This window comes from Apteryx mantelli, chromosome Z (genome assembly GCF_036417845.1).
Source record: "Apteryx mantelli isolate bAptMan1 chromosome Z, bAptMan1.hap1, whole genome shotgun sequence".
Classification (NCBI taxonomy): Eukaryota; Metazoa; Chordata; class Aves; order Apterygiformes; family Apterygidae; genus Apteryx; species Apteryx mantelli.
In genome coordinates this window covers 73,454,844-73,599,022 of record NC_090020.1, presented here as the reverse complement: position 1 = coordinate 73,599,022, position 144,179 = coordinate 73,454,844, and the positions used below count along the sequence as shown (strand labels likewise).

At 38.5% G+C, this 144,179-nt stretch overlaps 1 protein-coding gene and 1 long non-coding RNA gene across 3 annotated transcripts; both read left to right on the top strand.

Moving 5' to 3' along the window:
• Positions 1 to 19,592: 19,592 nt before the first annotated feature.
• On the top strand, positions 19,593 to 40,651 carry LOC136995397 (uncharacterized). Its single transcript, XR_010886975.1, has 3 exons — positions 19,593 to 19,816; positions 37,974 to 38,061; positions 39,713 to 40,651. It is a non-coding gene; the product is annotated as an uncharacterized lncRNA (long non-coding RNA).
• Positions 40,652 to 70,693: 30,042 nt separating this feature from the next.
• Positions 70,694 to 136,331, top strand: SLC1A3 (solute carrier family 1 member 3). Of its 2 annotated transcripts, XM_067316546.1 has the most exons (10): positions 70,694 to 70,711; positions 72,335 to 72,609; positions 91,470 to 91,607; positions 116,154 to 116,358; positions 117,783 to 117,825; positions 126,467 to 126,762; positions 128,197 to 128,430; positions 130,597 to 130,791; positions 132,265 to 132,399; positions 133,677 to 136,331. In XM_067316546.1, exons 2-10 carry the CDS (start codon positions 72,429 to 72,431, stop codon positions 133,879 to 133,881), a joined length of 1,632 nt encoding a protein of 543 aa, XP_067172647.1. In that variant the 5' UTR covers positions 70,694 to 70,711; positions 72,335 to 72,428; the 3' UTR covers positions 133,882 to 136,331. The 2 variants fall into 2 exon arrangements, with proteins under 2 accessions (XP_067172647.1, XP_013816485.1); XM_013961031.2 differs by lacking the exons at positions 70,694 to 70,711; positions 72,335 to 72,609 and adding an exon at positions 90,846 to 90,924.
• The last annotated feature ends 7,848 nt before the right edge of the window (positions 136,332 to 144,179 follow it).

Below are 144,179 nucleotides of genomic sequence, written 5' to 3'. Positions count from 1 at the left end.
GAGAGATTTTCAAAATACTTAATTTTGATCCAGCTCTACTCCTCTTACAACAAAAGGATTTTACCATTGGCATCAGTAAGAGCACAGTTAAGCCAATGCTGAGTGACTGACTAAAAATCCCACCTAAGCGGTCTGTATCACTTTAGAGTTAGAGTTGTAGTAATTATCTCTTTGTGGGTTTCTGTGTCTAACCAGGTCTTTAGGAGTGTATGAAGAACTGCTTTTGTGTATTCTGAAGGGAAACATGAATGAAAATAACAATACCACAGATCAAGGAGTGTAAATGATAAAGTATTTAGGCACATACTACAGACAAATTAAATGTAACACATTTGTATTTTTGGAATTTTATTTTTTGTCTTTGTACTATCTCATTTCACATGTTTTTTAGAGATTTTGATTTAATACAATCAGTCTATAGGACTCAGAATACGAGGAATGACTCTGATGGAGACACAGTCAGAACACTGGCCTTAAAATTCAACAGTTCAGCTAGTGCTGTAGATTGTTTCTACATGCTCATGGCCAAAAGCTCTTTGATAACCAACCCCTTCCACTGACATAGTATTACACTGATTTTGAGTGGCCAAGTAGCAAAGAGACCATTTATAAAACAAAATTATTATGTGATTTATGAGTATGGTAACCATTAGGCAAATTAAGGTTCTTGTTCCCCTATCTTGAAAATGATAATATGGAACTAGAAAAAGGTTGGTGCATTTAACACAGTTGATCAGATATCTTCCACAAAATGAGTGATTAAATAGGCCAAGAAACTTGGAAAGGTGACAGCTGATGATGGAGGTATGACTAAGGGCTGTGAAATCATGAATGCCATATGGAAAGTTAATAGGGAATGACTGTTCAACATTTCTTCTATCACAAAAGCTAGCAAAGGATCAAATTAAATTATCAGGCAGAAGTTTTAAAATAGACAATTTTTTTTTTCATACAGGGAATAATTAAATGGTGGAACTTACTGCCACAGGATTTTGTAGACATAAACAGTCCACAGACACTATCTATGACAGAGACAGGACATACACAGAGATAAGTGCGTAACTTCCATTCACATGGCACATACTGCTTGAGACTAGAAGGGTATGTCAAAGGAAATATTGCTATATTCCTGTCTTGCTTGCAAACTCTTCTCCTAAGCAGCTAGTTTTGGCCACTGGAAAGGACAGGATTCTGGGTTGGGTGGACTTTTGGCTATCACAATATGCAGATACTCTCAGATACTTTTCAGATTGGCCTAAGAAATCCCTTAAATATGGTCATGCAGCTTATAGAACAAACATTAACTGAATATAAGTAAGCTCCTTTCTGAAGATGAAAGGGGAAAAACAAAAATAGTTTAGCTGTACATACATTTCTTATTAACTTTCAGGATATATATTAACACTTTTGAATGGTTATAGGCAAAAGAAATTAGCAAATGTAAGAAGGCAAAAAGGTTTGCTTTAATAACCAAACAGGGTTTTATTGTTTTCTTAGGCAACTATTCAATACTTTTTAGAAATGAGACTTAATGTGTGCCAATGAGAATCATATTTTTGCTTTTTTAAGGAGATAAAGTCAAGCAGAATGCAGTAATCCATGCAACATTTCCTTGTGATGATTTCTTCTTCACATTCTGAATTTCTTGAATGTTTGTTATTTCAGGATCAAAAACAAGTGTCTCCAACTTAACAAGTATGATTTTTTTTGTTTTCTCATGTCTTTGGATGTACTTTGAATATGAAATGTTCTAAAATTAAAGAAGGTATTTAGATGAGCTTGAGGGCATTCTATGGTAAGCTTGCTGTGAATTAATCATCATCTGTTCCAAAGAGAGTTGCATCTTTCCTTAGGAATAATCAGCAACCCCTATTACTGCCTGTTGTAATTTTTAAGTCTATCATCAAGTCTCTTTTCTAAGTCATTTTCTATCCTTGATTTACAAAGCTTATGTGTCACAGATATCTTTTAGAAAGGAGAAGGTGATTGATATCCATTGCTTCAGCTTGGACATCACTGCTGAAACTTAGAGTATTTACATTAATTTGCAACTCTAAGGAACTGTGGTATAAAGTTGTTGTTATCACTGTATACTTTGCTATGCAGTGTTTGAATTATTCATTCCTTCTTACGATGATCAGGTATTTTTATGTGAAGATCTAAAGAGCAAAGTTTGGTTACCATCTATTTCAGCTAGTTCCTATTCTAATTTGTTTTGCTGCTTAGTGAATTCTTAATCTTATAGATTACCTGAGGCCATTTAGCTGAAGTCAGAGAGAGCTCAGAAACTCTTTCACAAGAAGTTCTTAATTTGGTTTTGTTTTAATTTAGAACAAACCCAAACATATTTTCACTTTTTTTACATCTATTTTAAAAAAAATAATTTGGAAGAAATATTCTGAACAGGGATTTTTAGAAACAAAATACACCCTGAAACTTTAAACACAGCTGAATTAAACTGACACAATTATTGTCAAATTCATTGTGCAAATTGCCAGAACTCAGGTCAAGAGTACCATGCCTTCTGAACACCTTTCTAATGGAAAAGGGAATTACAGCTATAGTCACCCTTCACCACAGCAGCTATCCTGACTTGGGACAGGATTCACAGGTTTCAATCTGCTTTGCCACAGAGCTCTCATCCTCCAGCTTGTGCATAGGCCACCCGGCCTGTGGGGAGATGTGGAGCACTACTACAATCGAGTCAGGGCTCAAAGGGAAAAGTATACCAAAACCCAACACAATATGGGATCATGAAGCTGTCATTGCTGAACGAACAAAAGGCCATATTCTTCTGGGACAGAAATTAAAATGGTCACAAAAAGTGGTGTTCCCTGTGTTGTCCCATGTGTGCCTCACGTACCTGTCACCCCAGGCATACACCTACATCTGAAGAGGAGGAATGTAAGACACAGGGTGCCTGTAATCTGGCCTGGAATAAGTTATACTTATGCAATAATTACACCTAAGGCAAACTATCAGAACATAAACAGACCAAATGAACAGTCTTAACTGCACTGAAATTTTAAGGGCAATTGGCAAGATAGAGCCGTAACAGAAAAAAACTAATAGATAAATTGAATCATGGGAGCTTATGTAGCAGATAGATCAAAATATTTAGAAATACATGTTACATACACATCTTTTGAATGGTATAGCTTGTTCTGGTGGCATTGGTATGGTGGCATTGGTATTGTGGTTTAGTTTAAATCTTCTGCTTGGTATTAGTTCTGTTAACAGAAGGAGATAAGAGCATATTTCCATCCAGCCACATGGTAAGGACTAAACTGCCCTAACAAAAAAGTAAAGCAGCAGATAAGGAAAGGCTCTGACTCCTGGTACTACATGGCTCATGCAAGTCCTTCCCCTTGGAAGTGCTGCATCATATTGCGCCGTACTACATGCTTTTGCAAACAAAATTATCCAGGCACAGCAAGGATTCTGCCGAGACACAGCAATGCCACCATCAGCCTTCTTAAGAAAATGGCATAGCTCTGACTCATTTTTAGTAAACATTCTCTAAAATAATGCAGTAAGCCTTCTGCTTCTACCTAATGAGATTTCAACTCTTCTTCAGGTCAGTTACAATTCAGTTATGGTGAGAAAAATAAGGCACAAATGTGGCAAGAAATAACAAATCTGTTTTAGTGATGAATGCTACTGCTAAATCATATAAACTTTTCTAAACTGATGAAAACAGAGGACAGAAGACAACATTATCTGTGGTAATCATCTAAACAATGTAACAGTCTGAACAAATATTTTCTCATGGAAAATTATGGATATTTTACAATACCAGAAGTGCCAACTTGACTGAAAAAAGGAATATAACACTGGAAAAATTTTATGTATTTAATCTACTGAAGCACTGGTAAACAAAATACAATCTGCAGTTTTGTTTTTTAAAAAGACAACAATTCAAAATATTCTCTCTGCCTATAATTGGAGATGACAAATACGGCTACTTTGGATTAGATTTCCTGAGTTTCTTAGAGACAAAAATTACGTATTACAAAAATGCCTGAAAAAGATGAGAGACTTGAAACCCATTGATTTTAATAGGATACAAGCATCTGATTTACCTCAATTATAAAAGGTGCTTAAATACCTTAAAATCTGATCCTGTCCTTATTGTAGTGATTGTTCAAGCTTTGTATCAATAGGAATTTCATCAAACTCTTCCTCATTTCTGATCAAATCACACACTTTCAAATCACATATGTTCTAGCCCTTTGTATAAAAGAAATGTAATCAGATTATATATAACAATATCTTTTTGGTGATTCAATACAGAATGTGACTATAATCATCTCTCATACATTACTCACTTTGCATGTTTTATTATTTATCACACATTTGGATGGCTTGGTGGCTAAGGGGGGACAACTGGATGTTATCTCCACTTCATTAAGGCTTTCAACACAGTCTCTCGTAACATTCTCATAGACAAACTGATGAAATATGGACTAGATAAGTGGACGGTGAGGTGGTCTGATAACTGGCTGAACTGCTAGGCTCAAAGGGTTGTGATCAGCGATGTGAAGGCCAGCTGGAAGCCAGTGACCACTGGTGTACCCCAGGGGTTAATAGTGGGGCCAATACTGTTTAATGTCTGCGTTAATGACCTGTATGATGGGTAAGAGTGCACCCTCAGCAAGTCTGCAGATGATACAGAACTGGGAGGAGTGGTTGATATACCAGACAGTTGTGCGGCCATTCAGAAGGACCTCGACAGGGTGGGGAACTGGGCCAACAGGAACCTCATGAAGTCCAACAAAAACAAACACAAAGTCCTGCACCTGGGGAGGAATAACTCTGTGTGCCTGTACAGGCTGGGGACTGACCTGCTGGAAAGCAGATTTGCAGAGAAGGACCTGGGGGTCCTAGTGGACACCAAGTTGACCATGAGCCAGCAATGCACCCTTGTGGCTAAGAAGGCCAACAGCATCCTGAGCTGCCTTAGGAAGACTGCTGTCAGCAGGTCAAGGGAGGTGATCCTTTCCTTCTACTCAGCCCTGGTGAGGCCACATCTGGAGTGCTGTGTCCAGTGCTGGGCTGCCCAGTACAAGAGAGACATGGACTGACTAGAGAGAGCCCAGCAAAGCGTCAAAAGCATGATTAATGGACTGGAGCATCTCTCATATCAGGAAAGGCTGAGACAGCTGGGACAGTTCAGCCTTGAGAGGAGAAGGCTCAGGGGGGATCTTATCAATGTGTTTAAATACCTGAAGGGAGGGAGTAAAGACCACATAACCAGACTCTTCTCAGTGGTATCCAGTGAAAGGACAAGAGGCAATGGCTATAAATCGAAATACAAGAAATTCCGTTAAAAAAAAAAAAAAAGAAAAAGTTTTATACTGTAAAGGTGATCAAACACTGAAACAGGTTGCCCGGAGAGGTCATGGAGTCTCCTTCCTTGGAGATACTCAAAACCCAACCGGACATGGTCCTGGGCAGCCTGCTTTAACCAGTCCTGCTTGGAGAAGGAAGTTGGTGCTCTAGGAAGGGGGGGGTAGATTAGATGATCTCCAGAGATCCCTCCCAACCTCAACTATTATATTGTTCTGTGATTTAATTCAGATCATAAATACCTCTAAACAGGCATCTTACTGTCTTGTAGTATAAATAAAACATAATGTGACAAACTACAGAAAATTCCAGTGACTGATTCAATTACATTCTGAATTGAGCTAGAATTTTTCCGCCATGTTTCCCCAGTGGGACACTTGGAAAAGGAGGATCTTCTACTTTCTTTGATATGCTTTTTTCAAAAACTGAAGTTATGACCACCTGCAAAACATTAACTGAATAAATAACACCCAATAATTTAAAACATCTGCTTTTTGTGAGCAAATCTAAAAAAACAAACTGAAAGCTTTCTAATAAAAATGCTGTCTATCAGCATAATCTTGAAGCAATCTGACAAGTTGCCCACTTCTTTCATGGCTGGTGCCTTTTAAAACTACTCCCTGTTGTGCAGCTGTTTGCTGAAGTTCCTAAAGTCTGTTTTGTCTTGCCAAGGGTACTCTCCTTGCTCACAGTTCAAAGGCGTGCCATGCAGAGCACAGCATTTTTATGTCATCAATTATTATTATTATTTAGTATTTTATCTTGCCCTGAGCGTGCCAGATATTTCTCAGAAAATGTATCACAAACACATGGGCCTGGCTTTATCTCATTGACAGTCTTCATGCCTAACACAGCACATTTCCTTTTTTGCTATGTTGGGTATTTGGTGGTACAGAAACAGCAGGTTCTAGTGTTTGTGAAATCATTTCCCTTACTGCCTATAAAACTCAGGACCAGTGCAGCCTTCATCCATAAGTGATCACCATCTGCAAGCAGAGCTATTGACTGGAGCAATATAATAAACAACCATTTTGCTCTGTCACTGGGATGCAACAGGAGAAGAAAATGAAAAGCCCCTTAATCCCTCCCTCTCTAGCCCCTGGAAAGTTGCAGGTTCAGCTCACCTGAAATACTATGTAACCTGGATTTTGTTCCAGGATGTTCCGCAGTCTTATACTGAGGCTATGTTTGATTCCACCAATGTTTTTTATAATAACCTCTCTGAAAAGCAGACTTTCCTATTCACTTGCATAGCAAAACTCTTCAAGCTTTGGTATCATATTTCTATCAGGTTTTTTTCTTCCTATGACAGACATTATTTTGTCCTGCTCAAATGTATGAAGAAGAAAATTTTTTTCAACTTATTTTGATCCTGTCACAATCTTCTGGGCAATTTTTCACTAACTCTTTTTTCCTCTTCTCTAGCCAATACAAGCTACTGTCTTTTGTCACCCTCTCTAAGACTCTTCGGGGCCCACCAGCCCTACCTATCATCTCTCATTTCTACTGAGTTATTGACTTCAGTATTCTGTTCTTCAGTAATCTCTTGCAAGCAGCACTCTAAAACACTCTTCCCTAGATAGCCTACAAAAAATATGATAAATAAATTTGTGTTTGCTTATCATGCTGACCAACAGCATTTCAATGTTCCCTTGTATTGTCTGATGGTAGCTATCTAATGTCTCGTTTCGTATTGTTAGCTTTTTGGCAACCACCTTTTGGTGAATGAATTTGTGCCTAACACAGTGGACTCCTGGTCATGAGTGAGTCTTGTTAGCACTAAGGTAATTCTATTATTAACTTATTAGATAATGTGAGTAATTAGGTAATAATAGCTATTACAACTATTGTTATTGTTAATATCAATAAATGTGCTGAAGATATTCATCTTTCTACAGTGCAAATAGTGATAGTATCATAGAGTAATAAATCCAGAACAGGTTTGCAGTAATAAACAGTCTTCCCTGTATCCCTATAATCCCAGAGAAATACTAGCTTTTACCAGAAGGTGGTGCTTATGTGCCACTAAACAAAAAGATGTGGTCCTCCAAATTTAGAGAAGTTCCCAGATATCAGGACAGAAAATGAAACAATCATTTATGATTCCTGTTCTTCTTTTTGGAAAGATGGGCTGAACTACGAAGATAAAGAAACAATATCTTTCTTCCACAGAAGATGACTTTTCCAAGTTTGTAAAAGTCACATTCAGATTGACAATGAAATAAGTTTTTTGTGCTGCCAAGTACTAGTCCTTGCACAGAACAATGAGAAATAATTTATAATTATCTTTTTAAAAGAATATGTAAGGTGTTGTAAAAATGATTTAGGTTTGTATTAATAAATACCTAACAAGAAGCTGCAGTTTTGACAATTTTGATTTTTACTATTTCAGATTAAGAAAATGCTTTCTAATGCCAAAACATGAAGGTAAAAATATATTCTCAAAAATATTAAATCAAATAGGCCCTTTGAAATTAAACTGCAAGGAATTTGGATGTAACAAGCTTCTATAAAGAAAACAATGTCATTTAAATAACAACATTTTCATTTATGCAATATTTTTCATCCCAAAGGAACTCAAAAATTTTAGAGGCTTTTGTAATCAATATTTAGAATTTTGGAAGTTCTTTTTAGAGAGCTGGTTTGGAGGGAGAGGAGCATTGTAGCCTCTCTTTCTGTTATTAGTTGTTTGTATGTTCATGAAAACTGCCTGTCGTGCTCTGCAACTCTAAGTCTTGATGAAGTTCTCTTTTGGGTAAGTGCCTTTAGCAGAGTTTATAGATTGGATTGTAACTCTGATGAATCAGGCAGGCACCTCTCCATTCTCAGTAAGGTAGAATCTGCCTTTAGCTCTAGGATGTGACTGTTATTTTTTTCTGCAAACCTGAATTAAACTAAAGCTTTAAAAAAATAAATTAAAATTAAAGAGAAACAAGCAACTTAGTACAGTTGAAGAATTTTAGTATTCAGACACTCAAAACACCAGAGACTATACAGAGAATTTCTTGCATCTTACATTCCCCTCCTACATTTGCTTTGCAGCCTGTATGAACTGTGAAAAGGCAACAGGAGAGGAGGGGCAGTGGTGGATGATTCTTGTCATGAGAGTGATCTAAAGAAAGGAGACAGAAGCTTAATATTTCTCAGAAATGCTCACCTGCTGGCTCACCGGCGTAGTCACCCTGCAGGACTATCACCTCTTCCTTTGAACACGTTCAGAGTTAGGGCTCGATTCAAAACCTGTACAATTCAATGGATGGCTTTTGGAAGTACTTCAGTAAGCTTTGTATCAGGCCTTTATGCACAACACAGAAATGAATGGGTATTTCAATAGCATGTATACTAACAGAGCACAATATCTAGTCATTCAGGTCAGTGTGTGGCACTTACACCTAACAGAACTTCCTCAGCAAGCAATAAGGAAGCTCTCAATGCATATAACCACTCCAATTCCAGTAAGAAATGCTGGCTCTGAAGCAGCAATGCTTCTGTAGCTATTACATTACAAAAGGACAGCCCCAAACTCCCATACAGTCTGGCAACATGGTGAGCTTTAAAAATAACAGGAAAACAGGCAAGTTGAAAAAAAGCCATTTATAACCAGAAAGAAATAAACCCCAAGATTCTTAGTCATCATCTGCACCAAATAATTATTTCTAGGGCTAAGAATATGTTCTTTAGTTCAGAAGCTCTTGCTTTTTAATGGGATTGTTTCATTCTGCAAAACCTGCACCTCTTCAGTCAGGAAATTTATAAAGAGAACTTTCCATGAATTTTCTATTACTCTTTTCAGAATATGCAAAGCCTTTTCTCACAACACAGTATCATGTAATCAAAAACTGCTACATGAAGAAATACAGAAAAGCAAGAACATTATGGGTAATATTTTGTAAAAGATTTTGAAATCTATGAAATGTGAAATACCAATATAACCTATTTGTTTAAGTTATCATTGTTTAAATCATATCTGTGGAAATTTCTATAGTTAGCACAGTTGTTGTCCCCTTCAGGAGAGAAGTTAACCAGGATGACTGACAGCGGTATCTGGAGCTTTAAGATTTGAGGAGACTGAACAATTCAGCCCAGAACATATTAAATACTGAGCTAAAAGTGTTCGGCTGTTTGGATGTTTCTGATGTTAAATCTGAGTCAGGAAGAGAACAAATCCAAAAAGTGCACTGGATGTGGTTTATAAACACATTGATTTTTTCACTAAGCGAATTATGTGTTTTTGATTTCTCTCATTTACTTGTTATCCTGATTTAGATACAAAGGTGAAGTTAAAAAACACAACTCCCTGATGCATTTGGAAGTTCATTACACTAACTATCTGTGATTACGACAAAGCCTATCATCTTCTTCACAGCCTTCGGTGTTGTCACATCACTGGGCTGTTAGCCAGAATTCAGGGCCCCACTGAGTTGTTTCTATTGGAATCAGGAACTGGGAATCTCAGGCAGGTAGTCTCCTGATGTAGTGACAGAAAAATGCAGGCAAGGTTCTGTTCTCCTGAACACATTAAGAACAACAACACGTAGATTTTTCACTCAGAAATTTCTCAGTCCATTACCCTGGCAAGTTCTGTGTTCAGGAACCTCTATCCCTCTTCTCAGACTCACATTCACAACTGTTTTGCCTCCAATGTAGACACATGCTATACTTGTTCTCAAAATGTCACCATTAAAAGCTACTGTGACTTTGACTTGTACTTGGCTGCTGAAGATGACCAACAGCCAGAGATAGTAAATCCTGCACTAGGCCAGTGGAAAAGTAGGAAATCACCTCTATTTCCTTTTGCTGCCTCACCATGCACATCCAAGGAATGTGGATACAGCAGTTTCACCCAGGGTGCTGGCAGCTGGACGATGTTTGGTCCTTTACAAGGGAAAAAAAAAGAAAAGAAAAAAAATCCTCAAATGAATCAAGTGTGCTATCTCAATCTGTGGCAGGGCAGCGGCAAACTACAGAAAATAAGACAGCACTCTCTCTCCGTAGCCCTACTTGTTGGCTACTTACTGAGTCAGTATCTGTATCTCTGAGAGGGATCGGGCATTATGTGGCAGAGGACTCAGATCCCTGAGCTGCAACAGGAGTGAGTGCCTGCAAAATAAACAGCACTGCCAGCCCTGTAGAATTTGTGCTATGGGCATGAGCAACGAAGGAGCTGTTTTCAAACCTGGTCTGGTAGGAGGCCAAGGGGCAAAACGAGAATGCTGCACGGGGAAGAAAGATTACATTTGCCGGGCATGTCTTCATGTTGCTCCCTTTAGTTTGTTTCCTAAAACTAACTCTAGCTCTTTCGTATTTTTAATAGCACCTGGAACCTAAAGGCTGGATGAGATTTTCCTCCTTGTCCAAAGTCTTTCTTTCCTCTCTTTCACCTCTTCTCTGTGGAGCTCAGAAATATAGTATCTTGCTTGGTGCTCATAGTTACAACTGCACAGTGTTTGCTCTCCTTGCAAGAATTATATGAGGCTGTTACAGAAGGAGCCAGTCACAGCAACTGCTCCAGACTTTTGGGCCTGATTTCTTGAGGAAACAAGATCATGCTCTCTTTATACAAGTATCTTAGTGAGCCATGGATTCTCCTCTTTGTAGATTCTCTCGTGTCTCACACAATACAATTTCCCACACACAGGCATTCATAGTATTTTTCTCTCATTTTCTGATGTCTGATAAGCATAACCTCAGCATGATTCACTTAAACAGTTACTCAACCAGTGCATACAGGAAACCAGGCTTCACTAGTTCCAGCGCGCATGGAAATACTTCTCGTTCCTTGGAATCACTCTGTGGTGTCTCTGGCAGGGATGCAGCATTGCCTCCCATCCCATCCTTCCAGCCTGTGCCTGGAAGTCCTTCACTAACTGCCTGTAGATGTTTCTCTCCCTGCGTCTGCCAGGAAGTGTGGCCTGCATAGTCCCTGCCTTTTCTTCACAACTCCTTGCTCTACATAGATAATGAGATGGTAGCATTTGCTTCTCTTTACACACTTGCACTGGCAGAAACGTACTTTTTATTCAAGGCTTCCAAGGGGAGGAGCTTTTGGTCAGCCACACCTCAGCCAGCAGAGCTGAAACCTGTGGCCAAGAGGTTGGCAGAAGGCACTGTAGGACTGTTATTGCAGAACTGTTAAAAGCAACAAGAGCAAAAGGCATGTCTGTGCTGGATGTGGTGTTACTCAGCCGACACAGACCTGAGGACCTGCTGCTTCATATGTGGAGTGAAGATTGGGATCCTTTTTAACAGAAGATCTGAACCACAGATCCTGATCTTTGCATGTGTACACACAGACTGCTGACCAAACCAGAATTACAACATCCCCCTAAATAAAACACATTATTTTACAAAATAAAGGCTTTTCCATCCTAATGTACCCTAAATAGATTAAAACATTTTGAGAACATTTTCTCCTATTCTTCAACTGTAAATCTTTTGCAGGATTCTCATCTGTAGCTGAGAGGGGCTTGATAGTGCTATGCATCCATTCACCAGCATCTTGAAGATTACAAGACTACTATGTGTTACGTAATTCTGGATCTTCGTTTGCCAAACACTTTATACGTTTACACGGTGTTTCATATATTTTTGACTGACTTTTAACTCCTAGTAGCACTACATTTGCCTACTACTTCTATGGTTCTCTTTCATCTTGAAGCACTCTGCATATATTAACTAATGTAATCCTCTTAATCCTCTTAATTAATCACTTCAGTACTTCTTGTTATTTCTGTTTTTTCCCCCAGAAATGTTAAGGATCTAACTGAAGGAAAGAGTGGCTGTTGTAGCATTAACTCCATTTCTTACAGAAATCAGCACGATCTTCGCCAACATGCATGGAAAACACTTGATTCTACTGCAGAAACATTTTGGGGTTTGCATGAAAGAAGTGGAAATCTACAGAACACTGGAAAGAAATTTGGCAAGACTTTCTTACTGCATACAAAATAATGAGAGTTTTTGAGCAAAGATAGTCATTGCAAAGGAGTTGGAGGATTTTTTATTTTTTTTAAAAATTCCTCTATCTAAGAAAAAGCTAAATACTCATGAGACACTGGTGACCTTAAAAAGTCAAATGGATATCTATGTTCAAGGATTTCTTTTAAAGATCCCTGTTGTATGTGCATTATCTTTTACACAACACTTCAGTTCTGAAAAGCACTGCATGCTGAAGAAATAGGTTCACTTCTCTAAGCAAATATGTAAGATGTTCTCTTCAGAGGTAAGACAGGTGAATATGGGGTTAAAAGGGATAAAGGACTAGTTAATCAGGACAGGCAAAGTTACAGTTTTTTCTGAAATCCTAACTTGAGCTCTGACCAAACAAATCAACTTTTTAAAAGCAACCAAAAAGAAGATTTGAAGAAAGAGACTTCTTTGAGGAGAAAAGGATTTTCAGAGAAGTCATGTGCTTGAGGAGAAAATGAAACAAAGGTAACTCTAAGAAAAGTTTGAGAGCTGAGGAAAGAAAACCTGCCTATAATAAGTGCTGTCAGTGGGAACATTAATTTTCTTTTGGTTATAAAATTGGATCAGACTGGAAAAGGAAGTGCTTGAATTTTAAGGACTGACTCAAACTTAAGAGTATTTTCTGCAATTTTGCTCTCCCTGTAATTCTTCCTTGAACTTTATCCTTAGTAATCTTCAGATGCGTGCATTGCATTCTAAGTCATTAAGGGTTTTTTTCCACCTTATTTTGAATGGACCAAGGACCTGCTCCAATAGGGCAATGGCTGTACTCTAAATTAGTAGTTCTCAAACTATTGTTTGCAGTCATCCAGAGAGCTGGCTTGTCACATGGTTCTGGCTGTAACCCTGTAAACTGAAATAAAAGACACTAAAAAGATGTATTAAATACGTTCCCATGACACTGTCTCAGCAAATAAAACTGGAGTGACTATGCAGTGCTATAAGAGAATTGGGAATGTTCTTTGACAAATCTCAGATGCTGGATGTGATTTTGTGCATTTCTAAAAATTCAGAAGCCTACTGCTGCTTCTCTGGAATATTATAATAATTTACCACAGAGAAATCTGTTACTAGAATACCAGGAAACAGCAGTGAAACCAAAGAAAGAAAAGAAAAATAAAAACAAACTTCAGGAAGGTAGATTCCAGTAAACTCAGGGAAATACTAGTTAAGAATTTATGGGAGGCAAGTTCATGGGGAAAAGGAGTTAGAGAGACCTGGCAATTCCTCAAAGCAATGAGGCACAAGTACAAACTGGCCCAATGCAGAGGAAGGATGGAAAGCATAGAAAGAGACCAATCTGGCTAAATCTCGAGCTTGTTATTAGCCTCAAACACAGGAAGAGAGCACAGAGAAAGTGGAAATTAGGTTAGATTGCTACAGACAAGTATTTTTCAGAAGACACAAAAATCAGAAAGACCAAGGTACAAACAGATGCAATTAGAAAAAGAAGACCAAGAGCAACAATAAAACATTATAAAAGTAATAAGTACATTAGTAAAAATAATAAGAGCAAGAATAACAGAGCTTTGCTCCTTAGCAAAGATGAAAAGCTACATGGCAACAAAATTCACTAGAAAGCTCATTTGTGATCAGGTAGCTAATATGCTTAATTTAATGAGAAATTAAGTGAGAAAACATATGACTGCAGCTTAAAATAAGGAAAGAACAAACTAGAGAGTTTAAAAACATGTTATAAATGAAATCAGCTTAGAATAATTTTCATATCAGTTTGACTCATAATTACAGTTTACTTAGCAAAACGCCTGATGTAACCTTAAGGGCATAATCAGTTATCTCTGAGTATTTGTGAAAGACAAGTAAGAGACATGAAGACCCAAGAGAGGAAAATTACAATATGTGACTTTAAGGGGGAGGAGGGAGAGGAACAGAGGAATTACATTTTCAATTCCTGGAAAAATCCCGCTGACAAATAAACAAATTGCAAATACTTCGTCAAGAATAAATCATGTCAAGTCTTTCATAATAAGGTAGCAGGCCTTGTAACTATGGAAGCAGCACCTAATGTCACATTTCCAGACATTAGTTAGGTTCCTGACACTGTCCCATATGACATCCTCATGAGCAGCTTAATGAAACTTGTTCTTGACTTTACTAGCATAGAGCGGGTGCATAATTTATTGGAAAATCATTCTCAGAGAGTACTTATTTATGTTTAATTGTCAAAATGGAGGGACGTATTGAATGGTGTCGCATCTTGAATGAAGTTCAACAGGCATGCATAAGAGTACTATATGTAAGCAGGAATAATCAACTAACTACAAATACTGAACATGGAGCAGCTGGCTAGGAAGGAGTTAGAGGTTATAGTAAATCATAGGCTGAACATGACCTAGCAATGGCTTGCTGTTACAAAAACCCCCCCAAAGATCAGACTAAATTATATAAACAGAATATAGACCACAAAACATGCAAAGTAATCCGTCTAGTCTGATCAGCACCGATAAAGCCTCTGCTAGAATACAGTATCCAGTTTCAGGCACTGCCCTTCAAGAAAAATTTAGACCCACCGGGCAGACTCCAGCAGAGAGCAATAGGATTACCAGACATCTAGAAAACATGGCCTACATAAAATATATTCCAAAAAAAAAAGATGAGGAATGTGATAATAGCCTAGCATATAAAAGTTACTATACAGAGAAAGAGAATGTTCTGCTCTATACATGCATAATACTGCCATGGGAGGGACTAATAGGCTAAAAGACCTATTTTTCTATGTACCTATGCACTATAATTCCCAAATCCCAGACACATTCCTACAGTTCCCATTGGGCATAAAAAAAAAAAGAGTTAAATGTTATTAAAAAAAGAAAAGGACAAACTAATGTTGCATTTATGCTTTCATTTTTGTAATGAAAATGCCTATATCATATATCACTTATACCTCCATATTCAGCTCCAGCTCAAAACCTTAGACCAAGCGAAAGTGTAATACATACACAAATATTACTCCCAAACTCTTCATATTCAGTTCATGCTTGACTTTCCTTTTAAGGCAATGCATCACTCAAGACTTCCTTCTAGCTTCCTTTCATCTTCCTCTCCCCCATACCAAAAATGCCAACTAGTTACCTTTAATATCTTCTCCTGTGCTTCCCCCCATACTTGGAATTTCTCTTGAAACATCTTTAAAAGAAACAAGAGTGCTGTTCCCTGATCAGAGAGATTCACTTCCACAAGTTAGCTTGTAAAATTAAAACAAAACTAAAAAATGGGGAAAATTCACCTCAAATCAAATATGAAAATTCTCATTAACTTTCACCTTGGACTGTGACTGACTGTGGTAATGGAAAATTTGTGGCTATCTCTATTTATAGCTTTTTGCAGCCAGTGGTTTATCCACTGGACAAAGACACTGATTTCATAAAAATATAAAGCACTTCACAGTACAAGCAAGCTGCTTTTACACTGTACTTTTCTGTAGTGCTTCCCTTGGTGTTTTTACAAGGCATTAAAGTAATTCCACCTAGTAAACTAAGTGATCTGTGCAAAACAAAATAGGTCTTAAGGTTGAAGGCCAAGGCCTCTTACGTCTCAGTGTGCAAATCCCATTGAATCCAGCAATAGATTCCCCCCCTCCCCCCTCCCAAAAAAAAGAGTGAGAGAGAAATCCTGGTTCGGGAGACATCACTTCTACAACCATGAGAGCTGAATTATTTCCTTACTTTTCAAAATAGGCAGACTGACAATGACTTTATTAAAGTCAACATTGCTAGGCTAATTTATGCTAGTTAAGAATTTGCCACCTTGAATTTAAATACTGTAAGCCAGTGAAACCACTAAACCAGTTCAAATTCTTATAAGCAGTGAAGTTGATGTATACTAGTCTCAGTTATCAATACATTGCACACTGGATGCACAGAAAGAATTCTCAGAAGGAAACCTGAGATTCACTACTGATTTTAAATACTATGGTTAAAAATTCTTCATATTTCATAAAGTCAGCATGAGAATTAATAAAGAATAATTCATACTGTGCTTTACCTGCTAAGGCTAAAATCTTTTCTCCTTAAAATGCTCATTCTAGAACCTGAAACTGATTTGGAAACTGTCTAGGAGAATCACCTAAATGTTATTCATTTGCTGTTCTGATGGGAAACCAGGATTCTCAGATCTCCTGCATTTCCTCCTCTGCTACTGCATTTTGAAAGGTAAGAGATATTCAATCAGATGCTACAGAAAAATTTGAGATTTCAAATATTGCATTAACTACTACTACTCCTGTTGTCACTAGTGGATAGTCAAAATTCAGTCTCATAAGCATTGAGTGCAAGAGCACTCATATAGATGCAAAAAGCATGATAGAGCTCTGTTTATTTTCACAAGTGCACATTGTGTTCTTCTGTACAACAGGCTTTAAATTCTTACAGACAATGCCTGAACAACAAGCAAATAGCTACATACAGTTGTTCCATATTTAGGAGATAACTATGAGAACTTCATTAACATTGCAAAATCAAGCACTAAAGAATTAGGAAATCTCCTCTGCAACCTTAGCTCTTACGAGTTCTCTATTTTCATACTGTATATCCCTGCAGATATCCTGCACCAACAAATGGCACATTCCTGATCCAAAATAGGTAAGGTTTTGAGCTTTTCTAATAAAATGTGAGGAAAAGATATTTTCTTCTAGTGTCATTTTTGGAAAGTTAAGCTGACAGTCTCATAAGAAATTCCAGCCTGAGATACTTAAAGTTGGGAAAAAAATTTTAACAGAAACATAAAGTATTGATTTTGTTAATAGGAATTATAGAATATATACACAGATGCAGGCACATACAGACACATAAACAGCTGTTTCAGATTGGTGTTAACAGTACACAAACTTTGTGCCATTCTGGCAGCATACAGGGACTTTAAAATACGCAAAAGAATAATTTGTAATTTAAAACAAAGTTGTAAAGTATCCTTAACATAGCTATGTTCTAGAGTTAACATCCAGGTAACTTGATTTTTGTGGTGAAACACTAATTCTGCCTGGATATGATATAAGGTATTTTTTCAGCTTAGACCAGCGGTAAATTTATCATGCAGTGATCTACTTAATGCAGTGTTTAGATTTTTGTGAGGGATTGTAGTCTTCTTCAAGTGTGCTTCCTTTCTCGCTGAATGCTCTTCTCCCTTTCATGGTGAATCACTTGCAAGTACCCTAGAAATGCTGCATCTTGCAACCAATCTGAACTACACTGTGCTTCCTCAAAAGTTTACCAGGCTTATGCTCTCCCCCTTGTTTTGGAGGTCTCTGATTTGCATTCAGCAGAAAACAGGTGACAGTTACTCTATGCTTAACTTTATTTTTTTTTAAAGGAACCATATTCATTAATTGCCTAAGAAAAGGGTAAATTCAAACACCTGCTACTAAGCAGGTCCTGATAAAAATAAGATCTTGTTCTCCTCCAGATATGAGAACAGGCTGTAGCCATTTCTAGTCAACAGTAATTGAAGAGAATAGGAGGGCACATCTGAAGTTGAATCCAGGAGGATCACGGTAACAGGACTAGTTCCAGTGTGCTGGCTGCGTTTCTGTCCTCGGAATGACCCTGCAGGGCTCCTGTTGCCCGTCTCAGTATCAATGCAGGCAGTCCCTGGAGGATGGACACTCCCTAATCCACCTTCAGGAGGCTAGAAGATTAAATAATAGATGTAAGATTTATTTACAGGCAACTAGGATGTTGCAGTATTAGATTTCTGTGCTACATGGTTCAAAAGGTCTTACAAAACACCAGGTGATAAGACTGGCAATAAAAGGAAGTAACTTAAGTAATTTATCTAAAAAGAAAGGAAATAGTTTTTGGGGGGCCAAATCACAGTTCTTGGGAAGTCAATTGCTTTAGTGAGACCAGCTATTCATTCTGGTATGGTAACTTTAGTTGTTTGTAAAGGTAGCTCTGGTATGCATTTACAGATGCAAGAAGTACAATTGAAGCTGATATTCTGTTATGCAGAATACTCTCTTTTTTGATGAATGAACACATACACTATTCCTTTAGATCACAAGCCTCACTTTACTAACTAAGCACATTTTTGAGGAAAAGCAGCACTTCATTTTATCAATAGAATTCTTGTGTACTAATGTTTAAATATTTTGCTTCAACTCTACTCAAAGCCACAACAGGCACAGCAAGTCCCTGAGCTGAAAATAATTGAAAGCTAGGAGAGAGCACATTTGCCCTGCTCTTTCCATTCTCCTGGCTTTCACTTATGACCATTGCTGTAGATAAGAATTTGGGGCTAGATGGACCTTCAGTGTGACCCAGCATGGTTATTCTCAAGCTCTGATGTGGTGATCCTTAGTGTTCAGTAACACAGAATGACTAATGTGATTCTTTAGCAGACAGGAAACTGCACTGCAATGCGCTAAACTTTTTTTCAGTTACATTTCATGTTGCCTTAGCTGGGTGACATATATAACTCTCAGCACCTAGTCTGTGAAAGTGTGGATTATGTATCTGGGAGGCTTAAATCAACTCATGACACAATCATAACAGCAATCAGGGGTCCATCTTATGGTTGCCTCTACTGTAATCCCATGCGCCAAACCTAACTCGCTATGGGGACATGAGCTTATGTCTCTCTACACAACTCAGAAGCAAGAAAGTTTCTGCAGTACATGGAGGGGTGTTGATTAATTGTATCTGATCCTTGTGATATCATTTTTATAACATACTTCTGTTGCACAGCCAAGCATCAGGCAGAAATGGCTACAATTAAAGAAGGGAGAACTATAAATTAATCCTAGAGTAGAAACATCTGGAAATTTCCTAGGCACATGGCTCACATGCCCACCTTTTTTCAAAGGGACTTCTGAAACATTTGCTCCATTCAGCTACATACTCATTGGAATAAAGTTGAGATGTATCTTCAGATACACAAAGTTATCTGCAGTAACATACTAAACACTGTCTGAATCAGAGGCGTCTAATAAAAGTAAATTAAAGAGCACAACATTGAAAACAGAAGACTACTGGAAACTTTAGAAAGATAACTATTGCAAAAGGAATATAGTCCCATTGCCTGGATTGCTGGTGGGTTTAGGAAAATAGTTTCCAGGGCAAAGGGAGCATATTATTCCATCTCCTGCTTAGAATGCCTGAAACTTCCAGCCCTGAAGCAGTAAGAGGAAATATCTGAAGAGCCCTGTCGAGCGAGTGAAGAGTTAACAGGACTGAAGTCTGCCAACTGATATGCTCAAGGCTGCAGACTAGAAGAGCTAACGGCTAAAGAACTCTGCCGTCTGTCAAGGCCAAGGAATCTGCATGGACCTGCAGGGAGGGGAGAAGCAATATGGAGGTGTTGTGGTCTTGCCTCGCTAGCAGGGTCCTTCCAAGCAGACAGACAGTCCTGTTGTTACGAAACTCGCAGAGGTCAGCAAAAGCAGTGTTTGCCCAGAGTCCCAGCCATATACAAAGAGACTTGGCGGCTAGGAGAGTTTGAGCAGGGACGGGAACATGACCTGACCATCCTCTCCCGCTGGACCGTGAGTACTTCCCCCCCTCCCCTTTTCCTGGGACGCTGGGTTAAGGTAACTCCTCGAGGTTGAGAGCCCTCTCTCTAAGAGAGTAAACAAGAAAGCTTTCAAGTAGGGATAAGCAGTCCTTCCAATTAATAACGCAGTAACTGACAGTTTCGGGTTATCCTTTCTAAATCAGTAATCGCATTATTTCGGGCTGTCCTTTCTAAGTCAGTAATCGATGATTTCGGGATATCCTTTTCCAGGCTATCCTTTCTAAATTAGTAATCACATTATTTTAATGGATGTTACTAATCTAAGAGCTTGCATGAGGAAGTAAACATAGTTTATTACGTTACTGTCTCAGTCGTTACTATCAAACCTTCGTAGCGTGACAAGCCCTATGGTGGCACAGATCCTGTCTTTGTTTCTCTTGCATCACTGGTGTGAAACCTTTATCATTTGTTTGAATGATGTATTTGAAATGCTTTTACAGCAAGCATTTGCTGCCTCCAAAAGAGTAGACAGCTCAGTTCCCATGGTGCTGTGTACTTTCTTATAAGATGTTTCATACATAATCACATGTTTTTGTGGTTGCTATGGCAATGAAAGTACTTGTCTTTTACAAAACCGTAGAGTGAAAAACAGGGACAAGAGACATGAGAACTTAAGAGGAGAGTTAATTTTTGAGGGTTTTTGGCTTATTCTGTAACTGATATTTCAGTTGACTGTACTTCCTTTCTGTTTAATAACAACATGAAACAAAAATAATATACTGAAAATAAACCCTATATCTAGACAATAGAAATTCTGCCTATTTGACTCATACCAATGAAAAAATATATCAGTAACTGATCAGAAAACATATCATATTATTGCTGCATTTTCTTGTACAATATACTCATCCCATTACTTTCTACTGCATATCTTCAGTGTTTTTACTGAACAATGATAATATGGTCATTTGTGTCCAAAGTTAGAGTAGAAAGCAGTCCCTGCACCATAAAGAAAACATTTTGAAGCTCAAATGCCCCATCCAATCTCGTGTAAGGAGGGGAACACAGTGCCTCTTACCAAAGACTAACCTACAAAGGAAGACAACCAACCAGGATACCACATTTTGGGAGAAATCCACGTATCAAAGAAGGCACAGAAACAATAGAAAGGCACACTGACAGGAAACAGAGGAACTTAAAATAAAACAAGATCTATTTTGGGAAAACACCACATAATCCACTGTAGAAGTGATTCAGCACATCACACACATTATCATAAATGTTACATACAAATGCTAGAAACACATGTAAACATAGTCTTATACACATGAGTAAGTATACATGCAACACAGGAAAGAAAGGAATGAGAAAGCTAAGTGGCAACACAGACTTCAATCTGGTAACAGATAGGAAATAAGCTATGAATGTGCAATGAGATATGGCTAAAAGAGTAATACATTGTGAATTACTTATACACAAGCAACATGTCATTTAGCAAAAATGAAGATCTACATTCTGTACGGTTGTACTGCAATTATGCCTGCAATACTGGATTCACCACATTTGTTCGATAGCACGTTAAATCCTTTGTGTGTTGCAAACAGCTTTTTCCAACAGTTAACCTCCCAGAAATGTTTTCAATGATCTAGAAATATATGACCTCACAGTTCATACTATTACATTTCTATTACTCTAGTCTTCAGGGCCATCCAAATCTTTCTGTATGAGCTTTATTAACATCAATTCCATTTTATGACATACAGACATTATACAGGTTCTTGCCTTGATGAGTTTACTGTCTGAAAATATGAAGTACATAATGAGAAGTAATATGAGAAAGTAGACGAAAACTAAGGCCACAGAGTTTAAGTGAATTAGCTAGTACCATACAGCAAGTTTGTAAGTAAGCCAAGCCATGACCCTAGATCACCACGGTCTCAGGCCAATGCTTAAACTGCAAGACAGAACTTTGTAAATGAGTGTAGTGTTAAGCCAGCCAGTCACTAAACCATAGTATTAATGATATGACAAACTTGTTCTTCCTCTTAATGATATCAGTGGTAGCAATCTTCTTTCCAACGACCATTTGTCACATATAAACATTATCTTTACATATCGCAGAATACTTTTTCTGCTCATTCAAAGAATAACATGAACTTTGGTCAGTTAATTAGTAGTAGTTCTATAATTTATTTAGCCCATACAATTCAAATCCTATCTGACAACAAGAATCAGTATTTTCCTTTAACTTCTCTCTGGCAGTTATAAATCTAGTATCGAAGTTATTAATGCACATTAGTTAACTTTTACAACACCTATGCGAAACAACGGGGGTATCACTTTACAAATATAAGTGGTTGAGGAAAAAGATATTTACTAATTTTGGATCATTATTATGAAGCATGCTTTATTTCATATGCTCTCCTGAAAACAAATGAGAGGAAAAAAGTTCCATCATAGGATTTCCTTTTTCACCAAGAGGACCAGAATTTTAGATTTAAAACACAGCAACTGTGACAACTGAGCTAAGGCAGTAACTCACATCAGTAGCAGTTGCTGTCCTTGATCTAGCCCCAAGAGGAACCAAGACAGGCTGCTACTTGGCCAGATGCATAGATGCTTGTTGACAGAGGAATGACAAAACACAGGAAACTTGGAGGCAAGTGTTCTCTAGTGCGCTCTTTTCCACATCAATTCCTGTTCTCTCCACACTGCATTATGCTAAAAGGTATTAACTGGATGCTATGAAGAACATGTGATGTATTCACACTCACACATCTTCTAAAAATTATTAGGCACAGTTCACTCTCACTCAGACTCAATAGAATATGTCATGACCCAAAGCAGTTTGTCACATGCAAGATCAAAAAGAAGGTGAACCTCTAAGACTGACTTACGATGCAAGTGTCAGGGAACAGCCAGGTCCAGCTGATCCCTAAAGGGCAGGGGGTCAGAGCTGAGCACAGTAACAAGGCCAGCAGGGCAGGGGCCTTGCCAGCCAGGGTCCAGACCCCACACTACCTGAGAAAGGTGAGCAGGGCAGACCTGGAGATGGTAACCAGATTCAGCCAAGTTTCCAGATCATCAGGCAAGCCTGTGGTGATAAGACATGCCCAAGTTCAAGCCAGGAACACAAGTCAGCAAATCACAGTCACGTTCAGCGACAGGAACAAGGGTCAGACAGTCCAGTGATTGCCAGACAGGTCAACAGGGATGAGACATGTCCAAAGCCAAACCAGGAAGTCAATCCACAGGTCAAAGTCCAGATCAGTGGGCTCCATGGCCAGACACAGGCCAGGCATTGCATGGCTATGACTGAACTGGAGAGCAGCACTTCAGTATAGCGCAGCCAGGGCCTGAAGCTTAAATGGCATGAGCTTAAATGGAGCTCTTGGATCCATGTGGGTGGGAACTCGAGGTGAGGCTGGTCAGGGCCATTAAGGCCTACTACTGCATTCAGGGCCCTGACATTAAGGCAGAGCTCCATAGGATGCTGAAAAGATTAGTCTGAATACTTTGAATGTGGAAACTCTATCACTGTCATTTATTTCTACTGTATTTAAAAAATAATGAAAACTAAAAGATTGCATACATTCTTTAGAATGAAACAGTGTTGCAAAGAAATTTCATCCCATTCTCCTCTACCACAAGCTGAACAGGGTAGTCTTCTGTTCTCCCCATTTCCTTTTGTCCACTTTTTGATTTATAATTCCAAAGGATACAGTGATAGAGAGCACGTAAATTCACCCTGTTGGTTTACTCTCCACTTTACCATTACCAGCAAAGTTCTTCATTAGAAGTCAGGCATATCCTAACCCCTCAGCATTAGTCTTTTTGTTCCAGTCAAAACCACATTGCATCCATACTCAAGCTTCTTGTCAGACTTCTCTCCTTTGACCTGTAACCCATGCCCCCCATCACTACCAGTGCCCTTGATCAGCCAAGCTGTAGACATCCATCAATTCCCTGTCTGAATTCAGACAGTTCCATGAAATACACTGAGCAAACTGCCACCTCAATGCCTGCACTTACTCTCCTCCCCTCCATACCCTGGGACACATCCTCTTGCCATTTATTTCATGTTGGAATTAGCATTTGTTGGATCCCTTGAATGGTCACCCTAGCCTCCTAATGTGGCATAAGACAAACTCAGTAAAAAAAAAGCTGGGTGGTTTTCTACTGAATGTAGTGTATTAAAGCAGCTCAGGGAAGCATCAGCAGTGTTAAGGCAAGGGATGGATAACGTATCTAATGCAAGAAGGGGAAGGTGGAGGAGCAGGAGGCAGTGGGGAGTAAGAGGTGGGATAGAGATGATCTCCCTCTTGGTTGCCTCACTTTCCTAAGGAGCTGCAGCCTAAGTCTTGTTTGTATCTGTTTACTTCAGCATTTTCCAGACTCATGTCTTAATCAGTTCCCTGCCTGTAATGCCCCATGCCTTGCCATCACCCCAAATTCACAGTTCCATTCTCCTTGCCCACCTAGCCCTGGCAAGTTAACACCCAGCTCCCCATACCGTCCTGGGTTCAGTTCCTGTCTCTTCTGCATCCCAGTCGGGTGTCTTCTGGCTCTGCCTTGCCTGCACATCACAGAGCACAGAAGAGACACCCCCCCTACCCCTAGCTCCACTTGCCTGGGACTGAGCCAGCCCACAAGCAGCTGGAATTAACTATGCCAGAAAGCGGTTTTGCGCCTGGGCTATACAGCACGCACAGCTGTGCTTTTGGAGTGACGCGAACAGGCTTGGCAGGATCAAGGTCTGAGGCTATCTGTATCAATCTTCAGATTAAGGTGCTGAACTCTTAAGAAGTCTTGGAGCGTGTTCCAAGTGAGATAATTCAAAGTATACCTTGGCTATGTGTGGGTGGAGCTCCACGGGAAAGGCTACAAGCATACTCTGCCAAACTGTAAATACCATAGTAAAGAGATACTAGGGCTTTTCAAAGAAAAGGTTAATAGATTTTTTTTTTTTAATCTGCAAGCAAAGTGGTTTCTTCCATCCATATGGAAGCATTATATAACAAACATTCCTCCAAATACTCAGTTTATGACATTCAGCCTGAAAAAAGTGAGTAAAAGCTTGAAAGAGTTATAAGCAACTGAAAGCAGATACTTAATAAAATGTCAGCCAACATTCAAAAAAGAAAGTGCTACCAGCCCTACCTATAATTATGACTGTTGTATACATTACAACTACAGGGAGGTGTGTCTTCATAGAAGTTTATGCAAGTTACAGCCTATTTCTTGCAAGTTCAAGAAAGTGGGTCTTGCAGAATTATCTGATCAGAAAAATAATTCCACATGGATTAGCTTAGGCAGAGCATTCACACAAATTAAAAAACAAGAACATGACGTTGTAAAAATGGTCAAATTCACTGTAGAAGTCAGGATTATCAGCATATGTAATGGGACAATATGATACAAGTCAAGGCAAACAAACAGGGAGAAGTAAATTATGAAGGCCTGAAATGCGAGGGCAAGAACTTGAGGTCATGAGCAGAAGGTGGCTAATGAAGATTTTCCAAAAGGAAAGAAATGTGGTCAGATAGTGAACTTGAAAGATTTCATTAACTGAAATGATTGTTTTCTCTAAATGCTGTCGAGGGGGATAGTGTAGATACTCAAAGGGTTTGCTTTACTACTAAAGAAATCCAATTTAAAGCAATTTACACAGCATTCTGAGAAAGCAAGAATTTTACTAGATTTCCTTAAAGCCAGACCTTCCTCCAATTTTTACTAGCTGACCTTCAATATGATCTGGAAAACCAACGTAACTATGTGAGAGGTTAGCACTCTTTTTGCCTTGTCATTAATAAAGCTTACTAATCCTTCTAGATGGAGTTTATGGAAACTTCAGGTGACATGGAATGTACATATGTCATGTCACATGAAATATTTTTATACATGTATAAATGGAGGGAGAATTTCACTGACAGTATCTCTAAACATTTGGATGATATCAGTGGAAGCAAAGTAAGATAAGGACAATATTGACTGCCTTTGAAAATCCTACCGAACTGTATTCACTCCTGCAGTTTGTTCCTTTACTTGTCCAGCAGAGCTTTATGACAGCCTGCAATAAAATAAAAAAAAAAACAAAAACTGTAGAACCAAGTGAATAATTGATATTTTGGTTCACTGGACAAACAAACAGACCACTTTAGACTGACAGAAATGATTTGTTGATCTAAAATAAAGTGCCACTCCTTATTTTCAGGTGTTTTATCTTTTTTTTTTTTTCAATTAAGCATAGGAAAACAAAGCATTTCAGAGAAATAATAAAAATATGAAATATGCTTTTAAAAAAATCAGTGTTTTGTTTTTAAAATACCTAAAACTATTGCTGAGTTGGACAAGTTTCACCCAAAATATTTTTTTGATGAATACTTTATTATTTTTCCCCTATATCTATCCAATTGTTCACTTACATTTTAAGTCTTGGTCAAACTGGTTGATTGTGGTTATTTTAAAATTTACAGATTTAAATGAATTCCATTTGGAAGAATGTTAAGAAGGTTTTTTTTTCTTTTTCTTTTCTTTTTTTACAGCTTTAAGAATTTTGTCCACCTGTAAGCACTGATAAGTATAGCAGATGCAGTTCAAAACAGTAAAACAAGAAAATTCCCAAATAGATTAAATAATTTAAAAACTTGTTAGACTGATTACCTTAACTCTGCATATATCTAAGAAATATATGATGAATGAGAAAGATAAAAGATCAACACCAGGAAGTATAAATTTTTTAGAAGTAACCAGCAATATATGGTCCAATTAGTTTTTTGTGACAGAGACAAAAGATGTACCTTTTTGGTGCATGAACTTGATCAAAAAGTGAACTGCAAGCAACTACTCCATTTTTTCTCTTGTGAAAGTGACAGAAGTATTCTAAGCGCTATACTTCCTCTATTAATGGAGAAAATATTCATGGAGAAAATATCATCTATTGTGCCCAGATTAAACACTTTGGAGCTTCTTTTGGATTCATGTTGAAAAAAACCAGGATGGCATGAGATATTTCTCATTTTGACTTTTTTTTCAAAAATTTTAAAGAGAATTTATAAAAAGTCTAATTTTGTTGAGCATGGTAAAATTTACACAACGCAATTTCTTGCTCACAATTCCAAGACTCTTTCCAGCCAGCACTCAAAAGAAGGCTATTATGCTGTTTTCTTGTATCACAGTATGTATGTTTCCTGATTTTCTGTTTCTGTTCTCTCTCTGCTCTTTAGATCCTTTTAATCCATGCATGTATCATTGTCCTTATCTTCCCTTTCATAGGCATTGTACAGGACAAAGCGAGTACCCAAAATCTCAGTCAGGGTTCACGTATCTTCCACTTAAGCCTTTCGATACCAACAGGGCACTCAGTCATCATCCTGCAACTGCCCAGTAAATAGCTGAACAATTATCACATTGCAGGCATCAGTTTAAGTCTTCACAAGCCAAGGCTTCCTGGGAAAATGGCATTACAGAAAGGTCTTCACTGCTCAGCTGATGCTCAGTTGCCATAATGCCAGTGAGCTTTGGCTAACGCCAGACAAACCAGAGATCTTAATTTATCATAACACAGAACTAAGCATCACTGAGAAACAGCAGTGGAAGCAGGGAGGAGCGCCGTACAAGAACAGAGAGCAACCGCACCCCAAAGAAGTTGTAGGTCGCCATAACACCATAAAGGCCCTAGGGCAGTTTCCAAGACCTGCTCGACTCCTGCCTTCTTGCCCTGGCAGGCTGCACTGCTGCCTGGCTGTTGAAGAGATGTCAGCTCCTTGCAAAAGTCAGAGAGGAGACCTTGCAAGACGTAAGGCTCCACATGGCCCAGCTGTACATCCTCCTGGGACCTTCAACAGCCTCAGCAACACAGCCAGTGTTGGTGTGCCCCAGGGGCTGAAGGTGCTGAGTCCACTCTTCTGACTGCCCCGCACTTGGAAGGCTTCAGACTGTGTGTGAAGAGCCTGCAGCTGCCCAATTCCGGAGTCTTTAGCTAAGATTTGTTTGAACATGTAGACCCATCTTGCTGGAAGTGCAATGCATTTCCCTCACCCGGACAAGTGGACCCGTCTGCTGGGTGTTTTCAGCTCAGAGCAGGTCCATGACCTGCATCAATTCAACTGGAGCAGGCAATTTGCCAAGATCTCGGTTTCTTACCGCTTCTGGTCCTGTGAGCTAGACATGAGCCAGCTGGTTCTGTACCTACAGGTCTCCACGAGTATGCGTAACAAGAAGCTGAGCTGCTCCCTGTCAAATGCAGCTCTCTACATGCAAGAATTAATGAACCTAACAGAACTATAAAGTAAAAAGAAATAAAAAAGCAGATAACAGCCACTGTTATTGGGAGGAAGATGCTTACGCTAGCAGACTCAATGCTTCTAAAACTTCTGGCAGACTTTTCTTTCCTAACTGGGGAAACCAGTGTGGCTTCATTCACAGATGAAGCCAGGTTTTGTATTCGGATGATATCTCACTCTGTTTTAGCTATCAATTATAAAAGAGTAAATTTAATTGTTTCCACATTTAGTCTGAGTGGGTGGCTGCTAGCATACCTATCAGCTTAAGCAAAGTCCATAACTGCCCATAGATCAAAGACATTTATTAGCAACCATTCAACAACTAGCATAACAAATTTTTTTTTGAAATTTCCACTAACGAGCTACAAGCAAACTCTCATTTTCATATACTCTTGGAAAAGATAGAAGTCACATGAAATACCTGACAGAAATGCAAAGTCACACTGATCTAAATAATTAAACTGCTTGTCCAGACTAAAGAACTTGCTGTGGCACAAGTAGGCAAAGAGGTCTATAGAACATTTTGGCAGAAAATTAGTGTAAGCATTGAAACAAAAGCATCAGTCTGTTCAAGTCTATCCTCCACGTTGCTGCAGTTTGAGACGGAATTGATAGCATGGAGAAAAAAACGGGCTTGGATACCAAAGCACGTTTAGTCATGGATACATTCAATGTTAACGAGTGCCCCAACTCCCCTGCTCTGCAGGAGCGCTGGCACAATCCAGAGGAGAAATGGGCCAGCCAGCGTAATGGTTTCTCACACAATCTCCTTGCCCCACAGGGGAAGATGGCGTGGCCCAAAAGAAAAGGTGGGGAGGGCCAGTGCAGCAGCCCCAGCCAGCAGTAAACAGGCCTGTGCATGGACCCACTACCACCATTAGCTCTCAGAGACTCCAGGCACCTCCCACCTCACAGGATCCCACCCTAGCAACCCCTGACCCCGTCACTTATGGGATTGGCTACAGAATGCCCAGTTCTGATTGGCTGGAATTCCCAGAGCACCTGCTGATTGGCTGTTTCCATGCGGGTGCTTACAGCCTGCCCTTCTGGAAGGTTCTTCACCTGTCAGCAATGACACAGCAATTAACAGCTTAGTTATAAGGGAGTAATCCGAGTGTAAACAAAGTTTAGCAAGCCCCAACCCATGCCAAACTAGCACACACTTGTGTTGGAATGGTTTCTCCTATATGGAGATAGGTTTCTGTGAAGCCCAATGATCACAGGAGGATCATGGTATATACTGAAATATTGCTGTAATTTGCTAGCTGTGTCTCCAAACTTCTTTGTATAGAGACAATTTGTGCCTTAACAAATTGCTAACAGAAAATTATCTCTCTAGAGGAAAAACATATGAATATAATTCCATTGATGCCATTGATAAAATAAACTGAATCATATCCTCTCAGTAGCTTCCAGGAGCGGTTGTTATAACCCTGAGCAATCTTTTCCCACCCTGCTCATCTGGTTTCCACAACAGTTCCAAACCCGTTTGTTCCACATACTCATGTTTTGTTGCAACTGCGCAGTTTTGGCCAATCTCTTTGCTTCTGAACACTATCTCCCAAGTGTAAATCACACATCCAACGCCTATTTTGGCAGTGGGAACACTCTGAAATTGGTGCCAGTTTCCCAAGTTTAGCTAGTAGCACCTTTTTGCTCGCAGTCTTCCATTAGAGTGTGGGCCCTCTGTGACATGGAGGCTATATTCATATATTGGGATTACCCTGGGAAATTACTGTCCAGTGTCTGATCTGTAGTTTCAAACTGTTTTATACTTATAGTTCAGTCATATTTATCACCATTTATAAACAGAGTAAATGTATGCAGTGGACTAAAGACAAGATGGCCTGAGATGACAATTACCACAGATCCACCTGAACAATTTTTTCCACATTTAAATCATATTTGATAATGCTGTTACACTTTGGAAATAATTGATATTTAGCATTTAATAAATTATATATTATTAACAGACTTATTTCAGGTGTAGAAAACATAGTGTACAGAGTCTGAACTTTATTCATGCTTTCAGATTGCTGTATATTATTTTATAATGTTTTGAAACCTTACAAAGAAAGCTACAAAATAGCTGGTAATAAATTGTGATTCCTGTTTTAGGAAGGTTAACAGAGAAAACTCTTAAGACTAAGATTCAAAGCTAGACACTGTACTTCCTGTCTTTTAGATCTTCTAACATGTAAATCGACCGTTACAAAGAGGATTAACTATTAGAATTGTACGACTGAAGTCCAACATTCAACCCTGTTCTTTATTCACAGCCAGAGTAGACCAGGTGTCCAGAATCCTAATGCTCGTCTTTTCAGCTTAGGTTTATATGATCTGCATACTAAGCACGAGTCACCATTGTTTTCTAACTTTAATTTATTGGTGGCCTTAACAACTGGCTATTTTACTGCTAATTGTACTTTAAATTGCTAGTACAAAATCAAACAGCAATTGGGACTCTAAACACGCACTTTCATGAAGTACAATTATTTTTAAAAATAAACCATTTATTTTACTTCCCAATTATTTATCAGAGAATTAGATTTATACTCAGAGCATTCAGGCTTTCTCACATAAAATTACCTTGTGATATTTTAGTTATCTTAATGGCTTCAACTTATCAGTATTTACTAAAGAAAGCTTTACAGCATGTACTAGAAATGGGATGATGGTGTTAGAAAGCATTTTCACAAGTTACAATAATTGAATCACTGGTGTGGAATTATATCTGTTTCATTAAAAAATGAAGCTTCAGGTGTCTGAGAATCTCCCCTCTTGGCATGTCTTGCAAGAACAGGCCTAAGTATTCTGACAAATTCCATTCTGGAAAATTTGTCTTATCTACCCAAAATCCCCAATAGTTTCAGTTTGTAGCTGCAAAGTATATTTATCCTGATAGATAAATCCTGGTAATAATCTTGGTGGGACAGAGCTGAGGGGTGGCAGGGAATGAGGAGTCCACCATGTCTGACCACGGAGCTGGATGTTATTCTGGTATATTCTAAGATCCATATCTTCTAAGAAGTAATTTCTGCTTGGAGGAAGTGAATTTAACCCACATGACTTGCCAGCTGCTTTGGTATCTGCCTAGCTGAAAGACACCATGAAGTAATTAGAGCTAGATTTTCTCACTGCAACTCAGAACATTTCACAACTCTAGGGAAAGATGTCTCTTATTAGCCCATTTTTATATGTGAAAAACCCTCACATTTAAAGAGTGTAATTGACTTATCCTGGGTCACACTAGAAGCCCCTTGCAAGGCTGGAGACAGATACTCAACTTCTCATTTCCATCCTGTGCTCTAGTAACAAGACCATCATTTTTCAGTAAATACTGAGGGTTATCTTGATCTTCACAAAATACAGAGGGTGGCACACACCTCAGAAACAAGATCCACTTCTACAGAATGCAAGACTAAACGCCTACTCTTCCAGGACCAGGCTTCATTTTTCCACCTTAAAATATTGTCCAGGCAGATTTGATGGAGTTTTTATATTTGTCTGCATTTGCCAAATGTATGGTGGCCCATGATGAAAATATCATTTTTAATGTTATGGGACTGGAAGGTCAGAAAAATCTAGTGAGAACTATGGCAATCATAAAATCAACTGTTGGTTATCTGTGAGTTGTTATCTGCTACGCTCTGGATACAGGGTTACCCAGGGCACCTCCTTGCCAAGCAAGCTTGAGTCCCTCTGATCCTAGAATTCAAACTTCTATTTCCATTCCAGGAAATATTGTCCTAAAAGTCTTTGTGCTGTTGGCCATAGAATAGCATCTGATGCTCATAAAAGCAATAAAGTGGTTTTAAGTGCTTGGACTAAAACAATGAACAAAATGAGAATATAAATATAAAATTTAATGCTGAGAAGAAAAGTATTAAAACCCAATTATATTTCAAGCTCACAATTTAAAAGTTAAATCCTGGTTGCAAATGCCACTTGTAAAATTATAAATATGAAATGAACTTTATTTTAATGAAATTTCTTTTAATGAAATTTTTTAAAACTTTAAATTTGGTTTGAAATCTGTTAAAATTTGATTATGGGTTTTAATGTATGATAAACAGTAGCTTATAAATATTCTGGGGAAAATATAAGCTTAAGTATACTCTGTCTTGTAAGTCCCAGAATTGAAACCATGCCCAATGCTTTACAATCTGTATAATTCATTTCAATCAACTCACCCACTGCTGAAATGCAGAACTCTTCCTCCCTCCCCTCCGCCGACCTCCCCAGAAGAAGAACGCAATAGCAATTTTATAACATGCAGCAACTCATTGAAGAGTGGGATAAAACTTCAACAGATGTTAGCCAGACTGGATTTTTTCTTTTTCTTTTCTTTTCTTTTCTTTTCTTTTCTTTTCTTTTCTTTTCTTTTCTTTTCTTTTCTTTTTTCTTTTCTCTTTTCTTTTCTTTTCTTTTCCTTTCTTTTCCTTTCTTTTCCTCTTTTCCTTTCTTCTCTTTTCTTCTCTTTTCTTCTTTTCTTCTCTTTTCTTTTCTCTTTTCTTTTTCTTCTCTCTCTCCTCTTCTCTCTTCTCTTCTCTTCTCTTCTCTTCTCTTCTCTTCTCTTCTCTTCTCTTCTCTTCTCTCTTCTCTCTTCTTTTCTTAACCTCTGGCCAAGACACAAAGGTAGTAGTCCTACTTTTAAGAATAGTGCTGTAAATATTTTCACTGTTCGAATGAGGGAAGGAGCTTGATCTTATACTTCATTCAAGTAGTACCAGCAGCTAATGTTTATAACTTTAGTGAGTTAGCATATAAGATAATACCTAGCATTGAGAAACTACTGCAAGCTGAAATGCTAACATGTGTAGCAACACTAGCAAAAAATTTTTTTCAAGCTATGGCATACAAGTATTGAGCATATCATAATAATTTGCAAAAGCTGTTTAGATTACAGACTGAGAGGGGATGTGGTTATTCTATGTAATGTATACAGCATTTTCTCCAATGAGAAAGGGTTGAGGGTTGAGCAGCTGCAAGATAACTCTTAAAACTGTGTTACTGGACAATCAGTGTTAAAAAGGTTGCTAATCATTCTTGCTGCTAATCCACTTTCAAAGCAAGAAGAATTAAGCCATCATTATTTATAAACTCCAACAAAAATAAACAGAGTACTGAAACTTTACTAAGCTTTCAGTTTTCAAGATTTGTAGTTATTGGTCTTTAGAAATTTGATACTATCATGTGATGGAGACTTGGCACAGTTCTAGTTTGTGATGGTCATTCTTTTGTTGGTATCTAGAGCTGAATTAAATTGTATTAGAAACACCAACCTATGGTTCTTTCGCATGTGTTTAAAGTGTATTGTGTGTAAACAGAAATGAGGAAAAAAGCCTGGAACAAGAATACAATGATTCAACCTGCTAAGATAGAAGGATATTTAGATAATATAAGTGCTTAATTTTAAAGATCATATCAGTATCTCCTATCTATATGTCAAGAATTGTACCCTTTGTCAGCTTATTCTAGTCTCTTCAGATAATTAAAAATTGTTGAGAAAAGGGAAGGCTGTCACTCTGGCTGCAGATGTACATATGTTTATATTTACACGGTGTTTCTCACTTTTCCCATTCTGTGTTCCTTCCTTTCACTCTGAAAACCTTAGAGTTAACCCAACTAGTGTTTGATTACTTGCTAATAATTCATGTGTCTCAGTTATGTGGAAGAGACTTCTGTCTTTATAACCTAAAGTAATCTACATCTATGTGGCACTTCCCATTGGAAGAGGACTAAGTGCTGTTCAAGAATTTGTGAACTGAGATAAGGAAGACTTTTCTGTTTTATTTTGCTAAGAAAGAATAAGGCACAGAAAGACTGTATTTTCAAAACTACCCCAAATAGCTGTGAATGGCTGTTTTCGGACAGCTAAGACATTTATAGTGAGAACATGATGCTAAGCTTCTAAGATACTACTTTATTTGAGTGGTAACTAGAGACACTTAGTCCTTTTGAAAATCCCCAAGCAGTTCTCCCAAATGGTCTATAAATATGGTGGGCACTTTTGAAAGTTTTGAGCTATATGGCATCTCAAAAAATATGCAGGAGTTCTGTGAAATGTTCAGGATCATAGCTCTCCTGAATATGCTTCTTGCTCCAGAATTCTCCTGCACTGTCTGTTTCATTGCATTCAAAGAGCTTTTAAATTTGCGCTATGGTGGTCATCAAAAGATATAGTAGACTTGATGTATGCAGTCCAGCTAGTTTAGCAGAGAGAGTCATTCCTTTCCATGATGACTTTGGCACTTTACTGCTGAAGGGACTGTGTGAAAGGATTTTTTAATTTAAGGAGTCACACAAAAGAACAAAAAATATATTCTTTCTGAATCTATAAATCCATTTTTGAAGTTCAAGTTCTCATCAATCATTTATTAAAGGATAGTCTTTCTCATCTCCTTTTTCCAAGGCCAGCAATAAAGCCAAGTCTATGAAAGTGTTAAGTGTAATAGAGCATTTGAAAGGAGTATGAAATACTTTTAACAGGAAGGCATCTGGCTCCTATTTATGTTAGTGGGGCCCATATGAATGCAGCTTAGGTCAAAATATGCCCCAAGTGATTTATATGGTTGGGGTTGATCCATATCTCACAGAAAAAGATAAAACGATTCCCATTGAGTGAGAGAATTTTACAATGGAAAATCTACTGTCGAATTTACACACCAACACTGATAGATTTCAATAGGAATCATGCATTCATCCACACATGGAAGAGTGAGAAATATAAACACTGATTCTATCTACCTCTACCTAAGCGTAAAGAATTATAACAGATAGTAGTTATGTAAAAGTAGAACACACAATTGAGGAAGGTCTTCCTGTTATGTAATTACTGAACAAACAAGACATAAGAAATAAAATTAAGAACTCAGAGATGAAATTAAAATCTAAATTTATTAGGGTTCTGTTGGATACTGAACCTTATATTTATTTCTATTATAACTATAGCTTCTATTTCAGAACAAACAGGTTCTTATAGAGATGCAAAAACGTTACAGTTTAAAAGCTATATAACACTGTTTTTCCTATTTAAAAGTCTGCTGTGCCTCAGTAGTAGAACTCTGTTAGATTCTGTCAGGGGTTGCTTTACTCATGGGGAGCAACTCAGGAAGATTCATTCAGAAAAGTCCATTATGTTCTGAGTTACAACAGCCATACATGCTAAAAGTGTCACAGATTAATCTGGTCTCCTCTGTATCCAAGTAGTGCTTTGATTAGTCTGCTTAAATGGCTGCAATTCAAGACAACCATATTTATTTAACAAAAAATATATATTTTAATTAGACTAAATATTCAAAATCTTTGTCAACCTGGGATTTAACTTCTGTTCATTATTTGTCCACAGATCCCCCAAATTACAGTGTAACTCAGATAAATATAGTTTACAAGGAAACAACAAGGGAGCCAAGCTTTATGGAGATCTCATATTTCAGTCATGCCTGTCCATTTACTCTATCCATACATCTACTTCTTACTTAATTTAGCAGCAAAGTTTTTGTGAGCTTACCAGCATCTTAAGTGTACACCTCCTTTTTCTGTTTACTGAAGTCAGTGTTTTAAAAGGGGAATGTCTCATTTCTGCAGTTCTTCCCTCAGGGTAAATTATATTCATGATAAATTATTTGCAAAGTGAAACTTGTTCTTCAGTTTACATAGCAAAAACAGTCTTTGTGGCATAAAATAAATCAAGCCACCTATGCTAAAAAACATGAAGAAATGCTAAGAAGTAATAAACCCCAAGTCTTTTTTCCTCCCTTCAGTATAGTTTCTCCCTTTGTAAAATGAGTAAAAAGATACTCACTTACTTTGTGAAGTACTTTAAAATCTGAAGATGGGAAGCACTACAAGAGAACTAGATATTATTTTTATTATTGCTAATGTTAGTAATAACAAGTAAAATCTAAATTTTGGCAGCCTAGCTTACACACAGAAGTTTTGCTAAATTAGATGCCCTACAAACATGCAGATAAATGTGAATATACATTTATTTTAATGTCTCCTTACACATCATAACCTTGTCAAGTGGCTTTACTGTAAAAGATTATTTGGCAAACTGAGTTACAGCAGCATTCTTTTCAACTCTCATAGGACAAAAGATTCTGGATGTCTGAGGAAAAGCATTAGTTTGAAAAGACATGCCTGAAAATTTAGAATTAAAAATTAGGAAAACATTTACAATAATCTGGATAGTACATGCAATACATGTATACTTTTTCACTGTACATATGTATCTCCTGAAATCACTCTTTCCCTTAAGGAATGAAAATGAAGGCTTATCTCACTAATACAAGTTTCCAGTTTTTCCACAGAAAAGGCTGACTTCCAGTAGACATAGGTTTTAACATTACTTACAGCATTCCAGGAAAACTCTTTTTATGTCTTTTTCCTTTGTTCAGACATCCAAAGTCTTTATTTCATCCAAGCTATCTTTTACCAGAAGTAATTTGTTGGTGTTTTCATGTCTTTCCTACAGAATAAAATACTACATGCTATCACAGTGAAATACATATTACTTCATCTCTACAGCAGTAGTATCTCATTATATGAATGTTAATGTGTTAATCTATTTTAAAACATTCATTATCATTCCTCAAGTTGAGAACATGCATAAGGCATTTTTTTTCGGGGTTTTGGTTGGCTGTTTTGGTGGGTTGCTTTTACATATCAGGACAAAAAAAATGTAATCACTTGGGTCATAAATAATTTCCAGTCCACTGTCTTGCCTAATTCTCTCCATCTGGACTACACTAATCCCTAGACAGTGCACATGAACATGCAGCCTATCAAGGAGTTGGTGAATGGAACAGAAAGCAGCCCGTACCCTTTTCTGAACTGGAAGCTATAAATTCTATGAAGACTCATTGCATCTTTGTCACAAGTTACAGTAGTACCAAGTTACAGTAGTAGGTAGCTCCTCTGCAAGTATGCTGCCTCAGGACCACACATAAACCCAAAATATAAATCAAAATATTGTAATGTGATTGCTAGGTTTTCTCCATCCATCCATGGAGGAAAGTATTTGCAGCAACCCACCGCTCTTTCAGATTGCTTTCTCCTGTTGGCTGGCACAGCAACACACAGGTAGGAGGCAGAGTCCTGCCTGGCTCTGCCGCTCCCCTCTCACTAGTGTAAGAGGAGTCCAGAGAGGTTGCTCTAGACCCAAGACTAGTACTTGTAGCAGTGTGATGGACAACTTCCATTTTCATCTGTTTCTGCACGGAGATTCACTGCATGGAGTCACTTTGCTTTGACCGTAATTTTAATATTTGGCATTTACAGGACACACAGCATCTTGCAATGCCCAAAACCCAAGAGTTATCATGAGGAGAAAATTAAAAAAAAAAGATAATAGTAAATATTTGCACCCATATATAAAAACATATATATTCAGACATGCACGTTATCTACTCAAGCATTATGCTGCTTCTCTTTAAAGATGTCAAAAGCACTGTCCTTGCCTTAAGCATTTTTAGTATCATTCTATAAATTTGCTGAATATATTTTTGCCTGAATGCACATAAACTGTTCTCTCTAAATTAAATGAGGAACTGCAAATCACATATACCTCATCCCAGCCTCAGATTTAATGGCAGATTCAGGTAACAAATTTAGGTTTAATTCATCAACTGCTTCTGAGTAACATAATAGTTCATGCTTTGTTCTTTCTAAAGATCATAACATATTTTTTCCATTTGAGAAGTATTTCTGTCTAGCTAGGTGAACAATCTACAACAAAAAAACAGTAAACGCAATTTGATGAATTTTCTGCTAAGAATTATTTGTGAATAATATGATATTAATAGATGTTTGTTGTTTCTGATGCTCAGTTCATAAAGTGTTTGAAATTACAGAATTCAAACAGTTATTTACCACGTGCTTCTCATATTTCTTCGCTAGATAATGTTTATTTGTGACTGGCAAACAAACTCACATTGTATCATCTCTGGATGGCTATCCATTCCACAAAACTGCTGAATATTCTGGGGTAGGTACTGGGGAAAAATTAGATTGGCATGAATCTTTTCCTTACTGTCTCTTTTCAGAAATGTTCTAATGAATGAAGCAAAAAAGTCCAAATAAACAGTACTTGGTGGCAGATGCCAAAAAACTCTCTTCAACAGATATATTATCTGCTCTGTATTTTGTGGCATTTGCTTCATGCTAGGCTTCACAGGGGTACAGGGCTTCCCTACCATCTAGTTTTCTAGTAGATTGTACTAGGCTGGAAGGACGTAAAGGATGGAAGTAAACCCTCTTAAATACAGCACGTCAGAAACGGAGCCATATATGATTCAAAGCTTCTCTATGGCAGACCAACACGTATTTATATAAAACTACTGCAGGAATTCAGCCAATGAAGCTAGATGGCCCACAGCTTCTAAACATGAATGAAAAACCATAAAAGGCAGGCAGAACTAAAAAGGAAAATGAGACAGGTATGCAACTTCCTTATGTGCTTTGAAGTACAACACATACCAACAGAAGGGTGGAGATGTCCTCCAAAAAACTTTGCTGTACGAAGCCTTCAGTAAATGAGCAGTAGTGACAAAAATGTTAGCAGAATTCTTGTCCTCCAGCAATACAACACAGCAGCTTACATCTACTGCTTATTAGTTATCCAAGTACTCAGAGATTACATTTTTATGTATTAAGCATAATTCACACATGTTGTTTTTGGGCACCTCTCCGATGAGAAGGTTTTACAGAATTCCATATTCTTGTTGTAGAAGCCCTTGAAAGCATAGATATAAATGGGTGTAAAAATGCAGAAGCAAGGTTATAGGAAGGGGAAATTGGTCTTTGTTAGACCAGCTGATAAAGTTGGAAAAATAGACAAGTTTTATCATCTGTTAATTTGTGCTAACTTATTTTAAAGTACTTTTTACAGAACTATATCTGTTTTACTCTACTAAATTTCATGATTTTTCCCTTACAGTCTCTCTTTTAAATTCCTGAGCTCTTTCTGAAATCTTGGTTTCAAAATTAAACTCACTAAGGTTCCAACAAACTCTGAGATATGTGGAAAGTTTTGCCCTTGTTTGAATCTTCCAGAATGCTCTTTTAAAACCACTACTGCTAGCAAGTCAAGGCATGTCTCTCATTTATGTCTTGACTTTTTGAATTGTAATTTCATTGCAGTATTCTGCAGATTTCCCTGCAATGTCAGCCCTGTGATTGATTTCTTTAACAATTATGTTTATAAAATTTAATTTCAGTAGCAGGAAAATCTGAGACAGAACTGAAATATTTATGTGAAGCACTAGTATTTTATATTAATATTGAGATCAGTGGAACCGACAGTGTCAGCTTCCCTTCTTTTGATGGACTTAATTCAGAGAATAGTAGTTATTGTTCCTGGCAAACTACAATCATTTGTTTTTCCTTTTAAAATACACTTCTGTGCAGACATATCTGCCATTCTTTTTACTGGCTAAGGGAGCCCAGAATCCACAAAGAGGAAAGAAGGTGCCTGTTTCCCAAGTCGCTCATCAGTTCCACAGTGGGAATCTGAACTAAGTGCCCAGGGGGCTTCCTGCGCCAGCGGGCCAGGAAGCGGAGGGATGAGGCTCTGTGTGCGAACGTGTTTAGGTGCAGTTGTGGTCCATCAAAATCCATTTTTTGCTTGCTTATTTCAGATTCAGCTGAACACTGTTTCTTACAGCAATGCACTACTACTACACTGCATTTTTAACAAAATAAAACTCTGGGGATGAAATACAGCTAAATTATCAAGAAGTGCTAAAAAACCTTTTTAGTTGTTTTTCGTATTGATGAAAATTGCAACTTGTGAATGTGAACTTCAGAAATCTTGAGGAAGAGAAAAGAAACGGAAGACTCATTCCTGAGAGCGTATGGGCATATGCTACTCCGTTGCTCAGCAGAAATGGAGAGCAGAATCATGAGGCAGATTCTAACAACTATTCTTTCCCCACTGTGCATTCAAACATTAAAAACAGGTCTGAACAGTAATTCCAGGAAAATACAACAGTGGAAAGTGTGATTTTTTTGGTAAAATGACTGCGGTTTTAAATATACTGCATTAGAGTGAGACCCATCACCGTTAACTGAATCCCATTACTCATGATGCCCGAAGAAACCTCTGTTCTTTTAAAGTGCCATTTAAGGATGGCAAGTGCTCATTTTTTTTCGGAAAAAGCTTCCTTCCCTCTCCGCTAAGTGACAGGAGCTGCCCCCGGGGCTGCTGTTTGTGTGTTCTGCCACCACCAGCCTTCAGGCACATCATTCATTTGTTTACCGTTGCTATGGCAACAGCGACTGCTATGGCAACTATTAATAAACTGCCGCTAGCTCGGAAGAGAGAAGAAAAGAAGAAGAAATCAAAGAAAACGCATTTAGCACGAAACTACAGGAAGATAAAACATTTGAATTTTCAGCTCACTTAATGCAGGACTAGATTCCCTTTCCCTTTCTCAGCCACTGAATGAAGCCACAGGACTGACCGTGGAGAAAAATCAGACAGAAGCAGATTATCAGCATTTACCCTGTAGGCTTACGTTTCCCGTGCTTAGCTCTTCTCAACTCTCACCATTCTGTTGACTAAAACAACTTCTTTAATAAACCTTATTTTAAAATCAACCATTGCCACTGTTTTTATTAGTCACATGGATCGTATAAGTACCTAAGCACCAGACAATTCTTAGTATATTTAGTCTCACAAGACTCCTCTACAAGCACTCCTCCGAACTTGGCAAGCATTTTGGTGAGGGAAAATTCAAGTGTAGATAGAGTGGCAGACGCATGGCTGAGTACATGCAATGTAATGCATTAGGGTCAGCAAAGGCACGGTAACACTTTATGCGCACTCCTAGCCATGGCAAATGTGAAGTAAAATGTATTACCTTCTACTTCAGAAATATCGTATGTGGGACATCATGATATCTCAAAGCCTAAGTTAAAAGTCATGGAATCCAAATCTATTACAGGAATATTTCATGACTACTACGTTCAGTCTCAGGATGCTTCTAACAAACTACATATGCTATTTTTGTTCATATAATATATAGTTACTAGCATGGGCATGTTTATAAAAGTTCTAAGTTTCAATTCATCAAAAAATTAAACTCCAGTTCACAGGGCAGAAAAGACTGTTTTCCTCATAAAAGAGATCATGTTACTTAGGAGATTGTGTCTGCTGCTTGGACAGGAGACTGTTCAACCTAAACCTCCTAAGTTATGTTCATAGAAATCGTAATGGCAGAAGAGGGGGGTGCAGATTTAGACTGAGTAAGAAGGCATTCTCAGGACAGGGTGCCACATTCTTACAATCTTTGAAAACTGTAAGGCAGGAGCATTCTGAGGGCACCTGGCAGCTCAGTGAAGATCTTCAGGGTGTCCAAGCAGTAACAGAATACTCCTTCACTTAGCTGCATGGGCGAACCTGCAGGCTGCAATATGTGAAAGAGCTTCAGGTGAGCAGATTAGAGGTTCTTTGACATCAGCAGGACACTGGGGAAAGTACCTAAACGCCAAAAGTCTTCCAGAGAATTTGCAGTGTATCATCTCTCTTGGATACAAAAATGGTGGGTTTTTTACTCTGCCAAACAGAAAAGCAAGGAAGGGCAGTTTTTTTCTTTTCAGAACCATTTTCAAGAAATCTTTTCACTGGCTGCAGAATAACTAGCACAGGAGTATCACACAAAGCTATTTTTAAAGGTATCTTATGCAACTATCCCTGTTTTGTTAGTATATTATCCAGTAGGTCTTACAATTATAAACTAAAGAAAAAAATGCAAATTCTACAAGTCACTACCACAATTAGCAATAATTAGCAATGGAATTATAAAATAAGGATTCAGAAAATTGCTTGACAATGCAGCATGATCCCTCTTTGAGTTCCCCAATATCTGTCCAGGATGTTAAAATACACTGCCCCAACTTTTTCTTTATGATTTATTTTGTGTAGAGAAGCTAATGTTGCAGTGGCAGATGCCACACAGGCTAAACAGAAGCTTTCTGTCTGCAGCATTTTAAATCCCTGAGTACAGATCATCATCACACATAAATCATGTAAATTAAAGCCTGTGTGAACATGAAACAATTTTGCTGTCACTAACACCAACTCAACACCCAAAAGCTAGTGGAATCTAGTTAGACAAGATCAACAGAAGAATAAAGATGTTCATGTGAGAGTCCGGATGAAATCCACAGACTAATGTAAGGTGGCTAAGTAATGGTGGGATGGTGATAGAGAAGAGATTTAAGGCACAGAATTATCAAGGAGAGAGGAATTATTTTATGGTGGTGAAAGGAGGTCAGTGTAGTGAAAAAACTTCCTGAGAGTAACTCCTCTGCAGTCAGTCTTTTGTAGAAAACAGTGCAACATTTGAAAATAGACTAAACAAAATACTAACAAATACCCTGTAGGAAACTGGGCTAGATCCTTCCCTCTGCCAGCTTAGTATGTAGGAGAAAGCAGCAATAAATGGAAGACTAAAGAGAGAACAGTAAGTGAAAGCCACATTATCTCCCTCCTTCTTGTACAGAATTTCCAAAGATAGAGAAATGGAGGTTCTTTGAGAGCAGACCTACGAGCCAGCGTGACCGCAGCATAACTATGCTCCCGGGAACTCAGCTGGAGGTTATGGGGTGCAGGTTTGGGAACTTCCTCAGAGTCTTCGGTCTGTCCCTGAATATCTGCCATGGTTGGGGAACAGGCACTGCTCCCAGTTTTTTCTAATAAAGAGTAGCCTTCCCCTGCACTTCCAATAGAAGGATGGTTCACCTCCTCACATCCTCGCACAGACCCTCCTGCTCTGCCATCAGCTTATACAAAGTCCCTCTCAGGCAATCTCATCTTTTGGATTCTTATCTGGGGAGAACATCTGAGCTGTTCTCCCTAGCTTGTACGTTCTGCCTCACTCATAGCGGGCTCCTATCAACTTCCTTAAATGCTTTATGTGACTCACTTTCTTAAACAGAAACATATTACCTGCATATATCCTTGCTGCATTAGTAGGATAAACAACACAAGACCCACACATCAGAGTTCTCAAAGACAAGGAGAGAGAAGGAGACAAGGAGAACGTGCCTTTCAAGTGTAAGGTTTTCTAAGCAATGCCAGGTACTTTTTACCTTTCAGAAGCTCTCACAAAACAAAAGAACATGTTGTAAGGTAATATTTGACATTTACTCCAGGAAGGCAGCACATCAGAGAGCAAAACAATCATCTGAAAGTGGGAAAGTACCTGTGGCAGAATTCGTTCCAAGACAGTGTAAGAGGCAGACCGATAAGAAGACAGTTGTTATTCTACAGTTTCTGCCTCTGAACAGTTGTTATGCCTATATTATTTCATATGAATAACTATCAGTGACAAATACAGTAGGAAGTCTTTTATCAGAAAGAAATCTTTCCAAGAGATGACTCCAGGGTAGTGATATAAGAGGGAAAATCCAGCTTTTTATACCCAGATTTTCAGCAATGTATGTGTACAGTTTTCACACAAAACTAAGTTTGCAATAGAATGCTTAATTTACACACAATTACTGAAGCCATACATGCAAGTTAATTACTTATATAAAATTAGCAACATTTTGTTCAAAGCTTAGTTCTTAAGATGGTAAATTTATATTAGTATCTGTGTGAACAGGAGGCTAAACTGGGGATTTATGTATAAGGTTCAGGGTAGCAATTTATTCCACATATGTTTATAATATGGTATTAGCATAAAAAATACCTAGCTGAGGTATTGAGCTGAGGTGCCACATTATGGTACCAGTTAGCATCGTTCCAAACCATAAGCTTATTTCAAGAACTGTTCTCTGAAAAACATCTTTAAATGATATAATGTCTGTGCTGGCATAAGACAAATTACCTGAACTTCTTTTTGGAGAAAAGTAAGGACACAAAGATATTCCCTTCCCTTCCCTTCCCTTCCCTTCCCTTCCCTTCCCTTCCCTTCCCTTCCCTTCCCTTCCCCCTTTTTTCCCCCTGTAAATTGAGTAACTAAAGCTTTGAAATACTTCTTATAATCTTTCTGGGGGTGTCCCCTAGTCCCAGTCATTGGGCTAGATCAAAAAACTCAGTTTTGTATTGATAGGTAACAGGTAACAGGAAATGCTAAGGAAAAAAGTGGTCTGGAGTGCTGCCTCTTGCCTGTCCCAAGCTGCAGTTGGATACCTTTGTAAAACTTCAGTTCAGAGCTCAGAGCCCTTGGACACATGTTCCTCCTGGCATGAGCACTTACACACTCACATGGGGAGTCACTTCCAAATCAAAGAAGTGAGTGAGCTGAAAACAAATAATTTTGTTGCTGATGTCACAAAGTTAATTCTCAACCAGATCAGTCCCCAAAACCGGCCAACTGCTTAGCTTGGCCAACATTTGTACTGGCAAAAGAGACTTTTGGCAGCAGCTTGAGCAATGGCTCAAAAAATCAAGAAACTGCAGCTGAAGGATATGGTATAATGGTACAGCTAAGTGCATCTAATAGCTGAATAATGCTAAAATGGGCAGAACAGCTCTCCCCTCTGTTGCTGTTGCTATGTTTCTACTCCTTCTCTTGCACCAGCAGTGGTGCTTATGTGACACTTCAAGAGCTGGATCAGGAAGCTAAACTGAGTTAAAACTAACCCTGTGGGGAAAATAAAAAGTTGTGTTCCCATCAGGTCTCCAAACTGGCTCCCCATGCAGTCAGATGAGCATCAATATTGTGCAAAACACTGAGGAGTGTAATGAGGGTCAGAGAGGTGAGGGCAGGACACACGGGGAACAAGAGGGGACAGGCAGGACTAACTGTTAGAGCCATCAGAACTGTTTGATCGACATGTTAGATCACTTCAACATCAAAAAACAGTCATGCATTTGACTGCTGGCACACAGATCACTTTTCGTAACAGTGCAAAAGAATGTAAGCAGGGATTAGTAGTTTTTACTTTTAACACAGTAGTCTAGTGTTTTGAGCACTTGCCTAGTACTTGCCTAGCCGTTACAAAATGTTGGTCATGCTCAATCTCCCTGTGTGATTTTCAGTGATCGTTTTTTTTTGTTTTTGTCTTACATCACACTTGAAAGATGAATGTGAAGCAGGAGTACAGGAAACGTTTCTTCTTTCTGAAAAATAGGGTGCATTTTGATCTTCAGAGAGTCAAAGATATCTGAGTACAGCATTCCACTGTTCATCAGAAAGCAGATGAAGTAACTACAAAATTACATGGGGATCAGAAATGAGATTTTAAAAATTTACAGTTAATTCTGTTAACATCTGAACTCTATAAAATGAATTCACTTTCCATTGTGCTTTCTATAATGTTTTAATGTTTGTACTGTCTAGGAGTACATTTTGTCTGAATACAAGAACAGATATATTTAAAAAGATTTTTTTTGATTCTATCCACTCCATGCAGTACAGCTATGACCTTATCTTCCTGTTCTTTGGGTTTCTGCTTTAGTTTGGATACCCAAATCCCTGAATAGTGAGTACAAAATAGCGTCTCTCTCTCTCTCCTTTTTTTTTTTTTAACTTTCCCTCAGTTTTTCAACTTAATATGCAACATTAATTAGCCCTAAGAACGTTTCTCCAGGTTTTAAGGCATTCAGCCCACTGCCTACTTATTGTTAGAAGTCTTTATAGACATCCAAGTGCTCACAAATGCAAAATAAAAGAACCTGCTTTTTACGTTGCCAGAGGAAAACTTCAGACCAAAGGAAAAGCAGAAAAAGAAATATTTGTTCAAGATTCTCTAAACTTCAATGAGAACGTGAGTTCTAGTAATTGAGCTCTAGTAATGGTATTTCCTGCATTTTCACACATACCCCTCAACTGAAACAATAAATATGTAAGTAAAATTATAGTGGGTAGTCATTGCTAATGTTTTTATCATGTTACGCAGACACCAGAGTCACAGCTCCTGTGGTTTCTCATTTCACCCCTTCAGAAGAAGAGTTCAGAACACATTTCAAACATTAATCAAATAAGCCTGGGTTTCTCCATATTTTTGTCTCTCTCATGACTCTAAGGGTAGTTGTGGGAAAGAATTCCGTCCCTAACAATATTGGGGAGGGCTAGTAAAAGGTACTTAAAGCTCTTCCCTTCTTAGTCCCCATCTTTGGCAAGATCAAAAATAGAAGTTAGGCACTCAAAGCGCAATTTGTGCAGAATTTAAAAGCTTAAGGTTGTGACAAGCAATGTCTGCAGTATCTAAGGTTTTGGCCAAAATTTCTTTACCTGTCTAAACTCAATGATGTACTCTGCATTCCCAGATGCATTATCAACTATCCAGCTCCCACTTGAGACTATCTGGAACCCAAAGCCACACATCCCTAGGTCCCCAGAAAAAAATGATTTATTAGAGCCATTCTGGCATTAGTGAGTTCACCTCAGTTAATTTTATTTTATATATAATAGCTTCATTACAAAATGTATAAGCAATTCTGAGACCAGAAGTGCTCTGGGAAGCAGAGTGGAGGATACTGGAAACTCTGAGGTTGTCCCGGCATCAGTCTTGACAGAGAAACCAGCTGCAGATAATCCTAAGGCAGCAGTTACTGTGATGCAAACTTCAAGAAGAGGATGCTAAAGCAATTAAAGTAGGGACAATACTTACTAAAAAAAAGAGATATGTGCTATGCAGTAGAGAGAATGCTCTCTACTGAGAGCTGAAGCTGATACTTGCCCTGAGCTGGAAAGTCTGAGTGAAGGCAAGAATTTCTCCTGAGGGTTTATGCAGCACAGAAGTAGGTGTAAATTATCTAGTTCTTATCTTCTCCAAGTTTGGCCCAGGAATTTGAATTCCTTCTAGACCAATGAATTAGGATATCTTAGTACTAAATTATTGTTGTTAGCTGGCATGATTTTTTCCCTTGGTCTTTTATTCACAAGTTCAGACTTTTCCTAAGCTGCGCCATAATATAACATAAATTTACAAAAATGCAAAAACAAATTAAAACACTCTCTCTAGTCCCATCTTCTAAAGACTAACACTCTCCAAGAACCTCAAAGAAAATACAGTGGCAAAAGCTTTCTAACTAAATCCTGTTGAAACTTGACTTGTTCAAAGCATCAATTTTGTATATATTGGCTGCAAATTTAGATCTATCTATGAACAAATTTTGAACTATGTTTTTTATAAATTATGCATACTTGATTCTGATGTTTATGAATTGCATGTACTACTCCAAGCCTTCATGCATAAAGGGCTGAAAAGGACCCAGCCACCTAACACACTGCAAGAAATTACCAGCCGAGCAAAGTGGTTAGCATTTAGCAGCTGTGCTCTGACAGATGTGCTAAAGGTGCCTAAGCTGGAAGAACAGAACGAACAAACAAGATGTTATAGTAGATGTAAAAACTGAGATCTAATAGTCTGAGAATGAAAGGGACATGCCACCTGAAAAAGAGGGAAATTTTTAGACTGCCTTACTAGTTGACAATGAAAGAAAATATGCATAGATGACAAAGAAAACAGTATAAATCAAGCAAGATGTCTCAAGCAGGGGGAAAAGTGTTTGTGAATATTAAACACTGAAAGGACATTTTCCCAAATCCCTCAAAAAGCTCAAAAGTGGTAAGGAAGCAGAAGCACAGAACTGTATATAGGTATTTTGTATATTACACAGATTACTCTGCCTTTCACAAGAAAACTAACAAAAACCCCTCTAATTCTGTTTTAGAAAATAACAACGGCTGCACCAAATCAGCCCAAAGATCTCTCTAGCCCAATATTTTATCTACAACAGTGGCCAAAAAAGAGGATCCTTAGGGCAGAATATAAGATCAGAACAAACATCTAAGAGCAGAGCAAGAACATAGTGACTTCCCCATATACTCACCCAGTATTATTGCCTTATTTGCTCCAAGTATATAATATCTCAGAAGAATAAACTAAAACCAGAATACCCTGAGGCAGCACCTTGAACAGGGTGTATTATACAAGGCAGGGAATTTTAGGGTGTTAAGCCCTAATTTTAGTGGTGCAACATAGGATTGACTTTGAGGTGTCATACAGGGAATCTATGCTTAAATCATGAAACTAGTAACCAAAAAAGTCCTTCCAATCCTTAGATCATTCAGAAGAAGAAACTATGTGCATTTTCCCCCAAAAGGAGCACTGAGCCAGGTTTCTAATAGGAGCCAGATGAAGCTGGCAATTTCTCTAGAGCTTTCTAAGTCCTAGATTTAGTCACAGACCTACCTTAGGAAGAAGAAAAGTTATACAAGTGCTTGGCCAAAGTTTTTATTTACAGCTTGAAACTGAATGGGTAACGGGTTGAATAGAAACAGAATATGATTTTTATTAAGCACAACTTAGCTGCACAGTTTCATGAAATGATGGGTGAGTATAGCTTTTTTACCTGTACAGAACTTTCTGCTGTACAGACTGCCAGCAGAACTCCATAGCAAATTCTACGGGAGGAGAAGAAAGTATCCAGAACATCCCCTCCTTCCAAGCTCTGAAAAAATCTTGTAGACACTGCCAACAGAAGAAGACAGATAAAGAGGCAGAATCTAATTCGCTCCATAGTGGCAGGTGTAGTTAAGGCCAATGCTATCTAACTGCTTAGCTCCACTGACTCACTACTGTGACCAGCACGGTTTTGACGACCCATCTAAAATTTTAGCCTGATTTTATTTTATTTTTCCAGAGCTTATGATGACAGAAAAAGCTCTGAAAGATTGCATGAAACCTGGGGAAGAGGAAGAGGGGAAAAATAGAACAGAAAGGCTGTATCTATACAACTAAATAAAACTGGCCATACGGCAAAGTGCCACGGCATGGCTGTCATCTCCACGGCTAAACGTTCATCCCTCCTAAAACATGGCAGCTTCCAAACTGTGCATCGGTAACAACTCCTGGCATGTGCTGCATCCTGACTTGAGCCCAGGCACAGTACGGAAAAGCGTTAGCTGGTCCGAGGTCAGAACAACGCCAGGGAGTGTGCTTCAGTTAAACAGAATGAACAGTTGCAGACCAGTGCTCCAACCTATACCATGGCCCTGCTCCATTTATTAGTACAGATGTTGCCATATAGGACATATGGATTGTCACGCTATGTATACATAATATATGATACATGAATTTAGATACTGTAACTCATTTGAGAACTATATTATAGGGACCATGTGGATGCCATTCAATTATTCACATATTGCCCATCAAATTCCAAAGACTTAATTAACCATTGTTTTGGGATGCACAACTTCAGATTTCCAAAAAAGCTCCTGCATCTACCTGGTAGCATAATCATCAAAACCCTAAAGCTGTGTATCAGTATGTATTGGGCTACATGTTATAAAAAAGATCTATTCTTGAAGTCAAAATTGTCTCACTTTTATTCTCCTAAGACTCTGGTCTTAAATATTTATATATACGTTTTCTGTTGAGTTCATGATTTACAGAAAGCCCAGCCCTCAAATGCCTTACAGAGGCATGGGAAAGGCCACAGGCATTTGAAAGCAGTGTGCCTATGTTTGCGTTGGAGATGATAGAGTTGCGACCTGTTCCTTCAACATCAGGGTTCTCTGAAAAGTCAGACACAGCTAGTGAATGATGAGCAGCAGGAGGTATGAACATGCCTAAGGAAAAAGCAATGTATACTCGCATATCTTAATAAATATCAAGGATATTATGACTTGACTTAGCCTTGCTTCCAAATTAGGCTGAAGATCCCATCGCTTTAGCGAAATCCAGTTTCTACAGCTGTCTTTGTGGACTTGGGCTTGGGTCTAAACTGAGAGCTACTGTAAATTAGGAAATAGCTTTCTGTGATGCAAATGTAATCATTTATATTGTTTTATTTTACCCCAAAATATAAATCCAAATTTTTGGGGATATTCCTAGCACATAAAGACTGTTCTTGTATTGACTCAGTGTAACAATGATTATCATCTATTATTATCTATTATCATTCATCTTGATATCACTACCAGTAGCCAGAGAAATTTTCTTGCTATATATGATGCTCCCCTAATATTCTATACAAGTAAAGAGGGAGAAACCTGTAAAAGATTAACTATGTACTTCAAATCCTGCCTTATGCTTCAGTATAATCTTGTACAAGCTTTCATTGAGAAAAACTTTTCTAAAAAGAACTTTCATTGAGAAAAACTTTTTTCTTTTTTTTTTTTTAATCTGTGTGACTAAGGTGATACCGAAGGCAGGTTTCACTGGATGTAGTGTATCTCTGCTATCAGATCTCTTTACTGTCTCACAACCAAACTGACTCACTTTTTTCTTCAGCTCATGTCCATATATCCATATATGTCCATGTCCATGCTTCATATATTTGATAGATCTTTTTTTTTTTTTAATGTCAAGTCAGAATTTCTCTTATTCCAGCTTGTGTCCATTGCCCTCTCGTCCTTCCACTGCGCACCTCTGAGAAGAGTCTGGATCCATCTTTTCTACACCCTCCCATTAGGTATTTGAAGGCACCATTAGGATCTCCTCTTTGCCTTCTCTTCTAAAGGCAGACCAGCCCCAGTTCCTCGTATGCCATGTGCTCCAGCCTGACCAGTGCAGTAGCTCTCTGCTGGGCTCACTCCAGTGTGTCAATGTCCTTCTTGTACTGGGGGGGGCAAAGACTTGACTCTGTACTCCAGATGTGGTCTCACAAGTGCCAAAGAGAGGGGGAAAATACCTTCCCTCGACCTACCACCAGCTACCCCCTTGTTAATGCAGCCCAGCAGGCAGTTGGCCTTCTTTGCTGCGAGGGCACACTAGCATATCTATAGAAATACGTTACTACTAACAGAAGTCAGGAAAAACAAAGGTTCTGTTTGAGTGGGATGCTTCAAGGTGCCATCAGGCCTTTCTTATTCAAATTTCAAACAAAACAATTATGCATCTCTTCTACTTTATTGTCCTATTGTCTATAGGAGACATCTTCCAATCAAGATGGCTACTTACTGCTTAGGGGCCCCTAAGGGAAAAATAATAAAAACAGTAGCTGATTCCCATGGTTAAAGAGTGCAATAGGAAAAAATGGTTTGAGGGGAGAAAAGTAATGAGAAGTAGTGAGGAGGAGTAATGGCATGGGAAGAAAGGAAGAGGGACTAGCAAAAGGGTAAACTGGGAGGAGGTAGGGGAACGGGCAAGAGAATTATTACAGAGGTATCTATCTTAAGGTAGGGAAGAAATAGTCTTTAGCCTTTATAAGCATTTGGAAAGGCTGGCAACACTAGCAAAGGCATCTCCTCAAGCTCCAGAGCCTACTGCAAAAACAGACCCTGCTGACCTTCTCTTTCAAACCCTTTTAAAGTTCTAAACGCTCTAAAATCTATCCTAGTGTTTCAAATAAACTCAGTGACTGCTTGCAGTGCGTGAATCCTTGATCAGTCTTTTGGCTCTGAATAATCAACTTTCTGCGGTACACAGGGAATCTGGCATTGCTTCTGAGTGGTCAGTGCCAGCAGCAATCTGAACCTCAACCATTTTAAATTTGGAAGGATCAAGAATTTAAATCTAAATCCAGTGGCTTGTTTGGCCTAAAAGGAGATTTTATGCTTCAATTTTTTTTTAAACAAAAACACTCAACAAGTCTAGCAGTTGTCCCTAAATCGGCTGATTTTCTGTTAATTTCACTTTTCAACTTTTAAACTTTGTGTTCAAACTGCACCTCCTATTTTTTAGCCATTTGCCCCGACAGGATCAAACAAGGCATTTTTGTGTAATGAACTCCTTTCTCCATGACCACAGCTTTCACTGTGGACAGCAAGAACGTTGCAAATAGGGCTTTTATTTATTTATTGTATTTGTTATATAACACCCATCCCCATGTATCTGGCTGCCCTACAAAAGTTAAAGACAAGAATAAATAAAATAAGGCTATACCCAGTGGCCAGAGAGAAGCAGCTGTTCTGCCAAGAGAAGAGCCAAGAAGAAACAACAACTCAGGAAAAAAGAGCTATTGAGAAAAAGGAAGATAAATTGATCAAAGATGCACTGTCCAGAAAGGTCAGTAGAGTTCAGGTAGGAAGGCGTTCGCATGCCCTGCCTGCTTGCTTGCCATATATAAGCATGAGGCTAATGCAGGTAGACATGCTGTGCAAACATAGCGATGAACCAAAATATGCTCTGCAACAGTCCAAAATTCACTGCGGTGTGATGGAAAAAAAAAAGAATCATGCCACTCAGCTGTAACTTTAACAAAGATGAGGACAACTTACAAATCATTTGTTAGAGTCAGCCCCATAAACAGTCATATAAAAGTTACTGTGATTGCATAGCAGAAACCAGACAAAAGAGAAGTTAATTACTACTCAAAATCGAAGTCAATACCAAAAGAACTACAGAAAAGTAAGTTTTTTCATTGTCACAACCCAAAAATGACACAGAGAAGACATCAGAATTCAAAAAAAAAATTTTTTTTAGCACCCTATTTATCTCCAACTCTGTTGTCTCTCTTACACAGGCATTAGTAAACTATATTTGAAATATGTCACCCCACAAAGCAGTGGGGGCTCAATATCCTATTCATTTAACTTAACATAATCCAGAAAAATGATTAATTTTGTGCCACAGCAGCATTCTGCACAGCCACATGATCTTAAATTATCAGAGATCACCAATACCAAGCCAGATGCTCCAGTTTTTTTGTCTGTATCACTAAGTGAAGATGTAGACTCCTGTCTGGAAGACATATAGTCCTGATCAGTTCACACGTGAGCTGAGTTATTTCATTCATGCTCCTGTGCAGAAACATGAGGTTGCTCTGCTGTTCTTTCGCTGTTGCTCTTTCTTTGCGTTTCCTGCTGACCTGCCATGAACAGCAGCAGAGTGAGAGCATGCTAAGGCACGTGTAAGGGTATGTGTCCCCTTCGGACTGCAGTTGTGCCAGCTCAAACAGCTTCTTCGATTCCCGTTCATCCCTGGCTACTCACCAGTGCATCCCTTCCAGTGTTTACCACAGTTTCTGTCCTGCCACCAGAGCTACTCTGGAAGCACCTCCTAAAACATTTCAGTCAAGCTCAGTCTGATCCATCGGATTCAGTGGGAATATTATGTATATCAAGTTCCTAAATAACTCCTTCCAGTTCAAAGCATTATGGGCCCAGGCTAATTTATGCTAAAGTAAATACCCAAAGTCATGACACCATAAATATTACCTGTTGTTATAAGAATCTTACATTCTCTTCTTTTCCCCTGTCATCACCAAAATCCTAAGCACCATTAAAATTCCTTCTATGATGATATTGTGCTTTGGAAAACCTTTTTAAAATTCCAATAACTAAATAGGAGATACTCTATCTTCCACCAAACCCCTCTGTAAGACCTCATGCTGCTGCCAAATTTCCAGCTATAAAGATTTTGTGACTTCTTCCCTTCCCTGTATTCTTTTTAACGCTTCTTCCTTGCCCATCTCCAAACTCAGAAGGAGAACAAAAGAAATGACTGCGTTCCATACAGCTCTCACAGCAGGGCCAATTCCCCCACAAATTGATTTGTTTGGTACCACCTACCCTTATTCTGTGTCTTCAGACAGAAAGCCTTTCGGGGCACAGTCTGCCTCTTTTTTTGTGCTTAAACGATAAAAAAGGTGCCACCCTCACTGGTAACCTTGGGTGCTATCTGGATTTTAACAGATGCTTTGATCTCTCAGCATTATCGGACCATCCCCACGTAACAGCAAGCTCAGATTGCCAGGGCTCTTCTACATTTGTCATCGTACATCACACCCATATACAAAGGAATGTACATTTCTTCTTCTTTTTTTTTTTTCCTAAAGGATGCCTTACCTTTCATCTCTCTCTGTGTCTGCTTAAGCACAATGAACCCATCCCTCTGCTCCCTGAATTTGTGCTCACAACTTAATGCACGCAGGGCCCCACAATTGCATACAGACTAACATGAGCTGGCCTGATCAGAAACCAAACCTCTCAATGCACACATTCAAACATGGATTTTTGAACATGCAAAAACTGCAGATAGAATAGTCATAGTGGGAACCACACCAAACACAAATCTCTGTGAGGGTTTTGACTCCACTATCTGTATGCTGTTACCACCATGCAAATACAAAAGGTGTTTTCTAAGCTGCTCATCACCCTAGGCCCAAACTGAACAAGTGCAGAGATTGAATTACCTCTTACCCATGGAGAAAGTTTTGCTTTTGATCGCAGAATTGAGGTTATTGGCAGGGTACCAGGGAGCTCCCAATGTGGCTGCCTGTATCACACAGAACTGTATATGGCTAGAAGGCAAACATAAGACTCCCACTGTGCCAACATATCAACCTTTGTAAGCATAAACATGGAATGAAAAATAAGAAGAGGCAAGAGTATATCATGCCAGTGGTACATGCCGTATTTATTATTCTAGTGCATATGCTCTGAATAAAAAGATCTTTCCAGGGGTTCCACTGACATTCTCCTTCAAAATTAGGCATTTCTAAATGCACAACAGCTGATGAGAATACTTTTGAAGTTTAAAAAGACCATATGCTGAGAAATCTAGCTTAAGAATGTCTACTTTGCTCTTACTGCTTTTCAGTTTTCATTTTTTCACTGTGGTGTATACAAAAAGGTACCTTGTATGGTAGTGCTTAAGGATAATAGCTCTCCCAGCCTCTTCAGTCATCACTTCCTGCCACTGAGCAGATTACAGAGAGGGTGTACACTGTAGGAATCACCCCCAAATGAACTAGCGACGAAAAAGGAATTTTGAACATCTGAAGTGTTTCTTTTCACAGTTATAACTTGATTATAACTTAAATTTGGAACAGATTGGAGAACAAAAATGGTTTTCTAAACTGTTTTGACTGTTCTATTTTTAAATTCTGATAAAGGATATAATGACTGGGGAATAATGAGATAACTGATTTGGTCTAGTTTCACCCTTTTGGTTAACTTACATCCAAGTTTCATATGAAACATCTTCAAAGTAGTCCTGGGAAGGAATTCATATCTGTTACTGTAAGCCATGTGAAATGTTGTCATTTTTTCTCTGAGCTTGCCAGAGATTTCACATTTTTCTAAAAACAAAACAGCAAGTCTCTGTATCTCATCTGAATCGAAATTCTCACATTTCTCCTATGCTTTGAGACTCTGCTTTTTACTCTTCATTCACAAAGAGCCCACATGCACCACTGGAATGAGAGCTGTGCCAGGAGTAAGGCGGCTTCAAGATCAAAGTGCAGATTTATCGCTAAAACAATAAAGAATAGGAAAACAAAACCACTTTAACTATACAAAGTCACTGTACATTCGTACCAAGAGAATTTCACTCAGTGCCATATTTGTGAACAGGGAGAGGCATGCACAAGGAGGAAGGGCAGATTGACTTTAACGAGGTTGCAGAAATGTAGCTAAGAGATTTGACCCTCAAGTTTCATGTGTGTGTCATATAATTAGTGCTGGATTCATGTTCTGTATGTGCAAGGTATGGAAGCTTCTCTGAACCCACCAGGTTTAAAAATGGTGCTGGACCTATTCAGAACATTCTCCCACCCCCAAAATTTCCTGACAGTAACTGTCAAAAGCATTACAAGGTTAAACTTTTCTAATAACATCCTTGTGTTAATCTTGTTAGAACTTAAAATGGGAAAATGCAAGAGAGAGAAGTTAGTATTTTTCTAGCTGCAAGACTCTTATTCAACTATACTGCAGAATGCTACACTGATGACCCCAAAAAGATTTAAAAAACATTTTAAAAAACGATCTGTTCAGTTTCACAGAATGAGCTATAGAGGCAGTGGAATGAGAAATATTATATAAAGGTAATCCTAATTCATTTATTCTTTGAGGATCCCTTTTAAGACTTTCTGTCTCAACTCCTTCAGTCCTAAACTTGTCCATTTACATATTTACTGATCAATGGTACTGTTTGCACTGAACTACTGTGATTTAAAAGTCTGCACATATTTACAGTCACATGTATGATTACAGAAAAAAGCCAGGGAATTATCTAACATAATAGGCTGTTAGAAAAGGATAAAGCAAAATAGGTAAAAGGAGGCACTTTTGGTTTGCTTGCTTGTTTAGGAAAGGCAATGCTGTGTGGGATCAAATTCAGGAAGGGAGGATATTATTACGATAGCAAGGTAGGCGGGATGTATACTATTCAGGTCTAGTTGCTTTGGTTAATTCCAAATAATACTGTCTCTATTTTCTTTGCCCTATTGTAGAACTGGCATCTCTAGACAGAGAGGAAAAGCTTTCAAAGATCTTAGCATGAGAAGAATAGTTTCAAGATTAACACACGTAACTTATTTAAATATTAAAGCCTAGTGTTCAGAATCACAATATCTGTACCCACTGTACTTCAGCATCTAGATTTTACTGAGTATTTCTCAGTCAAGTGCTATTTGATGTATTGATAATGGCAGGCAGAGAGGCATGCGAAGATGCAGATGCCCTCTGGCCTCAGCATTTAGCCAGTTTCTGGAGCTTTAGCAGATTGCTGGCTAGAAAGATGATAGCCAGGTACTTCTTTATTTTCAGAAATCTGCGTATGATCCTACTTCTCTGAGTAGTGAACATATGACCAAATAGTTTTTTTCCAGGTTCAGAAAAGTATGCATTTCTAGTGAGGACTGTTTTCCAGAGCAGGTCTGACTCTCAGCTACCTACTACACTGGTGTGATTGCGCTCACTGCTGCTGTCCCTGCTTTCTCGAGCTCTCTGTTTCTGGCGAACACATGCATCAACAGCTACAACTCGTCAATCCTCCAGCCTTGCGTTTGCAATGAGTTGTCAGGAAAACCCACCAGCCCATTCGACTTAGCTTGTCACTGGCTCTTGCCACCTCAGCTACTGCTCTGGGCTGCAGTTTCTTTTGTTTCATAAAGGAGAATCTGACTATTCCTTCATTTAGCATCTTTTAAACCGCAAATCTAAGATATTAAAACCTTTTGTTATAATGACAGCAAACAGACAATATCTTCTCTATTACAAAAAATTAGCACTTGGCAGTTACAAACACTGTAGTTTAACCCCAAACGCTAAAAGCCTGTAGTAGCTGAGGATATTAAACAATGAATGAACAGACTTATACATATAATCAACTGTTTACAGTCTTCTGGAAGATATATTGAATTTACTTTATGTATGACACCAAAACTGTTTTTGAAATGACATTCAAGCCAAAGGCACTTCAAAAATGACAGTTTTGACATTTGAGAACTGTCATTTTCATTTGAAATGAAAGCATTTAGTATTGCAGTCAAGGACTAATACACAAACAATCAAAAAACAATGGAAAAACAAGGCTGTGTGTGTCAATAAACACAACATATGCTTAAACATGCTCCTTTGCTTCTCCATGCCAGGAATTTCGCAAGGTAGGGTGAGACCATCGAAGACCGCAGCACTTCCAAAGGGTCCTGCTGCCTCAGCCCCGCTTCCCCTCCCGGCTGCACGCTCCCATCCTGCCTGGCTCTGAGGCTCGCTGAAGCCTCTTGTGGGTTCGTTCAACTCACACAGCAGCAAGGAGATTCCAGACTGGGAAGTTTCTAGCACACATGCAGATGACTGTGTAATTCAAGTTATATTCCAGTAATTTTACATGTTGGTCAGGGATTAGTTCAACAGCCACAGACAGCTCTTACTAGAAAACTGCAAATAGAGATGGCAGAAAAGTCTTGTCTTCATTTTTCAAAAACTGATCTACTGTGGACTGCTCCGAACAAGTAAGGTGATCGAATGGCCACCGATAGCCTGTGCAGGAGGATAGCGGTCTTCCTCAAAGAGCCTTTCTTAAGAAACATCCAAAGCAATTGGTGGATACTTTAACACATTATCTCAGATTTAAGAATATCTTCTGAACAAGAAAAAGATCAGCTACTAAGTAGATGTTTCACAGGATCCTCAACAGTGACAACACTTGAAAACATCTACCTTTTAACACAAAAACACTGACTTGTGCTAATGCCAGCTAAAATCATAAGCTTGTATCTACAAGTGATCTTAACATTTCAGTGTAAGAACATGTTGATTCAACTGTACTGATGCAACTGTACTGGGAAGAATTGACAGTTTCTGCTACCATTAGGATGCTTAAAAATTACCTTAAAAACCTCCTAACTCTCATAACTAATCTAGCATCTGGTAAAAGTCACTGTAATAATTTCTCTGATTTTTTTTTTATTTAAGAAGGAAAAGTTTATACTATCTAGGGGTTGAATAATATCCATTCAAATATTTTCAATAGTTTTAATAGTTTGTTAACCCCCTGGCTGGTTATGCTTCATGTCTTCTTGTTTAGAAACTTGTCAAAACAGTGGTGTATGTGGATAACTCATATTAAATTTCAGAGTTAGCACAATTATTTGGACAGAATTACACCTATGTGGTTGTTTCATACAACATTTCCTGTGTAAAGAACAAAAGTTGCATCATACATAGAATGCTGTAGCCAATATTCCACAGTAAGCTGAGATTTCATCATACTATTTGATTTTAATCAGTGCATTCAGAAATTTTACATAGGTTTTCTTTCTTAGCAGTTACTGGAAGAATCATTATTTTATTCAACTCAAACTGCTTCAACCTGCTATATCCTTAACATTAAAAATGGAAAAAACAAAACTTCAAGAAACACACAGGTCACTATGATTTAATAGCACTTCTACAGTGCTATTTCACAGAATACCCACAACACCCCCCCCCCCCCATGTTCTGATGTTAGGCTGCTTTTGTGGCAACAATATTTACTGAAATATATTTTGAGACCTAAAATGTAGTTGATGCTATTCTTCTTTCAAGAATGATCTACTATGGAAAAACGTACCTGCCTCTCTTTATAGTTCAATTACAGGTAGATTTGTAGGGTACATACTGTTTTGCTAAGAAAGAAAGGTTGCAAAATGTCATAAATGGCAGTTTTATTTTTTTCATTTAGAAATAACTTAATAAAATGTTATTACTATTGCTTATAAAGCCTACAGCAAATAAATTTCTTAAATGTAAAAATAAAAAATCAAGAAAAAATAACTGAATATTTATGTTCATTTTTCTATACTCTGATATACAATAATGTACAGTAACATTTATAGTCTGTTACAAATGGCATTTTGAAGCCATTTTGAAAATGACTGCTGGGGTTCTACTTTACACATATACTATACAGATTTATGCTCTCTGAAAATAAAACCTATAGGATAGATGGACAAGATGTCCACCTCTCCAGGACTCTTATCTGAAGCACTCTGAAAATGAATGAAACACTGCGTTGTTCTAACGGGGCTTAGAAGTCCAGAGCTGAAGCCTGCCTCTGGGAAAGCAGCTTAGTAATAAATAAATAAATAAATAAAAATTGAAAAAAATCAAAATGAAGCTAAAAGACCTCTCGCAAGGCTCTTCAAACAGCTTTATTATTGTAAGCTGCATAACCACAATTAAAAAAGGAAGAATTTAAAGGTTAGAACCCACTGCTTATTTATGAAAAGTGCTGTGGTAGATTCCTTTACATGCATCAGTGTGAAACCAGTTCAAATAAAAAACAATCCTTTTTAATTTATATTTACCATTAGAAATTTTAGGGAATTTTGGATTTTTTGGAGATTAGTTGGTGATGTTTACTGGAAAAATCTCGAGGCACTCAATGTTTAGAATGGGAAGAAGGCCTTGGGTTACCCTCTATCAACCATCTTAAGCCTACATTATAAGCAAGAGGAAAACTCCGGTAGGAAAAGATTACCTCCCTAAAAAATACATACCTCAAAAAGACATTAAAGGTAAGTAAAAACCCTACAAGGAAAAGAACCATCAGCAAATACAGCTTTGCCTTGAAGGATGAAAAGTGTAGGAATAAAATGAGAGCAGTCAAATGCCTAGTTGTGATGAACTTTTCAAAAGAAATTAAATAATAAAAAGTTGCTCGTGAAGATAAATTAGAGAAAGATCAAGGTGAGAAGAAATTGGACCACTAGACCCTGCGGATGCAGCTGAGATTAATGGCAAGTTAGATACATTCTACATTAATACTTTGTCTAAAAATGATGTTATACATGAGGACAATGACAGGATTAACTAATGGGGAAGAGGAAAGAGCAACTGAAATAACCACATTCCAAGTGAAATCAAAATTCTGATTGCTTACTGGTGATGCAAATCTGAGGCCCAGATAACGTCCATCCCAGAATACTGGGAGAAATGCCTTTCCAGGATTATCTAAAGACTTCTTTTTATAAATTCCCCACTAATACATTCACCTGATAAACACACAATACCTTTCACCCTTCCTACACTGTGATGTAGTTTTTGAGGCCTTAAGGGGATTGTACTGAAGACGTATATTTTTAACATAGTCCAAGGAAAGTTTTGTCATATGTGGAGACATACATAGGGAAAGCTTTTTTTTGGATCACTGACCCAACATCTCACAGAACAGTTGGTAATCGGCAGAAGATTGTACACATTGATCCTGATGGTTCCTACAGATATACATATTTCTGGTAATGCAAGTAAAGTATATTAAGGGCTATGGTTCACATCTATTTAGAGTATAATTTTGTGATACATTGAAAATGTGTAAATGCAACCTGTATTCAATATATTTACTGAATAACATGAGATATACATAACCTATACGGGCATTCACATCAGTGGAATTAGTGGGAAGTGAAGCTTGTAGCATTTTATACTTCTTTTGCACTACTGCTAATGAATCTTTAGGTATCACAGGAAAAAAAGGAATGAAACTGTTCACACATCATTAAGAAAATAGGAGAAATATAGAATAAAAAATTTGAATCCAAGATGAAGCATAATTTTTCATGGTATTCACATAGGTCCATCAACATCAAATATTATTCCTACAGTTCAAACAAGATTTCAAAGGCTCTAAATACCTTTCACACAAGAATTCTGAGTTTCGTTTGTTGCTTAACTGTTGTAAACTTTAATAGCTCTTGATTATACAAAGTTCACAGTATCTTGTTTTAAGGTGTTTCAATACAGCATGACCAAAAGCTGCTGAGTGTGATTGTCTCATTCATTCATTTCTTATTTTATTCTATTTTGAGTCACTGAATCACTGGAATTCTCTTTAATAACTTATCAGAAACCTGATCAAAGAATTAAATGCTTTCAAATTCCCAGGCTTAACAGGAACTCAAGAGTAAGACACACTTTTCAGGAAGTACTCCAATCTCAAAGAGAATGCTGCTTTAGAGATACTATTCCCAACTCTCTCTTGGGTGATATATTTTTAATGTGATGACAGGCTAAACGGAAATTGCAGGCTAACTGTACAAAGCATTTGAGAGTGATTTTAAGGAATTAAGGAGTCACCAGGAAATTAATATGAAAGCACAGCTGACTGGCTTCCCATGCAGCCCTTGCGCACAGCTCCTCCTGCAGCGAAGCAGTCCCCGGACAAGAGGGCTCTGCCGGAGCGAAGCGCGAGGCAGGAGACCTGGGCTCCCATTGTCTTCCCTGGGAGTTCTGCCTGCACGTGGAGTGAGCCGGGACTTCTGCTGAATGGGACCCATTCACAGCGGAGCGAAGTAAAGCACCCAATACATCACTATTTTGAAGTTAACACTAGGTGGTAGACATAACTGGAAGAAATACAGACATTTTTGGAGCCAAGTGAAAGACTTTTATAAAGCAGCACTTCCAACGTATTGTCTCTTGTTTCCCACTATTTTGGCCGTAACTTTTTTGTTTTGCAAGGTATCTGGCTGTTTACTGTGACGATCCCTTTGGTTTAACAAATTAATTAAAATAATTCTTTTTTGAATCCAGTTTGTAGGCTAAAGAGATTTCCCTTTTTGGAAGGGAAGAGTTGATGTCCTTATAACTGTAAGCGGAAATCTGTTCCACTTTCCATGCTTTCTACAATTGTTTAGTTGGAGGAAGGAGAGTTTCCTACCTAACCAATTCTCAGCATGCTGCTGTGTCAGTGCATATTCACTGATCTACAAAGACACTCACAGCTACACATTTGTGATACTAACTCGTCCATGACCCAAATCAACATGAGTGGGACCCTCAGTCCCATTTCCTGATTCTACTGAGAGAGGGTATAAGCAGAACGCAGGGAAAAAGTAAAGGTGAAAAAGGAGAAGACAAAGTCAAGTAAGGAAAAAGAACAAAACAGCAGGACTAGAGAGCCTGCAGAGAAAAAGTAACATGAAAGAACAAAAAGAAAAGGAAGATTACAGACTACACACAGAAGGAGCATAAAATAAGGGATGGTTTGGAATAGGTAACTAAGAAACAAATGGGAGCAAGGTCTAAGAAGATTCCTTCAAAACTCGGATTCACTGATTTAAATGGAAGGAGGACCTGTCCTTCATCATTCTTCTGTGAATCAAGGGAAAGCAGTGGTGGACCAAGGAGTAAAAGGGGAGATACACTTAGCGGGAGCAGAAGGTAGAAGGAGAGCAGTGAACCTGCAAAAAAAATGGGGAGTAGTTGCTCAAGCAAAGGAGGGTAAGAGAGAAAGCAGCTCTCTCCTAGAGGCAGCAGTGCAGAAGGGAGCAGGAGGGGTGGAGCGAGTGACTGCATGAAAAGGAAACTTGATACGTATTATATAGTGAATTTGTGAATGAAATATACTATGGCTGAAATATTTGTTTTACATCTTTCTGTTAATAATTTCTGATCAGAATGAAAAGACTGCTGGTTGTTTTCTTCTTTCTACAGCTACATTTATAACGTATTTCAGAAGAGCTTTCATGGTGTACCAAATAAATCTAAATAAAACCAATGTACAGTGTATCAATCCCTTGTGTTGATACAGAAAAGAAAGATATTTTAAAAATGTGAACTAACAAAATGTGATTTTTTTCTTAATTTTTAATTATATTTTTCCGAATTTCTTTTGTACAACAATAATGTTCATATCCTCTCAGACACTGATTTGTGAGCGAAAGAACCTAGTCCTCCTGAAGAGATCAAATTGAGCCAATATATCACACTCCTGGCATGTCACTTCTCCTTTCAAATATACTTGTTTACCCGGCTATCTAAAACCTTCATAGGCCTAATTTTTGTACAAATCTGATGACAGGCATTTGATCCCATTTCAAGAAGAACAATGAGTAATAAATACTAATGGACTGTTCCTATTTTCTTTTAAATAAATCAGAGATTACCAATAAGTTCTGTGGGCCCTGGGTCCCAGCAGAGAATAGAAGTTCAGAATGAAAAGCATAGCAAGAAAATAAATGCTGTCTACCACACAGCCTGAATGACTGGATGCCAGGGATACTATGAAATGGAGAGATATTTTGAAATCTTCCATGATATATGAAACAGAGACCATCCAGCAGAACTTAATGACTTTAAATCATCTCAGCCGATGTGACTGCTTATACAGAGAGACAGAAGTAAAGAAGACTTTCTGCCATTCTGTTTTCTAAACCTGATGCTGCATTTTCTCTTGCTGAAAATTTGCATGTGTTCTCAGAGCCTGTTTCTTTCTCACAATAAACAATGCAAAGCCTTCCTGCCAAAAAAATGTCCAAATGCTAAACAGTTGCTATTATAGTCATTATTATAACAGCAACTTTGAGCTGTGTGCTTTTAAATTATAATTATTTTTACAAAAGATTTTTATGTGTCTTGATTGCAGTAATTATGATTCTATAACAGTAAATGTGTATTTAAAAAGTCATGTTAGCTTAATGCTCCAAATAAATGAGTTTCCTTAACTGAACTTCATCTAAATGAGTGTTTTTCTTTGTATTTATCTTATTTGCTATTCTAACAACATGCTAGGATGTATTAAACAACTGATGAACCATTGTTTCAGTATAAACATAACTATGGGCAAAGATGTCGAATAAAAAACAATGTTTTAGATGAGAAGTGTTTCATGCAGATAATACTAGATTCTATTTTAGAAATGAGCATTTCCCTTTAGTCCTATTTCTCACCTTTTTGCTGTTGTTTTGGTTAAGGACACTGAGAGAGCCTGTCGAGAAAATAAAGGGATGGAAAAGGGAAAAGAAATGCGAGAGGCTGTGTCTGTTGTAAAAGCTAGCACAGGTACTAGTAATAAGCCTGTACCCAGTGTAAAGAACATCCCAGAGAAAGAGTATGACAGGAACCAAGAAAGGGGCTTCTTCAGCAACTGATCTAATATGGAATAAACACGGAAAACGGTTTGGCCAGTGGGACACCCACCAACAGTGCCGTTCTCTCAGCACAGGACAAGTGCGGGATCGTGGCTCGAACCCGCCGCTACCCCGGGTGCGCAGCGAGGATCGAGACTCGGAGGTAGCCCAGTACCCATTACAGCGTACACTCTTCTAGCCAGCGCCTCCCCAGGGGACTGGCAGTAGCTCAGCCAATTCAAAAGCTAGTTAAGCCTACGGCTGATCAGAGAAAAGCTTTAAAAAAAAAAAAAATCAGGAAGAGGAAACGGAGAGCGACCTGAGAGAGAGGGGTAGCAAATTTCTGGCTCCAGCGCCACGCTCTTTTGTAACTAGCCACAATGCTGCATTAACTTTCCAAGTGAACCTCGCTGTCCCTTGGAACCCGTCTAAGAGGCAGCGGTTGCCACGAACTGTGGGAAAGGCGCAGCGAAGCCGCGCTATACAGCAGCTTGGATCAGAAACTCTATCAGCTATTGACGAGAGCCCACTGCATCTCTCACAATGCCACAAACCCATCCTATCTCCCATCCCTTCCTAGACAGCCTTGCCTATTTTTTGGTGAGAATTGCTCCATTGTACATACGGACGCTCGCGCTCTCGATAAGACACGAAGGGGAAAAGTTCACGAGCCCCATTCGCTGCGGATATAACTTCATTTCCCACCCCCCTTCTCCCAAGAGGGAGTGGGTGATCTGACTCCCCAGGTTGAAAGGGAACAAGGTTGCCTATTCAGCCGCAGTCAGACGTACAGTAAGTGGTGAGGCCCAGACAGCCTGTGATGCTGAATGGAGATACTAGAGGTTCGTGTTTCTCCGCTGGGAATTTTCACAGAGCAGGAAGGAATGCCACATTTTTATTGTACCACTTCCGACTGAAAATCGACACAACTCTCAAGCATAAAATCGCAGTTAATCTCATGGCACAAGACTCCAAAATGCAGGAATAAAAATGACTCACGGGATTTGTTGGCTGGCTTGAGTCAGCAATGTTAAGACTGTAATGGGACACTAAATGCAAATGTAAAAACAAACCACTGAAAATCTGAGTCCTGCGGATTAGATGGGTTATTACTACTAATCAATCTGCCTAAACTCAGACAAAACACTTTGCTCTTAAAATACTCTTTTGATGGATTAGTAGCATTTTATAATAATCATTTAGTCTTTGCCATGAATAGAATGGCATCGTATTTCACAACATCGTTTTTATTGACAACCAAGTTTGACCAATGAATTGCAACATATCAAAGATAAACTGAAGTTCTCAGTACAGTAGAGGACATTTCTTATTAAAAATGACCAATTGCTACATGCCTATAATTGCTCACAGGCCAAAAAGGGGTTTTGTCCCCTTCAGAGTATATGCAAAATGATACACAGTGGATTTATTCCACATACTGGATAAATTGCTTCCTACAACCTGAACCTTGCTCAGAGTCAATACTTTTCATTATGATGAAACTGCCTGTTATTTTGCAAGGAAAAGGACTCATACTTTAAATTAATGATGATAATGCTCTCCTGTTGCCCAGTGATTGATAGCATGGATCTTATCATCCCAGAAAACCTGCTTTAGTATCCTAGAAAAACTTCAGTTTGCCTGCCATGCATCCCTGCATTGATTAGAAAGCACAACCTGGCTATGAGTCTAAATGGGAAAGTCAGGGTCTCAGTCAAACACACACATTTAACAAAGGGAGCTCCACGAGGATGCTGTAATTCCATACTACGTTAATCATTTTCCTTCAGTTATTGTGGAGCGCAAGCAAAGCAGCAGCCGGCACATGTTCTTTTAACTGACGTGAAAGAATATTTGTAAAAATATGTCCCTGACTCTGCACATACTGAAGGAGGCGGCCACAGCTAAAATGTCTGAATTAAAATGCTAAAACAATCCAGCATACAATCATGACTCATCATGAATGAGCCAGTATTTTCTGATTTTTTTTTTTTTTTGAATGAAGATCTATAGAAGAAGCAGGTAAGTGAAGTGTGGTAAAAGCTGGCAAACCTAGTCTTTAAATGTCTGTCTCTGTACTGACTAAATAAAGGCATTCTTTCTGTGAACTGACTGGGACTTGTCCACAACTAAGCTTATCACACAAAACTTTCTTAACTTATCCCACAAAAACATGCATTCAGTCATTACACATTGATATTATCTAGATAAATCATCATTAAGCTTTCACAATATGTAATTTTAATTTCATTAATTATCATTAAGCACGTGTTATCCAGGAGGGAGAATGCAAAGTGATTCCACAGAAAGCTCTTCCACTTGGCTTTGGTATCTATTTGATGCGTTGTTTCACTGCCAACATTTAGAAAAAGGAGAATTGAAGCACTTGGTTAGAAAAGGAAATACCAGTGCTGTAAAGAATGAGATGGGCTTTCCTTACAACTGATTCTGTGCTAGTTCAAATCAGGAGTATGTTTTTGAAGTAAATCTTCTAAACTTTACCTTTTACCATGCTTTGACTAGTACTATGGAGTGGTCTTAGAGGGTGCAAACTGGATTCTTTTAGGATAAAAGGAAACCAGAGCACACACACACAAGCACCGATGGCTTTTTGCTCCACAAAACGAGGTGAGAACTAATTCAAAGTAACCCTCCTGCAATGCACACAGTGCAAATGTCAGGTCCTTGGCATCAGCTGCGAATCCACTGACCTGCTCCTGCAAGTCTTCATATTTGCTAACATAACATCTTATGTCTTCTTTGATGTGTGTAGAGCACATGTAAGTATATAAACTAAAGCACACTATCTGGTCTGACTGACTTCAATAAAACAATACATTAACTTTCATTGCATTAGACAATAAAGTACATCTATTGTCAATCAACAATAAAGTACACTTGTCATATTTGTCTGGCCAAAACTCAGATATTTTTCAAATCCCACTGTGATAAACAGATGTGAAAACAAAAAATGCCAAACCTCAATTTCTCATAGTCATTTTAACGTGCTCAAAAAAAGAAGGAGACAACCAAGTATCTCAAGAAAAAAAATTCCATGGTCCCGTGGAAATATTGAGGAGCTCAAGGCTGTGTCTCTGCCAATTAGCTCTGCCAAGTATTTGCTGCTTTGTATGGATTAAATTTCACCTCTCTGAACCTCAATTTCTTCACTGGTACAACAAGCCATAATGGTAATTAACAGTTCTTCTCAAATGGATCAGAGCTTACAAGGGAGTCATATGTATATTCTCATTTTGTCCTATGTATATTCGCATTTTGTCCAACTTAACTGAAGATTGGGACATACTATTCACTATGAATAAACACCTTCTTTTCTGAGAGTTTCGTTCCAGTTTTGCCTGTGTGGAATAGTTTTCATCAAGTTTCAACAATACTTCATTGAGCTTCTACCTAAAACTCCAAAACTTTAAAGATTCAGCCAGTATTAATTTATAGGGCTGATTTATTAATGTGAAAACTATGTTTACTTTGAATGTTAAGCTTATTTCAGCTGGGATCCATGCACTCACATATTACATTTATTATCACCTAGGGAATGAAACAGTTGTACAATTTATTGTGTAATTTCCACTCACATGTGCTACAACTGACTTCACAGGGTTTTTGTCTGATAGGTCTAGTCACCTGCAGATAACAATACTTTATGCTTGGACAGCAGCTTCCACTCTAATGCCATTACCTGTTTTACAAAGGCACTTGAATACGTTGCTGAAATCCTTTAGTGACTGATTTTGTCAGCCACAACCAAGACAGGTTTGAGGTTACCATGACACGTGGTTTGAGCTGGCTGAACCCATACTGCCTGTAAGGACAAGGTTCAAGTTAAAGCCAGGCCTTACCCTGTACTTGCGTTTCCCTGCTTTATAAGCCACCTGGTGCCTTGTCAAATACGGGCTGAAACTGAAGCCCAAAGCACAAATGCCAGCGCTGAGCTAATATGCAGTACTGCCATGCTCACCAAGGCCTTAGATAGCTCCTTCTCCATTTTTATGAAACAGGAACGGAAGCATGCAGAAATTATTTTGCCAATGTAAAATTGGTGGCAACACCAGTGACTGCTGCTCTGTGTTACTTTACAAAGCAAGCCAATAGCGCTTTCTTATGTTCTTAGTGTTGGCTGATCTAAAGCCTAAACTGTTTTCAGTAGTTTTTATGTCTTAAGTTGCTCTTCCTAGAAAGTAATAGTACTACTGAAAGTTACAGATACAACCACTTAACCAGTAATGTTTTAAATCTTGTCCTAGTTCTAGTATTAAATATTGTATACTAAATCTATTAAATCTATTGTATATTTAACAGGAAATTCCAGTAGATGCATAGGAATTTTATTCATTGCCCAGGAGGCGCTGTACTAGTGCTGGGTGACTCATTTATTGCTATCCATAGATATCTAAAAAAGATGTCTATTGTAGTATATAGCATAGTATTCTTTATATTGTTTAATTTCCTTATTTCATAATCGAAGATAAGTAATTAATAAAAGGAATGGATGTCAGGAAAAGGAGGAGAGAGGGAAAAAGCCAGAAAGAAAATTCTGAACAAGAGCATGTTGCCAAAAGCTTAATGTTTTGTTTCTCTAAGCAGTATGCAGTCATGTCTGTTGCTTACTGCGAGCTAAATAAAAGTATCACTGCTGAACTTAAGCTAAGCTGAGACTGCGCGTTGTCTATTTTCATTTTGTCTCACTGACCAGCTAATTCTCTCTCACAAGATTTTACTAGTTTCTCACAAAGCCTACTAGCGACGAAAGCATTAAATAATGACATACTTTTGGATCACCTCAATTTGGGGCCTGACCCCTGTGCCATTAGGGCAACTGGCACGTTACCAATGCTAGGACCGGAGGGCAGAAGGAAGTCCTTATCTGGGAAGCTTCACAGCAAGCACACCACACTCCAAAGGGAAACATCAAACAAGCTGCTCACTAAAGGCCAAAGGTCTGTTCAGAGGTCAGCTCCAATCTCCAGGCAAAATGGTGAAAATATTTAAAAACTGGGCCATGAAAAATAATGGTGAGAGAGATATTTAAGCATCCCTGGTATAAGAAAATGCAGCATGTGGTGATAAAGAGGAAAAATGGCTTCTGACGTTGCAACAGAAGCTGTCAACAATTTTTCTTGCCTTTTTCCTTTTAATGAAGCAAATAAAGTAATTCAGATGTTTATTTTCATTCTTCAGTCAGATACCTAAGATCAAAATTCTGCAGTTCTCTGTCCAAATGCAAACTTACGTTAATCACAAGCATGGTTGCTCTTTACTATATTTTTCTCTACATTATACATCATTATTTGAAATACAGTTAAATTAGCAAACACCTTAGCAAAACCATTACTGTGATTTTGTGGAAGTAACAGTGCTCTTAATTTTATTCCTTACCTAGTCTTAATTATTTTTATGTACTTATAACCTAAGACTATTTCTACAGATTCATAATGGCTCTTCAGGAAAAACATTAAAAGTCACATCCCCTATAAATAAGCTTCTTAAATTATACATTTAGCAAACCTTTATATAAATTTTCATTCACATTTTTCGTCCATCTTATCAGAAAATACACTTAAAGATCTCATGAAGAGGCACTGAATTACAATTATTGAATATTTTAAACTGACTTGACCAACATTTAAAATGAAAATGTTCCTCTAAAAAGTGAAGGAAGGTCTCTGGGAATTCCACTGCCTCTCCTCCCCTAACATCATTTCAATAGCACAAACTTTTAAATGTTATGAAAACTAAAGGCCGCTTATTTCGCAAAAGTGGATGTTTTACGCTTTTCCCTTTATCATGCATTCCATGCTGTTGAAAGAGGCTGAATGGAGCTTTAGTATCCAGTGAGTTTAAACTGCTAAACAGCAGGCAAGTCTCATCATGCATTTTGAGTATCTACAAGAAACATACAAAGAATTATAGCTGAATATGTTTTTTCTCCATTCTTGATAATGCTCCAGTTGCTTCTGAAAGATATGCCTGGTTCCCCACCCTGGGAAGGGGGAGCTTGCGAATAACTGACTTCAAGAATTAGAAAGTATCTGATAACCTTAGAGCATGTTTCTTTTTAGAGCAAACTAACATGCTCGCATACTTTAGTCGTTTATTTTAAAAAGCACAGGAATAGTGTTATATAAGTATGCCCAGGCTTTTCAGCTTCCCAGTCTGGAATATCGAATCAAGAGGAGCTCCAGCCTCCTCTGCTCTGTGTGTGTGCGTGTGTGTGTGATCCTGCAATTCTTCCTGGCTTCTGCTTTTGCATTTCTAATGAAGCTGAACTGACAAAGCGTGAAAGTGGTCTAAAAGGAAAAACAAAGAAAGTGCCCCCGTCCTCGGTGCGCCAAGACTAATCAATATTCCAGAAGCTCGGCTTTCCCCTCTCTTCTGATGTGTTTTTATTTTTTTCAGAGCTGGGCCAACAGTCTCCTCCCCTTTCCTTAAGTTCCAGCGATAGTAAATCGCGGTACTGCGGCCGGAGCACACGCGGACTGCCAGTGTCCTCTGCCTGCCGCCCGCTGCCCGGGGCTGCTCCGCTGGGTCTGCTGCGAAAGCCCTGCCTCCTCTGCCTCCTCCTCCTCCTCCTCCTCCTCCTCCTCCTCCTCCTCCTCCTCCTCCTCCTCCTCCTCCGGCGGCGGCGGCGGCGGCGGCGGCGGGGACGCGAGAGGTGAGAGCCGAGCGTCCGGGCGGGGGGGGCGGCGCGCGGTCCTCGTCCTCCCTTCGCCGCCGCCGCCGCCGCCGCCGCACTCGCGCAGCGGAGCGGAGCGGAGCGCGGCTCTCTGGCCGTGCCCGCGCTCCCGCCGGCTCCCGGCGCTGGTCGGAAAGGAGAGCTGAGCTGCGCCAGCGGGCTCGCGACCGGGGGACTCGCGTGCGCCAATCGTTAGCTTTTTGCAGAGTACCGAAAACTGATTGTTCTGAGCAGAATCCTTCAGGCACCCCGTGATGGTGCCTGCAGGCTAGAACACTCGCTAACTTCGACATCGAGCGCAGGCGAAGAGTGTCTTCACTCTCTGAACAAGTAAAACATACATCATTCTGCTAAAATCCGCGGAGAATATTGTACTAACGTGCCAGTCTCCAAATAGGCAGTAATTCAAAAAGCAGTGATCAGCTCCCATCAACATGATGTTACAACATGGTATTTCCCCTAAAACATGCTGTTTTAAAACCCTGTGTATTTATACTCCACATGTTTCATGAAAAAATGTGTTTAAGTACTAGATTTAGTAAAAGTAAGATGTTACAGTTGTATTGTGCATAAATGGAGATAAATTTTAACTGAAGCAGCTAGCTCTCTCCATTTATGAATTTCCAGTTTCCTCAGAAAAACATGCCTGTGTATTGATTAATGCCTCAGAAAACTGGATTCTCAGTCTGAAAAACACCTTTGTGCAGATTCCGTTATTAAATAAATTCATATCAAGCAGCCATAAAAATGTTCATTTTAAATGAAAAATAAATTAATGCCCTAATGAAGGATTTTGAATATTAACACATTTTAAAGTTGATTCAGGGTGTGATTTTTTTAAATCAGATTATATCCCCATAATTGCTCACAGGCAAAGCTAACCATTACTTTGCGACGTGAACTTGTATTGCAGTCTGAAATGACAAGCTAAGTGGGATATAACTTGTGATGTTTTACAGATGTGCTCTGAATAGTTTATACACTTCAAAGATGAATATTATCAACATAAAAGTGTCAAAGGCATATCTGCTAAAAAGTAGCTGGGGGGATAAATAAACTATTCCTGCTGTGTTTTGCCATGTGAAAAGAAGGAATTCAGCCAACGCATTCAACCATTTAGAAACATCTGAATGCAGAATGTTTTAAATGTTCCAGTTCAAGCAAAATATTTCTATCCAATGATTAATAAGACGGTGAGTTAGAATTTTTTTCAGATAACATGTGCCTGCTAAATAGATGGAAAGTAGGCCTGACAGACAGTTTGAAACATTATAGCATGTTATGCTCCTATGAATTTTACCACTTTTACCTTGTTATATCTCTGGTGCCCACAAAAAATTTACGGCTGCATTTTTTCAGCATGACAGGAAATTCAGATTAATTTCTGAAGGCACAAAACACCTATCTGAACAGTCCATATAATCTTTCTTTCAAAGAGTTCTTCTAACAATCATTGAGGTTATCTACCAAAAATGGCAATCAGAAACTTAGATATTACAAATAATAGAAGTCTTACATGAAGAATATTTGCTTCCAAGTGAACATATGGCTAATCATTCCTCTGAAATCTTACTGTGATATTTGATGTTTCTTGTCTTACAGGTTTCTCCAATACCTCCCAAGGAAAAGGCTCTCCCACTTTTCTGAAGGGATTTTGACAGAATTAAACTGTAAGAGAAAACTTTCTGCAAGATAGATGACTAAAGGTAACGGAGAAGATCCAAAAACTGGAAGTAGGATGGAACGCTTTCAACAAGGAGTCCGGAAACGTACACTTTTGGCAAAAAAAAAGGTGCAGAGCATAACAAAGGATGATGTTAAAAGTTATTTACTGAGGAATGCCTTCGTGCTCTTCACCGTTGTTGCTGTGATTCTCGGTGAGTAATTTGTTCAGTAGGAATATTCTGTTCTCCAATGCATTTGACAATGACAATTTGCCTGGACAATTTGCATTACAAATGAGACCCCAAATTCTTCTGTGCTGATAAGAATGTTCTGGCTTGGAGAGTTTTGGCTTTGACAGCTGCATGTTGACGTTTTGGGAAGAGCCATTTAAATTATTCCAGTATTCCTAAGGAGAATTTTGGGAAAGCAATCAGCTGTTTTATGGATTCTTCTCTTAAAGAATCAGAAACAATAACTAAATTCAATGTTCTCAACAAAATCTTTTTCAGCAAAAAACAGCTGCAGCAAAATGCTCAGGATATAAATTTTATTTACCTAATCTATCCACAGTTAACATCTTGCAGTGACAACCAGAAGTCCTCAATTAATGAAATGAAAATTAAAAAGTTACTTATTTCTGAGCTAAATTAAATATTAGAGCATAGATCTTTTCACTTTTCCCTTGTCAAATGCAAAAGCACAAGCTTATCCTCTCTCAGTTGTTTGCGATCTTACACATGCATCTTTCAGATGCAGTTAAGGCAGCAACAGAAACGCTACTTGTTTAAAGGACTGCAAGATAGCATCTGATTAGATGCCTTGTTAGGGTGTATGGAAAGGAATCCAGAACATCAAACGGCATTTAGATTTGGAATGCAGGAAAATGTTAACTTAAAATATAACTATGTATTTTGAATGCATATTAGACAGTCATCTGAGAAATACATACAATTTTTTTTACCAAAATTTGCTTTATAAAATTATGTGATCATTTTTGGTCATTTTCCTTAACTTCAGATTAACTTTCTAAATAAGACCATATGTTTTATGAAACAGTATTGCTTATAATGTGAGCAAGAACATTATGGTTTGCCCATACTATATCCATTTTTATTTTCCAATCTGTTTAAAATCTAAAACTGTGAATCCGCTCAACAAAACCCAAATGTTCACATCTACAGATAAGGGTACATGCCTTACACCTACATAGGTCCTAATGTCCATGACGAGGCTGTTCTGCATAAATTTGCATACCATCTTTCTAAATCTTTTTTAGGAATTAGAAATTTTAGGGCTTAACCATTATCATTGTTTGATACCATATCTGCAGGGTTATTTTAAATTAATTCCAGTTTTGATGTCTTTCTGGGAGAGAATGTAATAATTTACATATGGGTAAAATAAAGCATTTTGCTGCTATAACAGAAACATCATTCTCTCATATTTTATCAATAGTATTTGAATGCAAATGCTTTTCATTCCTAAATAAGAATTTGTTTGATGCAAAAAACCCCTCTACATTAGTATCGGGGTACAAAATCTGTTTTACCTACAATGTTCAGGAGAGGCAGAAAAAAATAAGCAGGTTTTGAAACACTGTCTAATTGCAAAGCAATACAGTTCTGAGATTGCCATCGGTCTAGAGCGCACAACAGCACTGAAGCACTCGTGCCATTTTTTCACTGTCATCTAGCTCCAGTGTGACTCCCATCAGACTGGCGATGTGGGAACAGAAATGTAGGCAGGATAAGTGTTTCTACTGTTATTGCATGTTCCAGTTGGCTTTAGACAACTAGTGACGAACGTCCGCCCACGGCTTCACTGCCCCCTGCAGCAATGGCAGAGTACCAGTAGAGCTAGAGCACGAGTTGGAGAATTGACTAAAATGTGCAGCATAGCATGAGCCAGATGCTCAAATTCTGCTCATGAACCTGGAGATGTACCTGGTGTAATAGCTAGGAAAGAATCCTCTTGTTGCTATGATGGATAGTCCAGAATTTTCTCGCATTTGTTATTTGTGGTGTAATTTTACAGTATGATTAGAACAGCAAGCTGACACTTTGTCGCTCATAAAAAGTTAAAACTTGCTTTTTTGAAAGTTTTTTTTGCTGTTGAGGAAATATTCGCAAGTAAGGAACGGTTGGCTTAAGAGTTTGGAAGACACTCAGTGGTTGAACTGCATCTGTCTAGTTTGGCAAGAACTGAAATGTTGTCATCTCTCAGTTGTTGGGTGAGCTATGGAAAATCAGATGGTGGGCTTGATCCACCTCCTAGCAGACAGTAATAAACACTGCAAAATTAACCTGCCAATTAGCACCGCTGACTGTCTCATCAGAGCTGCCTGGATGTGAATGTACATGGGAACCGAACTATACTCAGGTCAGGGTTGAATGGTTTACAAGAAATGATGCTTAATGTTGTCTGTAATCTACACAGACCAAGGATATCAGTTTCTAGGGCTGCCAGTCCAGCAATTTTCATAAGGCTAAACTCAGCAAAAGCAAAATTTAAGCTTAAAGGAGAGTAACAATGCTTCAGAAACATATCCTTCAAGCCTCTGTTGTCAAGGAACTGAGATGAAAAAGCCTATTTAATGGAGCATTTCCGACTTCTTTGCTGAGCAGGATTGATGCTGGTAGAGGTTAAGTGGATAGGATCGTATGTCTTAGCCCTGTTTCAGGACTGTCGCTTACAATAAGCACTTGAGCTTGTCAGATGAGTTGTGTCTGTGGAGGCACGCACTTTGTTATGAAGTGGGTATCTGCAACATGCATTTGTTTGCTTTGTGTACTTATATTTTGTAGACAGCAGAGATTTTCTGGCATTCGCATGATAAGAAGAAATATAACTGTTTATCCTAACTTCTGCTGTTACTGATGAAAACTGAAATCACTAGCTGCTACAATACAAAAATAATAAAGCTTTCAAAATCTAATTATGAAGGTACCTGAAATTACAACTAAAGGACAAGAATTATGTACATACTATTCTCTATTTTCTAAAAACCTCAGGAAAGAGCCTTCTGACTTCATGTTTTGCTTAGGTAGGGTCGGTCTAGCATATCATCATCATTATTATTGTTGTTGTTCTTCTTAGTGAAATTTAAACTGCTTTCAAGCCCTTTGAGAAACTTTGAGAAAAACACGGTCAGCAAAGTGAGTTATGATGAAGTTTTTCAGATTCTGCTTGCACACCTAGAAATACGAGATTAGGTTTTTACAGTGGATCTTGGCAATAGCCAGTAGCCCAGAACTGCGTGAGACAGATTCGGGAAGCCGACTGTTGGCAAGTTTCGAACATCAGAACGACCAGCAGCAGTTCAAGGAAGGTGAGCAGGTCTTGATGGCTCACGGGAAGTCTGCAGCAAGTCTTACAAACTTCGAAGTGTTAGTCAAATTAATAGCATCATCTCAGTGGCTGCCCTCTCTCCTACGCTACTTAGTTTCACTGTCCTGCCTCCAAAATGCCTGCTTTTCAGAGACCCTTCCATCAGCAGGCTCTCTTGATTCCCTGCTACCAATGTCCCATTTTCCAAAAATGCCATAGAAGTCCAGACTTTACTCTGGCAGGATTTCTAAATGCCACAGAAAGTCCTGTGGATTCTGACACTTGCACTGAAGGAAAGATCAAGACACAGAGAGCTCACGAGAAGCCAAAATCAAATGCTGTAGTTGTCCACTGGGACATTCGAGGGGACAGAGATGGGTCCAGGTCTGGGAGCCGGTTCTGATTTCTTGCTGCCTGTCCACCTAATGGAGCGCAGGGCTGCCTGCGTCATGGAAGCCAGTCCTCAGTACTTGCTGGCAATCTCACAATAGATGTGAAATTTAGATAGGCCCATACAGCTATTCCAGAACAGCTGCACAAGCCACATGTAGGATTTTAAAACTTTTTAGCATCCTTAAAGAAACAAGTTAAAAATATAGGAAAAAGACAGGAGAGATGATGGACGTTACCAATGTCCCTATGTCCCTGAAACAGCAAACAGTTAAATAAAGCCTGTAAATGATCCTTCATACTACACAAGGCAAAAAACCCTACGTGACCTGAACAGTGAAAAGCTGTGCAGAGTAGCAGATTCTCCTATCTCAACACACTACTTGTCTGAACAGTAATTTAAAATGAGTCCTAAGAGATACAAGTGTCTGATATATGGGTAGACAGAACCCCTGGATAGCGCCCACAAAAAAAAGATAGCCTCTTGTGTGTTGAAACCGATCTTTTCTGCTACTGGCAGATCCTCTGTATCCACTGAAGACTGAGAATGACAGACGCAGAGAAGGGTATCTGACCCCGTTACACACTGACTATGAACATGGTGACAGTGCTTAAGGCAACCTTGGTAAAATTTGCATGAGAACAAAACAAAGATCCATCATCATAGGAGAAAAAGCTATGGGAGGTGAGTCCTAGGTGAGAGAACGTGGTAAAGCATAACGGCAGAAATCTGGTATCAGACAAAAGGTTAAGAAATCTACAAGAAAATCGAGATAGTTTAGGGACTGCTAGGGAGAAATTAATTCCATTTATGCTGAACTCAGAAGCTGTCTTTGTCCCTATGCTCTCCTAAAGAACCTGCCCAGCACAAATGCTCTTTCTCACTGGTTGAAATCTTCCTAGCAATACCTTGAGAACACTGCTAAGCAAAACCTTAGTTCTGTTTGAAGTTAAGAAATATTTATAATTTGGGGAAAAAATGTAAAAAGACACTGTGAAGTCCCTAAAAAAGAGTAACTATTAAAAATTCAAAAGTGATGATCCCTTTTAAAAAGGAGAAGAAGTACAGAAATAGTCAAAGAACTTTAATTCTGCTATTAAGTAGCCAGTAATAAGAAACTCAGACTGTGAAATATGAATAGTACACTAGTTTAGCAGTTACTTGCAAAATAAAATTATTATGTTAACTTATTACCATAAGCTTAATTTCTTATTGTACACTCCAGTGTTACTGAAATGAAATAACACTGGTCCTTGGACTGCCATGCATGGCATAGAGTAACAACACACTCGGCTGCTTGGTGAATCACAACTGTACCTCTTGGGGACAGTAACTATGCAGATATTAGAAAAGGTGCAAAACACCCTAAAAATGTAACTTTACTGCTTTTTTATTTGTCTTATTTGTTAAATGGTCAAATCAGTGCACTTGCACAGTGGTGCTGAAGAGCACCATTTCTGAGCTGTCGTAAAACAATCCAGAGAAACGTTCACTGCGCTCTTCATACGGATGGTGCAAACGCGGTACCCAAACAAAAGCTTGGTGGGCTTCTCAGTACTCTCTAGCAGTTCAGTTTAAAGTGATTCAGTTAAACTGATTTATGTAAATCAACTTCTTACGAAGCAGATTTGAAGGCTACGCTGGGTGGAACGCAGGATGTTAGTAACGTGAGACAGTTAGGATGTTTACGTGATTCCTAAGAGATTTTACTGAGAAATTTCCCTGCAATGGGAGTAGAATATGGCAATCACGCTATCAAAAGATATGTTAAAACAGAGACAGTGTTCAGCTTAAAAACTGTCAAGACGCAATTTTGCGTTTGTACAACCGTCAGATGGGACTAAAAAGACATTTTAGCAGCAAATGAATTGGTGCTAGAGGTTTGCCAGTTCTCTCCACTTTCAAGTATGTGTGCACGGCAGTCACTATGGTGACTGCAAAGCAGTACAAAATCATAAGCAAGGTGCCAATAACTTGTATGCTGAGTAAATGTTTAACATGGTTGTATTCTTATTGGTACCCTCGCTATTGTAAAGCGAGAATGAGCGAGAATGTCTTCTTCGAGTTGGGCACATTGAAGGTGTAGCCCAAGAAAGCATGTTCAGTCATTTATGAATTCCTGAAACTTTCATTGGTCTGGCTTAAATTTCTCATGTAATTTCTTGAAATAAGCAGGTATCTAAAAGTTTCCAGGGATTTTATGATATCAAAGAAAAAACAGTTTTAAAAAATATTTATCTTTTTAGGTGAATTGAGACAGTGTATTTGAAAATGTATATAAAGAAAGTTAGTATTAAAGGTAAATAAAGAAATTCAGTGTTCTGGCTTTTAATAAGGCTGCTAAAAATAAGATATAAGTGAAGGTATTCTGGTACTTTGTACTGTAGCACTACCTTTTAGATCAGGATAAATAGCAGCTGGGAGATATTAATTTTTTTTTTCATTCATCATTAAAAAAAAGTCTGATGTTCTGGAATCAGCAACTGTGCATAAAATAATCTATGCAGTCAATTTAGTGGTGTATATCCTCTATCTGTTCTCCCAGTTACTTTAATTTACTGCGAATTACACTCAATTTTTGTATTTCATTCAGTTTCAGGTTAGAACTCAACATCTTTGATATTTAGCATCTTTTCTCAAATATTTGTTGTCCAGCTTAATACAGCCCAGTTCAACCTGGAGCTTTGGAGCAACAAGGAAATGCAAATGGTAAATAGAAAAATAGTAAGGAGCTAAGGGATTTCTTCTTCATGAACTAACTTCTCTAAATTAATTGTTCACACAATATACTATGATACGTACAATGCATATTAGAAAACAACTAGGCTTCTGACCAAAGAGTTTTGAATTAGATCATTGACACAACAAAAATAATAGAGTGTACAGACTAGGGAAGACACTATGGGAAATAGGGAAAGACCAAATAAGGAGCAAATAGAAATTATTCCACAGAAATTTTAAAAAGAAAGAGCTGGATTACTCCATTTATTACATCAAGCCTACAAACTTGAAATTGCACTGACACTGTTTGGACTTTCAATCAACATGATGAAACAATGGAGTAGATAAGTTTTTAAAAGCCATGCAAAGGTTTATTTTGAAGACATTTTTTATAAGGCATTTTTTAACAAAAGAAGAAAATAATGGGTCTAGTGAGCTGTACAACAGTGAAAAGGAAAACAGTTAGAAGCAAGAAGGAAGGCAAAGAAAATCAGAAGGAAAACAAAAGAATCAGAAGGGTAACAAAGGGTTACTGTTAGCCATGTTCTGTAGCTGCCCTCCCATGTCCTTTCTCTTAGCAGTAGTTACACTCACCTTTTGAATCTTGGCCAATTTCATAAATGGATGAAACACAGTGTTTTTCCCATGCATTTTCTTGCTTGAAATTTGACATGTCTACGTATTTTCTATTGGCACGGGTAGAAGATCATAAATGAAAATCAGCTTGATAGTTATACCCTATGTGCTTGGTTTCCACCATTTACTGTAACTTGGCATAACTGAAAATTAATTTATTGAAGAAAGGTCTGTTAAAGATGGGGTTTAAGTATTAAGCACCATTTATACAGAAACATAAACTGCTCATTTAAATTGGTTCAAGTAAATGCTCTGTTTTTACCATTCACAAGGACTGAATTAAAAAAAGACTGTCTTTGTATGAATATAGCAGGACCAGTAATCAGGGAATTCTTGGGAGTAGTGACTGAAGGCAGCTGATAAATAAGACTACTGTATACATTTTGATGTCTTTTAAAATCATTTTGACTTGGGAATACATATATTAAACAAGGACCTACAATCTAGTCCTTCAAGGCCTAAAATGTAAGCAACAGAGTCTGCATACAGAATCCAAATCTCAAGGCTAGGCGTTTTTACAATGCATGGGTAAGAGCTAGGAAACTCAAAAGGGTGACCCCAGAAGTTTACGAGCTAAATGTGTAACTGCCTAAAACTTGCCAGGAGAAAAAAAATTAAGCAGGATTACATTCCTACTCCCACTCCTTTCTGAGTGAGTCAGGACCATGCCAGCTATTTGCCCTCAACCAAGATCCAGAGGCCCAGAGCCCTCACTTTAGGAACGGTGTCACCAGCTCTTGAGGAACTGACTCACCCTTTTCCTTCCGAAAGGCATGGAAGTCACAGGAGGATGCAATTCCACTGCTGCTTTCAAAGTTGTGTCATTGTGCAGAAGGAAATGCAGGGCTTACTGTAAGGGCAGATATTGACACCAGAAGAGCAAACCACAGCATGATGTTTTAACCTAATGGCTAAAACATTCGTCCACAACAGGGAATCCAAGGTTAGCAAGAAAAGGAACACAGGGTGTCCCACATCCACTTGAGTGTGTGTGTGTGTGTGTGAGAGAGAGAGAGAGAGAGAGAGAGAGAGAGAAACCTGCTTAGTTTCTGGATCCCTGGGACTTTGACTGGAATTAGGAAGACAGACGTTTAGGTCACAGCAATTCTGGGAAAAAACATGAGCAAAACTGTGAGAAGTGAGGAGTCTTTCAAAGCAAATGAACAAGCACCCATTATTTTTATGGATTTCCAGAACTAAGTTGTTTACCTAGAGAAACTTTCAGGGTCACAAATTTGGGCTTAAGCACTTACTGTATATTTAAGTATTGTTCCTGGTGCCAGTGTCCCTTTGCCACTTTTGTAACCTTTAAGATAGGGCAGTTTGGCCATTTTGAATAATGCCTAACAGTGAGGAGAGAGGTATCATAACATATATGGAAAGTACATCTTAATTAATCCTCTGTGGTACAACATTTCAGAAACACAGACCACCCACTTTAACCTTCAAATGACTTAACTCTTAAGAAGTTAGGCACTGAAAAGGCATACTTGAGGCCTCTTTTTAATCAGCTAAAATAAAACACTTTGAAATTCATGTGTTGAAAGGGGCTGTTAACCAGTAAACTGAACAGACAGATGGTTCTAGTTGTGGATAGTTTCATCAAAGCCATATTAAGGTTTTTAGAGATGAAGTGGCTCAACTAACAAAATCAGCCACATCAACAAAGAGCTAGGGATTGAAAGTATACAAGCTATCTTTCCAAAAAAATGATAACAGGATTCCATGAATTAGTCAGCAACCTGCATTCCTTATCAAAAGAATTTCACTGAATGACAAGTTAAACATAAATGAAGAATTACAGTAATACTTAAACCTGATATGGCAACAGTCTTATCTATTCTACAACAGGAAATCCTTCCTTTCAGTCTATTCAGGTTGTATGTGTCAGCAAAATACTGGATAAAAATAGGCCTTTAAAATCTTTTAAAGATTTAAAAGATAACTCATAACTCAAAGATAACTCATGTCTGCCATGAGGCAAACACCTCAGTTACAGATTTAGCCTATCAACACTGAACTATATTAACAGGGGCGGTTGTGGGAATGAACCTCTAGCTCCCGAGAGATACGAATGCAAAATTTCAATGTCCCACAAGTTATGGTGTAATACTGCACATCTAGGAAGCCAGGCCTACAATGAACTGCTTTGGTAACGTATGGCTAAGGTGGAATTAAGAAAGCAAATATAGGCAACTAGCAAGGTCTAACCTCAGGCTGTCTCTTAAACTACACCAGAAATTCTTCAGAGTCAAGCTCTGTTTTCTGGGTATGTTTGCACAAAGTTCTTGACACTAAGGGACCTCAGTCTCCTTGACTGTGACTCCTGATCATTACTATACTGTAAAAAAGACAATAATAAAGCTGGGCAGCTGAAACTGTTGTACAGTAAAAGAGAATTCAGTGCTGTTAAGGATTATGACAGCTTCCAGCTGAAGAAAAACAGGCAAGAAAGAAATGCAAAGGCAATAAAAGAACTATGTAAACTTTAAAAGAGAGCAGCTTTTTTATGTGTTAGGAACTATCCTTTATGTGAATAAAAGCATGAACACTTCAAGACAGTGAAGCAGCAAAGTAAACCCAGACAGGAAAAAATAATTATTATAATAATTTTGTAAATCACTGAGTAGCACCTTAATTATAAATAATGCTTCACAAAATGTTATCTGAGATATATTGTGTATGTCTGATCTTTCATATGCATAGTAAGGGAGAATTCCTGAATTTTGATGGAACTATTTGTGATTTTTTGCATCAGATTTTTTTTTTCCTGTGGCTCAGAGACTAATAAAAATGGTTAGACTAAGAGTAGTTTGTGTTTCAATAAAGCTTTCATTTGGTGATGAAATCAGGCATAATCTCCCTATTTCATACAGAACAGGCTGCTTCAGTACCAGAAGTGAAAGCTCTTCTTCATTCCAAATCCTGCACATAAGCCCTGCAATTACTTGTCTTATAAATTACAATAAAAGAGAAATCAAAGATGAGAAATAAATACAAAGACAGTTCAAGGAAGACAGGAAAAAAATTAAGAAAAAATTTGGAGAGTAACAGAAAAGCCTAAGTTGGACAGGGAGAGAAAGATATTCTGAACATGTTATCATAAAACAAGAAAATTACCTCTTAATTGGGGAAAAAGGGCAAGTGAGCCAAATAACTCATGGGAGAAGGGAGAGAACGTAAGAGGGTGACCCAGGAGCCAAAAACTAGCAAAGGGCAGACTACCGTGATTTTTTAAAATCTTTCTAACTGCACTCAAATAACCCCAGATTTGGTATACAAGGATAATGGTATAGGCAGTACCTCATAAAACACTAATTATGCTCATTCCTTAGTTACACCAGTTCTTTCTTACAGCTTCAAACTCCCCATTCCCCTCACATACCTTCTACTTACAAAATCCAAGAAGAGACTGGTGTGTCTGCAACTAAGCACAATGCGCAAGTGCCCAGCCATAGTAAAGAAAGGCACTTCAGGAGTTCAGGCACCACCAGAATTAGGCAGCATGAGGCAGGGGGTTTTAGTGACTTAATTTTGAGCTGCCAATTAAGTACCTCCATACCTATGTTAAGCTGTAAATCCCCATAAAATACGTGAAAATGACAAAAATACCTCTGGATCACAAAAACTGTAACTAAATAATGAAATTAGAGGTCAGGTGTGATTTTCTTCTGGAAGGTAATAGGTCTCACTGGAAGAAGTACATTTTTGTTAACTCAAACCACAACCTCTTGTGCAGAGGAGTGTCAGGGTCAGGAGGCAGGTGCTTCTCAGGCGCACAGTGACTGCAGCACTGGGACTCAGTTTCTCCTCTGTACAGCTGGAGCACCATGGCCCTCTCGTGCTCCCTGAGCAAGAGTGACACAATGACTTCTCCCCTTCCGATGCCGGGAACAACTTTTGACACCGACCTTTCGATGTAAAATCTGCTTTTCCGTTTTGTTTTTTGTTTTTTGTTTTAAACACAGCCTTAAAATTCTGTCCAGGTGGAATTTGAAGATCTTATGCCAGCTGGTCTTCCATGGACCTTCCATAGCTGAGTCGAGGCAGGATTTCCAGCTAGATTACTGGATGTCTGGAAATCTCAGAGAGCCTCAGGGTGCATGTGTGCAGGCACAATAACTCTGTAGCATGTGAGCAATGACTTCAGCGCTCCCAGGAAGTGTCAGGCCTACCACAAATCAACACATGCCTACCAGGACCACCATGGCTAGTCTCTTTGTGTGCAGTAAGCATAGTGCATCCTGAATAAATACATTTGTGTTTTATGCACAAACCAGGTAGTCCATTCTTCCCGATAGAAATAAGTCAACAAGAAGTTATAAGGTATCACTTTGCTGCTAGCACTCTCCCAGATCACGATACTATCTCATATCACAAGCTTTTGGATCCCAATCATGTTAAGGATATTTGGCTCTTTTACAGGACTTCTTCCCTGATTCCCCTGAGGATCTCTCTCCAGCAAAGGAGAGGTGGGCTATCTGTGTCCACATTAACCCATGTTCTGTTTCAACATAGCCACATATATAGTCGTATGAGAGCTACTTGGATCGCACCTCCTTAAGCTCTCTACTGCAGGGGTTTCATCAAGTTAAAACTGAAGGAACATATCACACAAGAATAAACAGGTGTAGAGGTGAGAGTCTGTGCTAGGTCCCTATCAGATGAGTTCTGCAAAGAAAAATCAACTAGTGTATTAGGCCAATTGGTACTTGGTCTTTTTCAGGGCTGAAACAGAGCAGAAAGTTCAGGTTGAAAACAATTGCTCTAAATTCAGCCTCAGAAGAAGAGAATTAAAGTAATTTTAAACCACCTGTCTATTAGCTCCAATTCTGGATTGCTGTAGATGAGGAAAACTAACTGATAAGATTGCTTAAGGGTATGTTTCCATGATGGATTAAGCCAGATTACATTCTGCCCCTGACCCTGGCTGCATATTTCCAACCACAATTGTTTGCCTCCTCCCTCTCCATTGCAGCAGCACTGACATCATCCAACACAGCACTACACCTGGCCAGGGAACTAAACTGGCAGAAGAATAACCCAGTAAAAACCAGTTTCCTTCTGGTTTAGTTCCCAAATGAGTTCGGCTCAGTATTTGACAAGTGCAAGTGCATTGTAGAAGAAAAAAACTTAGATCAGCTTGAATTGCAGCCCTTTCCTGGCTATAGCAGCTTTGCGCTGGCTCCCCACAGCATCACCTGTCTGCGTGATGCCACCTATGCCCTTCCTTAGGTTACTACCTACCTCAAGACTGGCAAAGAACAGCTTGTAATTGTCTCTCCCCTGCACCAAGGGAATCTTCCCTTTTTTGTAATCAAGACTCATAGAGTGCTTTTTAAGTTGTCCTACCAAATTTACTTTGTGTGAAGGAGGTGGAAAGAGGATCATAATCTTACCCCTTTAGCATAAAGAAGGTCAAAGAGATGTAAGAAGGCAGCACTGATGACTGCAAAACGGAAGAAGTTTAATGATTATTATTAAATCAGTAAAAAAGTAACTGTAGTTGCACTACTAAGCAATAATTAGCATAATAAGAGTTCGTGTTTAATATAAAATTAGTGAAACTAGCAAAGAATCACTAAAAAAGACTGCTGCAGGATTTAGGTATTTAGTATTTAGGTTAGGTACCTAGTATTTAGGTTCATCAAAATGGCACCAAGGAAGCATACCTCCCTGCCAATGTAATGAAAATGGAAAACAAGGAAGGAGCAGGTATCATATAAGAGAGGAGAAAAAAGGGTCAATATAAAAATATTCAAAAATATGAAGAACCCTATCATAAGCATGCAAGTGAACTGGGGTGTCAGCAGTTCTAGTGGTGGGTTATGGAAGATTAAGGAGGACTGATTTTGTCAGCAATTTAAATTATTTCTTACCAATAGAGAAGTTATTTACCTGTTCTTTGCAAGAAAATACAGCTGAGGCCTTTTCTGAAACTGGTTGTTAGAAGAAAAGGTGTCAGAATGAAATGGTAAATGAGGCAGAAACAAATGAACCAAAGAACAAAAGCATTCATTCGAGAGCTCTGCAGGAACGTAAGAATGAAATGGTTGTGCAGCTAACAAAAATATACAATGTCCTATTAAACTGTAGTAGCCTGCTTCTCTTATTGGCTCTAGCCCAATTTCTGTTATGGAACGAAATGTTATTTGCTTGTCGGTTACAAGGTTTTCTGAAGGATCATTAATAAAAACTATTATTTTAGTGCAGCATTTTACCTAGTTTAAGGTAAGCCTTTCCAGTGAGTATGAAGTTTTCTATTTCCTACTGGAAAGCAATAAATGAGTGTACCTCATTTATTAACAGAAAGGATATTGATACGGACCTTCTTTAACAGTGTTTGAGATTTACTAGTAAAAAGCTAAAGTGCTATTTAACTGTTCTTGGTGTGTTCTGTTTGAATTGGCAAGCACTAATACGGAAAGCACAGCTCTTGCACTATGTCATTAATATGCCACCTAGTAATTACTTCTTGAAATATACCTGAGTGATTCTTGATCAGTTAAAAAGTAAAACTGCTAGATTTTGCACATTCTGCATGAAAACATAGTATAGAGCATAGACATTTAAAAATATATAAACTCCAAATAATGTTATGATCTTTTATTTCCTGTGTGTTTCTGAAATAAGGTAGAGAACAGAAGTCCATAAGGATTCATTTTAAAAACTCAGAATTCACTGAATTCACTGAGAATTTAACAAAACTGTTGTTATTGTTCACTTAAAACATCACGACTGTCCTTAGGAGCTTCTGTATTCTCTTTAAATTATCAGTTATTTGAAGTAGGGAAAAAAACTATCCTCCTCTCTTTTTTAAATTTGCATACTTACAAGAATTAAATATAAAGATTTAATAAAGAGAGGAGGATAGATTTAAATTTCCCTAAGGTTCTTGAATGAACCCTTAGATCTGGGTAGAGCCCCGTCTCTCATCTTCTAATGATGTGGAGTTTTAAACTCATGTGTGGGTGTGCAACTTTTATCTATCTCATCTCTCTGTCACACAACACAAAGAATCGTGTGAAACAGTTCCCTACCATTGTGAGACCAAAGGCATTTTGTTATACAGTTAAGAAGCTCTTTATTTGCTCCATGGGGGATTTTAAAATTCATTTTCAAATTCAATTTAGAAAATTATATAACCTGATAATACTCTAGTAAAATACTACAACAAATTTTGTAAAGACCACAGACAAAAAAGAAAAAGCATCTCCATAATTAAACTATTCCTAAAAGTTGAATAGTTTAAAAGTATTAATTTTTGTCTTGCTGCTTCAGAACCTGATTATAATATTCAATTCTTCACACTTTGATGTTAATCCATTTAATAAATTTGGTATAGAAGGTTATGTTTCTTAGCAATTACACGCCGTTTTAAAAGCTTGATAAGAAAACTATCTTTCCCTTTCTGGTACTGCAGCACCTAGAAGTGAAAACCCTATTCACCAAAGTCTTCGTGTCCTGGGAATAAGCAATCCCAAATCACACCTGCCATTTTTACCTTTTCCATCCCATCTGCACCACTGTCAGCATTATTCTTCCCTTCCGCAACTTTAAAGTTTTAAATCCTCTCTTCACTGTAATCATCTGAACTGAATTTCATTTTGAACACCAACATTGGTATAAAAATGCCATAAAACAATTTAGTTCCAGGATTGTTCTCTATTTTGGGGAGGGAAATTTCCAGTCTTTCCTCCATTCATTGCTTCCTTTCTACATTTTCACTTGTCATCTTCTTCCATAACGTGTTCCAAAGGAAACAAAGCAAAGCACCTATCTCCAGCACCGTACAGCAGCTAGGTGCTTTCTCACAGGTGGTCCCTGGAGAACCCAAAGCCATAGTCCCCTTCACTGACTGAGGTTAATGCTGTAACCCAGGCTCCTGTCTCTAACACTGGCCAGTAACTCATTCTTATGAAAATAATTTAACAAGAACGACTATCCTTCCTCCAATATGCCTTCTAAATTACTGATCGCTAAAAGAAGGGAAACTTTTTGAGTTAAGGGTTGTATATAGATTGTCATGGCTTAACAGCTCCCACAGATCTATCCTGCATGAACCTAATCCCTTTTGGACCAATGCATTTTTTATACAATTTAATTCTACATTGTGGAAAAAAAAATGCTGTCTTGTCTTAAAACTTGCTTAGATAAGTTTGTTGGGAGCATTAGCTGCCTCCGCATTCTTGTGTTGTGAAAAATAACAAACTATCATGCAATGATAATTGCAAAAATAGTGAGTAGATTCTTTTCCAAGCAGAATAATCTAATCCATTTTGTCTTTCTTGTTATGGAAACTATTTCAAAGAAGCTGTGCTGCCCCTCCAGTCCAGCTGCCTGCCCTTCTCGGTAGAATGAGAACAGTGCCTTTCCATTACCTTTTTACCTCTGCTTTAGTAAATGCACTTATCCAGTAAATACCCTGTCATCAGGGTTATTTGCAAATTGAGTTTTCCATGCATTTGACTGCATCACTGACAAGTACACCTCAAAAAACATCTTTTTATAACTCTAACCTCATTTACTCCTTTATGAACTATATAACTTATTCAGCAATATGGTTCTGTTATAGGACAATACACACCTTCAGAATTCAGCTCCGTAACTTAAACAAGCACTATGGATTTTTGTCTAAAAAAAGCCCCAAAATTCTGTCAAGAAGTCTGCTCTCTCCTGCAGTGCAGAAACAGTACACCATTTACCATTCGAGAAGTTAGGCTCTGATATCATAGATTAGTTGCTCTTTTCTGTTACAAAGGGTAGACAGAAACCTGCACAACAGGTTGTGGGAGCATGTTTCACACAAGTCTTTGTTTCACTACAATTTTCAGAATTAATCAGAAACTTGAAACTTTTACTGAGAAAGGCCAGCTCCGCTATTCAGTCTTCTCAGTCTTGATCCTGGAGGGTGCTAAGCACTGCAGCTCTTACCACACACACAGATGTAGATGGTTGCTGAAACACTGCACAACTTCCTAAGGTTTATTATCTCATACAGTAAGGTCTTACTTCCTGATCTGAGCTTGATACCTAGTCATTGTGTTCACTTTTAAATCACCATCATTATTTGGCATTATGTTACTATTTAAACCTGTGGAAAAGCTATCTTGCCAAGTCTGATGTCTGTGTTTCAAGTTCGACATTTATGTTAATATAACTTTGACAGAAAGGGTGTAGAATCCAATTTCTAGCTATTTAAATTCAGAACAGAAAATTAAGCATCTTCTCCATATATTCTAAGGAGAAAAGAGACTGGTAAAATCATGCTGTTCTGCTTTAATTATCACAGACAACAATGATTCTTGCAGTGGGGGAAAACATTTGCTTAAATTCTTTCTTGTGTTGCTAAGATACCATGTGAACAAAATTAATTTTCAGAAAGTCCTGTGGAGCAAGTATTACTATACCTATTTTACAAGCAGGCAAACTGAGTCAAAGAAAGATTCTTATCGTTCATCCACAACTTCATATAAATGAATAGCAAACCTAAGATTATGGCTGAAGGATGAGTCGCTATCAGATGTCTGCCCCCTTCAGCAGAATACACTACCAGGGCACGTTTTTTCTGCTTCTCAGAAACTCTCTTTGTACCCTGTAGTGCTGAGCAGTCCTGTAACTATTCACAAAACATATTAGACAGGAAAAAAAAAAAAAGAATAATTTTTGGCTCAACAGGTTTACATGGAGCTTCAGAAACTTACTCCCACTGCCAATAATATTCATTGAAACAGCCATATACTTAAGCACTGATTCTCTCTTAGGCCACTTTGTACTGCTTGGGCAGCAGTGGACTAGAAAATCAAGCCCTTATAGTATAGCATAAGGACTGGGTCTTACAGCAGCCTCAGAAACCCATACTAACTTCAGTGGGGCTTTGTACTGGTGCAGAGATTAATCCGTGTGGAACTAATTGCAGGACTGTGGCCTAAGTAAGAAACTGGTCTAGTTCTATTTGCTTATTATCCAGTTGTCAAAATATACTGCTCATTAAGTCCAGAAACAAAGGAGTCAGGTGGATTCTTTATATCTCAGAAATGTGTTTCCCATATAAAAAGAAAATAATCAGTAACACTGCAATGGAATTTAAAACCTTACTGAAAAGAAGGAAACCCTAAGGCAGGTCTTTTTATGCAGAATAATGCAGAGAGGCCCTTCCTCTAAGCAGTTTATGATTTATTTTCACTTAAAAGAATAAATTATGCAAGATGGAGTTTCACTACATGAGTGCATGAACATACATAGAACATGAATGAGACTAAAACAAATGCGTCCTGATCTCACAGCTTTCTTCCATAATGTGAGCTCCAGCTGTGTTCTAATCACTTTTCTCCTGTCCTGTAACATCTGAATTTTCTGTCCTATACAAGAGCTCTCTGGATTCCTCTAACTTAACTAACCTGCTGCAGTCCCTAACAGCATGATTGGACAGCCGGAGGCACTAACATGGGAGTTTGAGCTGTTTCCGTACATCAGCAGGTGGCAATAAGCTAGTGCAGGAGCCATAACAGTATATATTAGGAAGGAAAAATTTCCTTGATAGACATGAAGATTTTATCTGCAGCATGGATCTACCAAACAAAAAACTGATTAAAAAAAGAAAAGCAGAATTGGTTAAAAAGTGGAACGAGCAGATATCAGAAGCTTTCAGCAAAGTGTTCAGTTTTATGAAATTTTCAGGACGTAACCAAGTTCTAACCAGTTCCAGAAGTGAGCCTGAGTACTCTGCTTCCTAACACCACTGAGGACGTAGTGCCATCATCAGTTTTAGGAGATGAGTCCACTTGGCTGCCAAAAGGCGCAGTGCCACTCTCCTCCAAGGCACATTTCTACCTGTTTCCTTGTAAAGGTACTAATACTTGTGCAGCCACGCAAACAAGTCACCTCAGGGAACTGACCCAGCTGCAAATTAACCTAGTAAAATAAATTATTTTTGCAGCAGGATCAATTCCCTGATCCAACTTTCCTTACAGCCACGAAATCACAAATGCCAGTACTAGACAGAGGGCAAGAACATGGACTCAGGAGTGGGAAAGAGGGATGGGTGAGTTTCAGCATCCATATGGTTAAGGAGTGTTCCAGATACAACCATATGTTACCTGGCTGGATATAGAAAACCTATGTCAGATAGGCACCAAACCACTTAATGCTCAGTAAGTTATAGCTAATTGTGTCAATTAACCCTATAATTGCAAGCAGTTCATGTCAATGCACAGGACCAAAATCCAGTAAGTTGTAGCTCAGGAGTCTGGGTTGCCGCATATGTCAGCCTGTCTATGGCTTCCAGTTGTAAGTATATCTCAAGCATCACTTGTCTGTTCCCTGTGCGATAAATGGATTCAGGCACCCCTTTCCCCTGCTCCTTCAGGCACTGAAACCCATCACTTAGTCATCCAGTGAGACCTTCAAACCCTGATGAGCTGCTGCTTTGCCAGTGCCTGCATTTCTGAAGGTAGGCATGCGTAAAGCTACTTACGTCCTGATGCTGTTGTGCTGCTTAAAGCCCTAACCACAACGGGATTCTCAGCTAAGTCTCTCCTGGTTATCTCATCCAATCTGAAGCGTGCCTGTAGGATCAGGCCCTACACATAAAACAGGCACGGACAAGACTTCTGAAGGTCAGAGGCTAGTATGTATATGCATTGCATATACGATTACATTCTAATTCCCACAAGTCAGAGCACTCAGCTGCAGAAGTAGGGACTGCTTCCTTTTCCTTAATGGCTCAAGAAGTACCGTTTACATAAAACCAGATTTTAAAAAATAATAATGCAAACAACCTTCTGAAGCTGTTATACTAAAAAACACCTTGCACTGACTTCAGTAGGATTATTCATATAGCTAGCTGATATTTGGGAGAGAATATCACTGGGGCATAATTAATACTGCATGTTCTAATCAGCTACCTCAGTAATAACTACTACACAAATATTCATGTTAATTTGTTACTACTTCTTTAGAAGAGAAAAGTCACGATATTTTTTTCCCTCCCCTCAGGTGTAATCCTTGGATTTTCTCTCCGATCATATAAGATGAGTTACCGGGAAGTCAAGTACTTTTCATTTCCAGGAGAACTACTCATGAGGATGCTGCAAATGCTGGTCCTGCCACTAATTGTATCCAGTTTAGTCACAGGTAAAAAAAGCAAAAGATTTTTTTTCTGAAGTTTTCTCTTAAATAATTTGATAAAGATGCACACACTAGATCATAAAAAATGAACATTCCATATGCTGAAACAGAAATGTAATAACCTGCAGAATGAGATATTGCTGCTAATGTTATTTTGGAGACAGTATCACAAGGTCCGAATTAATACACAAAGTAATTAAAAGATATTTTTCCACATTGCAAGTCACTCTAACTGTGCGAGTTATTATATGTAGCTGCTATGAAGCAGACTTTGTACTTCACTTTCTTCTCTTACTTTCTAGACCGGTATCTCCTTCCGTGAAATCCTACTGACATAAAAGATAAATCTCAGAAAAACAGCAAATTATTTCATCCATGTTCCAAGACCCAACAAAGTTTAAACTATTGATCACAGGCAAGAACCTGTGCCACTGATCTGTAAAACATCTGTCTACCTCCAGTCCTTTTAGCAGCAGACTGGAAACAATAAGTGATAGATATATTGTGTGGAAGAGACTCTATCCCATCAGTTCTGGTTTTCTTTCTTCTGGTCAGCAACTCTATTAATCTTCAAGCACTCTTTATTAAGTTGTTCTTTGAGCTACAGATATAATAAGTAATTTAATATGATAACGGATGGCTTGCCATTCCACCTCTAGGAAGTTTCATGCAAGAGCTCTCAGATTTTTTCATGAACATTGAAGCTCAGGATGTGTCTGTGATGCATTTATTCTATTAATTATATGAAGAAAAGAAGGCAGATATTTTGCTCTATCAGCAAATCACTGGTACAGCTAGGAGAACTTAATGAACTTAATCAGAACCACTAAAGTGCAGTCCTAAAATCTAAATACCTAGCACACTACCTTTATTGATAGAGGATCCAGAGCCTAAAAGTTGTTCTCTATTCTACTTGTTTTCAAAGATTTTAATATTAGAATCTACTTTTAGAAATGCAGGCCCCATCTGTACAGGTACTAAAGACAGTATGTATATATATGAGCTGTTAATATAACAACAGAAACTATGGTATTCACAGTTCAAAAAATTAATTCGCCTTCACATCTTTCAAGCAGAAAGAAATGTTTGTTTCTATGCGCACAGACTGTATGGATATTGAAAGCTTAATGCACACTGAAACTAGAGAGAAATTTATAAATCTTGTAGGGGAAACAATGACAGGTTTTCTTCCCAACCAGTCCGCTATAATTCTATTATTCATTACATTCTGTGTCTCCCATCTCCTTGCTATCCTCTTCTCTCTTCCGCATGTAGAACCGCCAGCTTGGCTGGCCACTGAGAGGAGGAACCACTAAAAGCAGAAAGGGAGACACCTTTACCTTTCCTTGGTGTCAGCGGAGACTGACACGGCTGCTCCGGCTGCCCCATTTTGTAGGCTGGGTCTCTGCAGGAGCAATTACCTGCTCAGTTCCTTGTAACTCTGCATCCTTATTTCTTCCCCAAGAGAGACGAAGGTCAAGACAGGAAACTTGGAAGATCAATCATCCTATACAAGGATTTGTATTTACTTATTTTCAGAATTTAAACTTCCTTAATCAGGAAGGGGACAGTGGCAGAAAATTTAATGCAATTCACAAATGATAGATTTCAAGCTAAAAAAACCCCTTAACTACAACAGTACTATGTACTTTTTTCATGGGATTATGGAAATTTTCCAGTTTATTGCTAACAATTCTGGAAAAACTGTTTTCTGCACTGAACAAGACCTCATTAGCACACATAATTTAAAACAAAAAGATGCTCTTATATTTTTGATGCAGAACTGTCATAGTCAGGTAAGTATACAGGTATTATTTAATATCTAAATAACAGACTATAATCTTTACAGGTATACTACTGGGCAATTTTATAGACACTCTCGGTTTATATGTTTTACACATTATAAGCTAATTCTTTGAATAAGTGTCTTATGCTTCTCAAATCAGTCTTAAAACCACTCCGTGATGCATCCATGAGCCAAATCTCTTATTTTCTGTATTTTGTTTGGCAAAGTTGTAACTGTAAGACTCCTTCCAGGTATTACACACTGATAATATAATTACTTCTTCCCATTGTAAATGATTTGAGTAAGTATTTTTGCTGTTTGTAGGCATGAGAGCGTCTCCCAGATACGATGGTCTGGGTTTCCATTTGCATTTATGTAAGTGTGCTCAAAATAACTGGTTATGAGGATAATATCAGAACATATGGTCTCTGAGGTATTAGAAACAGACTAGTCAGGATTACATTCATTTTGTCGCAAATTATTTGGCTGTCAAAGAAAATTGAACAATAAAAATGAAGTCATAATTATACAAGCTGTGGGCTATTCTAAAAGTGATAGATAAATTCAGAAAGCGAAGAGTTCTGATAGACACACACAGCTCACAGTTATTCACAGACTCTTCAGAAAATAAACTGTAACTGTTGAAATCAACTTAGTCACATTTCTGTATGGACTATTTTGATATTTTCATGAAATAAACAATGCAGAATCATATTCAGCCTCTAAGAGCACATTTAACTTAGGAATTACCATTACTGCAAGTGGCTCAAGCAGGTGTGCAGTTTTTTCAGGAGATTCTGTCTTCCGGTGTGTCTGTTACCAGGCATGGGCTGACATCTGCTTGGGAGAAAAGAGAGGTTATTTGCGTACCTTTCACCGTCTTTTATTGTTTATAGGAAGATACAATTATTTGAATATCTGTACTCTTCATCTTTTGTGGTTTAGGCACAAATCCAGCTGCATACTCTATACTCATCTTTACTCTCTATATTCTTACAAATATAAGAACTCATAAGTCAATATTCTCATTCAGTGTCTCTTTGCAAAGTCAAAGTCAAATTTCAGACATAGTATATGGGAGGCAGCATAAATAGCTAAAAGATATAGATGAAATTCCCGTTGGGATTATTTTTGCACCAGATCTGGCCTGAATTCTTATACAAACACAAGGCTGACAATTTTGCCCCATTTCTGTTTCGAATTTGCTGCAGTTATAGGAGTTTAAAATATTTTATACTTTTTTGTTTCATCATAACTTGAAACATTTGACATAAACAGCTTGCATGACATAATTATTTTAAAATATCCATTGCTCATAAACAGAATATAAAATAAATATATATGCACATGTTAACAATTTCACTCATTATGAAATAGGCAAAGACTGCACGATTTGCACCAGCATTGAGAGGACTATGCATTAACATTTTCTGAGCTATTACAGCAGGATCGTTATGCAATTGAAATTCCAGCCTTTAAAACTGGCCACAAGTTTTGTCAGCATGTTTAAGTTAGGAAGACTATACTGCACTATGTATAAGGCATCACAATGAGGTACCCTTTCCTAACCAAACTATGTATTTCCTGAAATCAAATTCACATAAATGATTCATGAACAGTCTTTTTAAAAAGCATAGTTGGAGCACGACCATTTCTTTGAGGGCTATTTGCAAGTATTTGCACAATTCTAGTCATATCCCAGTTTTACTGACATGCTGGATCTCTTTCCCCCAAATTTCTGAAGCTTGGAATTGAGTTTCATAGGGACCACTACTATTAAATGTAAGTAAATTCTGATTAGCTCCTATGCATTTCTTTCCAATATCTGTGCTTGGTAACATACAGTAGCATATAAAAAGCCCAGTGAAGACCTGACACCCATTTTTGCTGGACACTGCATAAGCACAGTAAGAAACCATCCTGTCCTGAAAAATCTACTCATATGAATCAAGTAGGGGAAAGAGATAGGGAACGTGGAAACGATGAAACAGAGAGGTCCGCTGACTTGCCGAAGATTACACGGCAGGTCAGCAGTAACACGACCGAGCACAGAGCCCCGTCCTGACCGTCGGCACGATGCACTGCGTGTTAGGTGATAAGGCCTGTCCAAATGGTTAATGGAAGCAACGCAGCCACAGTACAAATAAGTCTTCATCACAGACCAGGATTTTATGTGCAAGATTCTGTACAAACATAAATCAAAAGACTGAACTTTCATACATGGGCAAAACAGTTTGGAAGACTGAGTATGGAAGGATTACTTCGAATAAGAAAAACACTAATAAGCCTAACCTTTAATAGGAAAGAAAGGAAAAACAGCAAGCAGGGCATGAAACATAATAATCTTGTGTTACTGGCTATCCTAAAACTTCAGCTCACATGAGCGATATGATGCATTGACGAAAAAAAAATGCCGTAGGCCAAAATCTTCACCTGCGCTGGTGTCTATTACCTGCTAATTAAATGAATGAAGTTGTACCACATTCCATCTGTACAGAAAGGCACTTTATGAAAATGACGTGGAAATTCTGGTTTTGTAGTTTGTTAGTGTAATTTTTAAGGCTGCTGTGCTTTGAAGGCACTTCTGTTTCCCAAATATTGAAACTATTAGAGTAGATTTCCCAAAGCATCTTAATACGTAGTTTGTAGTACATCTTTGTTTATATTAACTTCTCATTCTAATTACAATCATAATATGACTGTCTTTCATGGACTGCGGAAGACACAGAAACTTCTCCGACCCCACGCAGCTGTGCAAGAACAGACTGCAACCTCAACAGCTGCAGGAGACACGCATGACCTTCCTTTGGGCCCAGCCAGAGGCTCAGTAGGTTTTGTCCCCAGGCTTTTTCAACATGTACATATTATTTACCACCACACAAACTATAGAGAGTTGACAAGATGCAGAGAGCTGGTATTTCCATTTGTGGATGCTTCGTAACTAGTCTCATATATACATACCATGGTCTTGATTCCAGCTGTCACTGAAGTGCAATGAATGGCAGCATCGGTAAAAACAGTTAGTAAGGGACATGGTCTGTTCCCTGACTGGGCCCAAAACAAAAGGCACATGGAGTGACTCAGGTAATAACACCGAAGTAGAGATCACAATTAACAGCCGGGTTACAGTTGCTGGAAACTACCTGTATAGAAACAAAGATAATGTTCAAATAAACAGCTGAACTAGAAATAGGCTGTAAGTCACTCCCTTTCATAAGTCAGGGAAAATGCAGCATCTGGATATGAACAAAGATTCAACTGGTGAAAAGCCAAATTTTGCCCAAAGCACCCTTTAGATGTAAAGCGTGGAAAATCAATGCTGTGACGTGTTGTATAACCTTAGGCAAATCATGTTACCCTTTTGTATGTCTGCTTTCTTTCAGATGTGGTGCTGGCTAAGTTTTTTTTATAGCTACTAGGCAGAAAAGAAGATGACTATATGCACTGGAAATTTTAATGGAGATATGTAGATTAAGTTGTCATAGCTCAGCTAAAGTATATAGGGTTTTTTTTAGTTATATCACTGTAGAGATGGAAACAAACTTGAGCAAATAGTTACAGCAAGAATGGTATGGGGCCATCAGAGACACAGTTACTGTAGAAATATTATGCCCAAAGTTACCTAGTGACTGCTTGCAGCTAGTTATGATGATATCACCAATAATCAGATATGAATAAATGCAGCTGTTTAATAGGAATGTGTTTACCACAAAGTTAAAAAAAATTCTCCCCAAATTAGCATATGGTATGATGGACCTACACCGTGTTGAATGACAGGAGAGCTGTGATACAGTGGCATTGGCTCCCTCATCCACATAACATCTGTACCCAGTCCTCTGTAAAGAGATCACTCTAGAGGATACTACAGTCCCACAGTGTACAAAAATTAGGTTTTATATTTGCTGCTGCTGCAACACCTGCAATGAGGCATTAAACATGACTCACAAACTGTAGCAGGATGAAAATGCCAGTTAGTCTTATGAATACCTCTATCCTCTAGTAAATTATTAGCATTTATTATTTTGATAAACCTAATGTCCTTTCTTAACATACTAAATTAGTAGCAGTGAATGTAAAGGGCCAAAATTTCAAATTTCCTCTTCCTGGCCCCTCACTTCAGGTAACACAAAGCAAGAGGAAGGCTTCTGGTAGAGACCTGTGTATTATTTCTTCAAAAAAAGAGGTAGGGAACCCATCCTGTATCTAGGTCGGTGGAAGCAGGAGCCATACTCCATGAAGCCTTTCTGCAGTTTCAGTATTCTCCTGCCCGTCCTGTCTGTTGTGGAAATTATGCTGTCACTTACTACAAGGCCCCAGGTGCTGTCTGGTTTCAGCCACAAACGCTTACGATAATTTCAGCAGATGGAAAGTCTCTCCTTGATGTCCGTATGTATAAATATGGACTTGACCCCTATGCCTGTTCTACTGACGCTTAGAATGGCATCCACCAGGGGAGCAAATGCTGGGGAGCCAGCATTATCCTTTGCTCAAGAAGAAAAAGGAGCAGTACACCCCTTTAATTCATTTTAGCAGGAGACCCATAACCCTATGTATTGCTTGCGCAACATCTCTGGTACTCAAAGTAGAGCTGGAAGCCAAAAATATTAACAAACAGTCAATCTTATTCTTCTGTGTTTCAGCTTAAGAAACGATACAGTTCATATAGTTCACACATGAAAACCGAGAAAGAATTAGGTAGTATTTGCACAATTTAGCTGGTCATCAGAAGATTCTTCCAAATTTTAAAATTGGGAAAATTCCCAACTTTCCAAAATTCTCCAATTTTGAGTGTTCTAAAGAAATTGTTTTAGAAGCCAGATCACTCAAACCCCATCAAATCCAAAGGGAGGATTTATACTGACCTCAGCTGACTCTAGCTGTGGACACAAGCACAGAACTGACCGATTCTTTAGGACTGAAGCACCTTTTGGATTTCCCAGTGCATTTGAGCTGCCTGTGTATTTGCACTGGAAGCTTCCTGCTGAGGATCCCTGTAGATGTCTCCTACAGTAGGAAGCCTACTATCAGTAATCAACACTTAACACCATATACAAGGTTTGAGACAACCAACCTTCCAGTCTGTTCAGTCTTTATAGACATCAAAATCCATAAACATCCTAGAGATGTGTTATTTTTTTCTTATAGCTTCCTTTTAATGCACAAAGTGTCATTAAAAACAAAAAGATACTTAGCTTCTTTTCCAGGCAACCCTTCATTCCCCACCCCAAAATACTATACAGCATGTTAACACTAACTGCTGAATTACATGACAGCGTTTATTCAACGCACTTGTCATGCACACAGCATTTCATGCACACATCACTTTATGCACTCAAATAGGTATTTACATATGCAGTATGAATAACGGGACAACAGTACTATTTAATTTGAACATCCAAATACTTTTTTGCACAAATAAGGGAGCACTCACACTTGGGTTTGCATGTGCCCAAAACCAAGGCTGGCTAAAGATGTGGCCATGCAAGATACTAAGTTTGTAAAGATCCGTTGTCATGTAAATAGGCCCCTTTGTAGGAATAAAGAAACAAGTGAAGGAATATTACTAGCGTTGACCCATGTTCTGTAATGATTTCTTCTCAAGCGAACATCCGTATAGTAGATTAGGGCCAACAGCAGCTAAAAATCTACAAACACTTCACTAAAGAAACATTTTTACACCGTTTCAGAAGGCAGAATGATGAAACTTTATACACAATTACTGTAATCACTAGCTCGTCAGTACCTGTATTACTGTTTAAAGCACATGTCTATTAAGTCTGGTCTATCACCTCTAATAATCATTATTTAGACAGGCACAGAAAGATGAAAAAATTGGGACCCTCCTAAACTGTTTGCTTCCACAGTCCTTAAGGGAATGTGGGCAGGATAAGTTTAATAATTCTGTCATGTAATTCTAAAGACTAAAGCTTTTAGCAGTTACAAAAGGAGTCTAAGCAGCAGGGCCACTACATTTTGGAGACTCAATAAAGAAACCCAAATAGGCTGGAAGCCATTCAATACCTAGAAGCATTCATTTTCAAGTCAACAATTTAAAACACAAAAGAACCATGAGCAGATCCAACGCGTGTTGGCAATCAATTTGACTACAATTTCCTGAATATATTTCCTGAATAAGTTTTTGCACAAAAAGTGCTCCAGGAAATAATAAACTATAACCTAGCTGAAAGTCAGAAAACCTTGTGTAAGATGTAGATGTTAGAAAATAATAATGAAATGTCATATATATTTGTTCAATAACTATACCTTTGGATGGAACTTCTTATTCAGAAAGTGCTATATATCTTAACCTATGCAAATAGTGAAAGAAAGGAGCTACAGAATGGATCATATGATGTTAATATAACTTGATTTGGAACCATTTCTGAAACAATTTTGCAAAAGGAAATACACAGCATATCCTCACAAGAGCTTGAGAGAATAATTTTAAGTGAACCCAGATACCACTAAGAATGAAAACTCACTGAAAGCAGAGATGAAATTGCTGCATATAATGACATTCTGTATAAAACAAATGTTTAATGTACCATGTAATAAGAAAACCAAAGCATTATATACAGCATCCAATGATGAAAAGTAAGCAGTAGTAGAGTTTTCAATGTCTTATTCTCTGCAGGCAGTAGGGAATGAACAAATAGCCAAGGTCTTCAATAAAGAAAGAAAGCAAAATACAAAAGAACCTCTAAAATCATATAAGCTTGCTGCTAGCCCTTAATTTAAAGGCTGATTTAAATTTCTTTGCAAAATATGGGTTTTTTTAGTGGACCACTACTTTAAGTTGTTTCACAAAGTATTGAATACCAATTGAGCTAATAATAGGTAACAACCTCCTATCCATGATGGCTTTGCTTTGGTTTTTTATCTTGGTTCAAATGCATAACATCTAGACTTCACTGCGCACAGGCAAGTCAGCGGACAAAACAAAATGCAAAAACTATTTGGAAGAGCATGTAAGGGTTAAAGCATCTTGCCTGAACACTGATGGACGGTTGTAAACAAACCCTGTATCTTTATTGCCATTCCTATTTCAGTCAAAGGCAGAAAGACTAAAAATATCCTAGGAACAACTTTGACATTTTTTTTTGAGTTAAATATAATTAATTCTGAAGTGGTTACAGGAAAACAACATACCTGAAAACTAGAACATAAAAATATTATATGTAAAATCAGCTACATAAGATTGCAAATGGAAGAAAAAGAGACTCCAAAACATCCATTCAAGGAAAACTGCAAAAGGCACAAAATGACAAAACAAGTCTCCTCAGCAGTTTGGGCATTAGGACACTGTGAGCAAGCATTTTATTCATGATATTGAAAACTGAAGCTGTAAAGAACAATGTTTTCCATGCTGACAGATGAAATACAGCGGTGCCAAGTGCAAAGTAATACACCTGGGAAAGATGACCATACTATACCTGTGCAACCATGGGCTCTGAATTAGACATTAGTACACAGGAAAGAGTTGTTGGAATAACTGAACAGTACGGAGAAGGGACAAGGCTTATTGGGGTGTGGAGTCCAGTGAAAGGCAAGGAGGGACTAAATAAGCTAGAACTCTTTGGCTTGAAAAACTCTTCAGCTTCCACAACTGATGTGGAAGGTCCACATAAAGATCCACAGAAATCATGAATCATTTGCAGAGGCTTGAAAGGGATAATTATTATTTAGCTGATAATTATTTTTCATGACAAAGAAACTGTGGGGTGCCCCAATGAAATAATTAGGGAGAAGATCTCTAACAAGCAAAAGGAAGTACTTTTTCATGCAGCACACAATTAAATTGCATTGTACATTGCCACAAGACTGTTGCAGAGGCCAGAAGTTAACAGTTTTGCAGAGGCCAGAAGTTAACAGAGAATTCACAGATACAGCCATCTTTGACTATTAACCCTGGTGTAACTAGCAACTTCGGAAGTCCCTAGTCCCCACTGATGGCTAGCTGCAGGGAGGGCAAGCAAGAGGAAGTGAGCGCTATACTTGTCCTGCTTCTTATAGTCTTCTGTAGAAATCTGTTGCCAAGTAGCATTGAAGACAAAAAAATGGGTTGGACTGACCTTTGGACTAATCCAGTTAATGATTTCCCATAGATTTATGTTAAAACGCCTATTGTTGCACTCCATAGAATTTCCTATCAGATTCAAGATCTTTCTGTAGTTATCCTTAAAAATGTCACAGAGCAATTACTCTAAGGCAATGACTACAGTCAACAGTTTCAATTTCTTGACACAACATACCTTTCTTGAGAGCCAGTTTAAAACCAAGGAAAAACTCTTCCAGAATATGAGAATCACCTCACCTTCAGGAAGTGTAAATTGACTTCATTGACATGAAATTAGACATAAAAATAAAATAGAGATAAAAACCATACATCAAGAAAGAAGAAAAAAACTAAACACAATAATATCAGCAAATCTTAATTACAGCACTACTGGGAATTTGACAGATAACAGCAGTGGAGGAGCCATACTGGAGTATGACAAAAAACAGCCTAACAACTTGCCAAGAGAACAGTTACACCCAGGGATATTTAGGTACATGGAGGCTCCTTTAACAGCTTTTGCTTTCCTACTCCTTTCACCTTTTTCCCTCTAGCCTGAAGCCCATGATATGCATCCCAGTTTCCAGTGTGTTTATATAGCACAGCTCCATCCTATTTGCTTCCTTCTCAGTCTGCCTTTGCTATAACAGACGCCACACAATATAATTGCCACAATCATTCATGAAGACCAGAACCATCTGAACAGTCATGAATGCCCCTGAGGGTGCATTTTGAGGACACTGGGAACACTACTGGGACTACCTGCACCACAGCAGAAGTGACACTTACTTTCCTTTCATCAGTGGTGTAAGATCTGACAAACACAAAATACTTTCCGAATCATCCCATCAGCTACACAAATCAATGCAGAAGGAACAACTGCAGACCAAAACATGTTTGCATAAGCAGAAGGTCATCACCTCCCAGAAATAGGAGACTGCAATGGTCTCTGGTCCTCTACTCTTGTTTTCACCCCTGATTTTTCTTTTTCCATGTTGGCAGCTGTTGACTGATAATATATTATTTCCATTTAATTCTAAAAAAGAAAAGAAAAATGTAATTGCTGGATCTGCTACATGCTGTCCATCAACTATGCATTGGCATTATGAACTTTTATAACACAATTCATATCTTCCTTACTGGAAGCCGAGACTTTGAATACTTGTCTCTTGACAGGGCTGCTGGGTGGCCCACCTGAATTCTGAGTAATGGAGAAGGAGGAAAGCCACGATGCATGGCAGGAGCTACCTGACTCAAACCTTGTGTCAGGCTTCCAATAAATGAGTTGATTGTCTGCAACATGAACAAGGCTGCTCAGCAGCCTCTTCCTCCCGCTATCCAACCACATGGCACAGCTCCCACTGGTGAGGGAAGAGAAAGAGGAGGAAACAGTCGCTCAAGACAGAAATCTCTAGCTGGGGAAGTATTTGTTGAGACTAGAAACATAACTAAGGATCAGCAACATCTGGGATGCGAGTTGCATGTTTACAGAGTCAGACAGAGGATGCATCAGCTACAATTCCTTTCGCCCAAGGACTCCTGTTATTGCATATTTTTTCTTTACTTTCTCTTCCAGGCTGTTGCCGAATATATTCTTTATCCTGCAGTTCAGGGCTTGAGAAATCATTCTCATTATATGAATGCAACAAAACATACAAACAATCCTGTTGTATATGGAGTAAAGGGTCTCTCAGAAGATAAGGCCACAAATTTTTAAGAGCTCATGTGGTAGCTAGGAATTGCTTTCAGTTGTGGCCTAAGTCCATTCCATGGTTGTCAACTTTTTGCAGAGATGTAACACAGAGGGAAATACATTTTCCTTATTCCTCTCTTGGAAGGTTGTCTCCAGATGAGTTCCTGAGGTACCCATGAACACAGCAAAACGTTTGCTAAAACCTAGAATCACCTGCACAAAATTGCCAGCCTTTTTTAATTGGGTGGCAAATCTTTCGATGCAAATTTTTCCAGCTCACACAGTCTGATCTGGTTTTCTCATCATCAGTTGTGGCTTGGTCTATGCCACTTCTAGGCACTGCCTCAGCTATTCCACCTGAGCCATCCCGATGACATTTTCCCTATTTATACAAGGCCTTTCTGATTATATTTTCTTGAAGTGACCTTTTTCTCTGCAGGAGTTTATTAATATTATATATGATATATAATTATATACAATATATAGTATTTTATATATGATATTATATTATATTATATATATTATTAATAACAGCTATCGCAATGATGATCTACAAAAGAGAAGGAAAAACTACTAGGACAAGGAAAGACTTGGAAAAAAACTTTTGTCTCATTATTTATGGGCCCATATCGTGTGGGAAGTGTAAAGAGCAAATTCTAACATAGCAATTCTACTCTAATCCTAAGTAACACAGGAATAAGGAAAACAGTAGAGCTCTCAACTCTCACTTCATCAGAAGCTTTCAGATCTTAATGATATTTGTAAAGACTTATCTCTGGAAGTCTAGTACCTAAGAAAGTTAAGTTCCTGGCCCCCTAGTTGTGAAGCAAATTTCAAAAATAGGTCTTGGCTATATTCTGAAAACTTAAAAGAGTCAGAAAACAAACAAAGAGCACTTATTTAAAAAAGAAGATTTTAAAGTTATTCTTCTAATTTTTGGAGAGCATGATTTGTAACTCCTGAGTGGTTAGAGTTGTCAGTTCCAGTATTATTCTTTAAGAAATATTCATCTTCACTACTTCACTGAAGAGTTTGAAGGGTGTCACACATATCACAAATTGTGATGAATACTTTGGACTAAATATGATAAAACAAACACTTACTTAGATGCCTCAGTTAAGCAGGAGTACATTTTTTCAGGATTTGGCCCTAATTTATAATAATTACATAGTTAAACAGAATTCACATTTCTTCAGGTAATTAAACCTTTTCACCCTTGGGCGATTATACCACTAGCTCTTCACTGGTGGTAGATAAGAACAGGAGAAGTACAGCATAGCACTAGACACGCACTATTTGCATTAGAATTAACATGCTGATGCTGATTTCTTCCTACATAAACAGCTCCCTTATTTTCTCTCTACTTGTATGCAAAGCTAAATACTTACTTTATTCTGACATTTCACCACCCACTTCTAACTTAGATTTGAATTCTCAGATAATATCAGAGATTCTCCAGTGAATATAGCTCCTTTTCAGAGCTACAGAAAAAATAGGTTTGGTCAAAAGTTCACTTAATGAATGGCTGTTTCACTAATGAATACATTCTTGCACTGAAAATCAGCTTTGTTCAATATTTACAATTACAGTATGTCTTAACTCCGGAAGCCTTAAAACAAATAAAGTTGTAGGATTTTAGCTTTCTAGGCCTGGCTAATATCTGTCCCAATGCTAAAGAAGCTGTTCAAAGGGTCTGCATCAGTGAAGAAGATACAGCTTTCAAATCCAAAATAGGATGTTGAAAATTTGGTTAAAAAGTAAACAGGCTTCTTTTCTTTTCTGCAGAATATTAGAGTCCAATAATAACAGTGATCTAAAAAAAAAAAAAACCCTTCTCTTTCATCTGTTTTACTTAAAATCAGCTGATATTTTCTTTGGTACCCCAGCCCTCTCATAGAAATTTATTTCTTTAACGACCATGCCCATATGGCAACTGCTAACACTTGGGTGGGTAAGCCAAAACCTATTTTTCAGCCCTACTTAGCACTGTAAGATGCTGGAAAAGAGCTGAATAATATTATTAAAAAGCACTAACTGCTACTGTCAGGCATTCTGGAGGAAGTCTTAACTTCTTTCCATTGCCTCCCACAAGTCTGCAGGGTGGAGAAAGACAAAGCAAAAAATGTGAGGCTTTGATGTTGTCAGGCTTTAACTGAATCAGTGACCCTAAGTTCAAAGGCCACTGAAACAAAGGAGAGAAAAAAAAGGAAAACAAAAGCCTGTTCACATGAAACTCCAGCTCAACACTTTTGTAATGAGTTCTCAGAACAGCCTTAACATTATTACTGAATTATGAAAAAAACCTAAGTACAATGCCAATTAAAAAAGTAATAGACTAATTGCAGCTAAAGTAATAACTCCTTAGTATTCATAGCCCATTAGTAGAGGAGCTTAAATTCACAAATAAGAGTCAAATTTCTCCTAAACTTCATTTTATTATTATCCATTAAATTCTTGGGAATTTAGGGTGTAATTAGGATTTAGTCCTTTGGTCTGTAAAAAAAAAAAAGGAACATTGTCATGAGGTTATGCATCAGGATATTCTTATTTATTATTAAGATATTAACTTGCAGATCTGTTCTATAAGACTGTTAGTTCATAAATTTAAGAATGTCTATATGTTTTTTTCCAAATGATGGCCGCATCAGATCCCATGCTCTTGAAGCAGACTGCTATAATTTATAAGGGAATTCACAGATTGCTTCTAGATTCTCTATTAATATAAGATTTGATTTTTGATGATATATAAAATTCTACATGCAGATTTTTTCATATCAAATCCAATTGTTTGGATTCTTTGGAAAAAAAACCTAAAAATATTCTATATTGTCACATTAATTATTGTTCTGCAATTTCTAATGCAAATGATGACCAGTTCTATGCATTTCCTTTAGCCATAGGTAGATAATAGTGCTGCATATTATTTGTACCAGGACAACAGAGAGCCTGAGGCCCCACTACACTAGGTCCTGCACCAAAGTCATTACAGTCCAGGAGAGGTTTGTCTTTCAGGACAAACTTCCCACATGAGAGGCTATTATGTCTACACTGCTGACTTCACCGCAGTAGATAGATACCTGAGCTCATTTTTAAGCAGCCAGAGGAGCAGGATAGCAACAGGATGTAGCTCCATGTAAAGTGATTGATGTTGCTTCATGTGATTACAGATAGCACTAGAACTTGGTGTAAATTAAAATTATACTTGAGGTGTTAGAAAAGTCAGAGAACAAAGCGTGGATCAGTCAAGAATGGCCCATGGAACCGTACATACTGTCGCAAAAAGCACAAACTGAAAAAATGCCTGGCGTATGGAAAGCAATGTAATAAACTAAAAGGATTACAAGAACATGTAAACACCAGCAGCGCGTATGTGCCATAGATAAAAAGGAAACACGAACAGCTCAGATGAATTCTTTGGAAGATCAATGGACAACACTGCAGCGGATGAATGAACTATTAGCTTGAAAGCAAATTGAAAATTTATCACTTTTAAGCAGGACACAGATGCACCAAACAATGTTTTGCCACTGACGAGTTGCAGATCCCTCAATATTGCTGGATTAGCAAAGAAAGATGATGTCTCAGGGTTGTGAAGAAATTAAAATTCAAAAGCAGCAATCCAATGGCCTTGTTTTTATCAGAAACAGCAGTAACATACTACCATTAGCTCAAGTCTTAGCTGAGTCACATCTGGCTGGGTAGAACTTCTTTCAAATGATGGCTGCTACAGGAGCTCTATAAAATGAATTTAACTAGTGTCAGATCCTAGTGGACAATCATCCAAAGAAAAGAAATTATCACTGCAAGTGGCTTTGCTATTGGAAGTTTTAGCGAAGAAGCCCAGAACTGCCTGGCCAACAATACTGGACCACATTTTCAAGAAAGTGATGCCCCCAGCATAGAGCTGAGGCAAATCACAAATCAGTAAAATATCCTAAATCCCATGTCATCTTGCACACAGATAGAGATATGCCTGTCCGTATCTTTTTTAGAAAGGCAATCTTGATTTTTCATTCTTTAAATATTGCTCTCCAACTAGAATTATGTTCAGTTCATATTTAAAGCAAGGCAACAGAAGTGCCTCTTCAGACATCTATTACATACTGAAGATGTAAAAGCAAATACACTTTTACATTAGGCTGCATTACTAGCTGCTGTTCCTTTAGGGATAACTTTAATCTCACATCTATATTCTAAATTATGTCATATTATTTTTTCAGTAGCAGTTAAATTAGATGAGGAATGATTTAGCATAGTAAACAGTTTACGGCTTCATCACATGGGAGACATTCACTCAAAGAACAGAAGCACTGTGCATTTGTGGAATTTTAATAAGTGCTGCACATATGAAAACATGTCTTTGAAGGACTCCAGGCATAGTCTGCCAAAACTCAGACCAGATTTTTAGCAGATTAAAAGCTTCCACATGTATTTCAAGATATTGCATTATGGACTTTAAGGAACACTACGTAATGGGCTTAACACCCTTCAGAAAGGAAAGGTATCTCTGTCATTGGTATCTTGCCAAGATGTAGTACATTTTGTGTTTAAAGTAGATATTTTGGGCAATATGTTCAGAATGAGTAAAAAGCAGTACTTTCATCCTTGGGGAATATGGCAGAAATCTGTTACATCTACTAGCATATTTATTTCAGCCTTGTAAGTACATGCCCTGTAGGATTCAAGCTATCTTAACTGCTTTGCCTTATCAGCTACCACAATGAACTTTTTTCTAATTAAACTGAAATAATTTACCATCTTACATTAGGCTTTTTCTTAATCAAATGTTATGTGCTCATTGTTTCACTGCAGTTATAGAAAATGAGCATTTTCATGCCCAACAGAAGAATCCCGTTTCCAGGAAAGGGTAGTACAAATGTCTGAACATAAAAGGATGTCTTTTTAGAATTGCACTATGCAGGTAGCACAGTGTTTTGTTACCAAAAAAATTGTGAGCTGCTATTTTCTGTGTTCCTGGGTTTCTGATTCTTGGCTTGAAGACAGTCGGTCCTTTGTACTCTGTTATTACAATGAGGTAACCAAAGAAAGAGAGTCTTGGTCTGAGACTGTCAGCTGTTACTAATCACTGCTCCATGGCTTGCTGTGAATCCCTACTTGCCTCTCCCTCCTGCTCTGCTTAGCACACATAAAGAAGATAAATTACTCCCTAGTTTCCCTTCAAAAAGCATATTGTTTGGCACATTCCAATACTGTGAGCAAAAGATGGAATAATGCGAAGAGTTAAATGGGTATCTAAACAGCCCCACAGCAGGGTCCTGCTCAGGCAGATGTGAGGTTCAGGAAATATGCTTTAGTACTGGCCAGCCAAATGTATTCTGTTATCTTGCAACCCTTAAAAGTCAATCAACTGTAGTCTTCCAAACAGCACAGTATATTCCTGCAGTTTCCTACAGTGACAGAAATATCACTGACATTCAATAAATGCAGTATATGTGTACTGTATATACGTATTTCATTTTACTGTGAGCTGTAATACTTTGGTGTTTATAAATTATTTAGCAACAACAATCACAGACTGGGGAGTTTTACTGAATTCTTCCCTGCCTTCACTGTCTGATGCTGTCCTGATATATGTCCAGAGAAGAATTTTAAAGGAAGAAAAGGAAGTTATCTGAGCATGTTTAAAAAAGCACCATGGAAGCAAGCAAAACAACAAGTGAGCAAGGCTGTGGAATACCCTACCACTAAAATAGTGAGAGTCAAAATAGCAACAGATTTGAAAGGGAAGCTCAATAAATTTGTAACCACGATTGTATAATACATTCCCTGCTGTACTGGAGTACTGTACTTGAGGACCCAGGAAATACTTCCCACCGCAGATTACTGTCATTGTAATTTTTTTATCAGATGACCACTAATCTTGGTGCACTGAAACCAAACAGAGTTTCATAAAGTGAAGTTATTCCACTGAAAGAGTAGTATCGGTGATGTTACCTTTCTGTGTTGAATGACAACAAAATGGTCTTTCAGTATTCATGGTAAACTGGAAGGTAAAAATCACTGTAAAGCCACCAGAGACTGTTTGGCCCATTCAGTTGTTTGAACAGCTGACACTCACACCAGTCAGTAATGTTCTGCTAGTATTGTACAATCATTTCACAAAAATATTTCAAACCAAGTGTTCTGCGAATACCAGAAATAAATATGTATGGCAAGGTTAGATTAGCATCCTCTAGAAAAGGGTTTTCTCCATCATATGCATGCAACTACTACAACCTTTCTTCTTGCTGAGGTGGTGGAGTATCCACCACGAAAAGCGCTCCACTTTATTCATGTGCTTATCTGGACTCTTCCACACGCTGTCAAGCCCCATCTTTCTCTTAAGGTCTGTGATTTCTCCGATTCAATCACGCAGTGAGATTTTTTCTTAAACGTAACAGGAACATCTGTACATCTTCATGAGGCTATATTTTTATGCCTTTTTTTTGTTTGTTTTGAAGGGCAGTCCTGGTTGGAGTAGTCATGCCCCTCTGGAGCTCTCCTGACCCCAGCTGCTCTTCCACATGTCTTCGTTCCCTCCTCGCTGTTGCACTACCATACGTTTCTTGTTCAGCCATGTGCTGGAGTGGAGAACAGAGCTCGCTTAAAGATAATCAGGGGAAAGTGAGGAATGTTTAACTTCCTTTAGCAGCGCTGCCACCAAATAGCAAAGGATGTCGTCTGACAAGACAGCCAAGCTGGAGTAATGGCAAACTGCTGCCAAAAAGGCTAGGTCCATATTCTGCTCCCAGGCATGCTCCCCATCCGCTCCCCTGGGACAAGCTCTGGGGTTCCTAGGACTCCCTTCTGAGATGATACAGAACGACAAACTGACAGAAAAACCAACCTCACAAACATCAAAGTTAGTAGTTTTCTAGTAGCAGGGGATGGGGCAGGAATGCAAAGCTGTGGGGCCACTCTGCTCCTTTGGGCAGCCACTCTTAGCCATTAAATTGGCTCATTCAATTGCACTACTATATCCCAGCCATGAGTTTCCTTAGTCAGCTTGGCTTAATCATGGTCATGTAACTTTGGATCACATATAATTACTCATTTTTCTGTGAGGTATTTGTCCGACGATTTTAATGGAACTGGGAAACATCTTTTTTCTTTGCAATTTTATCGTTCTATTTTTATTATTACTACCATTGCTATTAAAATAATAATCTAGAGTTTGGATTAATCTGGGGCTTGTAAAAGACTCAGAGGTCCAAGCTTTAACTTTCATTTAATTTTTCTTCATTGGGAATGCTCAGCACCGCTCAGGACATGCTCAGCAGCTGTCAGGATGAAGATTTAGAGCTTTGTAATGTTGATTAAACTCAGGCAATATTTCCACTATTTTTACCTAACTAATGGCTTTTCCTTAGAATTTTTCTGTCAGGACATTTTATTCTGACCTTGCACAGTGTTATTCATTTCCACATATCCTCATCAACATACACAAAAAGGATTGTTCTCATGGTCTCACACTGTGAGTTTACTCATCACACAGCGCTCGGTGGATGCAGGGGGTCGGGAGTAGCCCATTTAAGACCGCTTCATTAGGAGAGTGAAAGACAACCTAAAAGAAACAAAATTAGGGCAACACTCCAGAATCAACAGTTGCCATTATTGCTGTTCCACCAGAGGAGTCTCTAACAAGCAACTGCAGCTTCCTAATGAAGAGACTGCAAAAGATAAACGGGAAAATAATTAGCAATAAAAAGATGTTCTGTTTGCAATGTTTTGTTTTAAAAGATTGAGTCTGAAATATCTAAAGGAAATGTATACAAAAATCTGTATTAGCAAGGAAGTATTAACAGTTCAGTTCTAAAATGCTGAATTAGTATAAATTTGTAATAGTCATAGAAAACCTCCCTTTTTTATTTCCAGTAGTGAATATTTATGAGGACCAGAATGCATAGTTTGTCCTACACACTCATTCAGTATTAGTTCATCATTTTATAAATTTACAAATGCATCATTATGCATCAAAAATACTTTTAAAGTAACAAAAGTTTAAAACATTTTGGACAGAATGTTAGATTCCCTTATATAAAATACAAGAATTTTAGTGTAGGAAAGCAGACACATTTCTTATTTTTTCAAAAATTTGTTAAAGGGCAGCAAAAGCTTTCAGAAACTTTCAGAATTTTATACATAAAAGGTAGTAGTTGAGCATTATAATTTTTCAAATTGAAACTACACATATGCCTATATGTATACACACACACGCACACTCCCCTCCCCACCCGGGACAGTCTTGCTTGCTCTGACAAATGGAAAATCGCTGAAGTCATTAGGATCGGTCCTAAATGGGCCAACTATTACTCTGACAGTAGTGGCTTTTTTTGTTTCAGAAAAAGCAAAAAAAGAAGAATCTTGCTACTTGCCCACTGCGGCAAGTGCATACCACTTATTACTGGAACTATTTAAGGCTGATGAGTCTAAAGAAAGCCATCCCATTTAAAAACTGGTAATTATAGGCCCTGATTCAGCAAACCACATTAGTTAACAATTACCATTAAAGATTAAATGTAATTCCAAGAATGCTTTGCTGACTAGGGATTTAGATGCAGAAATAGGGCCTCGGTCATAACAGCTGCTGACCAGTTATCACTGTTATAAATGTGCATATTCCTTCTATTATGTAAATATGTATATTCCTTTTTTTCTAAAAAAGCTTTTAAAAAAAAGCAGGTAGCAACTCTTAGGTACTGCTATAGCAAAGATAGGAATGTGCTTAAACTCAAATGTCATATTTAAATAGCTTACAGTTTATGGCTTTGGGACACTGGGCTTCTCTGCAAGAAATCAGTTGATCCAGTTGCACTAATTAAAGTTCTGAAGTTGTAGGACATTTTAGCATAGGCTCTGCTTTTTGGCTTTTAAGATAACTACTTGGATTTTTTTTTTTTTTTGAACAAGCAGCTCCAGAGCTATTGGTTTATATATTATTTAAAGAGAATATGCTCAAGATATTTTATCTTTGAACTTACTGAAGAGCACAATATCATCACTCTGTGTTTAGCTCCATGCCTTAGTATAATCCAAAATTGCAAAGTAAACTATGTACAGCCTGCCTGTTATGTTGAGGAAATTAATAAGCAGAAGTATAGAAATAGAAGTACCTCTAAATTTATAAATTCCAGAATTCAGTAGAAGCTAGAATCATAAGTGCACTAAAATAACAATATAATTGACACAAAAAGAGTAATAATATAGTAGCTATTCAAGAAAATTACTGCTTGATTAGTTCATGCTAATTTGCAGAATGATAAAGAATAAAGCAATGATTAACAATTCAGAGGTTTTAATAAACTTCCCTAACAACAATTTCTTCTCCTTTTCCTGCATCCTTTCTCGCTCTTTTTCCTTCTCTCGCCATTACCCTCCTTATTTGCTTGCTGCCTTTCCTACCTCTTAAAAATATTCTCATTGCTCCCCTTTGTTAAAAGACCAACGTAGCGCTTTGCTTTCTGTCCTGGCACTCTGCAGAGCTCCTTGTTATGTCTTGATTTCCCCCGCAGCGTGACTGGTTCCCCGCTTACTTCCGAAGCGAGGGAAGGAGGGGGCGAAGGGGGAGGACGGGAGCGCGGGCTGCGGTTTGTTTGCAGTCTGCCGGCCTCGGGCCTGCCCCTTCCTTTCTTCCCTTCCTTCGCTGCCCATCCGTACCGACAGTCCTCCCCGTTCACGCTGGCTGCGCGCGCACGAGCTGGGCGAGATGACGGGCTCGCCGCTCGGGGTCGCCTGGGCGACGTCGGGCATCCCCGGGCGAGGGGGCCGGTGGCACGGCAGAGTTTCCCAGGCCCCTCGGCGGAGGGCAGGGAGGCGGCCGAGAGGCCGGAGCCAGCAGCCCTGCGGAGGAGCGAGCGGCGAGCGGGAGGCAAGGGGCGCACGCATCTCCTGCCGGACACGGGCGGCTCTGTGAAAGGACGGAGCGAGGCTACGATGGTCTGCGACGCACGAAAGCTTCGGCGCTCGCTTTACTGCTTTGCCATTAAGGGCCCTTCCAGAGACCCACTCGCCTCCGAGAAATCTTGCCAACCTCTGAAAACGCAAAGAGAACGAAACGCTTCGTTTTCTCATGTTCTAAAAACAGATTTGAAATATTTTTTTAGATAATCCCCGTTGTTGGTACGCTGGAAGCTTTCGCGGCTTGGAGCCTGGCAGGTAGCGCGTGTGGCCCTGGAGAGCGGCCCGGGTTCCCGCTAGCGCCAGCGGGAGGGGGGCTGCCCCGCAGCTCCCCCGCAGCCGCTCTCCGAGCCGAGAACCTGCTTCTCCGCACAGCTCTTGCTCGTGCCTACGCCTGCCAGCCCTCCGCTTTGACTGCTTGCTGCTGTACGCGCCACCGGCGGTTAGCGCTCATGAGGAGAGGAGCTGCTGCCCCCCACTTTCAAGCTCAAAAGCCACGGCACGGCAAGCAGGAGCGGAAGCGCGAGCGAGCAGCTAAAGCAAGGGGCGGTGCAGTCACGCGTGGCGGGAAGCCACGCTGGAAAGCAGCTCACAAAGACAGGAGCAAGACTCGTGCCCCTGACGTACCGCTGCACACGGCGCGTCGCTCTGGCCCAGGACCAGTCCAGGGAGGAAGCAGGATCACAAGCTCTAATCCTTCAGCACAGCAAGCCTTGGTGTAAGATGTGCCCTACGCTGACTCCTAGTGATTTTTGGCGTGTAGGGGACACAGGCCAGTCTCAAGTGTAGAGCGCAACGAAAGAAATTGGTAAGCACCTAAGCCTGTGAAACCCTCCTGCTGACGGCGCTCAGTGTCTGGCCCGGAGCCTGTTCCCCGGCAGGGGCAGGGATGAGGAACGGCTTGATTTAACAGCTGTGCATTTCCCAGTCTTCGCACCAAACTACATAGGTTCAGTTTAGCTCTTCACATTCAGGATGCAACCAAGTTTAAAACTACACTTAGCTAAAATAAAAAATACACTGCCCATTTCTGCTACTTTAGAAATGGCAAGTAAGAACATAAATCAATTTAAATTAAAAATATATAAAGACTAATTTGACACATGCAGTTTGCATGCATTTTTTTCACATCCTAAATTGACTACTTTTTAAGTTACATACTGATACTTTAAAAATAAAATTCGTAACAAAAGCTTTCTGATATAAGCATTGTAGAACTCATTATCAGATCTGCAAAACCTCCAATAATTATTAACTTTATTTTTAAGCATTAATTAATTATAGTAACATTTGCATTATTTTAAGGAATCTAAAAAAGCAAGAAATTCTCCATCCAGTGACAGGGTGGCTTTAGGATTTACTTTCTGTTTATAAAAATAGGAAAGCTATTTATTACTTGCTAGCATTTACCATCTTCCTCACAGAATTTCAAAACATATAAATGTGCACTTACCACAACCAAGTATTATCATCTAGTTTTACTGATGCAAGAGCGGAGCAGAGAAGTTAAGGATCAGACGCTTCAAATGTTGGGTTTCCATTTTCAGTTTCATATTGTGCCTGTAACGCTTTGTTTTTCTACTACAATGGCCCATATAAATCAAGCAGCTCAGGGAGCAAGTCTATTGACGTGAATTTTGTGGGTACAGATCTTACTGGCACTAATGGCTTCTGCTGAAAGGCCAGGCATGCCCCAGCTGAAATGAAAGGGTAAGTGTGAAGCATGTGATTAGTTTTATACTTTGAAGATTCGATCGGAGCCTGGAATACAGCCTTGATCTCAGTACAATCAGTGATTAGCTAGAGCGGTTTCACTGTAACTCCAGTAGTACGTATTTCCTCCTTTGTAAGATAGAAGTGTGCTATATCTGTAATGATAGGCATTTTGAGAAAATATTTAGTTTTGCCCAGTCATGATTCTAGTTTTATATTTCCATACTATTTACATTCGGGCACTTCTTTTGCCCTATTTTGCATGCTTTTTCCTGCAAAATGGGCAATCCAGAGCAAAAAGTGGGCAACTTTCATTATATTCTATACATACAAAGATAGAACCTGGATAAACATGTGGACAGTCAGTCAAGGTTTGGATCAGACGGTGCCATATAGGGGTCCATAGGAGGAGATAATAAAGGGCTCCATTTCCTGACCTCTTTCATCGTTCGGCACTTTGAAGGCAAGACTCCAACAAGAAACATTAGTGGCATTCGAGACAGCTGGTGCAGGCCTCCGAATGAAGTATGGGAAGTTACTTGATGACTTGAAATTGTAAGGAGAGGCACATTAACTGCACCTGTTTGGAAAGAGAGGGAGCGTTTCTATTTCGGACAGCACTCATGAGACACTCTTGCTCAGAGAGTCGGAGTTCCCCTGGGGCAGAGCTGCACATTCACTTAAAAACCATGGTCCAGCCCTGTTGGTGCAATGTGATGAACAAATACTTTAGCAGATGCCACACTGAGCGCCCTAGTATTCAGACGCATTAAGACCAGCCAAGAATTAGGATTAATGTCACAAGTTTTGCAAAGCTTATAAAAGACTCTAAAAGACTCTAAATGCTTATTCATACAATAGCGAGCATTTTCTGAAACCAGCTAACAGCGTTTAATCTATTTTAACTCCCATGGCTTGGGACAAAGGTAAACTCAGGTCATTCCATTAAGAATTGACGAGAACTCTTCATACGTCTTAATTGTAGCAAGCATTATCAACATCACTTGAGAGTGCTGTTTCCTTTCTTACCATTACAAATTAGGTGCAGATTTCTAAGGTGCATTTTTCAGACTATGGTAACTATGCTAATTAAAAACTCTGTGTATTGCCTCAGTGGAATATAGGAAAAGCTACGCTGAATCAGACCAATAATCTTTGCCTTATTAACATGTGTTAACATAGCACAGAAAGCTGTAACTCTTGTAATAGTTCTGCAATAACAAGCAACAGGGGTGGGATGGGAAGACACTGGCAGTATGGGCTGCAACAGAGGGCCAGCATATGCTGGAGAGCTTTAGATGTCCTGGTTGTCAAAACTCTTCCCACAAAACCATTTTCATGATGCTGAGTTTACAGTCTTTGCTCTCAACTGTATGAGGTATATGTCCTTGTGCTTAAATTTACTAGGAATTGCTGCCCTGGATAGTAAAGCATCAGGGAAGATGGGAGTCCGAGCAGTAGTCTACTACATGAGTACTACGATCATTGCTGTACTGATTGGTATAATCATTGTGGTCATCATCCACCCTGGGAAAGGCACAAAAGAAAACATGCACAGAGAAGGCAAAATTGTGCAAGTGACAGCAGCAGATGCCTTTCTTGATTTAATCAGGTATGGCTATGATATTGCACATTTTCTCTCCCAGTAACAACAACAGTACTACTTAGAGTCACACCATGACAGTAGAGAATTTTAGACAGGGACTGGATAAACTACCCAGATGTCTTTCAACTAGGTGACACCAATGTCTCTAACACCAACAACACTACAAATTAAAGAACAATACATGGATTTGTTTTCAAATCAGGCTAAGTTGCAAGGGAAGAAACTGCTTTTAAAAATCGAAGCAATATTACACACACACAAAAGATTTCTGTCCTGCTGTCTGCATGGGTCTTTTTCCCTCCTTCCACAGCACAGTCCTTATTACCAAATTCCTCTGCTTTCCTTTACTTCCAACTTTTGACAGGTTTCTCACTCCACTTGAAACCCTGATTTAGTTACTCATCTTGGTTTTGAATTGTAGCTCCCAAACTAGGTCCATCTTCTTAACTTTGTAAATTTGTAGGTATGGGAAGGGAATTCCAGCAAGAGGCAAGTAAAATACTTGGAACAAAGGAGCACAGATGTGACAGCTGTTTTTCTCCTTGCTCAGAGAGGCTCTGCAGTGCCTCTTTTGTGCAGCTAACATGTCCTAGATGTATTCCAGGGAGTAGGGAGGCTGAAGTATTGAGCTCAGAAGCTTTTCCACAGGTAAAGGCCAAAAATTTGTGTTATACTAACCCCCTTGGAGAAGTCAGAGACACGGAGAAAGGCCTCCAAGAGTCATGCTCCCAGGAAGGGGGACTTCAGAAAGACCCATGAAGAGGTTTACCCTCGGGTTCCTCAAGATTTATTCAGTTAGGCTGCCTCTAATCCCATCAGAAATGTCACCATTATGGAAAATAAACAGACAAACAAAACCTCCCTATGTAAAAAGTACACACATGCACACATATAAATTTATATGTGTGTATGTAACTTACTAAAGAATATTCAAACTTTGGGAATATTTATTAATATTAATATTAATCACAACAAGACAGTAGATTGAGTAATAGAAGTCAAGACACCCTAAGCTACGTGACTGTAAAAATTATTTGAGAAGTGGAAGTGCACTAAATATTAATGACTTTTTTATTAATCTGTATTCAGACAGCATTAATAAATACAAAATTAAAAGTCGGCACAGAGCCACAGAGCTTTGTTTGGCAATTTAGCTAATACTCTGCTTCATAAGGTGACTCGCTGTGCACCACTGGGTACAGAGATCACAATCGACATTATCTATCCAACCCTGCTGTTTCTTGTCCTGATAAAGCCAACCAGACCAATGGTATATGCGAAGCTCTGCTCACTGTATGCATAAATACATACCTGTTCATCTTAGGACTCCTTTGGTAATTAGCTGATCTATTCCTTTCTATAGCCGTGCGGCTACTTAAGGTATTACTAGAATCTTATTATTCTCATGTTCTTTTCTTTCCTTTTCACAGAAATATGTTCCCTCCAAACTTGGTGGAAGCTTGCTTTAAACAGGTAAAAATGTTTTGCTATTTCCAAATGAAACTCTATTACCATAGCTTTGTATAATAAAATAAGAAAGTGAAATGTAATAGTGTTTTCTTTAGGATTATCATATGCTTTCACTTGTACTTATAGCAGTAACAAACCTTATGTACCCTGCCAGCTGTCACCAAAAACCCTCCAATCTAATCTGTGCCTTGTTTTCATTCATTCCTTCTCAGTACTTGCTATGAGAAGTGAAGAAAACCCACCTGGCTCAGGAAATCAAAATATTCATTTTCTGAAAAGGACAAATTCATGAGTCTGTAGCAAGCTTCACTACAGTTGATACAGAGTTTCCTTTTCAAAAGGTACCTGTTGTAAGGAGAAAATAAAAGTAACTAGTTAAATTTCTTTTTTTAAAAAAGAGCAATACAGATTCAATGAAACCCATCATGTGTATTGCCATAATCTGACAGCTTTGTACTGACCCCACAGACAGTCTTGAACGGATATTGTTTACCAGTTATTGCTGTGCAACAAAAAAGCTGGAATGTGGAGGTCAAGAAGAAAGAGGATACAGTAAAAAATTTCAAAAGTCAGGCTGTGTTACATCTTGCAGAATAATTTTAAAAATACACTAAAAGTTTCCTTAGTCATATAAACAGAGAACAATAGAAAGCAGTGACCTTCTACATTAAAGATTTGTTCAAGATTAAAGATAAACTACACTCAGCCCTAAAAACAACAAATACCATGCCTCTGCTTTCAGTAAGGATGATGATGAACTCAGGGCAGTGATGGGGAATGGCAGTATGGAAATACAAAAGTCTGTATCTGAACTAGATAACAAAATTCAAAGAATTTAAGGTAATCAAGTCTCAGAACAACATCATCTTTTTCTCAAAATAATGAAAAAATTAGGGCATACCATTACAGGTCTGGTAGTAAGCATTTTAGTAAATCTGTCAGGTTGGGGAATTATTGTCTACAACTGGTGAAAGCAATCATATGGCCTTTCAAATTGCAGTTTCAGAAAGATTGGGGAATTGATTTAGGTGGTTAGTAACTAATAAGCCTAATCTCAGTTGTGCTGGAGGATGGAAAAACCCTGAAGGAAAGAGTAAAAACTTAGTAATAAATGAAAGATATATGAAAAGCAGGATAAAGGTTAACACAGGCTTCTGAAATATGGATTGTACCAGATTAACCTCTTGCCTTTCTTTCAAAAGCTTGCTGATTTTCTCCCTTCACCCTTTTTTTTGTGTGTGCCACAGAAGTGCAATAGCTCTAATCTATTTAGACTTCTGAAAACCAGTGTATTTAAAACCATGGAGGAAGGGAAATAGCTGAGGAGGGGATAAGATTATTGTAAGAACTGTAAAATTCATGGAAAGGAGGCCCATCTGGAGATAACAGAAGTTGCTGTAGGACAGGTCGTGGGCCTAGTTCAATTGATATTTTTATGAATGACGTATTGCCACAAAATGCACAAATGAAATTTATTGATGACACAACAGTTGAAGCACTTGATATCAGCCAAAGATACTGGCATGCCCCTGGCACAGTATAATATAAATCACAACAGCAAAGTGAATTGGCCCTTGCAGAGACTGGCATGCTTGGTATCTCCTTACAGCTCTGTGTCACATTCCAGATATACTCTTGGGAACTAACAGGAATTTGTGTTTTGAGATGGGAACTCATCGTCAGGAAAAAAGAAAAAAAGAAAGAAAAAAGCCCTAGCCTACCTCCAGGATATATTAGGCGAGATAACTCCAGTAGAAGAAATAAAGTATTGCTACTACCAGAAAAGGCACAAGTGAAATTTTGTCTGGAACACCCAGTACGTTCTAGTCCCTCCATTCAAGGAAGATGCATGCAAAGTGGGCACAGTGGAGGGAGCAGTTGCTGGGATTCTCACATGAACACAGCGTATCAAGCAAAAAGAAGCTTGCTTTAGAAGCTGCTCAGGTACAAAACACCAGAGTGGGAACAGAGCTGCTTAAGATAAAATGTTTATACAGGAAGAAATGGAAATCAATTTACCATGACTAAATTTGAAGTGGAAATTAGTGTAAGGTTAACCTTCCTTACCTAAAAGGTGAAGTCCTGGAAAAAAACTTTAAATAGGAGTTTTGGGGACAAACCAGCTCATCAGTTTTAAGATACAGCTTGAAAAATTCATTCAGTTAGGTATTCTACAACAACAGAAAACTCAACTCAGTGACTAGCAGTCCTAAATCCTATGTTCTTAATTAAAAATGTCCTGTAGATTCTGTTTACATTATATATATTGTATTTCTAATGTGCTTTACAGTTTAAAGGGATTTCCCAGAAACAGTTCAATAAGCAGGAAATGTTTCATGACAGTTGTTTCTGACTTTCATCAGCAGATATGCTTACTGAGGCACCAGGTTTTTAAATCTGTCATACTGATGCTATTAGTTTTTGAATCAAGTATCAAAATCAAGATCTTTAGGCATAAAAAAACACTTTACAGGAGAAACAAGAATGTATAAGATTCATAGGTGCCCAGATGACACTGTACATCTGACCCTATAACCTTCTTTTCAAAAATTTACATCATATTTTTCATATGTTTCTCAGAAGATTTATAAAGAACGATTATCCATCTGGCACTAATCAGGCTCTGTAACACTGTGTTTGCCGGCCCAAACACAGACTGCTCGTAATACTCCACACTCGCAGGGTTTATACTGATACACAGCTGTGCCCATATGGAAACCCCACTCACATATATGCTCCACGTTCAAATCACATCTTTTGGTATATTAGCTGCTTACAATCTGTCTTACAGTACCCGTAGGCAAGTTTGTTTCCTGACTGTACTGGAACCCACTGGAAGCTTTTTCTCCTTCGTTCTCATTGTCGCTAGCATACAGGTACCCTACTGACTGTGTGAGGACTCACAGCAAGGTTTGAACCTGTTACTGTCCCCATCAGTTGCAGGCACCTCCCAAAGCAGCTCCACCAACACACAGAACCAGCTACCATTTGCAAAGTTTTTACCTTATACCTCACGCTCAAAAGATCAACTATTACTGAAATGTTGCAATGCTAAGACATGGAAAATTGCACTTTCCTTAGCAGAATTCATTTTAGTGAGGTAAAGAAGTTTTCTGGGTGTGAAATTGCTCTCGTGCAAAATGAAAGGGAAGGGCTGTGTGCAGCGTGATAACCAAGGTGGGAAGCTGAAGGACAACAGGCTGCTAGATGGAGCTGGGAAAGAGTTGATAGGATTGCTGATGGGAGAAGAGCCTGGAGGAGGACTAGGACCCTAGGGTTCATTCAGGAAAGATCTTCGCATTCAGTCTGCTGCTCCTTTGGATTCCCTTTCCTGCTCTTCTTTCTCAGCAAGCCCCTGCGGTAGACAGGACTGTTGCCGCCTCCTTCTTTGCCCATCTTCTTCCCAGGAAACAGGAGGAATGATGGATCCAAGTGCCCCTTCCCCTCCAGAACGGCCCCTCCACTGTAGATCCCAGAAGCCAGGAAGAGTCCCTGCAGGAGCAACAGAGAGCCCACTGAAGAGCTATGGAAATCCTTACATTTAAACCTCCACCTGAGAAACAGCAGAACCATTTCAGGCCTAACCGGTACCATTCAGCACCTTGTAGCAGGAAGGCCTGTAGGGACAGGTATCCACCCTTGCCTAGCAAGTGAAGTTAAGAGTAATAACCTGGTAAGTGCTGGGCTTTAGCTTCACTCCAGTCTTTGCTAGCTACCCCCCTCTCCCTGTCAAAGCCCAAAGTCCTGCTGGCACTCTGCCGCTATCAGTACTTCCGCCAATTATATCAATGGCAGATGGGGATCACTGGAAATAGCCAATTTTTAAACCAGACAGTAAACTTTCTGGTGCTGGCTATTTCCATGTGACACATGTTGCTGCCTTCGCTATGTGCTGATCCTTTGGGTTTGGGGGGATTTTTATCAGTTACAGGAGAATCTGAAAAGATTGAGTGCAGACAAACCTTCGATGCTTATCTAAAGCTATCCAATTTCGGGATATCTTAAGAAATCTTTGATATCTTTCACTTCTGTCCTTTATCTCTTCATTTCTCTTTCTTTGCTAGATTTGAAGATCCTATCTATGCTGGGGCTAAGCAGTTATAAGCAGCCTGCTTCGTAGGCAGATACTGCTTTTTATCTGCTCATTCTTCATGCTGTGCTTGAGGATGTATCAAAAGACAAAAGAAACACAAGTGAACTTGGGACATCTGGAGAAGGAGAATCAGTCTAACAGTTTTGGTGGGCGGGTGGACACTGTGTTGTAAATATGCAGAATCTGATGCCAGCTGAACTAGAAAGGTGCATCTGATAACTGCGTTTCTTCTGATATGTTTTTAATTAATATTCTTCCCTTAGCTCATCTTTATCAAGTGGCTTGGAAGTGTTAATCACATATCCATACATGTGATTACTAACTAATACATACTGTCTATTCCTAGTGATAGTCTTGGCTGGTTGAGATATACTTTAAACCTGTTTCATCCATTCTTCTGTAGATACTTTGCATGCGTTCACACAGGTCCATATGGAAATGAAAGAAAAACTAAATCAGGAAGATGGGATATCATTGTCTTATTTTCTTCATTTCTTTTCATTTTTTTAGGCTTGCATTTAAGGTTCAGAGGAATGGGCTAGCAAGCTTGTTGCTTTTAAAGTCATTATCACTAAAAACTGCACCACCACATTGACTCAGCACAGATAGAACTAATTTTACTATCTCAAAGTCCTGGCAGTAAATCAGGAGTTTTCAGAGCAACTACACATGTGATTGCAAGTTAACCACTGGAATGTGCTACTGCAATGGTGTAAAGTTGCTTCTTAAAAAATTATGCAATATATTCAAGAGCTGTGGGTATTTTGTACCGTTAATGAAAACAAAAGAATAACAAAAGCTTAAACAGGTAATTCATTATATTATGCAAGAAAGTAAATATATTGTCTGTTTCATAATGAGATAACTTAATTAAACTTTTTTAAAGGTGTTCGTTAACCCCATGTCTTGCAACGAAGTCCAGAAATGCCATATTTTTATATAAAGTTTAGATAAAGTTCTTGATAGAAAGCTGTTAGGATTAATATGTACCAAATAATATCTACCTTGCTCCTAATTTGCTTTCTATAAATAAAGAAAATGTATGAATATTTTTTATCTAAAACCTTACCAGGCAAAATATCTCTGCCTTGAGACAAAATGGCCCAAACTTATCCTCAGAAATGACAGGACTTTTGTGATGTTGTACTAGCCCTTCATGGATCATCAGTGTAGGTGTGGAGACTTCCAGTAAAACATATCCGGCTCTTTTGAGATCTCTAGGCCTGCAATGTGTTTTTACATGAGCAGTTTTTCTTTGTCTGATTTCTTCCAATATTGAATGACACAAAAGAATGAGGACTTGCAGAATCATAGTATGATATTAAAATATCAGTTTGAGCTAAATGAACTTTAGGACAGTTACGTGTTTTTACTCAGATCTCTGGAGACAGCTGATAACTCTGATTCCCACCAAGATCCAGTACAGATCTGCCTGAAAGTGGGGATCAGCTCACAAAATGATCTGTATCAGCAATATTTCTGCAGAGGAAGTAATGATCAACTCTGCTATTCCCTCATCTATTTCAAAACTTTTGACATTTTCTCCCTGCTTGAAGGTGCTCTTTCATCTGTTGGCCTTTTCACCCTTTTTCACAGTTGGCTTTTTTCATAGAAAATTCCCTTTGTGGGGATCAAGCAATCTTGTATTTTGCCTTTAGTGTCATCTGAGAAGACACTAACAAAAACTAACAAAAACTCAACCTACACTTTTTCCTAGGCAGAAATCTGCTTTTCAGTTCCTTTATTTGATTTTCCTTAATTTCTTTTGCTTCACCAAGAACTTTCTCATGAACACTTCTGATAGATGGCTTTGGGTATAAAAAGACAGATACATCCACAAAGTTAACCTTAACCTCATTTATCAATAATGAGAGAAAGACTAGTTCAATTGACTCTCTCGGAGCAAATAAAGTTGCTGATTCCTGTTGCTCAAGATCCCCATTTTGAATCTCACTCTAAACAAACTGTCTTTCTGCATTGTCCTGCGAAGGGTTCTAGGAAGGTCTTCTCCCTAGGCTAAAGCTAACATTTGTGAATACCTACGTCTTACCAACAGAGCAAGTCAACAGAAAGGGTCTACGTGTCTGTGTACAGCTCTCATAGCTGAAATTGAAAAAGGCTTTGCATTGCTAACTGAGGTCTTAAAATCCCCGCTATAGCTCTGAAGAGACTACTAACTAATAAAGGACCAAAGGCATCCTCCCACTGGAACGCAATTCCAGAATCAATGCAAAAAAGAAGGAATACATTTATTACCTCCTAAGAAGAGTTCCAACTGGATTTTCAAAGGAAAGACACTTTATGTGATGTGCTTTTTCCTCTCTAGCTGCCCAGATCTTTCCCTGTCCCCCCTCATAATTTTTAGGCCCAGTGGCCAATTCCAACCTAATCTGACACGGGGAGAAGTCTCAGAAAAACCCAGACTGTGTTGCCACTGAGGAAAAAACAGCTATGACATCTCCTAACCTGTTCTGACAGGCAACAGCCCGTCAGATAATCAGTCTACATCTAACACTGTTGAACAGCCATACCACATGTTGCTTTTGACCTAGTCGAATAGGTAAGAATGAGAGAAGAATCTGAGGGTAATGAAGGAGAACTGGGAAGAAGATAGTTATGATGTGTCTAGGGAAAGTAGGAAATAAATCCATACGAAATCCTGTAGGAAATCAGGCTTTAATTCCAGTGCTCATTAAGCAGTTTGCATTTCAGTGTTGGTCTAATCTGCATGCCCACAAATCCAGCATACTTACCCCTGTCAGACTTTTGCCTTAAGTAATTTCATCTGGGTTTCTTTTCTACTTAAAAACAGAAATTAAAAAAAAATAATATAATTATCATACCCATATACATAAAAAAAGAATTAGAAGTGTTTGATGTACAGTCTTAGGCAGTATTTAAATGGTATTGTCAGGACTGAAATAAAATTCCTTTGGTGTTAACTTCTAGATAATTTCCATTTCCACTCTACTAGCTCTCTGTCACTTGAGCAGGCAATCCCATCCCCTCCTTCCCTGGCTGTGTAGTCCCACTCTCAGTGTTTTGCCATCTCTGGCGTTCAACTGATTCCTCAGTGAGCTGATTCACCTCCTTATCCTTTCCAAAACATGGCCACTTTTTTGCTGGATTAGTTTTCTGTCAATTTAAGGAGTAATACTGGCTCATGGAGAGATCAAACTAGAACTGGCTCAGAGAAGAAAGTATCTCAGAATGGATGGGAGCGGGTGAGGGAGTGGACCTGTGCTTTTCAGCGTCAGCTGACTATTACAACAGCTCAGCTCTCTTGTCTAACCGCAGCCCAAGTCTTACAGCTTTTCTACAAATTTCATTTAAAGCTCAAGAGTAGCTGACCTCCATGGACATTTGTTTTGCTATATTTTATTCAGAAATTTTCCATAAAGCGACTCTTACTTGAAATTCTAAAGATCTTTAAGCCTTCAGGGGATACGGCAAATATCTGTTAGGAGTGCATCAAAACTATTCAGGTATGGAAAATAACAGAAACGCAGATCGGTGTTTCTAAATGCTGATATTCAGGTCTTCCATCTTAGTCAGAAGTACATAAGCTCCATTTCACTCAAATACTTTCAACATGTGCAACACTCTCCAAGTATTACTAATACTACAGTTCTTGGGCTTAATCTTTGCTTTTTTTAGGCAGGCCCAAAGAAATAAAAATCCAAAGTTGCTGAATAATTGACGCTTGCATCCCATTGCTTTAATATGGTATTTAGCATCGCATCCTGAGATAAATTTGAAACATTTTTCTAGAAGTATTTAGTAGTCTTTATGCACAAAAGAATTTAAACAGGACAGGGATGTGGGGCTTTTTGGAGCCCAGAGAGAAATAATCAGGATATGCATCTCTCTTTGGAAAAATAATAGGTGGTGGAAGCCTGGTTTTTGAAGTAGAGATTTAGTGGTATATTGAGATATTGAATTTGATTTGCCTGTCCCATAATGGGACCCCTTCAGGAAGAATCCTTTTCCTAATAAAGAAATAAATCATAACTGGTGATTTATTACTGCAAAAGCAGAGAAAATCAATGGCTTTGCCATGGCAAAGTCCTAATTTCAGGTTTAAAAAAGGAAGAAAGAGGTATGTACTATTTAGGTTGTTTTCAGTCTTATTTTTTTTATTCAAAAAGATGAAAAAGTAAGGAAATCCTGGAGCCCATCAAAAGATTGCAACTATCCATAAAAGACCTATTTTTTAAAAGGAAAAATGTTGGGAAAAATAACAATTTACAAAAACACAAACTAATAATCCATAGTTTTGTCACAAAATTCAGGAGTATGATAAACATGCATATTTGATTTTGACTTATGTATTTGAGATAGTGAGCTCTGGAAGCTAATGGTGAAGCTTTAGCTCTTGTAGTTAATATGGGGGTTTTATGCTGCTTTCAGGAAAGCCAGGTTTTCATCACTGTTCACTTTACCAATAAATATTACATCAAGAATTCAAATGTGCTCCAATATTAATTATTTAATGTGTGATGATTTTTACCTTTGTTTGCTAATTCCTACCTTTCCTTTTTGTTTTACTAGTTCAAAACTAACTATGAGAAAAGGATGTTTAAGGTAGATATTCCACCCAACGACACATCCACAGTGGCTTCCATAATAAGTAATGTGTCCGAAGCAATGGAAGCCCTCACCCGAATGAAAGAGGAAATAGTTCCTGTTCCGGGCTCTGTAAATGGAGTGAATGCCCTTGGCTTGGTGGTTTTTTCAATAAGCTTTGGCCTGGTGATTGGAAGCATGAAGGAGCAAGGTCAGGCATTAAAAGACTTCTTTGATAGCCTGAATGAGGCTATCATGCGACTGGTAGCTCTAATCATGTGGTAAGTGCCTCTTTGATGTATTCTACGTTAAGTCATTAATAGTATTTTTTCATCACAGACATCTGCTGGATAGCAAGTGTTTGTGTTTGGCAGGAAGTCAGACAATAATATCTTAACGGTCTTCTAACTTTCTGGTAAATGAACCAAGGAATTGTAATTAGGTATATCAATAATTTGCCAAAACATACCTACCCTTTCACAAGAGTGATTAAAAATCAGGGGCCATGGCAGAATTTGCCAAGCTTATACAGGCCCATTCTGTATCTTTATAAATAGACAGCAATCACAGCAATATGCCACCAAAGTTTCCTTGTAATCTACTCTGATTTCACTAAAGAAAACTGATAATATTATCTCTACACCTTGTTATCATTACTTTGCACCACAGCTGGTTCCTGCAATTGTGTAGCATACAAATATAAATAAAACCAAAGTATTTTCCCTCAAGCCATTACCTGTGAAGTCTTTTCAACGATGAAGATACAGTATTTATCAGGTAGAAGGTTAAACTATGAAAAGAATAATGTCTGAAATGTCTTGTTGCCTTCTTTACTACAGCAGATTGTCTTACCAAAAAAAAAAGCTAACTAAAAAAAAAACAACCCTACCCAACAGCACATCCACATATGTTTAGTACCTGATGCAAAACTAGAAATAAGTATATTTTTCCAATAAGTAAAATTCTGTTCTTCCAGGAAATGTCTACACAAAGCAAAAGTCTTTTCTCCTTCTTCACAACTACAGTTAAGATAATAAAACAGTGGGTGAGAATTGTCACTTTTGAGAAGTTTCTACATGGATTTGATGGCTAAAAGCGTAATTGAGATATACTGGATAAATGGTGTTCTGTGGTCACTTAGTATAAAAAGATAAGAGAACAATCGTGGAAATAAGGCTGTATCAAAAGTCCATCTGTACCAGGATTATGTTTCTAAAGATCTAAATGAGTCTGACACATAGAGCTAGCTCTTCATTTGTAGCGGTGCTTACCAGAGAGGGAAAAGTAGCTTTTACCACCCTTGCAGCTGCCCCACAATGCAGCCAACCTCTGTTGTACAGGTAGATTCCTGCTATTGTGGTAATTTATCCTGTGCCCCACTGGGAACGGCCAGAAGCAGCCTGAACACTTGAATTCCAAAGGGAGCTCTTCTCTCCAGATGTCTGAAAGGCATGCTATAAATGTTCTTCTCCTGACTTGCTCTTACCAGATCCTGAATCCAACAGAGTCTATCAGAAATGGTCACTGCTGTGATTTTATCCAGGTTGACCTGCTAACAGTTAAAGAGTTAAGATCTTTAACTGCTTCTGAATAATTACGGTGATCCAACCAGTAAAATCCTACATCCATGCATGCATATAAACTAAAAAGGTGTGGATGGGGGAGTGGATTTCTACTTTGTTCAGTACAATATTGATTTGATTTCTTATTTGCAGGTATGCTCCACTTGGAATCCTCTTCTTGATTGCTGGAAAAATTGTTGAGATGGAAGATATGGGTGTGATTGGTGGTCAGCTTGCTATGTATACTGTAACAGTTATCATCGGTTTGCTAATTCATGCCGTCATCGTCCTACCTCTTCTCTACTTCCTGATCACTCGTAAGAACCCTTGGGTATTTATTGGAGGACTGATACAGGCACTAGTTACAGCTTTGGGAACATCTTCCAGGTACAAAATGATATTTTAAGACTATATAATTTTTAATATTATAGGTTTGAGAAACAATTTTGCCTAACATAATTGGTTAACTGCATATTCATAGATAACAAATATTCATTTGGACACTTTATTTCAGTTGTGCTGCTCTCTGATATAGAAGACTATTATCATTATATTGACTTGGACTGTCTATTTTCATCTTCTGTGAGAACCCTTGAGCAGGGTTGAAATAGGTCTGTTTGGTGATGCAGCCTGTACGGTTGGAAGCCTTGTGACTTTGATTAGCCCTGGTGTTTGAGATCTGTAAGTGGTTTGTCCCGGCTTGTTGGCGAAGGACGAAGTTAACAAGCAAAGTTTTACGTCTGTGTATGGCAAAATGGCGAGGCAAACAGGAACATTCAGGAGGGATTCTGAGAGAGTTTGAGAGCCTCTCTTTACAGGTGAAGTTCTAGGCTCAAAATCATAACCTACAACAGAGATGCCACTTTTGCTCTTTGTTGATGAATTCAGAGGGCCTTCAGATGAATAAAAATACTGTTCGTCCCTATGATAAAAGGAAACAGTATTGTATTGAAATATAAATTTCCTGTATCATATGACCATTCATGAAACATCTTCCATTTTAATAAATTAAAAAAATGGCCTCTAAAGATAGATGTTTTCAGTCCACCATTCCTCATAACTATATCTAAGATATTTGGGTTTATTTTAAAGATCTGGATGAGAAGCTATTTAGATCATTAATGTGAAATCTGATTAAGTTTTGTAACACTGAAAAAGCTTTTGAGGGCTTTAAGAAAACTATGCCAGTATACTAATGGGCAAAGGAGGACAATTACTAATTTCACATTTGACATTTTTATGTCAATCCTGGCAAATTAGTGGAATGTCTGGAAAGGTATTTGATTAATAATGATTTTAAAGTGAATGTAATTTAACTAATGCCAGTCAACATAGTGAAATTAAGAGAAAATAAATAGTGGCAAATTAACTTAATACCTATTTTTATGAAATCACAACATTGGTGGGTAACAGTGAGAGCGTTAATGAGATATGTTCAAACTTCTGTAAGACATTCCACTTGGCACTGCTCAAGATGCTGAGTAGGAGCCTACACTGATGCCGGATCAAGAGGACATACTGTAAGTGGATTTAAAACTGTTTAAAATTTAACTGTAAGTTGATTGTCATCAAAATATGACAGATTTTCTAGCAGAGTCTTACAAGGTCTTTCTTTACATAACAGTTTATCAGTGATCTGAATGAAAGATAAACTCAGCATTGATAAAGATTTCAGAGACATGAAAGTCTGTGAAGTAGTTAGCAATGAAGAGGCAGATCACTGAGCGAGAGTAATCTAAATTGCTGGGTCTTGAAAAACCTCTTTACTTTGGCGTAATCAGATGTAGAGACATATCTTTAAGCACAAAGAGTACAAGCCACCCTTACAGAATGGCCACATTATCCTTCATTCTGAGGCAATGTCTCTGAAGAGGAATTTGGTGTCATATTGGCTTAGTGGGCATTCCAGTACAATATGAAACAAAAGTGATCAGTTGGGTGATCCTTCAATGAAATGACTACTTACATGATATTTGGATGTACCAACAGGGGAACAAGATTAAGGTGGTAAAGTAATGTAATCATCCATCAGAATGCCTTGTCCAGGGGATCCAGCAAGTAGCCATGAGAACTACTGAAGGAACAGAAAACACACTGAAGGCTTGAATAGCTCAATTTGTTTAACAATGAAAAACATTGCTGAGGAATGATTTAATCGGAATCCCTGGGCACCAAAAATGGGGAGCAGGAATTTTTTAATAGATTCTTCTGCCTAGCATGCCAAAGTATAACAAAATCCAGGGACTGAATACTGAAGTTAAACAAATTCAGACAAGGGACTATGTGGAGAGTGACAGTAATTAACCATTGGATAAACTTTCCAAGGGCATCAGGAGAATCTCCACCATTACAAGTGTTTAAATCCAGCTTGGGTATTTTTTTTTTAAATAGGCTGGTACTTCACATAAAAATTAAGTCATCAAAACCCACATAAACAATTAGAACAGACAATTGTCAGACAGTCTCTTTTGTCATTATAATGCATGACAGTCTTTTTTCTCCCTTTCTGTAGAATTTATACTGTGCATTATTTTCCTTTTTTTTTTTTTTCAGTTCTGCCACACTACCTGTTACATTTAAGTGTCTAGAAGAAATAAACGGAGTGGACAAGCGAGTTACAAGATTTGTTCTCCCAGTCGGTGCTACCATTAATATGGATGGAACGGCTTTATACGAGGCTTTGGCTGCAATTTTCATTGCACAGGTTAACAACTTTGATCTGAACTTTGGGCAGATTATCACAATCAGGTACAGAAGCCATTATTACCTACATCTAATAAAAGCACCTTTGTGATGACTCCTTCTTGCCAGTAAATGAGAGATTAAACAAAAGCGTCTAGAGCTAAAAGCAAGAACTACAGCTACAGTAGCTGACTAAATGTAATGATTTACATCTGCACAGAAGAGGCCCCACAGCACATATTCTCCATTAGGTAAACCTTTAAAAAACTGTAGCATGACGCACCTATCCCTGCACTTAGTAGAGTCATCAGGAGCAGCTTTTAACAACTTTTCAATTTTCTTCCTTAAGATCTCATGCAGCTGTTGGGAGCTGTAGACTTATAATCAGTACCAGATAACTTATAATGCATGTACAAAGCTGCAGCATAAGAGCAGCACAGTGGCATGGTACAGAGCTAATGCTGGGAGGGTAATGTTTTTCTAGTTACGATGGTCTCAGGATACAAGTAGAGCAAGCTATGTAAGGAGCAATAATACCTTTCATTAGACCAATGGATAGAGCTAGAGAAGACAGAGGTGTTTTCAAATACACACGCCTTTACATCTCCGAGAGAACAGCAAACAACCCACTAAGTACCATTTGATGATAACTGATCTGCAGTAATTCCATGATGTTAATCAAACAGTTTAAAAGGAAAGGGTGATAGAGACGTGCAGAAGAGAGGGATGTCAGCAGGGGGGAGGGGGGGTACTGTAGGACAGAGAGACAGATGTTTATCACTCAGGAACATTGAAAGTTTAGATATGGTGAACTGGGAATGTAGAAGATTTTCAAAAAGAAGTGCTTCTCTCCATAAAACCCATCAGCTTAATTTAATATTCACCAACAGGAGGCAAAACTGCTTTCACACTCTCATGAGGCACATCCTGAGTCTAAGGCTAATTAGTCTAAGTACTAATACTCATTAGTACTCAGGCTGCTCACTGCCAAATCACTTGACAGAACAAACTTTTCCTAAATCGGGTGTGAACAAGCGTATCTCCATCAAGTTACTAGAGTGTATGATTCAGGGTTTCTGCCAGCTTTCTGCTTTCTGCCGGCTGAATGCCAGCTTCTGTAGAATAGATGATACTGCACCTGGTGTAAAGGTGTAGTGACATGGACAGACAATACAAATTCCTGTATTAGATTTGCCAGGACAAAATTACCTCCTCAGCTTTTCTTTTAACATGTTTGAGCTGGTAGAGTGAATTTATTTAATGGGTGATGCAGGTATTTTTTGACTGGTCCTTAGCATCCAGCAGGGGATTTACTATCTCACAAAACCATGTTTCAGAGTTCTGGTTAAAGGTTAAGTGTAAACATTTTGGATTAAGATCCTGGAGCTGTGCAGTGTTCAGATTAGGGACTATGCTCATCTCTTTCTTTACTGCTGGGAAATTGCTTTTTTGCTTCATATCTGTTTTTAATGTTTGCCAGATGATAAGGAGAGTTTATTGTGGAAGTCAATTAATTGCTCTTGCCTTCTCTACACACAGCATCACAGCTACAGCTGCCAGTATTGGGGCTGCAGGCATTCCTCAAGCCGGGCTGGTCACCATGGTCATTGTGCTTACATCAGTAGGTTTGCCTACAGATGATATCACTCTTATCATTGCAGTGGACTGGTTCTTGTAAGTATTTTTGATGGAGCCACTAAAGGCTTAGACCATATTTAAAAGCACAACAGTCAGGGACATTCTGACAATACTGTGATCAGTGGGATCCTTCTTTTGCTATGGAAGTTAGTTGGAAAAAAGTGTTAAAAATCACAATTTCTTGCAACTGAAGTCTTCTCTTAGAGCAGATGGTGTTACTTAATGATGGTTCCTTTTGCATGCAAAAGGGTTACTTAGAAACGTGGATCCTTAGGGTACTAAGAAAATGTTCAGACATATTGTATGTAATTCAATTATTAAAGAATCGCTTTAGTTTTTTTTTTTTTTGTAGGCTGTTAATGAAAACTTTCCATCAATCAGGCTCAGAGTATGGAAGTTCACTGATTCAGATCTGACCCAGTTCATTGCAGCCCTACTGGCTATCTATTCCAGGAAAGGTTCATATGTCTTCCCTGTGGACACAGAAACAAAAAACTTCTGAGTAACTGTCCTATCCAGCCAGCACAATGTATTGCCCTTCAGTTTCTCCATCCCTCTGTCTGCATAAGACTAACTTACAGCTGTAGGTAAATGGGGAAAACCCTCAGGTCCAGGAACTAAACATAGACAGAAGGCTTCCTCTGACCTCTATTTCTGACCACTATTAGTTATAGTTTCCAGAGGATTCTTCTCTCTCAAAAGAGCCCCACAAAAAGTTGTCCATGTCTTTATCAGAACATAATGTCTTCAAATGGTTATCTAACCACATGCCCATAGCCGTATATAGGTGGACACTCACCAAGTAAGGAGCCAGTCACTCCTTGTCAAGCTGCTTCCTATATCTTCTGGGCAGAGATCTTTAAGAAGGCTGAATTGTTGTAGTTTACTTTGAATCATTTCAGCAGAATTTCACCCGAAATTACTGGCCACAGTATATGGTCATGAGGGAAATGACAGTAAGAAGGTAGACTGTCATTGGCTTACATCCCAGGAGGATATAAACCCAAATCACTATAGTACAGAAATGCCTCCAAGGAGCACCTACCATATGGTCCCCTTTATCGCCCTCATCGCACATCAACTGTTTCTTGCTGTGAAGTTGCCAGGAATATTAACCCATTCTGTGTCTCTAAATCCTGGTGTATTTGTTTATTTCTATAGCTGGAATCATGGCATTAACTGTTCAGATAAATGAATACACATAACACTGTTGAATCATCTAGTAGCTATTTTCAAAGGCCATTTTAACAACTAGTCTGCATGTGTCCCTGAGCAAGTGGTAAAGTCAAGGCTGATTTACTGTTTCTCCATAGGGATCGTCTCCGTACCACTACCAATGTCTTGGGAGACTCCATTGGAGCAGGAATTGTTGAACATTTATCACGGCATGAGCTGAAGAACAGGGATGCTGAGATGGGTAATTCTGTGATAGAGGAAAACGAAATGAAGAAACCATACCAACTGATCTCACAAGAAAATGAGAGTGAGAAACCGTTAGATAGTGAAACCAAGATGTAGGGTAAAGGCATGAGGCCAACACTACAAGTGTGGAAAGCTTAAACTTTTTCCAGCCATTTATATCTTGAATTCACCAAGCCCACTTAGTCCTTGTTTTCTCCCTTCATGCTAGCATTGGAAAAGAATTAATGAAAATATATTCCAAATTAGCAGTGATCAAGGTATATGTTGGCTTCCCACTTAAAAAAAATTAACAGGCAACACGACTGGTCCTGCTAGACATGTGCTAACTGAGGATAAAAAAAGAGAGATCATCTATTAAATCATAAAACATACCAGTGTATATGTTACTCAGTCCTGTAAATGTGATCTTATTCTTTTTTTTATGAACTGGAAAGTAAAAACAGATAACAGAGCCTGAAAATGGTTTTATTTTTTTAAATACCTGTTGCAAAACATCCTAACATCTATAAGCACACAGTCAACATTTTTAACTTGATAACTGCATCCAGCTAAGTAAATTAACAGGCTTTTCGCTTTTTTATCTGATGTTATTTTTCTATAGTGTTACATCCTTGTTCTATTACTAGCAGCACCATAAAAAGAAGGACGTTAAATGAAAGGATAAAAAAGGAGAAGCTGTATAGATAAAAACAAAAAAAAACAATCAGCACTTTTATCAGCTGAGTTGAAATATCATTTCTGAGAAAGTGATTTCACCTAGACATAATTTTTCACAATAGCCTCAGCTGATCTTGACAAAAACGTAGCCTACTTAGCAATCAGCTCCCGTTGATTGCAGACGGTTATGTATGTATGTATGTACGTACCTTCACCCTCTGGATTTGCCCCCTTATGTTCAGTGCTGCAACTCAGTTGAACTATCTATGTGCATAAGTATTCACAGGAGCAAAGCCCTAGACTGTACTGTCTCTGGGACAGGATATGTGACTTCCTCTCTGTTTGAAAAGCACATAGCATGCTGTGGATATGCCAATTATCTACTTAAGAAACCGTAATAAGAATAGAAGACAGTGCCAGCACTTTGCAGAAGGTACAGAAGGGTGAGATGCTTAGATCCTACTAGGACTGGATTTTAAATCAGTCTGTGCTGAAATGGCATTGCTAGAATCCCCGAGACCAAGAGGAGATTTTCCAGCTGGAAACCTTCCAAATGCTTGGTCAGTCCATTGATAAGTAAGGAAGCTACTAGCTGGATTTATGTTTTTTCCATCTGGATAAGAAGGCTCCCTATCTCAATGTGAAGTTTCTGAATCTTTGTGCGTTTATCAGCAGTATCTCAAAAATTAAAAAAAAATCCTTTAGAAAGTAAAACTAATGGGTGCTTTTTTACTTTTTACTAGGAAAAATATATAAATTGCAAAACAATAAATACTATAATAAATGTTGAAAATGTAATTAGAAAGGTTGTTTAAAGCGCAATATTGTAGGTTCCTTCAGGGAATAGATAAGGAAAGAATGAAAAAAGGGAGATAATGCACTTGTAATCCTGTGGCTTTTTTTGTCCATTTCAACATTATTCCCTGAAGAAACCCTTTTCTAGAAATCTAAATTATATATTTTTTCCTTTTTACTTTGTATTATTATAGAAGTTAAACTGGAAAGTTTTATAATGCAGTTACAATTGAGGGAATGAAGAAATATTAACTGAAAGGCACACTACTGTTAAACAATCTTTCTTATTCAAATGTTTGGTTTTCTTTTTTCTCCTCCCTCCCCCCCACAAAAAAAAAACTCTGATGAAAGAAATGAAGGATTCCCTTGCAGTGTCCCAGCTGCCACTCAAAAAATGCTCAAGATTTTGCTTTTGTCACTAAAAGAGTATCAATGATGTGGTGTACAAGTAACGGTAGTGAAAATGTCAGCGTGCTGGTTAAAGGCAAATCTTTTCCCATGTTTTGAGCAGTGAGGCAAGACTGTTTTTCTAAGACTGACAATTCCTGCCCGACTTCTTCAGCTGAGTAACCCAGACAATATGGGCAGGAAATCTCCAGTGAATGAAGGAAGCAGGGTTTAATACAGAGTATTGAGCAGTCAGACCTACAGAGCTCTAAATGAATCTCTGACTGAAAGAAAACAAGTGTGATTTTTTTTTTTTGCTAACAGAATGCAAACCTAGAATACAGACAGACATTTTCTGATATGTAATTAGAGATATTTTTATATAGATACTGTATTCAGAATGTGTGTATAAAAGTTAACAGTAGAATTTATGGCTTAACAATTTAATTTTTGTTAAGATTCTGTTTGGAAATATATTGCAAAGACTTAATGTAAATGGCTGTCTTTCTATGGCATCAGCTGAGAAAAACGAATTGTGTCACAAAGTATGTGATCTTTTTTATACTAACTTTGTTTCTTATGGAAATCAGGTATTATAGAAAGATTCCTTTCCCCGTCCCTCACTGGTTCTGCATTGATATGCACCCAGAGTGGATTGTGAAACATTACTTTGTAGATGTATTTTCAATAAAAATAGTTTTACATTACTGCTTTTTTGTGATTTCTTTCAAAGACTCTGTAACAGAAGAAACTTCAGAAAAACTCAAAGTATACATTTTCATAATATGGGATTTCAGGAATTTCAAGCTATTTTACACAGCAAGGCCTCTTCTCCATTCAAATATCTCTTCGAGCTTTTATGAACAAAAATAAATAAGTGAAACGACAGACAGAGGAATGCAAGGAATGGAGGGACAGGGAGCAACAATAAAAATAAAAAGAATCAAAGTTAATCCATCTTAAGTTCCTCCAAATTCAAGCATATAAATTCATATTGATATATGGAAAATATTGTATGATTAAGCATTTATAATGGCTTTTTTCACTGACTCAGCTACAGCAAAGCTGCCAATTCATTTTGCATGTGTCCAAAATTCAGAAGGTGTCATTGGGCCACGGCCAACAGTAAAAACCATTGACTGGCCTATTTCAGCGTTGTAACATTGTAGTCATCTTCTCATCACTTTTCTCAGAGAAGTGGTTTGTGATGGTGTTGGGGTTCATTTGGCAATAAATTCACCTATCAGAGTGATCATCTGATGGAAGTGAATGTCTTGTGAATCTTGGGACTGGGAAGGTGTAAAAGACGAGCTCAATTACTTACAGCTGGGAAGATGTGTTGGTTGAAGCACATGGAGGCAGCAGGGAAAGTCCTGACTTTCTGAACATAGCCCAACCAATCCCAGGACAATGGCCTCCATTAATTTGCCTATGATATTTTGGATGAAAACAATATATAAGTGCAACAAGTTTTGTAAACATTTTTTCAGAGAAAAAAGACAGGATGTTATAAAGTACATGAGCATGATTTTGCCCAATTTTTTTATAATAACCTACGCATTCATTCATTCAATCCAGTTAAATATCTTCATGTTTCTAGATTTACTGTCATGATGGGAAGAGCTAAAGACAGAGGTTTGGTGTAAGACTTGGAGGTCTTAGTAGCACAGTGGCCCTGCTCACTATTTAGAGCCCCCATGGGAGACTAAAGACCTCTGGTATCTGTAATGTTTCATTTGGAAGTTGGGGTACAGAACAGCCACAGCATTCTGGCAGAAGAATTTATGTCTCTGTAACAGCATGTGGCCAGTATAAAGCAAAGTGATCATGCATGTGGAAAATCAGCTACTGGCACAGGAAAGTATTTCTGTCTTCCCTTTTGAAGGACCGGACTTGCACAAATGACATCTATTTTCCAATGTAGGCACAAATGATGAGAAATTTAGGGCATTTTTAACACATGCTTGATATAACAAACTTACACCGGAAATGGCACAGAAAAGTATACCTTGCTTTTAGTGGGATCAACAGTGTGCACTATTTCCCAGAAAAAAAATCTGAGATGAACTGACAGATCACTCCCTGTCCGGGTTTCTGTGCCATCATTTTATTAAGAGATTGGCTTACAGTGGAACTACGGAATAATAAACAGGGAGATGGAGAAAGATCTGCATCTCCACACCAAGCTAAAAACAGAGACTTGCAACACCAGGAGGTGGCAGGATTCCTCCTGATAACAAAGAGCACTGTAGTCAGATTATATAATTCTGTATGGTGAGCCCTTTTCTTTCCAGTCTTTCCCCATCGAGCTCCTCAGATGTATCTAAGATACCCAGAGGTATCTAAAATTCCGAAATTTCAGTACGGGAGAACTTGCGTCTGTAACCAAAGTTTTTCTTCAGCATGCCTCATTACACAACCAGGGCTGCACAAATAATTGATTTTTCACCTCAGTGACAGAACTGAAAAACTGGGGAGAATAATTCTTCCGGGGCATCATGAAACAATTTTTTTATTGCCAAAAAAAAAAAAAAAGAACAATTTCTGTCAGGTATAATGACATGTTTCATTCTCCACTTCTTGAAATAACCTATCTCATTTCTGGATGCCTTTTACTCTAGTTTAAATTAAAACAAACTCAGCTGTAAAATGAACTGTTACTCTGAAATAAAACATTGAACTATTTTGTTAGGAAAATGTCAAAATGAAATATTTCAACTTTTCTATAATATCGCCTCACTTTAAAGCCAACTGTATTTACAGAAGTTGGCACAGTTTCACAAGTACTTGACTCAAAACTGCATTTTTCAGCAATGTATTTTTATATGAACACTTTTTCTTTGCTCTTTACAACTTCCTTTCTCCGGACATTGCACGTTTTTCAGCTTTTCCTGATTGCTCAGATTTTTTCTTCATTGTACTACTGGCTTTTGGAGTTTTTCAAAACTCCTTAAAAAATGATGACAAACAAGTCTCGCTTTCCTGATATTTTCTCTAATATTATTATTATTATTGCTCCTAAACTTGTGTTCATATTCTGCATCTTTTTTTCTCAGTTTGCTCAATTCCTAGTTTCCATTTTCTCCAGTACCATACTCCTCTCCCCATCTGTCCTACTTTCTCTTGTAGCTCTACTCTTCATTTTTCCAGTTTCTTCTCCAAGAAGTCCACTGTAGTGAGTCTTCATAAACCCAGATGCTAATCATGATAGTATCTTCAGTTTCCTCCATAACCCCAGACAAGTCTCTCAGCCTTTCTGTGTTTTGGTCCCCATCAGTAAAATGGGGACAATATCACTCCCCAACCACCAGGACTGTTACAAGAGAAATAAAGACTGTGGAAAGCCCGTACACTGTGCAGCAGAGCTGACACCCACACCTGGGTACTGTCTTGTGTGCCTTCCAAACCTGGGGGATTTTGGACCTTGGTACTATTATCCCTGTGCTGTAGATCCTTGAGGTGTACTTGAGAATTTATATTACCTTCGCTTCACAATGAAACTTAAATGAATTTGTTCATCATAATCGTACGTAGCATCAGGCCAAACCTGTGGTGCTTGCTGGTTCCTTACTCTGGTAAAACTCCCATGAACAGCAATAGGAAAGAGGATAAAATAAAGAGCTGACTTGGATTTGACTCAAAGGGACCAAACGAAAGTACAAACATATTCAGAATGAATTCAGTACTGACAGCAAACGGCAACTGCCATTTGGTCCGAGCAGGTGCCACAGCCTTCCCTTCCCAGATCTGCCAGTCCACCTTGCTCTTGACCTGCAGTTCCCCTCCTATTCTAACCCTGTTCCTCTCCCAGGCAGCAACTCCTGGCTGTGCCAAATTGCATGGTGGTTTTCTGATACGCACAAATGGGGACTAGGGTGAGACCACCCAATTTGCTTTCATTTACAGGCTAAGCCAGGATGTAAGGCTGAGTCTCCGGAAGAAAAAGGCTACGGTACTAACCCACTGTGCCACTTAGCCTCCACAGTGCAAAAGAGCTATTCACACGCTGCCAGTGCTTCATTTTTAGATGTACTGTGGCTCTGCAACAATCAGCCTGCTAAAAACTGCAAAATGTTTCCCAGCAATGACAGCCAAAATTTTGGTTTTACTGGATTATGCTGCCATCGTGTGGCAAATATTTTTTAGAAGTAACATTTTCCCTCCAATTTAAAAAAAAATTAAGTGAAATACTATGAGGAGCAATTTAGCACAACATTGAACATGTTTGCTTCAGCTGCAGTAAGTTATTGTTAGCTATAATCCAATTTATTCAGATCAATTCATCTTGTACTGTGTTCAACACAGCCTTAAAGAGACTCAGCTGCGAACACCTTCATCCTTGTTATGTTGATTCTGAGCAAAACAACTCTGTGTGTGTGTGTGTGCGTGTGCGTGCATGTGCGCACATTCATTCATCCTTCTTTTTAAGTGAGTGTTTCTCAGCAGAGATGGAGATCTTTTATCGGAAATGTGCTCCACAGCTCCTGAAACACCCCTTTAGATACCGGGGGAATGCTGGTGTGTGGACTAATTTGCTAACACTGATTCCTAACACAGCGGAGTTTAACACAATTCCGAATCTTTCTTCCACTCTCATTGTTTCACTCGGAAGAGTAAAAAAAGGGCTTTTCTCTCAGTAATCTGGTGTTCCCCAAGGTGCTACGAAAATGCTAGATTTCCTCATTTGGAATCTGTATCAGCCTAAACTTGTCCCTATTGTTGACAAATAACAAAACTGCCATTTGCTTTGCTTTTCTTAACATAAAAAAGATTTTCAGGTATTTTCACCAAAACAAGCTTTCCTTGTAGCAGAAGACACTGAACACAGTATATAGATGTGATGATTTTTGAAGGGATTTGAGAGCCAGATCACATGTTGGTCTTTGCATCCTTGATTAATAGCTTAATGAAAAAGTATCATCCAGGCTGTCAGCTGTGGCCAGAGAGAATTTGGTACATCTGATGAAGAGAAGAACATACAAAAACTTTTAAGTTTCCTTGCTCCCAAGACAGAGTCTGGCCCAGGCCATTTCCCACACTCCGCTGCTCTAACCTGCCACCCCTCTGAGTACAGGCAAAGCATGACCACTGCACCTTTTTTCCATGTGTCTCCTCCTGGTGGCTGATGATTTGCCTCAAAATTTCTGAACCGGGTCAGAATTCCCTGTGGCAGATGAGACCTTCCAGGGCTAGATCCACCAGCTCAGGGAATCTCTGTGCTGGCATAAAGCAAACGCTATGGGGCACTCAGCCAGGGCCTGAGCTTTTCCCTTGCAAAACAGCAGTGCTGCCAACTCTTGTAGTAGTAAGTATTGTGTTGCAAACTCCTCGAGTCAGAATCAGGAGCATCTTGGATACATTATCTTTAAGTAAGTTTCCAGCCCTCATAGCTATCTAAAAACATGATCCCAATGTGACATAATGGACCAGAAAGCAAAGAAAAGGAGTTCCAAATTATTGTTTTTAAGTCAGCATTAAAAAGGTCCAGCTCATGATTTTTAACATTTGAGGTCTGTAATACTAAATTCTAAAATAAGGTCCCTCAAAATCAACTCCAGCAAATATTGACCTTTCTGGCAATGGATACCTTTGTCAAACTGCACTAGGATATTCAGTTTAGCAACAACCAGACTGAAACACGAAACTCCACCACTACCAAAAAGCACATGATTTGCTAAAACTACAGAAGGAATTATAGAAATAATTCCAGTAGCAAAGGCAGGATTTTGTTTACTGCCAGCCCAAAGCAGCTCTTCTATTTCACAGCCCTAATCAGTAAACCACAGAGTCAAGCTTTCCTTGTTCCATGTTTAGATTCATGACTTTTCACAGTATACCCCAGAGTCTGGTGGGTGAAACACACTCCAGGAGTAAGTTCAGCTCTGAACCCGAGAGAGAGTATTGTAAGGGAAAAAGGGCACTAGAAGGGATACTGGGAACTACAGAGCAGCAATTGTGATTTCCTTCTCCAGTAAGATAATAGCATAAAATCATTGAGAACATGGATAAACACAATCTGTTGCAAAGGAGCTGGCATGGCTTCTGCAAAGAGAAATCCTGCCTCATGGACCTGGAGTTCTATGAGACCATGTGCCAGCATGTGGATGAAAGGCAGCCAGTGGATGCAATATGTTTGGATTTTCAAAAAGCCATTGATAAAATTCTACACCAAAGGTTAATACAGAAAATAAGTTGCCAGGATTGAAGGATAGATCCTTTTATGGATTTAACGCTGGTTGAAGGATAAGAAACAAAAGGTATAGCTTAATGGACATTTTTCAGGATGAAGTGTCAGCAGTGAGTTCCCCCAGAGACTGGTGCTGCGACCAGTTTTACTCAACATCTTCATCAGTCTAGAGAAAGGCATGTGCTGTGAAGTGTCTTAGGTGTGCAGACAATTTAATGCTCTTTCAGGGAGTTAAATTCCATGCCAATGGCGTGGCATTCCAGCAGCAGCTCACAAAACTGCCTGGGCAAAAAGGTGCCGGATAAGCCTCACTTCTGGCAAATGTAATGTAATGCACCTATGGAAAAATTATCCAAACCATGTGTATGTGGTGCTGAACTCAAAACTGGCAGTTACAAGCCAAGAAAAAGATCTTGGAGTTGTCACTGACAGCTCTCTGAAATCATTGTCTCAATGTACAACAGCAGCCCCAAAAGCCAGGAAACTGTTGGGTGTCATCAGGAAAGATAATGAGAACAAGGAGAATGGCAGATATCACTTTACTGCTATGTAAATGCCCTGGTGCACCATGTCTTGAGTCCTGTAAGGAGTTCAGGTCTCTGCATTTCAAGGAGGATGTGCAACAATTAGGGAGGTACAGAGAAATGAGCAAGGAAATAGAACAGCTGCATTATGAGGAGATATAAAAAGGCTGGGACTCATTAATTAGAGAGGTTGTTTCATGAATATTTACAAAATCATGAAGGAAATAATAAATAAAGTAAATGTAGAGCTGCTATTCACCAAATCCAGGCATGTTAGACACAGGGGGAACTTGATGAAACTACTGGGAGAGTGGTTTAAAATAGATTAAAGAAAGTCCATCTTTACAAATTGGTTAGTGAACTTCTGAAATTTGCTATCACAAGACATTGTGGAGGCAAACAGTATCAACAGGTTCAGAAAGGGATTCTACACATGCATGAAGAGGTCTGTAAACAGAAAGAATGAGGAAGGATGAACCATCTGGCATCCTTAAGTAACTCTGGATGTTAGTGAAGTGGACCACAGAAAGTGGCCAGTTCACGTCATTTGCTAAATAGTGTCTCCCCTGTTGGGCAGTGGGGACCACTGCCTTCAACTGAGCATTGCTCTGACCTAGCAGCACATTTCTCGAGTGTTTAGTTTTTCCATGTGTCACACAACAGCAGGCATTGGGGCAACACAACACATGGACTGTTCTGCTAGCTGTTGTTGAGTATCCTGTGGCACCAGTAATACCTTCTGTGGCTTTCCACTTCACTGACTCATGCCTTGAAGTCTTGCATCTTATATAAAGTAGTCATTCTGGGGCCGGAAATTGATGGTTGATATCTTTCAGGAAGACCTAATCTCTGCTTTCACATGAGTAATGTTGTGTGTGCTAATGTGTATGGTATGCTATCTTCTGTTATAGCAGCTCACAAAGTTCCCCTGTCAAACCTTTTATAAAACCGGCATGGCTTCCCCAGGCACAGACCTCTCTCTAGCCTATTCTGTACCTAGAGCAGCACAATTTGCTTCCTAGATCTCCCAGTTAGTATCATCCCAGTCTGGACAATGCAAGAAAGGCCAGGTTAAACAGTGAACAAAAAGCCATATCTTCTTCTCACCTCCTGGTTTTCTATTCCTTAATATCAGCAAAGCCGAACTCCTTTCAGAGCAGCCTGGTAAGTATTGATGTGAAGCCCTACAACTGTCCTCTGCTCTTTTCCAACCAATCCACTCATGCACAGAAAGCTCAGAGCCTGAAACACATAATCTCCAGCTCATCTGCATGACCACTACATGTACTTTCAGGAAATACTGCTTTTGTCATTGTGATGTTTCTGTCACTTTTTGCAATATTCTCTTAAAAACTTGGAGAATTACTGGGACCATGAAAACAAAAACTCCAGAAAACAGACTTCTTTCCAGATCATCCCACTCCTCTGATCAGAGAAAGCAACAATAGATAAAGAAAGACAGCAACTTGGTACAGTAACTCACCATCTGTTAGTGAAAGTGCTCTCAATACCAATCAGTGACAAGCTCAGTTAAAAAATTCTTTAAGACCCATTAAATAGGTTAATTAACAAATTATTATAATAATTGTTATTCTACAACAGTTTTATGGATTTTCATCTTTGGTTAGTAAATCAATGAAAGCATTTGATTAAAAGCTAGTTACTTAGAAAACCCAGCAGAAGCATATTTAGAAATGGCATGCTATGAAGTTACTAAATTTTGTCTCTCTCCTGCAAGGCACTGAGCATTATAAGTTTTTATTGTGTTGAAATGGAGTTTTGTAAAAACCATCCAAAAGGTTTCAGACTTCTCAGTTGATTCTGAACCCCTCTAATACAGTATA

Coding starts and splice junctions, on each gene's coding strand:
- SLC1A3 (XM_067316546.1), top strand. CDS start 72,429: ATGACTAAAGGTAACGGAGAAGATCCAAAAACTGGAAGTAGGATGGAA. Junction 72,610..91,469: donor CGTTGTTGCTGTGATTCTCG/GTGAGTAATTTG, acceptor CCCTCCCCTCAG/GTGTAATCCTTGGATTTTCT. Junction 128,431..130,596: donor GCTTTGGGAACATCTTCCAG/GTACAAAATGAT, acceptor TTTTTTTTTCAG/TTCTGCCACACTACCTGTTA.